Source organism: Lutra lutra, chromosome 4, assembly GCF_902655055.1.
Source record: "Lutra lutra chromosome 4, mLutLut1.2, whole genome shotgun sequence".
NCBI classification, from domain to species: Eukaryota; Metazoa; Chordata; class Mammalia; order Carnivora; family Mustelidae; genus Lutra; species Lutra lutra.
The window spans coordinates 154,584,029-154,707,189 of NC_062281.1; the positions used below are offsets into that span (position 1 = coordinate 154,584,029).

Here is a 123,161-nt window from a genome sequence, read left to right on the forward strand (position 1 = left end):
CCTCACACCAGTCAGAATGGCTAAAATTAACAAGTCAGGAAATGACAGATGCTGGCAAGGATGCGGAGAAAGGGGAACCCTCCTACACTGCTGGTGGGAATGCAAGCTGGTGCAGCCACTCTGGAAAACAGTGCGGAGGTTCCTCAAAAAATTGAAAATAGAGCTACCCTATGACCCAGCGATTGCACTGCTGGGTATATATCCTAAAGATAAAAACGTGGTGCTCCGAAGGGGCACGTGCACCCAAATGTTTATGGCAGCAATGTCCACAATAGCCAAACTATGGAAAGAACCTAGATGTCCATCAACAGATGAATAGATAAAGAAGATGTGGTGTATATATATATATATTTTTTTTATATATACGCAATGGAATACTATGCAGCCATCAAAAGAAATGAAATCTTGCCATTTGCGACGACATGGATGGAACTAGAGGGTATTATGCTTAGTGAAGTGAGTCAGTTGGAGAAAGACAATTATCATATGATCTCCCTCATATGAGGAAGTGGAGATGCAACATAGGGGGCTTGGGGGGGGTAGGAAAAGAAAAAATGAAAGAAGATGGGATCAGGAGGGAGACAAACCATAAAAGACTCAATCTCAAAAAACAGGCTGAGGGTTGCTGGGGGGAGTGGGGATGGTTTAGGGTGGTGGGGATATGGACATTGGGTAGAGTATGTGCTATGATGAGTACTGTGAAATGTGTAAACCTGGCGAGTCACAGACCTGTACCCGGGGATAAAAACACATTATATGTTTATTAAAAAATTTACAAATAAAAATTTAAAAAAACAGCAAAATATGACTGAGAGAAATTAAAGTGTAACAAAATGAATGGAGACATGACCGTGGATTGGAAGATCTGATATATTTAAGATGTCCATTCTCCCCACATTGACAGATAGATTCAGCACCACCCCGATCATAATCACAGTAAGCTTTTTTTTTTTTAAAGATTTTATTTATTTATTTGACAGACAGAGATCACAGGTAGGCAGAGAGGCAGGCAGAGAGAGGAAGGGAAGCAGGCTCCCTGCTGAGCAGAGAGCCCAATGCAGGGCTCGATCCCAGGACCCTGGGATCATGACCTGAGCCGAAGGCAGAGGCTTTAACCCACTGAGCCACCCAGGCGCCCCAGGCTTTTTTGAAGAGGTTGACAAACTGATTCTAAAATTCATATGAGAATTTAAGAGTCTAGAATAGCTAAAACAATATTAAAATGAAGAAGTCTGAAGAATTAATACACCTTAAAGACTTACTTTAAAACTGTAGTAATTAAAAAAAAAAAAAACTGTAGTAATTAAGACAATGCAGTATCAATGTAAGTGTAGACAAATAGATCAAAGGAACAGAATAGAAAATCCAAAGTAGACTTTGCATATATGGTTATCTGAGTTCCAGTCAAGGCACCAAAACAATTCATTGGAGCATGAAGTTGTTTTTTAACAAATGATGTTGGAACAAATGGATATTTACATGAGAAAAAGCTCAACTCAGCCTTACTTTTATGCCACACACGAACATTAGTTTGATATGGATTATAGACCTAAATGAAAATATCAAAATTATGAAGCTTCTAGAAGAAAACATAGAATATTTGGGGGGACTGTACAGGTAAGCCAAGATTTCTTGGACAGGACATAAAATAATCATAAGGCAAAAAATTGATATGAGACTTGGGAATTAAAAGCTTCTGCCATTGTAAGACATCATTGAGAAAATTAATAGGCAAGCTACAAATTGGTAAAAAAAAATTTTTTTTGCGAACACATACATCTGAAAAAAAGGTTGGTATCCAGGAAATATAAAGAACTTCTACAACTCAATAAATAAAAAGGCAATCCAATTTTTAAAATAAGCAAAAAATTTGAACAGATACTTCACAAAGGAAGATTCACAGATGGCCAAAAAGCAAATGAAAAAGAGCTTGACACCATCAATCATTAGTCATTATTGGTCATTGACACCATCAAACCACAATAAGATAACAACCACACACCCACCAGAATAATTAACATTTTTAAAAATTGGCAACACTAACAATTAGCAAGGTTGTGGAGCAACTGAAATTCTTTTTTTTTTTTTTTTTTGGTAAGCTCTACACCCAACGTGGAGCTTGAATTTGTGATCATGAGATCAAGAGTCACATGCTCTGGGGCGCCTGGGTGGCTCAGTGGGTTAAGCCGCTGCCTTCGGCTCAGGTCATGATCTCAGGGTCCTGGGATCGAGTCCCGAATCGGGCTCTCTGCTCGGCAGGGAGCCTGCTTCCCTCTCTCTCTCTCTCTGCCTGCCTCTCTGTTTACTTGTGATCTCTCTCTGTCAAATAAATAAATAAAATCTTTAAAAAAAAAAAAAAAAGAGTCACATGCTCTACTGACTGAGCCAGCCAGGCTCCCCTGACATTCTTACACACTATTGGTGGGAATGTAAAATGGCACAACCACTTTTGAAAAAAAGTCTGATAGCTTCTTATAAACTAAACATACATCAACACTCTGACCCAGCAATTCTGTTCAAGAGAGATGAAAAAATGTATTCATAAAAAGGATTTCATAAGAATGTTTATAACAGCGGGGAGCCTGGGTGGTTTAGTTGGTTCAGGGGCTGCCTTCGGCTCAGGTCATGATCTTGAGGTCCTGGGATGGAGCCCCACATGGAACTCTCCACTCAGTAGGGAGTCTGCTTCCCCCTCTCCCTCTGCTTCCCTGCCCCATCCTGCTTGTGCTCTGCCTCTCTCTCAATCAAATAAATAAAATCTTAAAAAAAAAATAAAGAATATTTTTAACAGCTCTACTCATAGTAGGTCCCAAGCTAGAAATAGCCCTGGTGTCTACTGATAGGAGATCGGCTAAACAAACTGGAATATCCATATAGTAGAACAGCAGAGCAATAAAAAGATCAAACTATGGATAACCCCAACAACTTGGATAAATTTCAGAAACATTATGTTGAATGAAAGAAAGCATGCATAAACATGTGCATACCACTTAATCCCATTTATGTATAACTTTAGAACAAGCAAAACAAATCCACAATGAAAAAACTCAAAGTTGTGGTCTCTGGAGTGGTGGGGTGGAGACTGGGACGGAACATGAGGGAATCTTCTGGGATGATGGAAATGTTGTCTTATTCTAGGTGGTAGTCACATATGTAGGCAATTGCCAAAACGTATAATCCGAACACTAGAAATCTGTGTATTGGGGTGCCTGGATGGCCTCAGTGGGTTAAAGCCTCTGCCTTCAGCCCAGGTCATGATCCCAGGGTCCTGGGATCGAGCCCCACATCAGGCTCTCTGCTCAGTGGGTAGCCTGCTTCCTCCTCTCTCTGCCTGCCTCTCTGCCTACTTGTGATCTCTGTCTGTCAAATAAATAAATAAAATCTTAAAAAAAAAAAAGGAAAGGAAAAGAAATCTGTGTATTTTATTATATTTAAATTATACCACCAAAAAGACCCAAAAAACAAAAAATGAACAAACAAAAAAACAAAACCAACCCAAAAAGAAAAGCTGGGAAGAAGATAAAAAAGAATCCAAAATTAGACAGAAACACATATGAAACTTTAATTTGATAAAGATGTCACCGCAAATGAGTGGGTGAAAATGGATTATTAAATAAATGATATTGAGGTAACTGGGGAAAAAGCAAGTTGGAAGCAGCTGTCACTGCTGACACCAGCACCAGTTGTGGATGGATCAAAGACTTAAAGGTAAATAAACAAAACCGGGAAAGTACTGAAGCAAACATGGGTAATTCATGATTCTAACTCTGGAACTTTCTCTAAATGATTCACACGCAGAAGCTGTGGACGAAAATATGAACATGGCCTCTAAAATCGAGCAGGTCTGATTGGAAACAAATTCTGCAAATACAATTAGAAGAAAATAATCACACATTTATGTACATATGAGCCCACAGGTCAATTTTTTAAAAAGTTTTCCAAAAGGAAAATGGGCACAGGACGTGGACAGATGGCTCACAGAGTGTATATACAAATGGCTTCTAAGTCCATGTTCAAGAATGGCTCAAGAAATGCCAGTAAAAACCACGTCAAGGGGTGCCTGGGTGGCTCAGTCATTAGGCGTCTGCCTTCGGTTCGGGTCACGATCCAGGGGTCCTGGGATTGAGCTCCACATTGGGCTCCCCACTCAGCGGGAAGCCAGCTTCTCCCTCTCCCACTCCCTCTGCTTGTGTTCCCTCTCTCCCTGTGTCTCTCTCTGTCAAATAAACAAATAAAATCTTAAAAAAAAAAAAAAAGTCAAGTTACCATTTGCCCCTATTGGATGATCTAGGCCACATTTTTTGGGGGGGGGGGTAACATCCCACGTAGGTAAGAGTGTAGGGCAGCAAGCTCTCTCGTGCATTGTTGATGATGGTATAAATTGTTACAGTTCTTGGAAAGACAAACTGGAGAGATCTATCAAATATAAAACTGCACATACCCTGTGACCAAGCCATTCAACTTCCAGGAATTAATTCAACAGATACACTTCCACATGTCCAGAAAGACGAATGACAGAGATATACAGTGCAGCCTTGTTCGCAGTGGCAAATAATGGACATCGAAAGGAGGCTGATTGAATAAATGACCGTGTCTGGATATAATGGAATCCATGAAACTGCCTGAAGTGCACCCAAGTGGATTAATGTGGTCCCTCTGAATGCGGACTCTGCAGCCAGAATGCCTGGGTCCCAGCCCCAGCTCTTCCACTTACTGGCTATGTGACCTGGGGCCAGTTACCTGACCTGGCCTGTCTGTGTCTCTGTTTCCATATCTCTAAAGTGGAATTAGTAATTAGAATTAATAATAATAATGCCACCTACCTCAAAAGGTTATGCTGAGGGTAAATGAGTAAAAAAACAAGTTTTAAGACATTTAGACCAGTGCCGGATGCATGTTAAGTAGGTATAGACTATAATTATTACAAATATGAAACAATCTCAAAAACAAAGTGCAAAAAAACCAAGATGCTGTCCCAGTTGTATAAAACTGGGGTGTGCAAAATAGTTCTAAATATTCATACTCATGTATGTATAGGAAATCTCTAGAAGGAGGGACAGGAAAGTAGAGGTTGTCTCTGAGGAGTGGTCAGGGACGGGAGGCAATTCTTACTGAGTCACTTTTATACTTTTAAACACATTTTTTTTTTACAGAGTGTACACATGATCTATTCCAAAATTTTAAAATTAAAAAAATACATATATTGTAAAGAAAGTCCCTTAGGGTGATGGAACTGTGTCCTGGTTTGGGGTGGTTAGACAAATCTATATGTGTTAAACTTCATGGAACTGTACATTAAAAGAAAAAAGAAAATTTTACTGTCAAATAATTTTGTTTTAAAAAAGTCCCTTTGGTTCCAATGCATGATACAGAGCCTGGAGACCAGGAGGCCCGTGAGGAGGTGATTGCATTTTGGAAGAAAAGAAACTCTTAGAGCCCAGGGAAGGAGCAACAGTAGTGGAGACAGAGAGAAGAGAATTCAGAACTGTACAGGAGAAAAGCGCACACTTCATTCTTTCATGAAACACAGCCTGACTCAGCTCACGCTGTTTGCTGGGCACTGGGCACTGGGCACACACCCACTTGGCCTAACAGTCCCAGCAGACAGCAGGTATTGTCATACCCTTCCCAAATGAGGTTTAAGGAAATTGCCCAAGTTTTAAGTGGCAGGGCCTTTGAAGCAGGCCTGTCTGACTCCCATATCTATACTCTTTTCAGCACAAAAGACTCCTTTTTCCTAATAAGTTAGATCCAGGGGAGTCTGGGAAGGCTTCACGGAGGAGGTGATGTTTGAACGGGGGCCTTGAAGAGCTTATCCAGTGTTCTGTCCTGCACAACCCCAAACACTGCCATTCACAAGGTAATCTCTGGGACTGGCTTCCCCGGCCATTGTGCTGTGCCTGGGCTCACAGCTCTGGGTTCTTCACACAGAAATGGAGAAGATGCTACAATTAGATTTTGCTGTATAACAAACCACCTCCCAAATTTAGCAGTTGGTTTAAAACAATAAACATTTACAGGTTAGCTGGCGACTTCTTCTAATCCCAGGTGGGCTTATTCCTCTACCTGAGTCAGCTGCCGAGATATCTGTGGACTAAGCAACCATCCTGATTTGCTAGAACTGTCCCAGGAATAGCACTTCTGGACCTGCATGCCGGGAAACCTGTTAGCTCTGGGCAAACTGAAACAGTCAGTCGCCCTGGTTGACTAGGGCAGTCAGGTCTTGACTGGCTTGGGCCAAGATGTCTCCCTCCATTGTGTCTTTCACTCTCCAGCAGGCTAGCCAAGGCTCATGGCAGCTGTGATGGGGGTCCAGAGAGAGCAGAAGCATGCAAGGCTCCCTAAGGCCCTTTCAAGCTCAGAAGTGGCCCATCATCACTTCTGCCCACATTCTGTTCATCAAAACAAGTCATAAGACCAGGCTGGATTAATGGGGTAGGGATTACTTGATGGGATGAATTGTAAGGTCCTATTGCAAAGGACATGGAAATGGGGGCAAGGATGGAGAACAGGGGCCAATTTTGTGATCAGCCTGCCACAGCCTGCTTTTGTGTTAAGCCAACTACTCAATTTGGGAGATGGTTTGTTACACAGCAAAATCTGACTGATACACCTTCTCCATCACATGGGCCCTATTTGGGGAGTGGCAGGGAGTTCCATATGGCTGCAACATGGTAGGCTGTCAAAAGATGGGGAGAGACATAAGAATGGCTGGGTCCACATGCTTTCTCGTCTCCTGGACTGGCAGGATGAGGACAACAGGAGAGGGACCATTATACAGGTGAGAAAGACTTCATACAGATGAGAAATACTAGGGCCCGGAGAAGGCAGGAATGCACCCAAAGGGCACACAGCCAGTTTGCCCAGGCAGGGATTGGAACCTGGGCTTTCCCTGCTGGGCCCAGAAAAGCCAGGGGAGGAAGGGGGGCTCAAAGGTCCTTTCATGGTCTCTATACTTAAGACCCGAAGGCCATCACACATCCATAAGAATGGGGAGGGGTGGCCTGCTGGACACAGGTGGGTGCTAAGATCACCAAAACTCCCCTTGGCACTTACTCTCCTACAGGACTATACTTATTTATTCTTTCAATTTGAACGATTATTTTCTTTCCTCCAAGAACTCCCCAGGGCTCCCTCTATATCATTAGCAGCAAATGGATTTGCAGGTGTTTAATTAGGCTAGAAAATTAAAGACAGCCAGGAGCCTTGACCAGGACTCTTTCACCTCCTAGGGAGGCCCTCAGGCCAGGAAATCAGGCCAGTTTCAGGGAAAGGAAAGGACATCCCTGCTGATGTCCTGACCAACTGGGTCCCTGTAAAGCCACTCAGCTGCCACTGACCTTGTGGCTTTGGACTAGCTGCTCACCTCGCTGGGCCTCAAGCGCCTGGTCTGCACCCTGAAGGGTAGACAAAGAAGCGGTGTGGTGGGATCTGAGACAGCAAGGAGACTGTGTGGACAAACTGGCACTGGCCATGGACGGACCCACCAGCTCTGCCAAGTGCACTGCAGCCCCAGAGGTGGGGAGGTGGCTGTGAGGAGCAGGCAGGGCCTGCAGAGCAGGGAGGACATGGGAGGGGCTCTATCCTCTTAGAAAAGCAGATGATCTTCTGGTTGCCCAGCAATCCTACTTGTGCCGGTGGCCCTTAGTCAGCACTGACTCGCTTTAGCTTCTTGGCACTCCTGGGGGAATGTCTGCTACCCCCGTGGATGGAGGGGAGTGACTGTTCTGTATGGCACAGCAGGTGTGAGGCACAGGTCTTCTGGCCTGGGTCTCCAGGATCTTTCCACAAACCTGCTGAATATCGGTGGCAGGCCTTCCACCGCCAACCGCCCAGGACTGCACGTTCTGGATTTGCCCCTGCTCTCTGCTCCAGCAGCTACATCCCTGGGGCACCCGTGCCCTCTGGCTTCTGGTTGGTTCCGAGGGTGGGAAGCAGCAGCAGTTGCTGGGAGGGTGGGAGGAGAGAGAGGCTGGGGATTTATTGCTGGGTTCCCTTCCTGTTGGACCAGCTTGCTTCCTCCAGCAAAACTGGCTGATCAGACTGGTTCACCGAAAAGCCGTTTCCCACCCGTCGGTCTCTGTAAATGTCTAGAGCCAGTATCTTGCATTTTCCCTTAATCAGTTCAATTTTCTGTAAAATCTTGTTTTTAAAAAACTTGAATCTGGTTTTTTAAAATAAAATTTCTATTTTAGGGCAGTTTTAGATTTACAGAAATCGTGTGAAGGTACATCAGAGGTTGACTCGCTCCTTAAACTTCATTTTAAAGGGGAACTTTTTATGATTCCTGCAAACGGAAAAGCAGCACAACTTGCCTCACATTGACTTTAATCTTAAAAATGAACAGTGAAAACAAAACGTTATTAAATTTTAAAAATTGGAATAAAAAATTAACAGTGCCAGAGGAATACTAATAAATCTGATTGATTTATTAAAATGCATCCTTGTGCATAATTGGCCAGAATCTCTATGCACGTGCAGACAAAAGTAGAGGCAGGCTATGAAGCCCTTCACGGTGCAAGGCCATGTCCAGGCATCAGGTGGTTTTCGATCCCCACCCACTCAATGGCCCTGCTGAGAGTTCCCGGGAGGAATGAGCGAGCCCATAGCACAGTCAGCATTGATGGAACACCTGCCTCTGGGGGTGAGGGGGGCAGGGGGTGGGGATAATGCTCTGAGGACTTGCATCCGTTAAATCATCAGAGCCTCAGGACAATCTGATGAGGTGTTAGGTAATATCATTATCTCACTTTTTAGATGGAGAGATGGAGGCAGGTCGAAGAGCCGGTTCAAGGCCACAGGCAGAAGCCACGCTGGAGCGTCGGGGGGAGGCGTGGAGGCAAGCTCGCACTTGCAACAGCCGTGCTCTATTCCTGAAAACAGAGAAGGCAGGGACTGTCTTTAAAAGGGGATTCCAGGAGGATCTCCTCAGCTTTATTTCCACCCCGCCAACTCTGTACTCTGAAATTCCTTGATTATATAGAAAGGGGAAAGCCTAGAAATGAACACCCTAAATCCTTCTCCAAGATTCAACGATTATTAACATGCTCTGTATCTCTGTATGTGTTTTTCCATTTTGAATTGAAATAACAAAGCTTCTCTGTCACGTGGCCTTGGCAATAATACCAGGTTTGGCGTGCTTGTGATTTTTTTCTAAATGTATTCAAGAATAAATACCTTACTGTGAAAACAAGGAGCTATTTGCCCATGTGTCTCCTAAAAACATCCCATGTGCTCCTATAGGTATGACCGCCATATCCTGGGAAAATCGGGCCTTGAAATAGGAGGGATTGCCATGGATCTCCACGGTTATTTTCTTCTTCTTTTTTTTTTTTTTAAAGATTTTATTTATTTACTTGACAGAGATCACAAGTAGGCAGAGAGGTGGGCAGAGAGAGAGAAGGGGGGAAGCAGGCTCCCTGCTGAGCAGAGAGCCCGATGCGGGGCTCGATCCCAGGACCCTGAGATCATGACCTGAGCCGAAGGCAGAGGCTTAACCCACTGAGCCACCCAAGCCCATCAGCTCCCTCCAGGGACAGGGTTGGGGACTGCATGGGGAGGATAGTGTGGGGTTTGGGCAGGGAAGGCCAGGGGAGGGATGTGAGCAGTGCAGACATGGCTTTGCACTGGCTGTTCCCTGTGCCTGCACACTCTTCCTGATTATGTGCAGGCCCCCTCCCTCCCTTTAATCGGGTGGCCGCTTGGATGTGTCACTCTCAGAGAGGCCAGCCACAGTGCCCCCCACCCCTTCACTGGCTTCATTCTTCAAGGTGCTCAGATGGTGATGCTGTCTCCTACATGAGGCTGTAGACTCCACACAGGCGGGGACATGTGCCTCTTTACTCAGCACTGTGTTGCCAGCCTGGTGCAGACCTGACACCAGCACATGTTAAATAAACGATTGCTGGAGGAACAGGTGAAGGAACCTCTGGCCAGAGATTCAGATTCAGACTCGAAGCCTGGTGCCAACACCAGGGGCCATTTAGCCCTTGTCTGCAGAATTTCTGCGGTGGGAAGCTCGGTCCCTACACTCCTGAAAGGTGATCGCATTTGAGGGTTTCTTTCTAGACTTTTCTCTGTAGATATGATTTTTTTTTATGCCACTTCAAAAGCTGAGACTTAGATTTATTCCCTGAGGAACATAAGAGGGACTTTTGCCTAGTACAGACAGCCTGGCAGGGACTTGGGGAGGGCAAGGACCCTCTGCTTTCTCCTGACCCCTATTCTGCATATTTCTGAGCAGAAGTCCAGTTTCCCAGCAGGCTCAAGGCCTGTGGGTTCCTCATGTTCCCCACAGCTTGCTCCTCCTCCCCACACTTCTCTACTGGTGAGGAGATGGGAACATCGTCCTCTTGGCTTAGAGGCCTCATTAACAAAATCCTGGGCTGGGTGGGGCAGTGGAAAGTGCTCCAGCTAAGAACAGCTGTCCCAGGTTCTCCGTCACTGTGAGTCACTGTGTAACCTTGGGCCTTGCCTTCCACACCTGTAAAATGGGGACAGTGAACTTGTTCTGAGCCCAGGGATAAGAAAACATTCTAGGTCAGGTTTCCAAGCCCCAGGGGCTTTCTGCAAATAGCAGCCAAACCACCCCATCCCCAAAGGCCTCTGGCGCAGATCAGCAGCAGAGAAACACCACAGCCTGGTTTGCCAGAGCACAGACAGAATTCCGGTCAAGGAACTAGGCGAGGGGCCCCACAGCAGCCCAATTCTGAGCTGTCCATGTGATGTAGAGAACAAATCAAGTTCATATAGTCAGAGAGGGCTGTGGCAACTTGACCGCAAACCACTCCTTGGCCACCTGAAGCGGGGGTTAGCAGGCAGTACCTTGAAAGGCCCAGCCCAGTGTCCGCCCTGTCCACCTGACCTTCCCAAAGGCACACGGAGCCTGGGCACCAGGCTTTTGCTGACATCAAGCTCCTGCCTGACATGCTTTCCCTGAGTGGCTTAGCCCCACGGTTTCTAATCCAGGAGAATGGGGTCTGGCTGGGAGTCGAGGCATTCTTGGAGGTGAGGTACCCAAGCCAGTAGTCTGGGCTCAAAGCCCAGACTTGGGGTGAAAACTGTCCTTGACATCCAAAGTTCAGGAGAGAATTAATTCCCAGGCTCCATCAAGAATCTCTCCTATTGGGACTCTCACACCTGCACAATAACCACTCAGCCTTCAAGGTCAGTGTCAGGACACTTCTTCCAGGAAGCCCTGCTGGAATGGCTGGGATTCAGATCCCTGGTTCCTCCAAGATCTACAGTGGCCATGCCGTGTGAAACTCTGGCATTCCCCTGGCCTCAGCACACCTGGCCCCCAGTAACTCCTTCTGTTTTGGAGCACAGTCCCTATCGCCATCTGCTGCACGTTCAGTTTGCTTATTTGTTTATTTTCTGGCTCTCCCGCTAATGCAAGCTCTGTGAGGGGAGGGGCGTTGTCCGTTTGGTTTGCTTTTGTATCTCTGTGCCTAAGCAGCGCCCAGGAGCAGTAGCCTCAAATATTAGTTAAACAGAGAATGGATCGAAGGAAGGCGCACAGCATACGCCAAGGCTTGGAGGTGTGAAGGGACAGGGAAGTAAGAAGGTGCTACAGAGTATAAAATGGCAAAAGTGAGATCTTCAAGAGGCAGGGGTGGGGGGGATGGTAGTAAGACCTGAACTGAAAGGGTTGTGAATGCCAGACCGAAGGTTGGTGTGGAGGGCTTGGCAGTGTGTTAGATGGAGGAGCAACGGATCTGCTCTGGGTTTGGAAAGACCCTTCTGGCTGGGTAAGAGGAAATACTATGGGGGAGAAGAGTAGAAGCAGACAGAACAGTGAGGAGGCCGTGGAATTAGCCAGGTGAGGGAAGGTGGGCACCTAGCCCACAGTGGGCAACATGGGGGGAAAGTTGTGGTGGAATCGGGAGAGGGAAGAGGAGGCCAGGGCCAGGCTGAGGACAGACCAGTGGACAGTCTATTGGACTGCGGTCCACCGGGCAAGCCTCACCCAAAGGCTGCCCCCACGGGGCCCAGGGAGCTGGAGATCCCATCCTGGACTCCAGGGAGGCCCAGAACCTTCTGTGAATGGCAAGAAACTGGATCCACCATTGCCCACCTCGTGTCTGCTATGTCAAGCGTGGGACAGGCAAATTAAACCAGTGGGGGAAGCTTGGCTGACTCAAAGGGCCATATGAGGGGCAAATGAGGTCACGGAAGAGCCTTACTTCGCGTGGGCTGGGCCCCTGTTAAGTGCTATGTATGTATTTGTTGTTATTATTATTCCCAGAACCTCAAAGTTTGTTTGTTTTTTTTAAGATGTATTTATTTTTGAGAGAGGGAGAGAGAGCAAGCTTGAGCAGGGGGAGGAGCAGAGGGAGGGAACCCTCAAGCAGACTCCCTGCCCAGCAAGGAGCCAGTGTGAGGCTCCGGCCCAGGACCCTGAGACCATGACGTGAGCCAAAATCAGGAGCCGGCTGCCCAACCGATGGGGCCACCCAGGTGCACCCTAGAACTCAAGGTTTATAAAATACTAGGCCCCTCCTCGAGCTCCTCACAGGGCCCTAGGAGGTGGGGCCTCTTCTTCCCTGGGGAGGAGGGCTAACAGCAAACTGGATGCCACTTCCAGGGCTGGATTAATTAAATGCAGGTGAAGTGCTGGAAGAGCCTGGTGTCCAGCAGGTGTTCGCTGAGTGGTAGTCATCAACACACAAGTCAGGCACTTCTACCAGCAATGAGCTCCCCCAGTGAAAAATGAGCCCACTGAAGCTCTCGGAGAGATTGAGACTTGCCCAAGGTTACAGGGCAAATGGCTTGGTGATGATTCTTGAGATGGGATACAGGTGACTTCTGGTAGCTGGGGCAACGCCATGATGTAGGTTCTGGTGAAGGGGCTGGGTTCAGGAGAGGGTCTCCGGGGAGGGGCAGGGAGACAGCAGGACAGAGGGCTGAGGCCATGGTTTGGGCTTTGGCAATTTGGCTTCCCCCACTCCTTTCCAGCTTTGCAGCCTGAACCCAGTGCCCTCCATCCCTGCTTACCCACCCAGCGGGCCCCTCCCTGTCCAGCTCTTTGCCTTACAGATGGGAAAACCAAGGCCCGACAGGGTGGCAGGAGGTGCCTGTGTTCTGATCAGACCCACCACGTTCTCAACCCAGCCCGCACCTTCCTAGCTCTGAGATCCTGGCCAAGCCTGTTACCTACCCTGATTCTCCCTTTCCTCATTTTCTAGGATCTGTCAAAGGCGTTTACCCTGTACCAGTCACCGAGCTGAAGGCTTTGCATGTACCATTGCATCTATTCCTGAAAACAGTCCCATTTCCTGGATGGGGAGACGGAAGCTCAGTCTTTCCCCAGGTCACACAGTGTGTGTGTTGGGGGGTTGGATTTGGAGTGAGGATTCAGACTCAGGTCTGGGTGATTCCAAAGCCTGCGTTCTTGAAATGAAGAAAATAATCTGGACCTCATCCAGTCCTTGTGAGAACATAGAGATAATAAAACGTAAAACAGTAGTTAAGGCTTCCCTAGCCTTTAATGGCCGGGCCAGGTACTGTTCTAAGTATTTCACTTATATTAATTCAATTAATCCATGCATCAGTGCTCTCAGGAGACACCAATTTTACTATTACCATTTCCCTGTTACAGGTCAGGAAACTGAGGCACGGAGTCTAAGTGACGTGCTCAAAGTCACAAACTAGTGAGTGATAGAGTCAGGATTGGAATCCAAGCCCTTTGACTCCAGACTCCTTGCCTTTACCCCCTTCCCTACACACATCCAGCACCACACAGGATGGGACATGCTGGACCCTAAAGCCACATGGGCTCTTCCCAGCAAGAGAGACACAGGGCTCGGGACTGTTTCAGCCACCCTCACTGCAGCCCCATCCCAGGGTCTGGCCGGTGCATAGGCCACAACCACCAGGACAGAGAATTAACAAGCTGAGAACAGCACAGGAGACATGCCATCCATCTCCCTAGAAACCACCCGGGGCAGGGCTGGCCCAGCTTCCTTACCCAGGGACCCCTCTCCCTCTTAGGTCTCTAAGGCCAGACCTGTAACCCTACAGCAGGTCCCACGGAAACCACAGCCACACCCTTTGCCTTCTCCTGTCCCATAACGCGCCCTTCTAGGTCCTCTTAAGTGAAGACACTTTTAAGACACGGCCTCTCCAAATTTGAGTCTTTGCTCAAACTATCTCCTTTGCCTGAAGGCGCTCCCTCTGGAAAGACTTTCTTTTGCTGTGAGCAGAGTTTCTCCCAACTGCCTCTGAAATCCATGGCCCTCATGGCCTCCATCATGCCCCCCCATCACACACCACTGTAGTTGTGTGTCTGGCTATCTCAAACTCTGGTCTGTGTACCTAACAGTTTTCGTTTTTGTTTTAATAGATCGATTTATCTATTTTAGAGTGAGCAAGCAGCAGGGAGGGGCAGGGGGAGAGGGAGAGAGAATCCCAAGCAGACTCCCACCCTGAGCCGTGGAGCCCAATGTGGGGCTTGATCCTGCAGCCCTGAGATCATGACCCCAGCCAAAACCAAGAGTTGGATGCTTAACCAACTGAGCCACCCAGGTGCCCCTACCTATGAGTTCTTTTTTTTTTTTTTTTTAAGATTTTATTTATTTATTTGACAGAGATCACAAGTAGACAGAGAAGCAAGCATAGAGAGAGGAGGAAGCAGGCTCCCTGCTGAACAGAGAGTCCAATGTGGAGCTCGATCCCAGGACCCTGGGATCATGACCTGAGCTGAAGGCAGAGGCTTTAACCCACTGAGCCACCCAGGCGCCCCACCTATGAGTTCTATACAAGCACACAATCCCCTCCTAACACGTAGCAACACACTCAGAAACACACAGCCACAAAGAAATACACCACAGCTCTCTTGTCGTGGGTACACGCAGGCACCTAAACCCCAGTAACCACAGGCACGTCTGACCCACTAACCAGGGGCCCCAGGCTCACATGTACACTCAAGGCAGCCGCAAGGTAAGGTCCGAGAACGGATGCACACTCATGCACACCCACACAGACGCACCATAGCATGCGTCCAAGCACACAGGGGTAAAGCTCCCCTTGCGGGATCACGTCTTTGCAGAAGTTGCCTCCCCGGCCTATGCTCTACACCCAGGCACACAGAGCAGTATACAGTCGTGCAGAAACGTGCCCCGCTCCCCAGCAGTGGGCTCACTCATGGACGTGCGGAAGCGCAGTCATTCCCGGGGTGGGCTGGCTGGCTCTGGCTGAGGCTGGGAGGACATCTCCGCAGAGACAGGCTGGAGGCCCCCGGCAGGGCCTGAGAAAGCAGGCCACCGTCCCCCGCCAGAGCTCGGGCCTGGAGGGGAAGAGAAATGATATGTCTACTGGGGTCCTAGGTGGAGGGTCCTGGGCGGGAGAGGTCCTCTTGGGCTGATTCCCGCCTCCCATTTTCTTCTTACTGCTGTGCCTTCAGACCACCGAGCCCCCCACACATACCACACATGGCCCCGTGCCAGGCCCCAGCCGTTGCTCCAGCCACCCTTGGCAGTCTTGTCCTTAAATATTAAAAACATGCATTGACCAGCATCTGCTGAACACAAGGCCAGATGGGGAGTACTCCATGCCAGGGGCCTCCCAGGCCTCACTGTGGTCCTGGCCCTGTCAGCACTGACGGCATCCCATGGGATCCTCCTGTCAGCTCTGACACGAAGGATCATTCTGCTCATTTTAGGGGTGGAAATGGAGTGGGTGGAAATGGAGGCTCAGAGAGATGAAGGGACTCGTCCGAAGTGACACAGCCAGTGAGTGATGGGGCAAATATGGACCCGCTTTCCCAAGGGAGCTCCTGGTGCCCAGGCCCCCAGGCCCCCAGGCCAGCACTGGGTCCTCTCAGCCCTCCCCTGCCACCTGGAGAAGCAGCAGGTACAGGGAGATATTGGGTGGAGTGGAGTCTTTCTTTGGGTCCGGGAAGGAGGCCAGGTAGATTTTGCTAGGGAATAGCCCGGCCTTCCTGGCTCTGGGACACCACCTCCTTGCACGCCAGGATAGGGCCTCCAGGTGGGAAAGCTGTAGACATCAGTGAACAGCTCATCTCCCAGCCCCACTTCAGGGTCCTGGAAGGCTATGGTCCTAAATGTTCCCCATTTAGGGAGCAGGGTTGGGTGGAGCCATGCCAGCTACACGGGGCCCTAGGATTCCTCTTTGCCCTAACAACCACGGGCTCACCAGCCTTATTTCTTCTTCCTGGGCACTCAGGAAGATTGAATTTCTTACCTAACTTGCCACCGTGACAAAAACCGGGAACTGGGATTTTTGGAAAGGGTGAAGGCAGAAGGAGCACACGCTGCTCCCAGGCCCAGCTTTAAGGCCACTGGGGTGGCACTCTGCTCTCTCCTTCTCCTTCTACCATGGCAGTGTGGCAGACTTATGTTACAGATGGTGGCACTCTAAGATGGGAGGAACTTGGGTCCCTGAGTCGTCACGTGGAAAAGAGATGCTCAGGAGAGCCACTGACCCACATTGTGTGAGCAAGAAATAAACTTTTATGGTGTTACCCTCTGAGATTTCAGGATCTGTTACCCTAGAAGAACCCAGACTAGCGTGACTAATATATTCCTCTTGGAGAGACTTCACATCTCAAGGTTTCATGCAGATTTTTATTTTTTAGTTTTAATTTGATTTTGTTTTTTTTTTTTTTTAAAGTGGGCTCTATGCCTAATGTGGGGCTCAAACTCGCCACCCAAGATCAAGAGCTCTATGCTCTACGGACTGAGTCAGCCAGATGCCCCCCAGATTTTTATTAAGGAAAGAAGTCTGTGACTAAAACCCCACATCCAGGGGACGCCTGGGTGGCTCAGTTGGTTAAGCAGCTACCTTCGGCTCAGGTCATGATCCCGGCGTCCTGGGATGGAGTCCCACATCGGGCTCCTTGCTCGTCAGGGAGCCTGCTTCTCCCTCTGCCTCTGCCTGCCATTCTGTCTGCCTGTGCTCGCTCTCTCTCCCTCTCTCTCTGACAAATAAATAAATAAAATCTTTAAAAAAAATATTTATAAAACCCCACATCCAGGATGTCCTGTCTCCAGGTCCCCCTGCTCTGATGTTTTGAGAGTCTGTATTCAGACAGCTGTGGGGCAGTGGGAGCCAGGAGTGTTGAGCGTGCTCATGGACACTGGCTGTGTGGCCTTGGGCAGGTATCGTACTTCTCTGAGATGCAGTGTCCTCACCTGTAAAGTAGAGGCCGTGATGCTTCATCTTCAGGGGTGCGGGGAGGATCCACTGTAAACTGTGGAGGGGGGAGATGGTGCTTCGGGGAATGCACTTTACCTCATTATGCACATTGCCTCCCAACGCCCCCCCACCTCACCCCACCCCACCCCCCACCAAGGCAAGGGCAGGGAGAGGCTTTAGGCCTTTATTTCTAAGTGGGGTATCCGGGCTCCTGAAATTTCCTTCATCTAGTCACTGAATAAGCCACTGCTCTAGCTGCCAAGGGCCTAGCAGCAACACACAGAAGTCCTTGGAACCGGGTGGGGACACGTCCTGCTCTGTGCTGCATCCTGGGGCCGCAAGTCTAGTGTCTGCAGTCAAACCGTCTCTGCTCCGTTAATAAGGATGAGAGTTCACTACGTTCCAGGCCCTTTGCGAGTCCATTAGGCCTCCATGAGGTAGAGGCATCCCCCATCCAAATTTTAGAGTAGGAATAGGAACCTGAAGTCCCTTGCTCAAGGTTACAGAAGTAGGATGCATGGTAAGGCTGGTGTGTGACCCCAGGAAGCCCTACACCAGGGCCCAGGCACAGGACCACTGAGCATTTCTGTGGCTACTGCCTCTGTAGCGTGCGTCTGCATGGATGTGCACGTGGCCACAAGGATTGGGGGAGGGGAGGCTGGCATGGGCTGGGGATCCAAGCCTTAGCACAATAGTAAAATTTCTCTGTTGCTTTGTCTCCTCCTGTCTCTCTGACTCTCCCCAGTTTTCTTCTTAACCTCATTTGGTACAATGCTCCCTGGCTTCACAGTTCTCTGTGCCTCACTGATTCTTTCCGTGCCCTTCACTGCCTAGACTTGGCATTCAAGGCCCCCAGGAGGTACTCTTTGCAGTCTTGCTTCCTGCCCCAAGTGCTGCCCTGTGCTCCGAGCTCCACTTAGTGACCTGTGCAAACTGCCCTTTCTGAGTCTGGCTGGCTCTTTCCTACCCAGTGTTCTCTATATGTCATCTTCTCTACTGAGACTGTTCTTCCCCACTTGTTCCCCCCCATCTTCCAGCAGCCTTCCTGAGTCCTGGGGTTGGACTATGTTCTCACCCTTGCAGGACCACACCACAGGCTATGTCACTGCCATGATATGCTGGCTTGTCACAGCCTTCACCTCCCCCTGAACCTTGACAGCTCCTCAAGGGCAAGACCCAGGCTGGGTCCCCACCATTGCCCGGCACAGGGTCTGGCACCGAGAGGATGTCAGCCATCCTGGGTGGGCTTGCACTGTGAGTGAAATTCCAGGGATTCCTAGAGGATGACCCCACATTGAATGACAGGTGGAGAAGGGGGCAAGGTAGGACCTGGTGTAGGGTGGGGTGTGAGGACCAAGGAATAGGGAAGTCAGAGTGACCAGAGGGGTTCCTCTGAGGTCCTGAGGACAGATATCCAGACTGGTTCAGAAGAATGCCAGGGCCAAACCACAAATACCCTATTAGACTGTGGCCAGACCATGGCCCTGGCATTAAAACTGCATATATGGGGCGCCTGGGTGGCTCAGTGGATTAAGCCGCTGCCTTCGGCTCAGGTCATGATCTCGGGGTCCTGGGATCGAGTCCCGCATTGGGCTCTCTGCTCAGCAGGGTGCCTGCTTCCCTCTCTCTCTCTCTTCCTGCCTCTCCATCTACTTGTGATCTCTCTCTGTCAAATAAATAAATAAAATCTTTAAAATAAATAAATAAATAAAAATAAAACTGCATATATTATGTAATAATGGATACATACAAACCAGGCATATGTTGCATTCTTATAAGAAATAAATAGACTAAGGGCATCTGGGTCGCTCAGTCCGTTAAGCATCTGACTTCAGTTTAGGTCATGATCCCAGGGTCCTGGAATCGAGCTCTGCATCAGGTTCGCTGCTCAGTGCGGACCGGAGCCTGCTTGTCCCCTCTCCCTCTGCCCCTACCCATACTCTCTCTCTCTCCAATAAATACATAATTTTTAAAAAGAAGTAAATAGGCTAGTCATATAATTTATTATCCATATCAGGACCTCTATGAGAAAGAGGTTGTGATGAATAATTATGTTGGGACAACAAGTGTAAATCAGGACTGTCCTGGGAATACAGGATATACGACTACCCTGGATATGAAGCATAATAAGGGAAACCTTTGAACCCAAAGAAACAATGAGAGCGTGACTAATATATGGGCGTCAACCTTATCCCATCCCCCTGCCTTCCCTACAGAAGTAACTGCTCTCTAGAATTTTGTGTGAATTATTTCTTCAGTGAAAAATAAAAACATGTATTACAGATCACATGTATATGAAAACCTGAAAAATATAATTTATTTTTGTTTGGGGGCCTTACAAATGCCGGATCATGTTGTATGCAGTCTTCTGCAACAAGTTTTTCTCACTCAGTATTATGCATAGCTGGCTGCGGCCATGCTTGATTCATCTGCATGGCTGCATAGGATTTCATTATATGGACATGGCGAGTAATTTATTAATTTATGAATTCATTTACCTGCTAAGGGCATTAGCTTGGTTTCTAAGTTTTTGCCATTCTCAGCGGCACTACTGCAAACGTCCCGGTACCGTTCTCCTGGTGCTCGGATGCGTGAGTTTCTCTAGGGTTTACACTCAGTAACGATATCAAAGGTTCCAAAGCAGTTGCAGTTTTCACTGCATTAGGAGCATAAATGAATCCCTGTTTGCTTCATGCCTTCACCAACACTTGTCACTGTCACTACTTACTCTTCTGTAGAAAATCTCATTGTGGTATTCATTTGCATTTTCCTAATGATTACAGTGTTGAGCATCTTTCCTTCCGGTTTATGTCGCATTCATATTTCCTGCTGTGAAATGCTTGCTTTTAGCTTTCTTTTTTTTTTCATTGAGTTGTTTGTCTTCTCTTATTAAATTTAAGAATTCTTGGGGCACCTGGGTGGGTCAGTGAGTTAAGCCTCTGCCTTCAGCTCAGGTCATGGTCTCAGGGTGCTGGGATTGAGCCCCACATTGGGCTCTCTGCTCAGTGGGAAGCCTGCTTCCCCCTCTCCCTCTGCCTGTCTCTCTGCCTATTTGTGATCTCTCTCTCTCTCTCTGTCAAATAAATAAATAAAATCTTAAAATTAATTAATTAATCAAAGAATTCTTTATGTATTGGGGGTAGTACTGTTTGTTTGTTGTTGTGGGCTGTCATATATTCTCCTGATTTCTAACTAGTCTTTTCAATAGTCAGAAAAAAGTTAAGTTGAGGGAAGCAGAGACTGCATGGTGATAAACACCTTAACCAAAACAAAAACAAACATTGTTAATATTAACATCCTCAAAGAAATAGGAAAACATACTGCACCCCAACAAGATACTATAAAGAAGGAGCAGTCAGAGAACAAATAAGGAGCTCTTGGAATTATGATAAGAAAAAAAAAAGAAACTCTATAGGGGGTTGAAGAGATTTTTTCAGAATAGAGAACAAAAAGAGGTAGAAAAAATATATATATATAAAGAATTTGGGGGGTCCTGGCTGGGTCAGTTAGCAGAGCCTGCAAATCTTGATCTCAAGGTTGTGAGTTCAGGTCCCAAATTCACTGTAGAGATTACTTAAAAAAAAATTAAAAATAAAAAATAAAAAGAATGTAAAAGACCAGTCTAAGAGGACCAATACTGAAATAATTTAGGAGAGTCAGAAAGAGAAGAAAAAACAACAATAATAACAGAGAAAATAGAGCTGAGGAAATCATCATAAAGGTAGTTCTAGAAAATTGTCTCCAAATTGAAGATGAGTTTCTGGAATGAGAAGGCCCACTTTATGCCCGGCACAATGGATGGAAATGGATTTACTCCAAGACATATTGAAGATACTGGAGACTAAAAGCTTCCAGAGAGAAAGAACAGGGTTCCTATAAAAGATTAAGAAACAGAATGACATTGAACTTTTCAACAGAGACTAGAAGACAATAGAGCAAGCCTTCAAAATTCAGAAGGAAAATTATTTCCAACTTAGAATTCTGTACCTAGTCAAACTATCAATTAAATGTGAGGCACTGTTAGAAATGCAAGGTCTCCAAAAATATACCTCAAATATCTCCTTCTAGAAAGTGATGATGTTCCTCCAAATCCGACAGTGAGTATAAAAAAAGGAAGATGTGGGATCTGGGAAGCAAGAGATTCAACAAAGAAGTGCGGAGAAGCTTCCAGGTGACGGTGAAGGGACAGTCCAGGATGAGAGCTGAGCAGCTGGCCTTGCCATCCACCTGTCTGGGCAGAGCAGTCACAGATCTGCGGGGACTTCTTCTGCATGAGTAAGTCAGTAAATACTTAATCGTGAAGAATAAAACAATAAAACCAAAAAATCAATAATTAATTCCAGGAAAGACGCAAAGTTGTGCAGGACAAAAATTCATCATGGCACACTGGGCATAGTATTTGTTGTTCTGATCACATCAAAATCCTTCCAGGATATGCCACCAAAAGCACATGGAACAAAGAAAACATAGAGAAATTGGGCTATATCAAAAATAAAAACTCAACAGTGTGAATAAGCTACAGACGGAATGGGAGAAAATATTCACAAATCATATATACAATAAGGGGCTAATACCCAGAATATACAAAGAATGCCTACAATGCAACAACAACAAAAAAACCCAAACAACTTGATTTAAAAATGGGCAAAGGACTTGAATAGACATTTTTCCTAACAAAATATACAATAGCTAATAAGCACATGAAGAGATGCTCAACATCACTAATCATCAAGGAAATACAAATCAGAACCACAATGAGAGACCACTGCATACCCGTTAGAATGGCTACTATCAAAAAAAGTAAAAACAAAAGCAGACAATAGTGTGTTGGGGAGGATGTGGAGAAATCAGAACCCCATGCACTGTCGGTGAGAATATAAAATGGTGCAGTCACTGTGGAAAACGGTACGGCAGTGCCTAAAAAAATTAAAAGTAGAATCATCACATGATCCAGCAATTCCACTTTTGGGTATATACCCAAATTAATTGAAAAACGGGGACCGGAAGAGATACTCATACACCCATGTTCATAGCAGAATTATTCACAAGAGTCAAGACATGGAAGACACCCACGTGTCCATCGATGGATAAATGGACAAAATATGGAATATACACACAATGAAATATTATTCAGCCTTATAAAGGAAGGAGATGCTGCAGTACATTACACACGGATAAACAGGGAGGACAATATGCCAAATGAAATAAGCCAGTCCTAAAGGAGCAAATACTACAGGTGTCTGGCTGGTTCCTTGGGTGGAGCAGGAGACTTCTGATCTCAGGGTCATGAGTTTGAGTCCCATGGTGGGCGTAGAGATTATTAAAAAAAATAATAATAATAACAACAACAACAATACTAATAAACTTTTTTTAAAAGACCAAATACTGGGGTGCCTGGGTGGCTCAGTGGGTTAAGCCGCTGCCTTCGGCTCAAGTCATGATCTCAGGGTCCTAGGATCGAGTCCCACATAGGTCTCTCTGCTCAGCAGGGAGCCCGCTTCCCCCTCTCTCTGCCTGGCTCTCTGCCTACTTGTGATCTCTCTCTGTCAAATAAATAAATAAAATCTTAAAAAAAATAAAATAAAATAAAAGACCAAATACTGTATAATTCCACTTACATGAGGTACCTGGAGTTGTCAAATTCATAGAGCCAGAAAGTAGAATGTGGTTGTCAGGGGGCAGGGAGAAAGGAGAATGGGGAGCTACTGTTTTATGGGTACAGAACTTTAGTTTTGCAAGATGGAAAGGGGTCTGGATGCACGGGGGTGATGGTAAACAACAGTGTGAGTGTACTTAATGCCACTTAACGAACTGTACACTTAAAAATGGTTAAGGTTGTACATTTTGCAGCTAAGTGTATTTTATCACAATTAAAAGTAATTTTCAAATAAAAAAAACTTTTAAATCACATAATCGTAATGATATTGGAAGGATGGGCAGGGGCTGACTCAGAGAGTGAGTGCACAGGTGTCTTTATGGCTGTGTGTTTGGGGGTGCTGGTGCTTGTGAGAGAGCCAAATCCCTATCTTCACGGTGGGAAGTCAAAGAGAATGCTTGAAACTGAGAGACCAAGACAGAGAAATGCATGTGTTATTTAATGATAGGAGGTAAATAACAAAAGAATCAGCTGGAAGGGCTGGAAATGTTTGCCCCGGGGGGGGGGGGGGGGATCAGGGCGGGGGTTGGGGGAGAAGGAAAAGGAGGTTGGGAGAGAAGACATAAGACTTTTCATGATAAGTCTTGCAAAACTGTTTGATTCTTGAAACTATGGAAAGTAAAACTTTGATAGGAAAAAATAAAATAATAACAAAACCCAAAAGCACATGGAAAATTGCTGAGCCTCCCCTAGAAAGCCCTGTGACTCAGGCAGTAGGCACCCAGGACCTGGGTGGCCTCCAGGTCACCTTGAGAAACTCATTGTCAGGGACAGAGCGGTCAGAGCTCCCGCCCTCCACCCTTTTCCCCACATTAAATGAAGGACCCAGAGCAGGGGACCATTAAAGAAGCAAGAACCATCTGGATGGTTGGACAGAGGAGCACTGTTTATTGGAATAGCCATGAGGTTCTTTAATGTGTATTGGAAAAATATAATTAGCATCTCAAAGCTATGATTTCATGGAGGTTGTTGCTTAGTATGAAGCTAAGTTTATTAAGTGAAAGGATTTAAAGGAAAATCGAGGCTGGCAGGAGAGGAAGTAAGTGAAAGGGAGGAAGTCATTCAGGGAGGCTGAGAAGGAGTGGTCATGGAAAATACTGACTTGTCCAACCCCTCATGTGAGGGATGGGGATGCCAAGCCCAGAGAGGGAAAGGTACCTGCTCAGTGTCCAACAGCAAGGCAGCAAAGGAGGGAGAAGTGACTCCAGCTCTCCTAAGAGCACATGGCCAGGAGGCAAGAAACCCAGGCTGGGCTGGTCCTGCTTGGCCTGTGGTCTGCTGTGAAACCCTGAAATGCCTTCATCCTCTCAGGTTCCTGGGTGTCTTCATCTGCATAACGAAGGGGTTCTGCAGCTAATAGCAACAATGTTCCTGGTAAATAGATAATCATTATGCAGCGTGTACCCTATACTCTTACTCAGAAACAACAACAACAACAGCAAACACTCACATAGGACGTGCTATGTACTGAAAACTCTTCCAAGCACTTTATATATGGTAACTTAGTTCATCCTCACTAACTCTGTGAGGTAGTGTAGAACCCGTCTCCAGGAGCCCCATGGTGATTTTTGTCTTTTGGCCGTCATACTCCTGTAGACACCCTTCCCACAGGGACGAGAGCACATCTGGTAACCAGTAGGGTATTCCAGAAATGATGTGGTGCACCTTCCATAGTTAGATCATAAACCTCCTTGTTTTCTCTGTCTCTCTCTCATATCAGTAACTCTGGGGAAGCCAGCTGCCATGTTGTGAGAACACTCAAGCAGCCCCATGGAGAAATTTGTGTGGTGAAAAACTGAGTCGTCCTGCCAACCGCCAACATGAACTTCCCAGCCATGTGAGTGAGATGACCCCAACCCTCCAGCCTCAGTTAAACCTTCAGAAGACCACAGTCCTGCTAACACTGTGACCCAACTGAGCTCCTCCCAAATTCCTGACCCACAGACACTGGGAGGGATAATAAATATCTGTTGTTGTTCTAAGATGCTCATTTGGGGTATATTTTGTTATGTAGCAATAGATAATTAATACTATTAGGTAACATTGTCACCCGCATTTCACAGATAAGGATGTTGAGGGTTCATACAATTTGACCCACATCACACAGTTAGCAAGGGATTTAAACTCTAGCAGTTTGGACCTATATAAAGTTCATGTAATGAATTAGAATCCCTCTTTTACAGGAATGAAGATATTCTGTGTAGTCAAAAAGAGACAGAATGAGAAAGAAATACAGAGAGACAGGGGCAAAGAGAAATGCTCAGTTGGCTCAGGCCAATATGAAGGACTGGGGCTAGACTTCTGTGAAGTGAAGATGATGGACAGTGGAAGAGCCCTGGTGCCCTTACAGTTCAGCCGTGATTAACTCAGGTCGCCAGTGTGTTTACCCTAGCTGGATGGGGGACTTAGCCTTGGGTACCCCGGTGTGGGAATCTGACATCCCTGAGTAGCCCCATCGGCGGTTCCCATTACCCTGCACACTCACCATCTGGCCCCGAGATCAGAGATCCTCAAAGGCAAGGATGTAGTCTTGTTTATCCGTGCCCCTCACCTAGCATAAGGACAGTCCCCGGAGGTTTATAGAAAGCCCTGACTGCAACCTCTCTGGAAGAGGCTGGAAGTCTTCTCAGAGGAAGAGGCATTTGAGCTCAGGCTCAAAGGATGAAATAGAAGTCAGTCAGTGCACAAGTGTTCTAGACAGAGGGTACAGACTGGCAAAAGCCTAAAACTCCAGTTTTGGGGGGCCAGGGTGAGGGAGTGGAATGGGCGTGGGCTGGGCCCCTAGCAGTTCTGGAAGCAGGACATGGAGGCTTAGGAGGGGGATATTGCTGTGCTGACAGCAGGTGGAAGTCACCTGTTTCCATCTCATGAGGAATTCACTGCACTTGAGGTTGGGTTTGGGGATTTTCATTGGAAACCCAGAAGTGGGCAAGGTCTGTATACTTGAGTCAGCCCAGAATGGAGAGAGAGGACAGGTGGGGACAAGTCACCAAGGCAGCAGAAGCTATACCTCAGGGTCCCTTTAGTGTCTGACATCTGTCAAGAGCTGGGCTTTCTCCATTTGCCCCTCACTGGAATTAACCAGCTTACATGCCCTGAAAAATTCCCAGTTCTGCCACCTGGGTTCAAGTGCTAGCTTTGCTGCCATTTACCAACTGTGTGACCTCCCTATTCCTTAGTGTCCTCATCTGTAAAATGGAATAAACATATGACCTGCCTCATGGGGATATTATAAGGACTCAGTGGGTTAAAGCATTTAAAGCACTTAGATGAGGCGCCTGGATGGCTCCGTTGGTTAAGCATTGGCTCAAGTCATGATCTCAGGGTCCTGGTATCGAGCCCCATGTCAGGCTCCCTGCTCAGCAGGGAGTCTGCTTCTCCCTTTCCCTCTGCTCCTCTCCCTCCACTCCCTGTTTGTTCTTTCTCCTCTTTCGTGCTCTTTCTCTCTCTCTCAAATAAATAAATAAAATCCTTAAAAAAAAAAATGCTCTTCAAAGGTGCCTGACCCCAAGTGTGCAGTGAGAAGTAGTTATTATTATTACTTGATATGGTTTGCTTTTTGACTTTTCCAAGTATTTAGACATCATTTACCTAATGCTTCTTTTGTGCCAGGCCTGTACTTATCCTCTGAAAATAAAGATCAGTAAGACACAGTCTTCCCAGGGGTACAGAAAACTTCAGTAAGGCAGAAACAAATATTGGTCAAATTCGTGCCATGCCAGAGGCCCAGAAATGCAGGACAGGTTCTTCCTGTCCTCAGGAAGGTTATGTGCACATCTGTGAGTCTGTCTCAGGGAGGTCACAGGGGGACTAGGGAGAGAAGGAAGTAGCCCAAACTGGCTGAGGATTTCGAGGAGCCTGGAGGACCTCTGATGAGGGGCTGTTGAGAAACAAGAGGTTGTCCATCTAGACAACTGGATCTGGGGGAGACCCCTCCTTTGGAGGGGAGGTCAATGAACGCCTGCGCTCAATCTTTATTCTTTGAGTATTGGGAAGTCATCAGGGGTTTTGAACAGGGAATTCTGTTTGAATAATAGTAACATACCTAAGTTATTATGTAACAGCTGTATGCTTCATGCTGCCCATGCATAATCTCTTCATTGACTATAATCCTCACAGCCCTGTGAGAGGAATTCTGTCATCATTCTCATTTTGGATGAAGAAACTGAACCAGAGGTGGGAACCAGTTTCTTTAGATGATCCTATCACCTTGTTTTATTTTTTTCTCATAGCAGTTATGATTATCCGAAATTATCCTTTTTTGTTTTCTTGCTTTTGTGTCTGTCTCTCCCAAGTAAGTTGTAAGCCGTAAGAGAGCAAAGAGGGACCTCCTGTATTTCTACACTCTATCCCTGGGCCGCAGATAATGCTGGGCACGAAGAGGGGCTCCCTAAGTTTTTGTTGAAAGCGTGCATGTCCTTCGTTGCCTGTGTGTGGATGGCTGGTCTCCCCACCAGTCAGGGACTTCACCATCCTGGTACCGTGTCAACCCACGAAGTGTTGGCACAGAGCAGGGCTGAATATGCTTGTTAGATGACTGAATGAACAAAAGTTAGAAGGGCTAATGGCAAGAATGCCTGCTGGGCTCTCTGGGGTCTGCGCCCCTCTCCTACGAGGTAGCCGCAGCCATTGCCAAGGGGCTGTCATTTGTGGGAAGGAATAGGGCTCAGGAACAGGGTTGCTGGCAGACAGTGGCTTCCAGGACTGGGACGAACAGCTCTCGAAGCTCCTTTTTCTGCCCCTCTGCCATGGAGGTGAAGTGGCAGGAGGAGATGGGATGGTGGACCTACACTGGGCCCAGACACCTGCCAGTTTGTCTCTTTTAGTGGCCAATGCCCTCAAACCTCATTCTCCAAAGAAGGTTGTGCGGGTTCAGCCTCACCGACCAGCAGGCAGGGAAAATCTAGTCCCAGGTCGGCTCTCTGCACCATGGCCTGGGTGGGTTGGGGATGTGATCATCTAGAGAAGGGGACTTCTCCTTTATACAAATGGTGAACAAAGGCCCTGGATGTGCGTTCCCTATAAGCAGGAATAACACATCCCTTTTGTGGAGTGCCCCAGTCCCCTCCCTTCCCTATCACAGCAAAGACTGGGTGTTGCCCTGCAGGTGACCCTCATCGCCCCTTTGCCTGACGAAGAATGCTTTAGACGATGAATATATAAAGTATGTGTGCCAGGCCCAAGCCACCTGCCTCACGTCCTCAGCCGTGGTCACATGAGCACATAACATGCACAGAGGCACATGGGCACGCGAACCTACTACACGCATGCATCGTATCTGGTGGGCAGCGGATGAGGGGTGCAGAGGGCCAGTGCAGCTCCCAGAGCTTCTCCCCGATCTCACACTTCCCGGTATGCTGACCTTTATCCACGACCATCACCTCTGCCCCATGTGCACATTGCACAGCCTGCGCACCAGGGAGCATCTCGCCTCGCACCGAGGTTTACTCCTACGCATCCCTCAGCCTTCTCTTAGCCTCCAGGCACCCAGTGCTGCTTCCCCTGGCCTGTCTGCTTCCTCTGGGGCAGGGACCTCGCCCGGCTCATCCCAGCATCTGCGGCGCCCAGCGGGTCCTCAGCTAGGTGCCCGCGCGCCAGCTAAGGGAGGAGTGGACCTAGGACAAGAGGGAGGAGGCAGAGGCGGCAGCCGCGGGAGGAGCGTGGGGGCGGAGGCGGCAGCGGGAGGGGGCGCGCGCGCCGGCGGCGGCCGCCCAGGGCCGGGGCCGCGCGCCCAGCCTGAGCCCGCCCCGCCGCCGAGCGTCACGGAACCTGCTTGAAATGCAGCCGAGGAGCCGGGGCGGGCGGCAGCGGTGGCGGCGGCGGCGGGGGCAGCGGCAGCCCCGGCGCCGCGGCGAGGACTCGGCGGGCTGAGGCGCGGCGGCGGCAGCCGCACGGGGTGCGCGGGGCGCGGCGGCCGGAGCCCGGGGCCCGCCATGGGCCGCCCCGAGCGGGGCGCGCTCCGGCCGCTGGCGCCGCTGCTGCTTCTGCTGCTGCTGCTGCCGCTGCGGCTCCAACAGCTCGCGGCGGCGGCGGCGGCTGATCCACAGCGCGGCGGCCAAGGTGCGTGAGGCTGGTTTCCCCGCCCGGCTCTGCGCCGCCGGAGCCGCCAACAAAGCGCGGCCCGGCGACCAGGCTGCGGGTTACGCTGGGCTCCGTGAGCCCGGGCCTGGGGGTGGGGATAGGTTTCTCGGGACCCAGCTATCCTTTAATTTGCCCTCGACCTCCGCCCCCCACGGCTCCCGGCGTCGTTGGCTCTGCCTTCTGGCACCTGCTCCTGGGGGATGGGCCCAGTGGGGGCCAGGAGGGCCGGGAACTTTGTGAGGGGGCGGGGGTGGTCATTGATGGTTCCGGGTGGGCTGTATGATTCCAGCCAGCGGGATTGATTTGACACGCGCGCTCCGCGGCGGCGGTGAGCTGAGCGGGGCGACTTCTCCGCCTGACAATGCATTTCCGGCGACCCCTGCGCGCGGCGGAGAAAGAGGGGCTGCATGCTAAGGGGTTGAGCCCGCAGCGCCCAGTGCGTGTGTCGCGGCGTGTGCGGGGGTTCCCTGTGGGTCTGTGTCTGCGTAGATCTCTGATTGTGGGCCGTGAGTGCGGGTGAGTGTTCTCAATGGGGGGTATACCCAAGTCGTGTGACACCGACTGTGTCTGGCCTCGTAATGCCACGGAGCAGCCCGCCATCCCATTACCATTCTGCCCTCCTTCCGGATCCAGGGCGCCCGAGGCCCCCAGAGGTCGTAGGCTCCATTATCGCCTCCTTTCCTTCGCCCCAGTAGACCCCTCCCTGCGGCCAGGACTGCACTGTCCGTGCATACGGCTCACGCCCCCCTCTCCCCCGAGCAGGGCCGGTCAAAGAGTGTGAAGAGGACCAATTCCGGTGCCGGAATGAGCGCTGCATCCCCTCCGTGTGGAGATGCGACGAGGACGACGACTGCTCGGACAACAGCGACGAGGATGACTGCCGTGAGTTGGACGGCTGGGGAGGAAGGGAACGGGGCGGGGATGGGGGGCCGCCGGCCACCTGCTTGGACCTCACTGCCGGGAAGCTGCCCTGGCGCCGCCTTCCTCGGGGTTGGGTGGCTTGGCCAGCGTGTCTTAATGGGGTCCAGGGCGGGGCCCGGCGCTGGTGTGGCCCAAGAGGAGGGCGCGCCACGCCCGGGTTGCCGGGCCGGAACTGTGGGCAGGGACACAACCGTCCCTGCAAGCGTCTAGCTTCCTGCGTCTAGCCCTCCTTGTACTCCTGCGTCGGCCCCAGGGAACGCGCCGGTGTTTCAAAGTTCTAGGCAATTCCGGGCCTCGTCTTGCTGGGTTTTTGTGAATGAATGGGCTCCCCGGGGCCCCTGATTGGCCAGGCGAGGACCACCCCATAGGCCCCCGTGGCCAGAGCGGCCAATCGTGGAGCGGGCGGGTGTGCAGTGTTCAGGCGCCGGGGGTGCAAGGGCCCTGCCCTGGCCCCGCCCCGGCCACACCCCCGCGCGCACCTCCTGGGAAGTTAAGTGCTTGTGAGGCCCGGGCGCTGGCTGGCTCCCGCTGCTTTTCTGCCTAGTCATGGTGTAGAGGTTTTTGTGCCACCCTGACGAGCGGACCACACTCTCCTGCTGGCCGGGCGCGGGCATGAGTCATGGGACAAACCAGGAAGGAGGGGGCCGGGAGAAAGAGTTTGCTTCCTGGAAAGGGCCCGTGGATTCCGAGACTGCACGTGAGCGCACAGTTGGTGACGGGTGTGCACGTGGCGGGCCGCCTTTGCTGATGCGCTGCTTGCACACCTGGGCGCTACAGCTTTGCAGGTTCTTTCTTGCGATGCTTGTGGTTTCTGATGTTTGTGGTGGCAGAAGTGAGCTAGCAAGCAGTTGCCATGAAGGAGTGAGGCTCCAGAAGCAGAAAGAAAAACAGGACTCTTTAGAAACAGACGCAGGGGATCGTACATTCATGGTCCTGGAATGCCTTCTCAGTGCCAGCCCCCGGGCACTTTGGAGCAGGGCCCCACTCCATAGGCCAGGGAGGCCCCACAGGGTCTGCGGGAGGGCAACAGGTGGACGGATCCACAGCACCACACAGTGGCAGGAGCGGAAGAGGGAGGAACACCTGGACAGGCAACGTGGAGTCTTTGAGGTTTTCTGTGGGCTTGCTGGTCAGCCTCCAGATGCATTCTCAGCTGCAGTCCAGAGTTGGCTCTGTTTCTTGGGCTCATGGTCTCCTCCTGTCTTCATTTCCTCACCTGACCGCTTGGGCTCATGATTCTTGGCCTGTTTCTGAGGACCGGTTCTAGTAATGTAATTGGAAGTCAGGCAACTGACACGTGCTGACTGTTGGCCATGTGCTGACTGTTGGCCATGTGCCAGCCCTGCGGTGAGTGCTTATCTCGGGTGAACTCCTTCACTCTTCTCAGCAGGCCCATTTCACAGGCTAAAAAACTGAGGCACTGAGAGGTTAAGTTACTTCCTCCACAGTTCCTGAGTTGCTAAGTAGGAGCTTGAATTTAACACTTCCAGAAGCCTAATCATAACCTCACCATTGATTCCCCAGTGCTATTGAAATGGTGAAAATGGCAGTGCTGGGGTAAAATATTATAGAGAGTCTCGCCCCAGGAGTTGTTCTGTGGTTGCCTGACCGAGGGAGTGCTGAGGATGAGGCAGGAAACTCGAAACTGCAGTTCTGGGTTGGTTTCACCTTATCTCCCTGGCTCTGTAGAACAACAATCTTATGCGGGTTTTTCTTGTCACCCCTGTTTGTAGATAGGGATGCTATCTCAGAGACGTGGGGCGATTTGCCCAAGGTCACACAGCTGAGAGTGACGGAACTTGGTCAGGATGTCCACGTGCCTCCTAGCTTGGGTACTGTCTGTTGCAGTGGGGAGTGTGGCACAGAAGGACCCAGGAATGTGATCCAGGGGCTGGAAAGCCATGTTGCTTCTCATCTCCATGGGAGGCTCTGGAGAAGATGGAGGAGTGAAGTAGCCTATGTCCAGGTGACCCCAGATGGGACCAGGGGAGCTCTCGTGGCCAATCTGGGCTCCTGCTTTCCTTCTGAGGTAGATGGCTTGGAGTGGAAAAGGTGGGAGCTCTGGTTAGTACCAGTCCTACGTGGCTTAATTTTTCTGAGCTTGTTTCCTCATCTGCCAAATAGGGCTGCTGTTCCTCCATCATAGGTTAATGTGTGGAAAGTCTTCAGACAGGGTGGGCGAAGAGAAGGGAATGGATGAGCCCCTTAGAAAGGGACCCTATGAGCCACAAAGAAATCTTGAAGAATGTGGGTGGGGGCTTTGGGTAGCTAAGTTGGACTACGTGTTTGAGAGTGGTCTTTCTTCATCCCCTCCTTCCCCATGTGGGGAGATTCCTGCTCCCCACCTCCGCCCCATGCTGGGCTGCCTGCCCAAACTGAATTTCCTTGAACTACCCTCCCCTCAAGTCTGTTGCTTCCTCCCTGAGCAGCCTCTCTGCCTTATATCTGATCCCCTCCTTTGGCACTCCAACCCTTCTACCCTATGAGAGAGCCGGAACCACCCCACCTCTGTACCTCTATAGGCCTGCAAAATGGGCATTGCAATTTCTAAGTGAAGTCTGGGTAAGGCAAAATGAGTACAAGCTCCCAAAGGGGCCAGAATGCAGCCTAAGAATATCAAAAGCTGATGGAGGCTAGAGGGAGGAAGCTTTTATGTCGAGGAAGCCAAGGAGGACTTCCTAGAGGAGGAAATAGCTAAGCCAGGCCTTGAAAGATGATAACTGATATCATTCCCACAAGGCTTACCATTTAAAAATAGATGGTATGGTCCCCATAGTATGAAGAAGGAAACAGGAGTTCACAGAAGTGAAATGATTCCCCCCAAAGTCACATAGCTCCTCAGGATTGGAGCAAAAACTCAAACTAAGGACCACAAAGTCCTGATCTTCATCCACAGTGGTTAGGACTTGGCACTTACCAGAGACACCAATAGAGCTGGGAGGATGGGGAAGTGAAATGCTTGTGGGGCTTCAGTTCCAGTCTCAGAAGACCTTCAAAGTGGAGGAAAAGGCTGGGAGCCTGAGGCCCAGGCTCAAGGAAGCCCAAGGGCGGCCCAGTCTGGCTAAGTGGGGTGAGATCCTGGGGTGTGGACCTGGTCACGTAGGCCAGTTGGCTCCTTGGCCGGTTTCCTGTTGCTTCTTAGTGTCTGAGGGCAGAGACAGGGGTTCTGGTCTCTGGCCAGCCCTTTGCTCCCAGAGTAACAACAACAGCAACGACCACTTACTAAGCACTTGTGTTGGCCCCGGCCTCCTGAGATGTGTCACCTTGAGCTCCTCACGTCTATAAAATGGGGCAAGTCTCCGAACTACCTGCATTAGCACCATTTTACAAAGGGACAGAGCGGTTAAGTAACTAGCCCAAGGGCATCTGATTTTTTTTTTTAAAGATTTTATTTATTTATTTGAGAAAGAGAGAGAGTGAGTGGGAGCACAAGCAGGGAGGAGAGGGAGAAGCAGGCTGCCTGCTGAGCAGGGAGCCTGATGCGGGCCTTGATCCCAGGACTCTGGGATCATGACCTGAGCCAAAGGCAGACACGTAAACGACTGAGCCACCCAGGCGCCCTGGGTATATGATTTTTAAGTGAAATTGCTGGGGTGTGAATTCAGGCACCCAACTACAGCACCTGTGCTGTCTCCAGCAAATCCTCAGTTTCTCCCTCTTGGGATGACGTCAACCCCACCCCCAGCTTCGGGCCCCCCAGCTCCAGGAAGATCTCTGTGCTTCTCTTTATGGCTGGGCTGGGGATACCCATAGACTCGTTTTGTGCTCAAATTCCTCCACTTAGTTCAGGCTTCTTTAGTTCGCCCTTGTTCTCCCAGCCCCCATCAGCCCTCCATCCCAGGTCTAATAAAGAGTGGGCACAGCGAGGTCTCCCATGGCTGAGAGTTCATTAGCTGGGCAAGGCCAGGCTGCAGGAGCGCTGGGGCTTTCTGGGAAGCAGCCTTGTAAATAATTAAAGCTTGGCCACAGCTCCCAGCTGGGGCTTACAGCCGGCATCTGGCCTTCAGAGCGCTTCCTGGCCTCAGGCCCCATTCTCACATTCCTGACCCCAGGCCCAGCTTCATCTTCTTTTTGGATGGAGGCTTTGGACAGACAGTATTACTCCTCTCTGAACTGTGATTTCCTATCTGTCCAGGCAACTCCACCATTCAGAGTCTTCCTGAGCCTCCCACATACCCATGGGGTAAAAGCAACTCTGTGACCAGCTCCTGTGGCCACTCCCCTCCAGACTCTTCCTATGAACTTTCAACACCGAACTGTAGCTTCTCTCTCAGTCTGGCCTTCCTACTGCTTCTCACCTCCGGGCCTTTGCATACGTCACCCCATCAACCTGGGACACTCTTTTTGCTCCCTCTGCTGACTACCTTCTTATCCCCATCTTAGAAGATTCAGTGCAGGTATCGCCTCCTCCAGGAAGCCCTCCCTGCTAACCTCTAGCCCAAGGCCAAGATACAGAAGTTGAGAGAGAGAAAGGACATAGGGAGCCATGTTGAAATCATAACTCATTGGGGCTCTCAGTCAGACACAGAAGATATTCTATCCCAGCTGTGTCCTTTGGTCGATAGGTCCTTGGGGCGATAATAATCTCTCCCTCCCAAAGATACTGTGAGGATTAAAGGAGAGAATGTGCCTGATGAGCAGTAGGTGTTCAATGAATGGTAATAGGTGTGATCGTTCTCAGAGGGAGGAGCTTCACTGAGGTCTTGAGGTACCTGACTGTCTGTCGGGGGGCCTCTGCAGGCCACCCAAGAGCCCCCTGCTTCCCCTGACCCCATTTGCTTGGCCAGATGTCTGAAGGTCCCTGCAGTTGGTTGCCTACCCATGGTGGATATGGCCCCAAGGCCACTTAGAGGGACCTGAGAATGACAGAGGGGTGCCCAGGGAGGGGCTGAGGGAAGAAATGAATCAAACAGGCCTGACCGGTCTCAGTGGATGAGTGGCCTGGGGCCCTGGGAGGGGCAGAGGATGGCTTCCCTCAGGCCCTGTGATCCTCCTGAGGCTGGTTTCTGTTCTCTCTGGCTGTTGTGGCTGTGCCTGGGAAGGGAAGGAAGCCATTTAGCCCCCAGGGCTCTGCCCAGCAGGCCCCAAGCTTCCCTCTCTTCCAGGGCTGGCCCCCCGGGGCTGGAGCCTGCAGGCCTTGGGAATGTTTGCCATAGACTCTCCTGTGCGTCTTCCTACAGGCACTACTGGAACGGAATTCTGCTCCAAGAGCGCCTTGGCTTTCTCAGGCCTGTGGAGATACAAGTGCAGTAGGTCTTAGGGGGGTTGGCCCTGTCCTCCGTAGGAGTCAGCAGGCAGCTGGCTTGACAGTTTTTCCCTCCTAGGGGAAATAGCAGCAGCAGGTGAAGCAGAGAGATGTGCCCTGGGGGGAGGATAAGGAACAGGACGGTGTATGGAGCTGGTTGTGTCCCCCTCAAGGGATGTAACCAAGCAGAAGCTCTCCTGGCCCCAGGGCTAACAGTCAGAGCCCTCGGCCCGCTTCGCCCCCAGGAAGGCAGACCTGGGGCCCCACAGATCTTGCTTATCTGATCACCCCATGTTTGAAGGCCTGGTGGAGATGCCACCTCCCTCCGATTGCCTTCCCTGACCCCTTGTTCCTGAGCTCCCACATGTCCTTGGGCTTCCCTCAGTCTTGGATTCTCCTCCGCATCGTCCGCTCCTCCAGCCCTGTGCTGGGAGATTCTAAAAGAAGTAGTTCCCTGGAAGGAAAGAATTACTCGTAACAGAATTGGCTACTTAACCCGTGCCTGGCACCACATTGCAAATTTGCTCTCATTAGCTTTGCTACTCACAGCCCTGGGAGAGCTGTTTTCTTATTATTCCCATTTTACGGATGATGAAACTGAGGCTCAGAGAGAAGTGACTTGGCAATGTCTGAGGCTTATGTGGTGGAGCCAGGATTTGACTGAACTCTCTTTGCTCTGAAACTCTTTTGGGGTCAGAGGGCCCGGGGTTTAGAGGATGTAGAGAAAGTGGGGATGTGGTGACAATGTCCAGCAGTGCCTCCCTGGGCTGCAAGTGGCTGGCCTGGGAGGGACTCTCCTCTCTGGAGACCCCATGGAACCACCAGAATAAGGTGCCCCATGTGCAACCTCCTATGGGTATGACCCTCCCACAGTTTCCAAGGCCTCTCTTGGCCACTGCCTTTGAGGTGGGGGATTACGGTTCTACCTGTACAGATAGGGAAACTGAGGACTGGCAAATTGTTGCTGATATAGGTGAGTCACTCTAGGAGAGGAGGGATGCTTCCTCTAGGAAAGTTCGAGAGCCCAAGCCATCAGAACCATCCCCTGAGGCCACCAGGGTGTGGTCTTCATTTCTCTGAACCTCCCACGAGTGCCCCTGATTCTAGATCTCTGCGCTTACTGATTACTACCCAGCCTTCAAAACCTAGCTCATTGCCACCTCCATGGAGCCTTCCCCAGCTTTCTTAACCTCTGCTGGGTCTGGATGCCCATGGCTTTGTGCATCCGTGTCATAGGAGCTCCAGGTTGTTTGGAGCACCTGAGCGATTTGCGGTGAACCACAAGGCCTGGCACAGAGGAGGCATTTGGGGGATGGCACGTGAATGAATAAACATGACTGAGGAAATGTCACCCACTTTAGAGGGTGAGAAGCTGATATTGGTCAGATTGGGGGCCCTTACGGCCCAAGAAGGGAGCTGTGTATCCTGTAGGGACCTCAGTCAGACTCTGTCTTGTGAGTTGGGTCCCTTAGAGACCGGAGAGCACAGGTGGTTTCTTGGCAGTTAAGCAGGGCCCGGGCTGCCTTATGGCACCAGCACGGGGGCTCCTCAGTGCTCACCCTGCAAACCTGGGAGATTTCCAGATCAGCCTTCAGAAGCTGCAGCCAAGGCGCTGGTGTCCAGAAATCGGCCCTAGATGTCATCAGGGACCTGTTCTCAGAATCAGAGTCTCCTTAGTTCCTGCGCTGGACTGAGTCGGGACAGTATGCTCCCCACTCCCGCCGGCCACCCCTGTCCTCTCTTTTCCCTTGCTGGATCAGGGAACAAGGTGTTCTCAGGATGAGGGCTAGGCACAGGCTCCTGCACAGGAAGAGGCTTGGGGCTCCCATGCTGGACTCTCTGGCTTCCCCTGGATTGCGGGAACTCCTCTAAAATCCTGATGTTAATTGTAACAGGTGTAATGACTATGCTTGCCACTGAGGACTTTGTCAGGCAGGACCTCCTCAGCCGGGACGGGGAAGGATCATTGCTGCCCTTCACAAAGACCAGGCGACCTGGCAGGTCAGTGGCAGGACTGGGCCACGCCTGTCTGGCCACAGTCTATCACAAGTGAAAGGAAGTGATAGGTGCTCACACATCCAGTCACAACGAGAGTGGCCTGAGGACCTTGCTTCCTTTCCAGGCACCCCAGGCATCCCTCTTGCCGGCCCCTGGGTGCCCTCAAGCATGAGCTGGGGCCCTGAGCCATAGTTTTAACCCCCAGCCATGTTGTTCGGGACCTCCTACAAGACCCCAGGAATCACCGTGTAGCTTGAGTGGTTCAGGAAGGGGCCCTCCTGTGAGCTCCCCATCTGCTGTGCCTGGTCTGACCTCTGTGTCCCTGGCAGGGCCCAACCCAGATGCCCACAAGCTGGCTGCTTTTAGGCTGCAGAACTCAGCCTACCATCAGGCCCCTCGGAATGCCCTCTGGTGACTGGAAGACATGGAGAGAGGAAGGGCTGTGAGGTTCCCGGTTCCCAGGATCCCTCATGCCCTTTATACACCAGCCCCTTGGAACATGGCAGGACAGGTGGCCCAAAGCCTCTCTGGAAGACTACCAGTCTGTGTCCATGGGAGTGGTCGTGTGGCCAAGATCCCCTGGTCACTGGCCCTGTGGTGCCACAAGAAACTTTATCCCAGCCTCCGCGGAGATGATTTCAGCATCTGCCCTCTCACCCTGTGAGAACCACACAGTATGGCCTTTTTCATTTTGTGCCTCATGGCTATCCTCGGAAGAAGATGGTACAGGAGTTAATTATCATCCCCATTGTCCTGATGAGGAAACTGAGGCTTAGGGAAGACCCGGGGCTCCCCCCAGGCCACACAGCTAGCTGCTGGCAGTGCCAAAGCTAAAACCCACCTCAACTGATTTTATTTTTCCAATGGAAATAACTTTGATTATGGGGGCACTTAGGTGCCTCAGTCAGTTAAGCGCCTACCTTCAGCTCAGGTCATGACCTCGGGGTCCTGAGTTGGAGCTCCCCAGTGCTGGGCTCCCTGTTCAACAGGGAGCTGCTTCTCCTTCTGCCTCTGCCCCTCCCCCACCACCTGTATGTACTCTCCCTCTCAAATAAATGAATAAAATCTTTTTAAAAAACAAAAAAGAAATAATTTCGATTATGTAAAGGTAATTTCATACTTAGAATTTTAAGAAAACCACCAGCAATACAGAAAAGCAAAAAGAGGACGGTCTTTAAGAGCCCCTCTCAGCTCTGCCATCATGGAAGCGGCTTCTCCTGCTAGAGGTGTTTCCCAGCATGGGAGCTGGCATGCATGGACACATGTATTTTTTCCTTTTAACAAAAATGAGGTTGTGTTAATGCCCATTGTTTTCACCCCACACCAAACATGGCTTGTCAATTATAGTACTATCCCGTCATCGTTTTCAAGGGCTAGAGGGTCACCTGTTGCCAGAATCTTCTATAACTTAATGACATAGTCTCCTATTGATTGCCCTGTGTTTAGTTGCTTGTTTTTTCTCCTAATCTGCAGTGTTGGTATATGGACCCTCCACTATATACCTTTGTGCATTCATCCTTAGGATGAATTCCTAGGAAGGATACTGCTGAATGTGTCCATTTTCACCCTTGCCATATTGCTCTCTCTGGGTGACGCTTTCCCACCTCACCACCACACCCCTAACTCCCCAAGGTCCTTCCCAGCCAGGTAGGCAGCCCGCAGGACCTCCCTCTTCCTTGAGCATAGGGTCCCCTCATCTTGGCCCCATGGGGCAGACAAAGTAGCCAGATCTAGGCCACAGAAAGCATAGCAAGGAGAAAAGACAACTGTGTCCTGGCCCCAAGGACTCCCCACCCCCAACAAGGAATACAAAAGGAAACAAAACTGATCTTCATTCTTCTCCAGGTATTTGTAGAATCCATTCCCCTAGCGTTGTAATAGTTATTCTGTCTCTGTCTGTCACATGCTGAGTGACCCTGCACAAGTGTCTCTCCCTCTCTGAACTTTATTTCCCCTTTTCCCATCAGTTCTTGCTCCACCTGCACTGCAACCAGCCCTCTGAGCAGACTCCTTCTCCCTGGAGTTGGCTCAGGGCCCCGTCCTGGCCTGGGGGTGGGGGACCTACAGCCCTCGAGCTCCTTACTTCCTGGCAAGGGTTAGCGGGAACGCAGCTGCCTCGGTGGGTGGATTCTGAGCTGGCAGATGGAGGCTAGCTGGACTTTTAGGGACTACTTCCAGAACTCAACCCTGAGGCCCAGGTTTCTTGGGCCACTTTCCTTTCTGCTTCTTCCTGCACCCATGATCAGGTCGGATGCACTGGAGTAATGGAGAGAAACAGGCTCACCAGCCCCGTGACTAGCTGGGGTTCCTGGGTTGGGTCTTCTGAGCTTCAGGTCCTTGGTCTTTGAAACAGGGATAATAAGCCCACCTTTCAGAGGTGTGCAGGCTGATGTTCAGCCCAGAACCTGGCCCTGACAATGAGCATCCCTGTTCCCCTTCCCTGGGATCCCTGCACGGGGAGCAGCCCCACCGAAGGCACTGTCAGCAGCTTCCCTCCTTCTCCACCAAGGACACAAGAGGGGCAGCTGCTCAAATGGCAGCAAGGAGATGTAGGTCAACTGGCCGGTGGGGAGAACTGAGCTGCCTAGGACGACAGCAGCTCTGCAGACTGGGAGGGTATGTATGAACCCTCTCACTCTGCTCCTGTCTGCCTTGGGGGCCCCAGGGTGACAGCTTTCTGGGTGGCCTGGGGATGCTGGCCGTGCAGACGAGGCCACGGAGACTGGTTTACTGCGGGCCTGGCATGTTCGTTATCCAGACAGGGTCTTACTCCGCCAGCAAGTCCAGGTTAACATCAGAGAGCTGGCGATAGATGAGAGGCAGGAAGGCCCCGTCAGGGCCAGGTTAAGCTGCTCGAGTGAATAGCTGGAGGTCAAGGGTGGGCTTTCCTGGCGGCCTGATGCCAGGGACATTCAGGCCAGTGCTCGTCCCTCCCTCTTCTACTTCCTGGACCCCAGGCTGCCCTCTGTGGCCCCCATCACCCTCAGAGGCCTCCCTTAGCCTTGTGCACCAGTGTGTGTGGGGGGGGGGCGTAGGTAGGTAGGTAGGGTGTGTGTGTGTGTGTGTGTGTGTGTGTGTGTGTGTGTGTGTGTGTGTAGGGTGTGTGTGTTCCAGGACCGGGTGTGTCTCAGGAGGCAGGTGACTATTCCAGACGCACAAAAAGCTGCAGGGTCAAGGTAACGTTCTTCCTCCCACGCCCGCCAGGGCAGTCCAGCGGAGTCAAAGCCAAAGCCCCCCCACTGGGTGTTTGTGGCAGGGAATTCTTTGTAGCTGGAGAGGCGCCAGCAGCCTCTGTTCCCAGCCTGCCCCTGCCATGCCACAGCAGCCTCTCCCCACTAAGCCCCAGCCTGCAGCCCTCTGTCTGGTCCCCACCTGCCCCCATCCAGAGAGTTGCGGTGGATATAAACCCGTGACCCAGATGATGGGCCCACCTCTGCCTCGCCCCAGCTCCCATCTCCCCAAGTGACAGTGGAAACACAAGACACAAGACCGGTCCCTGCCCTTCTTGGGGTCTCTGCTCATTGGGAGTAGGGCACTCCTCTTGGACCCACTTCTCTCCCTTAATAGCCAGTGTGTTCACAGGAGCTGGAGTCTGCTATGGCCAGGCCCAGGGTGTGGGGGGACAAGGGGATGGGTACAAGGAGCTGCCCCTGTTCCCTGAGGCCAAGAGTTCGAGAGCAGGGCCTGTGAAATCCAGCCTCTCCCACAGGGCATGTGGCCTAAACCATGTACACAAAGCCTGAGCTGACTGGTTATCAGCAAACCCTACATCCCCTTGGGGGTTTCTGCCTGTTTATTTTCTTGCTGAGTCTGACTGCACTGATTCTTTAATACCCGTGAGCTAGCCGGAACAGACTGTTTCTGTGGCATGGCTGATGGTCTCCTGTCCCCATCCCTGCCTGCTTCTCAAGGGTGCAGGAACAAGTGTGCCCCACCCTCCAGAGTCCCCCAGACCTGGTTTTCGTTTGTAGTTCTTCCACATCCTAGTTGGGGACCCATAGACCAGTCCCTCCAAACTGAACCTCACACTTCCGTACAGTGACTGCTAAGTAATTCCTGGCCTTTGTGTCATGTCTGAAACCTTGTGGGTCCCACAGCGCCAGGAGCTGGGCCGCACCAGGGGACAGAGGTCTGCCAGCTGGTGTGATTGCTGCCCCCGTGTGTTGCCACTTCCTCTCCCAGCCCCTTGCATTCCCGCTTCCTGGCCTTTGGCCTCACCCACACTTGCAGATTCTCTGCTGAGAGCAGAGGGCTCTGTTGGTTAACTGAACCCCATTGAGAGCCAGTCCCTCCAGGCTCTCATGCAACCACACCAGGAACCAGGTAGCCTCTCCTTGTCACCGACTCGCTGAGTGATGGGGGGACGTCTTTGCCCTCCCCTGCGCCCAGTCTCCCCATCTATACTGGGAGGGAGTTAGGGTTGGATCTGGAGTTTGAATCCCTTTGGGCAGCTTTTAAAATTCAGATTCACTGTCTCAGTCCAAACCTTTGCTGGCTGTGCAGATAGAGGGGAGCGCCAGATGTGAAGACCCCTCAGGCCCTCCTATCTCTGACCGCCCCTGCGTGTATTGTGTTATCCGTGCGAGGCTTCACTGTGACATGGATGACAGCAGAGCCTTAAGCCAGGCAGCTTGAGGGCAAGTCCAGACTTCATGTCTTCCTAGCTGGGGGACCTCAGGCAAGTTACTTCACCTCTCTGAGCCCTTGTCTCATCTGTCAAATGGAGGCATCAATACAGAACCGACAAGGTGGTTGGAGGACCGTGTGAGTTAATTTAGGAAGAGCACTAAGAGCAGTGCCAGGCCATGGTCAGTGCTCAATTTGCTCAGTTGGTGTTGACCTCCTTCTCTGAGCTTCCATCTCCCATTGGTCCTTTAGGATCCCCTCCTGGGCTGGGCTGCTACACTGCCTTGTGGAATGGGAGGAGTCAGGGAGCCCCCAAAAAGGCTCCTTTGTCCCTGCTTCTTCCCTGGGGCCCCAGGCCAGAACTTACTGTCCTAGTTTAATTAGGAAGAGCTCTTCCAGGGACTTCATTAGGAAATGAGTCCAGAGCCTCAGGGACCTGTGGGGAGGGGTGGGGCACAGGAGGAGGATGCATTTTGTCTGACCTGCCCAGCCCTTGGCCCTATGCTCCAGATGTGCCCAGGAGATACGGGTGCTGGGTCTGTTGGGGTGGGCGGTGGGTGGGGGGGGCGCAGATCCATGATGTGGAGGGCAGGCCGCCAGGGCTTCCATCCTCTGTCCCCTGCCCAGCTCCAACCTCACCCCCCGCCCCAACTCCAGATGGGGGTGGAAAAGGTTGAGAGAGGAGGTTTCTCTGGTTCTGCTCTGGTCACTTCTGGTGCCCGTTGTCCCCAGCCTCGCACAGAGCAGGCCTTGTTGGTATGTGTTCAGTGAATGAATGAGTTAGCTCTGGCTCCTGGGCCTGGAGCCACAACCTCATTTGGCCAAAGGAGCCTTCCCACCCCATCCCAGTGCAGGAATTTCCTCAGCAGCCTTGCAGGTTGGAGTGGGTGATGTCCAACTTCTGCTTAAACACCTCCAGGGACAGGGATCTCACTAACTGACCAGAGAGCTTCTTCTGTTTCTGGATAGCTCTTTCTGTTAGGAAATGTGTCTTCCTTTACAGGAAGACCAGGCCTGTGTCCTGTGACCCACTCTGTTTCTGGGGCCTCTGCTCAGAGAGACTGCCTCCCACTTTCACCCCCCAAGCCTGCTCAGCATCCCTTCCCAGCTATGACACTGACATCCTAGGAGGCCTCAGGGGAGGCCCGGTCCCCTCTCGGGCTGCTGCTTCTCAGGGCCTGGCAGGCTGCACGCTTTCAGTCTCTATAAGCCACCTCCTGTCACTGTGACTTGCTTCCCTGGGAAGTAAAGAGTGAAGACAGATGTGCCATGCCTAGAGGTCAAGTGACAGCTCCACAGACCCCTTGGTCTTCTAGTTAGCAGGGCAGTAGTTCCCAGACTCTACAATGACCCGCAGCCCATCACATAGGCCCTCGGGGCTGTGGATGGGCCTCTTCTGTCCCTGAGACCAAGTTCTCAGCGTAGCACGGGCACCGCTCTGGCCTCAGTTAGGAACCTGAGAGTTGTCGCTGCCCCTGCCTCCCTCACCTGTAGAGGCTGCTAGCTCCTTACTTTCCTCTGCTGCCACTGGCCAGTCCAGTCCCTTCCCCATCCCACTGTGGCCACTATAGGGGTGCCAGCCTCATCTCTGCTCTTCCCCTCCAGTCCGTTCTCTGCTCTGCAGCCAAAGGCTGTCAAGCATGCAGACCTTTGTCCTGTCCTCGCTCAGCATCCCACAGGGACATCCACCACGCAGAGGATCGAATCTGTTTGACATTCAGGGCCTTTGAGACCTAACCTGCATCTGTACCTCTCTGGCCCCAGACCTCATCTCTACTCGCCTCCCGAATGCCATGACTGTATTCTCTAGCAGGAACCAAAATGAGGAGGAGTGTCCCAGGGCATCATACTCTCACATGTGGTTTCTCTCCCTGGAAGGTTCTTCCTCTGCTTGTCCAATGACTCTTTATCTCAGGAGTCACCATTTCCAGAGTGTCCATCCCTGTGTTTCTCTCTGCCCTGGGGTTGTCCACTGAAGAGTCTGGTTCACACCAGACCACAGGCCTCAGGGCTTGGGGCCCTGGCCTGAGGAGGGGAGACAGGGAGGCAGTGGGAGTGGGGCTCTGTCTGGCCTGCACGTGCCCAGAGCCCCTCCCACCCTGTTTCCACTCCTCACGCGTCACGTGTCAGGCCAGGGTGTTTCTGTGAGTCCCGGGGAAGTGTCTGGTGTGCGGCCTTGAGTCCGAGCTCCAGCGTTCCCTGAAGGCCTGTTCTGTGCCCGTGCCCTGCCAGGACCTGGGGAATCTGCAGATGGAAAGCAGGCCCTGTCTTCTGAATGTTGGCCGCCTAACTCAATGTGTGACCTTGAGTAATCGGCTCCCCGTCTCGGAACCTCGTGTTACCTTGGCTGTGAAAGGGGTGGAGGGCCCAAGGCACTTTCTCCTACCCTTGGGCCTAGCTGTGCTCTGTCTGGGGTCAGACGGGCCCTGCAGGGCCCCGAAACTGCAGCAAGACCAGAACTTCCCTTCCATCTGGTCTCTGGGGCTGCGGGCCAGGCCACACAGGGCAAGAGTGAGCATAGGGTTTACCGTCTTTTCGGGAGAATGCCCACGCCTGCATTTGCCCAGCAGTTTGGTGTTGCCAAGGGCTGACTCCTACCCACCATGACTAACTGGTCCTGGAGTGCTCACTGCTGTCCTGGTTTTCCAGCTAAAAGTCCCAGCCTCCCTGCGTCCCGCAGACTCCCTCCATGTCTGCAGTGGGACCACACCCGGACCTGTGGGTTCTGCTGCCCCACTTGGGCATGGCTCACTTGAGAATAAGGAAAAAGCTGATCCTTCTCCACATTTTGGGAGAATTCAGGAGACACAGAGACCCCTTGGAAGGTGTGGAGGAGCTAGGAACAGCCCGCTTGGGGCGCCGAGATGGACTGGGCCTGGGCTCCTGGCCATCACTCTGATCTTGCCTCTAACTCAGCTTTGCGACTGCCCTCTCTGGGCCTCAGTCTCCATAGCTCTTCCCAGGTCCCCTCCCGGCAGGTGAGGATCCTTGCCTTGATGACCCCACCTTGCCTTTCTGCTGCCGTTTAGATCCTTCCAGGCATTTTTCTGTTTGTCTACATCCCATTTGGCCTTGCTACTCCCAAGAGGAATGGCCCCACATTAAATAGAAAGGAGGTGAGACCACAAGGCCCTGCCGTTTACAGGGCGCATCCCATGTGATGCCTTGGGCTCCTGGCATCCCCCAGAAGGTGGACCCGGCAGGATTTACTACACAGAGGGAGACATGGAGCCCAGAGGCCCACCCACAGGATGGAGGGATGAAAGCAAATGGGTGGCCGAGACGGGACCATGGTGTGTGGGGGTGACAAGTAAGTGGGGGTCACCAGCTGGATGGCCCTCTTCCCTCTCCATTCCCACTTCGTCAATGTCTTCATCAGTAGGAAAAGATGGAGACAGATGGAAGGGAAAGGAAGACACAGGGAGGAGGGAGGAAACGAAAGGACCCGACATGGGGTAGGGGGTAGGGGGAGAGCGCTGGGGAGGCAGGGGAGGGGGATGGGTCCAAATAGAACTGCTATTTCCTCTTGCGGTTCTCACAGTCTGTCTGCACCAATTCCTGACAGATGGAGGGAAGGGAAGAGCTGGTGCCAAGAGGCTGTCACCGCAGGCGGGCAGAGCTGGGGGAAGGGTGCTTTGTGGCCAGGGTTTGCATGGGGAGGGGGCAGCAGCTGGTGGTCTGGCTGCTGGGCTTCCTCGGAGCCAGCTCCCCAGGCACTGTGGCGCTAGAGGTGCGTGGATGCTGCTGGGCAGAAAATGGGCAAGGGGTGAAGCCATCACCTGCCTGGGAATGGCTGTGCCCTTGCCCCTGCCCGAGTATAGACGGCCAGACCTTCCTTTTCCATACCCTGTGTCAGCAGGGCCCTCCCTCAGAGGATGCCTCTTACCCAGCCCTCACTGGCTGTTGGACTGGGCAGGTGCTGTGGGCCAGGAGGGAGGGTGGCTAGGGCTAAGCTGTGATCATGGTGAATCAGGACAAAAGAGCATGGGCACCTGGAAGTCCTTGGGCTCATGGCACCGTGGGGGGCTCAGAGCAAGTAGGGCCCAGCCTCATATCTGCAGGACCAAAACTCACCCCCTCTTTGGGCTGCCCAGAGGTTTTGCAAGGTTTCTTGATTTTTCTTTAGGTTTTTTGACTGGGGAAGGGAGGTTGCCTCTAGAGTGGGTTTGGGACCTCTGGCATCCCTTTCTAGGGTGTGGGTTTCCCCAGGCGGGGTTAGGTCTCACGCTGTCTGTTCTAGCACCCCCGTGTCCCACACAGGGCCCAGCACAGAGGAAGGGGTCCAGGGAGTGCCTATTGAATGAATGCATGGGGGTGAAGGAGACCTCACTTCCTCATACGGCAGCTTTTCCCATTTGAACAAAGTTCTTTCAGACTCTATTCCGAGAGGCCTCACGGGTCCTAGGCCTATTACAGGGCCACGCAGAGCCCTTGCTGACCCTGCTGCCTTACAGCAGTCTTGTAGACCAGAAACACCCCAAGCCCACCCCTCTCCTTCATGGCATTTGACAGGACTGGGTCTCCACTGGACTCATCTCTGGGTCATCAGTAATCAGAGCTGACGTCCAAGTCAGGAGGTGAGGGTTTGGCCCAGTGGGCCAGGAAGGCCTCCTGGAGCAGGGGGCTGTGGCAGACCCCTGTCCCAGCTTCTGCCCTTCCTTTCCTCCCCACACTATTCTCAGGCAGATCCTTGACACACTACTTCAACTGGGCAGTCCTTCAGGAAAGACCCGGGGACCTGAGGCCCAGAGCCCATCCTCAGCTAGAGACCAGGCTCATCATGAGCCCAAGGATGTATCTTACCAGTGCCCCGAGACATGTGTGGTGATGGCTAGGGGCCTGAGCTGCAGGTAGGTGGGTGGGAGCTGGGCCTCCTGCTGCTCCCTAAAGTTGTTCCTGGTCAGAATTATCCTCCCCGTTAATATTAAAAATGGCAGTCATCAATAATAAATTATGGTGTGTGTCCCCTGTGCCAGACCTCAGCTGGGTGCTCTGGGGGAAAGGCAAGAGGATGGTGGTGTCTATCCTGAGAGCAGGATATGCACCTTCTCTCTTTCCCAGAGCATGTCACAGGCTGGGCACATGGCGGAGGGAGGCGGGGTAACTTAATAAGTCTTAGCGGTTGAGAAACACATTCGTAGGCCCCTTTGGTGGGACACACTTCTCTCCTTTCTCTGTCATTCACAGACTGATTCCACAAACATTACTGCCAGGCCATGTGCCCACCCCAGCATGGCCCTACTTCCCGAACTTTCCCCTCACCTCAGCACTCTGATCCCCACGGGCTTCCCAGTGAGTATAGTGGGAGCTGTGGTTCCCTTTACCCCCCACCCCAGACTGTCGGCATGACCTGGGGCAAATCACTGCCTCTCTCAATGCCTCGAGTCCTTCATCTGTACAATGGGGCAATAGCAGTCCTGTCCTCAAAGGACTATGGGAGCATTAGGAGAGGTGACGGCCACAGGGCCCAGTAGTCAGTTGTTCAGGAGGGAAGGGCAGAAATGAAGATCCCAGAATACCTCTGTTCTCTATGTGTGACCCTATGAATCCCCTGACGCCCTTGTCCCTCTGCTAACAGGGATGGCAAGGCGCCAAGGGGTGGGGTGACTCAGCTTGTGAGTGGCAGGCTCAAGCCCTGGCCGCTCGGGCTCTGAAGTCCCTGTGTTTGCCATTGCACCAGGCAGGGACAAAGGACTTAGCCCAAAATCTCCTTTGGAATTGGAATTGCAAAGGCTTCTGGCTTCCCATGCTGATCTCCTGCAAGCCTCCAGCCCCCAGATCCCAAATCCATCCTAATCCTAGGAAAGAGGTAGTCCCCCACCCCCACCACGTCCATCAGCAGCTCCCAGAGCCCTCCCTGGGCCTGTCACCTCCCACAGGAGCCCGGAAGCAGCAGGCAAGGGCTTGGGCTGCGGGGATGAGGGATTTCTGTGTAGGGTTGAGATCTGTCACAACATTAATGTTAATTAAGCTTCGTTAATTCAGTCCTCTGCTTACACAGAGCTCCTGACAGCAAATTACTCATAAGTGAGGCAGTAAATTTATTGCTTCGTTTTCCCAAACACTCAGCAGCAAAGCACGTGCCCCTGGGAAAGTCAGAAGAGAGGCCCGGGGATGAGTCCTCTACGATTTCCGCCAACCTGACCCATCTGGGCCCTGTGGCCCAGAGAACAGCCAGGGCTCAAGGGGAGACCCTGGAGAGGACAGACACTGAGCCCATCTGAGCAGGCTGCTGAGAGATGTGGTGAGCTCCCCTTCCCTGGAGGCATGTAAGCAGGAGGGCCCGGAGCACTGCCAATCCCTTCGGACCTGCCCATCATCTTTCCACCTCATTCATCTCACACCGCAGACTGCGGTGGCTCTGTGCTTTGTGTCATCCCGTGGTGTCCTGAAGTCACACAGTAGGGCCCCTAAAGACTGAGTGTGGATCTGGACATGAGCCCCAGAACTGCAAGGTGGTTTGACAGGAGCTCAGGGGCCTCCGCAGGGACCGAGCTGCCGGTCTACTGAGGCTGGACAGCCCTGCCAGGGATGCCATGAAGGGGTCTGCCTCTGTCCTGGGTCATGGGGCATTCTTGGAACCAGGACCAGGCCTGCATCTGGGCAGATGGCCCTTGAGCCCAGCCCCCCTTGCCAGGCTAGGCATCAGCCCTCCAGGTAAAGGTAGTGCATCTCCTGAGTTCAGTGCGAGCCCTTCCTAGTCCCTGGCCTCACGGTCCCTCCCCCTAGGACCTGCTTCCCTCCTTGGCTTTGAGCTGTGCCATGCCTGAGACATTTGGAACAAACCCAGGCCCTGGGTACCTAGATTTTTTTTTTAATTAATTAGAGCATTAAATGGTAGCCCTCTGGGAGAATCTCACCATCTGGCTGTCACAAGAGAAGCAGAAAAATCTATGCATATTTGTCTGTAGTGTGCGAATGTTCTACGAAGCCACCTGTGTGTGTGTGTGTGGCTGTGTCGTCCGGGTGCTATGGCATGGGCACAGTGTGGCATGCGTGTGAGTGTGTTTGGCATGTGGCGCACATCTGAGTGTGTAGGTGGACAGTGTGTGTCCTTCTGTGTGCATGTGTGCTCCTGTGCAAGGATGCATTCTGGGTGCATGACCCCGAGGGTCTGCACGCCTGTCTTACGCTTCCGGGCCTTGCTGCTAGGGGCAGCAAGTCAAGCTGGGCTGTGTGCTGAGAGGGGCAACCTCTCGACCCCTCCTGGCTGGGATGCTGATCACAGATGGGGGGGGTGGGGCGGACGCGTTCACGGGTGGGCTAAGGGGAGCTCTGGCAAGTATACACACGGCCTGCAGGGGGCAGGCAGTGTGGGATTCTTATCCACCCCCCACCCACCCTGCCATTTGATAGATGGGGAAACCCAGGCCTGTGCAAGCACAGAGCCAAAGCGTGGAGGGGCCCAGACTGAAGCTGATGCTCTGGGACTCCCTGTGCTGTACTCTTTCCATTCCACTGGCCAGCATTTTCTTGCCTTTGGCATCTGTAATGCTGTCAGATTTTCATAGTGGTTCGGAGATGTTCTTGAGAGAGAACTGGCCCCATTTCTCAGGGCTGCTTGGGCGGGAGCAGGGTGGGGCCGGGGGCAAGGTCAGGACTTGCGCCGTAGCCCCTGCGTCCTTCCCATTTTGTGGAGGAGGTGGCCAGGCCGCTGGACTGGCAGAACACTGGGCAGATAGAAAGCTGTTTGACCCAGCCTGTCCCTCTCTGAGCCTCGCAGGATGGTTATAAGGACTAAATGAGGAGGTGTGTGCAAAGAGCTTTGTAAACCCCAAGGTGCTCTGGAGAGATGAGGGTCTGGACCAGAAGTGGCTATCGCACTGCAATCAGGGTCACATGTCCCCAGGGCCCCCCGAGGAGAAGGCTGGGAGGCAGCATCCTGGATGGAGGCCGGCGCCCTCCCTAGCTTTACAGATTGTGAGCCTTTCCAGAACCATCCGCCTGGGTTCTGGCACTGTCCTCCAGCTCTGGCCTCCCACTGTGGCTCATATAATGAACTAGAGCAAGAACGGGGCTCGTAGAACAACAGATGGTGGCATGAAGGCCCGGAGAGGGTGAGTGCCTTGTTCAAGGCTGCATGGTCCTTCAGCTGGGACCAGAACCCAGACCTCCCAACCCCCAGCTCTGTGTCTTCAGAAAGGGTGAAAAGGGACCTGGAGGAGTTTTTTGTAGTGGGGGAAGGATCTGAGAGCGCCAACTCAGGGGAGAGAACTTGGGATCCCCTGAAGCCCCGGGTCATTATGCATGAATGAAAGACTTTCAAAACAATGGTTTACCGATTATTGTTTTGACAGTATATACAGAATGTCCTATGGTGGATATGGTTGTTCCTTGGCCTGTAAATTCTATATAAATAGAAAAGACACAGCCTCAAGACTGTTTGTGCTCATTTGCTCGTTCATCCCGCACACATTCCCCAAGTGTCCCCTTGGTGCCCGCCAAGTAGACCTGTCCTGCCCCCAGTGAGCTGCGAGTCTGATGGGGAAAGATAGTCAAGTGACAATACATCATAGTGAATCTGTGACCGAAAGAAGCCTTGGATCCTATGTGGGGATGTGAAAGACTTCACAGGAGAGTGGGGGAACTTCCAAAGAATGAGGAAGATATGCCTGCATGACCCCCTGGCCTCCCAGCTTCCCATGGGCTTGACCTTGGACAAGCTCATCATTCACCCAGAAATGGGCAACAGAGCACTTTCCAGCTGCCCTTCCCTATACAGCTCTCCAAGGCCCAGCCTTTCTACTTATACATGGAAAAACCCAAGTAAGGAGGAACCAGGAGGCCTAGGTTGACAAGAGGCCAGGCCTCCTGAGGCCCCCTTAAGAACTGTAACAAGAACTCCTTGAGGGCCTACTGTGTACAAAGCCTGGGAGTGGGGGAGCAGCTGAGAAAAGTTGGAAGTTCCATCACTGAACATTTTCTAATATTCCTATTTTCTGAAATACTAGAATATTCTGAGTATCTTTTTTTTTTTTTAAGATTTTATTTATTTATTTGACGGAGAGAGAGAAATCACAAGTAGGCAGAGAGGCAGGCAGAGAGAGAGGGGAGAAGCAGGCTCCCTGCTGAGCAGAGAGCCCCATGCGGGGCTCAATCCTAGGACCCTGAGATCATGACCTGAGCCAAAGGCAGAGGCTTAACCCACTGAGCCACCCAGGCGCCCTATTCTGAGTATTTTTTAAGTGCCAAGCCCTATGTCAACTGACAGACGTAGCTCACATACTACCCTGCAAGTCAGGATTCACCATTGCAATTTTAGATGAGGAAAACGCAGGCTCAGAGAGGTCAAGTAAGCTGCCAGTGGTCACACAGCTACCCAGGGGAGAAAGCTAGGATTTGAGCCGCCGTTCCTTAACCTGTTCCTGGTGGGAGGAGGTGCGTAGTGGGCAGCAGACTAGTGTCTGCCAAACCCCTGTACTCAGAAAAACTGTCTACTTGAAGAAAAGACAGAAGTGGGTGGAAATCCCAGGACCATGAGCATGCTCAGAGAGCAGGGTCTTCCAGAAGTGGCTTCCCCTACACACAGGCTGTGTTGGGACCTATCTTGTTAGGGGTTCCCATCCTGGCTCAGAACCTCAGGGTAAGGGGTTTTGAGAAGTGGCAGAGGCGGTCAAGGTCTGGGCCAGGGCACCACTGGGATCTGAGGATCTGCTGGCCACCTGCCCCACTCCCTCTCTCCACTTGCCTCCCATGGCCCTGTCTGTCTTCTTCTGCCCAGATCTGGTCTAGAGACCTTACAGCTCTCCTGTAGGGCCCCTGGCTAGAGACACTGAGCTGTAGCCTATGGCCATTAACTCTGCCCACGCTGCGTCCCCCATGGCCGACCTCAGAATAGGTGGGTGGTCTCGGCCAGAGTTCTGAGTCCCAGCTCTGCAGGACTGGCACCCTGAGACACGGCCAACTCCGAAGGTCTTAACCAAACTGCAGGGCTTGCCAGTAGCTAGCAGGACACCTGTATGCCATAGGCCCCCTGCTTGATTCTTTTGGCTTCCAGCAGCAGAGACCTCAGACCAGTTAGAAAAGGGGGTCATCAGACTCTGCCTTGGTCCCTCCCAGAACACAGGTCTAAGGGTATGTGCTGGACATGAGGAGGCCCTGGGGGCCCTTGCACCAAGCTCTCCCCAAAGGGCGCCTGGGGACCCCCTCTGCTCTGAGCTCTTTGCCAGGCAGTCCAGTGGCAACACGTGGGCCTGCCTTTCCTCCCCGACTCTGGCACAGCCGTCTCCCAGGAAACGGGGAATTTTCCTTCATTCCCATCATTAGGGTGCCAGGGCAAACAAACAGCCTAATCCAGATGAGCCCTGGGCCACAATCACATTCTCTTTTGGGGTTTTCTCTTTATTTCTAGCAATTTTGAGAAGACTGAAGTAATTGGTATTCTGTACAGGTTAATAGATTTGCTGCCTTCTCAGTATTATGCCTTAATTTCCTTTATTGCGTAGCAAGTTGGAATTAATCGCCCCTCTCCTTCCTTTTTTCCCACCGAAACCGATTACCAGCCTGTCTGGTGGTTAAAGTCATATTGTGGCAGCTCTTGGCTCCTTTCCACTTCCCTAGGAATCTTTCTGACCAGAGCCAAAAAACAAGGAGGGGTGAAAAACCCATTTGTACAAAGTGGGGATCCCCTGTTGAGAACTTATTTCCCTCTCTGTTCAAGAGGAAGGAACGCATCCAGCCTCCAGCCGGCACAGCTGACTGAGTCCCCTGTCGCTGAGAGCATTCAAGAGGGCAGAATGGCCATATGTCAGCGCTGGGAACAGAGGATTCCTGTACGGGCTGGGGGAAGGGGCAGGCCTTTGCCACTCCTGGCACCTGGATTAGAACCTTCTAGGGTTCTGCTCTCTGTCTGGGAGTTTAAGATTCTCTCTGTGATTTCAAAGTTCGGCAGATTCTGTGCATCCGTGGTCCTGAAATGGGGCCGTTTGGGTTTAAGTACTTTCAGATTGTGTGTGTTGAGATTCTAAGGTCCTCTCCTGGAATTAAAGATTCTGTTCAGTGATTCTAAGGCTATTTCATGACTCTTATGAGCCTCTGAAACTGCAGTTTTGCTCTATGACTGTGTCTTGGGAAGGAGTACAATTGCTTTCCTGAGGTTGCCTTGGGAATGTGATCGCCAGGTAGCCTAGGCCCGCTCTGGCCTCATTTTCCGCAGTTACAAAATGTAAGTGTTAGACCACATGGCCTCTAGGGCATGACTTCCAGGTATGTTCTGCCTGTAGTCCTTGTTGGTTCCTGCTGACCCTAACAACCATCTCCCCCTCCAATCCCCCATTGCCCTGTCTGCACTGGCCACCTCCCAGCACCTCAGGGGACCCAGAATGTTCTCCGGTCTGAACCAAGCTTCTTGTCTACTTGCCCCTAGCCTTCTCCCCTTCCAGCAGGAAGGCAACCCAAGCTCTCCTTCGGAATCCCAGCAGGAAAGTCTGCAGAGGAGATGGTAAGATACAAGACCATCATTGACCAGAGCTCCGTTGCCTTTGTGGGCTGTAGGCATCACCATATAATTTCCGCATCTACAGTCTCCCGTGATGTGTGCCCCCCAAGGGATGTAGTCCTCATTAACCCCATTTCATAGGTGAGGAAACAGAGGCTCAGAGGTTGAGTAACTCACCCATAGTCATACTGGGGGTTCCGGGGTGCTGGGTGGCCTGCTGTTGGTGCAGCGCAGGCTCCCCGCCAGCTGAAGCCGAATGGGGTGTCAGCAGCCCGAGGTGGGCAGTGTGATGACAGAGCTTGGGGACCCAAGGGCCATCTCCCCCAGGAAGCTGCAGGACGGGGTTGTGGCTTCCTCCTTCCCCCTTCCTGCTAGACCCAGCCCCTGGGATGCTGAAGGCCTTCTGAGAGTGAACCCCATTTCCTTCCAAGTGCACCAAGAAGACAAAACAGAAACCTCCTTCTCCATCTGCTTTTAGAATCTGCCTTTCACTTCTGGATCAAACAAGATTTCCCAGGATGGGCTTCCCCAGCCGAAATCACCCCTTCTTAGAACTCCAGCTCTGGGCTCCCAGCTCTGCCCTGCCAACAGCCCCCATGCGCAGAGGGGGGCACTGGTGAGGGCTGAGACCCCCGAGTTCAGTGTCCTTGTATTCGGCAGCAGCACTAGATTCAGCAAAGGAGGATGGCTGTCTGAGGCCACACAGCAACCTTCCCACCCTTGCTTTCCTTGTAGAATATTAGGGATAAAACGGCTGGGTTCCAGTCCTGCTCAGGCCTTGTGACCTTGGCATAATCCATTGCCCTTCAAGCATTTTGCTGCCTCATCTCTCGAAGGGAGTGATGCCTTGGCCACCCTCTGCCCACCTCCTAGCGCTGCTGTGGAGAGCCAGGTCCAGGAGAGAGCTGGGGGCAGGGGACGGGGGAGTGAATGTGCCCAAGGAGAGAGCTGGGGGCACGGGGTGGGGGGGCATGATAGTGCCCCAGGAGAGAGCTGGAGGCAGGGGGAGGACATAAACATACCCCAGGAGAGAGCTGGGGGCGGGGGGGAGGTGGGAATGTGCCCCAGGAGAGAGCTGGGGGGAGGGGGAGGGGGACATGAACAGGCCCTTCAGGATCTTAGTGCTGCAGATTCCCTTTGGACTCTGCTGAGTTTCCAACCAGACAGTCTCCTTGTTCCTGGAACGGTGCCCCAGTCCACCCTCCCAGGGCTGCTGCTCCTCTGTGGCCCCTACTTTCAGGGCCCTTCCCCTCTCTCCATGGAGTACCTGCCCAGAGCCACGCACGTCCTCTGCTGTCCTTGTCACCCAGCAACAGCCCTGCCGTCCCTCCTGGAAGCAGGTGCTAACCGCGCTCAGCCCTCCCCCAAGCCTGGAGAGACCTTCATCTGTGCCTCCCACTCTGGACCTGTGGAGGTGCCTAAGGCAGGCGCATGAATGACACACGTGGAAAACCTGACTCCTGTCTCTTCCCGTGTCTAGATGAGGAGCCTGAGATGGCGGGAGGGTCCGGGGTTTGTCCAGGCTCACTATAGGGAAAGCCTGCTGTAGTGTGTCCAGGGCTCAGGCCCAGGCCACTCAGAGGCTCCTCCCCACACCCCCAGCCCAGGCCTGGGTTTGTGGAACTTCTCCCTCAGGGAGGCCCTGTGACGGGCTTTCCTACAGCCAAGGGCCCAGCTACAATGAGGCCTGAAGGTTTAGCTTCTCCCTGAGGCTGGCTGCATGGTGGTTGCTGAGCCACATCTTGTGGGCGGACCGAGTCATTGGGATGACTTCCTGAGTTCGCTCTGCTCCGGTCCAGTGGAGGGAAGGCCTCTCCAGGCCAAGGAAGATACCTGCTGTCCAGCAAGGCTGCAGATCTTCCTGGTGTTGCTGACAGCCAGGGTGGGTGTAGCCTGGAGGGCCTTGCTACGGCACTGCCCACATGTGGCCTGCCAAAAATACAGCAGCAAAATAAGTGGCCTGTGGGAAGGGAGTTTGTGAATGATCTCCCTTAGTGCTCTGGGCCCAGCAAGCTCCAGGCTGGGCCTCCACTCCTTTCTGCCTTGTTGGAGGTGGAGGGCACCGTCAGTAGTAGATGCATGGGGTAACCCATGTGGCTCAGTCCGTCGAGCGTCCAACTCTTGATTTCGGCTTGGGTTGTGATCTCAGGGTCATGGGATGGAGCCCCGTCAGGCTCTGCCCTCAGCTTGGAGTCGGCTTGGGATTCTCCCTCTCCCTCTGCCCCTCCCCCTGCTTGCGCTCTCCCTGTTGCTCTCTCAAATAAATAAACACATCGTTAAAAAAAAATAGTAGGTGCTAGAGCTGGTCCTGAGGGTTGGGGAGATTTTGCCCGGTGGAGACAGAAGAAGCATGTCCTGCCTGGTGTTGCTGGTGGGAAAGAGCCTGGTCTGCCCGTGACCTCTGAGTACACGTGGAAGCCCACAGGAGCCGGGGACGGCCCGAGCAGGGAGCGGTGGAGCTTGAGGTCTTCATGTGGATTCTGCTGAGACAGTGGGTTGTCTTCTAGGGGAGATGGGAGCCTGGCAGGGGGAGGACACCAGTGGAGCCGTGGCTGTCGGCTCTGGTTCACAGCTCCCCACCTGAGCCTCGAAGTGGGTGGGGAGCCCCTGGGGACAGAGCTGCGAGTCCCTCTGTCTAGTGACCTTGCTCGGGACCTTGTGGCAGGTAATCCCGTCCTTCTGAAGGAAAGGCACGCAGGGATCCTCTTATCCAACCCAGCCATGCCGTGGAGGAAGGGAGAAGGCACTGAGGATACAGGACTTCCACCAGGACTCCCAGGCCAGAGACAAGGAGCTATGCTGCCTGGTGGTCACTGGGATCGCCCAGTGGGGCACCTCTCAGGAAGGGCTTCCCCTAGCAGCCTAATCGGTGAAAGTGTTGGCATTTGCTCCTTAGCCAGGGCCACCCCCTGGTAGGTAGAGGGCGCTACATCAACATTACTGGGGTGGGGGGTTGCCCTGACTGCCCCCCACCGCAGACAGGCCAGTGTCCAAATTCTGTCATGCACTGCCTGACTACCAGCAAGCCCAGGCTGCTTCCCTGGGCAGCAGCAGCCCCTTCTGTGTTCTTGGACCCCTCTGGCTTGGGTTTCTTGACTCTGGCTGCAGAGTTCTGCCCAGGGAGTCCTGGGTTCCCAACTTGAAATCGGTGTGGGTGAAGGTAGCGGAGCCCAGAGCGGTCTGTTGGGTGTCACTCCAGCAGAGCCTGGCTGGAGACGGATCTGGAGTCTTTTCTTCAGCAGCAGAGGAAGACCCAGAAGAACTGCCCCTTCTTCCATCAGGGGGCTGGTGGTAGGAGAACAGGGCCTGAAAGGTGGGAGTCCTTGGTGGGCTCCAAGGTCTCCCCGAGGGAGGGACACCCATGGACCCCCAGCTCAGGAGGCCTGGCTGGGGCTAGACCCGAAAGCCCCCTGCTGCGAGGTGGTGGAGCCCCCACTCTTGGCTCTGTACCTGCATGGAGGGGCAGTGCGCAGGTGGGAGCCAGGCTGGACTTGCCCGGAGGTCAGAGAGTTTCCCAGCATGCCACCTACCCTCTGGAGGCTTCTACTCTGAGGGTGCCATGAGTTTGCCTCTAGCTCTTTCCTTGGCCCTAAAATCTCAGTGCCAAGTGGGTGGCCCAAATCCAGGGTGGGAGCGGCCTGAGCTTATCACCTAAGCAGCCCCTTCTTGTGATGTTTGGTCCTTCTGCAGGCACCAGCCCGGGACCCCTGTGGATCCCATTCACCTCTCCCCCACACCCATCTTCCCTCACCCCCTACAGCTGTCACCGGCTCAATACCTCTTGTGTCCACAAATCACTGTGACAGTTAGACCCCTTTGTCGTCTGTCCCTCGGAGACGCTCATCTTCCCTGTGGCGACAGGGAGTCCCACATACCCCAGCAAGGGCTTGGACCTCCCTTGGTGACAGTGGAGCTGGAGACCGGCAGTGTGTGAAAGCAGCTATGGTGTTCTGGGGCCCAGAGGAGGGACCGGTCTGTGGAAGGCTGCAGGTGACCCTGCTGGAGGGACAGCAACACCTCTGTCATTGAGCTACAGACCCAGAGTTTCAGCTGGAGGGTGTCATTAAAGATTGGTTCCCATGAGGAAACTGAGGCACAGGGTGGGAGGAGGTCACAGGGCCCATCAGAGGAGTGGGGCCATAGATTGCTCTGAGCACCTAGTTGGCATCAGACCTTTTGTGAGCGGGACATTGGGATGAAGGAAACGATGGGAATGATGGGGAAACACTGGTGTGCAGCCAGGTGAACGCCCAGGCTTAGGACATTGAGGAACGAGCCCTGGGCCAGGGGAAACAGGGCTAGGTTCAAGTCTGGCCAGGAAGTCTTGCTCAAACCCCTCCCCCTGTCTGGGGCTCCCTCTTTATCCTCACCAAGTGGATGGCATGTCCCTCCAAGGACCCCCAGCAGAGGGTAATACGGAGACCCCGTCTCTTCATTTCGAACAAGGGGCAGCTCATGAGCGACTCAGAGCACCATCTGTGTCCTCTGCCACAGCCGACTGTGGGATACTGCGCTGACCCTGACACCTCCCTCACCCGCCCCCCGCTGCCCCGCCTCCAGCCGGGGAATCTGGCCCAGCCCAAATGCCACCTCCTCCAGGAAGATCTCTCTGTGGCGGCCTCCCATCCAGTCTCCCCTCCAGACCTCATTGCCACACCTTGTGTTTGTTTTTGTTTTGGTTTGGTTTTACGATCTAGACAGGTTAAAAAATGTGTAGCTCCTTAGTGGAGTGGGTTGGAAGAGGAGAAGAGAACCTGGAAAATTTTGAGGGAAACTGCCCAGTTTAAAAAAGCAAAGATGCCGTCGCCAGAGAGTGGTCCTCCGGGGCTCACTGCTTCATTCTTCGGTCTTCTCCCTCAGACCCTTCGGGAGTCCGCCCCTCCGCCCCCAGCCCCCACCCCGGGCACCTGCTGCTGCTTCATTTCCTCTTTCTCCCCAGGTGGGATGAGAGGGTGGGGGAGAAAGCACACTCAGATGTCACCTGCTGATGGATGGTGGTGGCCTGAGGCCCCAGGAGCCTGCTGGGCCGCGCAAAGCGGGTAGCCAAGCCCCCCCCACCATTCTTTGTGGGTGTGGGGACCCTGTGGGAACCATTCCCCTTTCCTGCATCACCAAGAGCTTTGAGTCTGCTTGTCAGCATGTGGGGACACTTGGCTTCAGAAACACAGCGCTTTGCAGGGATGGAATCCGAGGCCATCCCCAGACTTATGGGCATGTGTGACTCATGCAGTGACTGTCCTAGAGTCCTGTCCCTGGGGCTGAGGGTGAGCAGATCAGTGTGTGCTTTGGCTTCTTAGAGAGTTAGAATCTTAAATCCTCCGAAGCTGTTCTGTATGTTTGATCGGACCCATGGGGTCTTTATTTTTATTTTTTTAAGACTTTATTCTTAAGTAATCTCTACATACAACATAGGCCTCGAACTTACAACCCCGAGATAAAGACTGATTAACTCACCAGGTGCCTAGACCCACCGGAATCTTTACACAGAGGATTCTGAGGAACCTCACAAATCCAGGGAGGGGTCCGGGCTTGAACCCAGTGCTGCTGGGCCCCAAAGCTGCTGGGGATGGGCTTTGAGCCCAGGGTCCCCCTCCCCCACCCCAGGGCCTGTTGCAGAACTGTTCAGGGGATAATGGGGAAAGGCCAGAGGGCTCTGCCCTTACCGTTTCTGATAAGCAGTGCAGCTTCATGTTTGCCTGTTTTATACGTTGGGGTTTTACTTGGAAAAAGGGTTCCTCTGCTTAATAATAAAGAATAAAGTGTTCCAGGCCCTGCACTGCCAGCAGCTCCCATGCCAGGGCCCGCCACAGCCTGAGAGGGTGGCTCTGGCCAGCGGGTAACCAGGCAGGCAGCGGGGGGGGGGGGGGGGGGGGGGGGGGAGCTCCCAGGAGGGGGCTGCGGGTTGCTCTGGGCCACAGTCTCCTCCCCCTCTCACTCCTGCTGTGTTGTTGCTGCAGCCCAAGAACACTCTGGGTCTGTCAGGTCTGTCGTCCCATCGGCTGGGGTGACAGTTTAATAGTAGCTTCCTGGACTGTCATTTAAATCTGCCTGCCAGGTTAGTAGGCCAGGGGCGGGCCGGCACGCCCCCTGCCCCCACCCCGGATCTTCGTTCTGCTGGCAGCCGTTGGTTGTCTTGGCAATGCCAGGGTCTGGCGAGTTCTGCAGTGGGGTAGCTGGGCGGGGCGGGGGGGAGGCCTTTCATCTCCCCGACCCTGGTACAAGTGGCCCAGCTGCCTTAGGGCTGGGCTGCAGGGCCAGAGCCAAGCCAGCCAGTGCTGGTCCAGGCTTGGGAGAGGAATTGGGAGCACACTAGTCCCTCCGGGCCCTGGGAGGGGAAGGGACCTACCCAGAAGCCTCAGCAACTGCGTTGAGCCAGAATCCACCTTGCCTATGGGTCTCTGCTCTGCTCTCAAAGAAGGTCGGGTCCTCAAGGTTGGGGCTCCCGACCTGTCTGCAGAAACCTAAGGGCCTGCATTCCTGATATCTCTCCTGTCTCCCTGTCCCACGTGGCCTGATACCAGTCTCCCCTGCTCTTCTCTGAACTAGTCCCTGCTCTGAGGACTGGGGTCTCCCTTTAGCTTCCCCCTGGGCCAAGTACCCTGTGAATACCTCCCACTTTTCATGGCTTGGTAGAGCTGGCCCAGAGACGGAAGACTGGGTAGCAGCTTCGGCTGTGGGACCATAGACCTGTCTTTCCCCTCCCTGGGCCTCATCTCCTTACCTGCAGGATGAGGGACTTGCATGACAGTGTATTTACTCAGGTGTGGTTCATTGGCCCACTTGTTTCTTGGGAAATTAATAGACATGGCATCTAAAAAGGAAGTTTCTTGGCCATAAATAGGTTAGGGAAGTGCGGGAAGAAACAAAGTGAATCTGATATCTGCAGGCCTTCTCGGACCTTTTGTAAGCCGGCAGGCATCATGAATCTACAAAGGAGGAAAATAGCAAGTCTTCTCTGAGACCTCTGGGTGGATGGCTATCCCTCCTTGCTCTCTGTCCCACCGTTTGCCTCTCTCTTCTCTGCTAGGGTCAATCATCCGTCTCACACAGTCTCGCCAAATCCTAAAGGAAGCCCAGGCAGCTTAAAGACATGGGTTTTGTAGGCTGCTAAGCAGCAGAAGCTGGCTGAGCTCAGGGAAAGGGGGCCTCTGAGGGGCAGCTTGGTGCCAGGCGAGGTCAGGTGGCTGCCAGCCTAGAGGAGCTCCTAGGTCCCTTGCCACTTGCCTCCTTACCAGCCCCAAATTGCCATCCTGCCTCCACAACCCCAGGCCCTGTTATCCCACTTCCTGGAATGCCTTTGTCACTTGTGCCCTTGTCACTCCCACGGTCTGGCTGACACCTTTTCCCTGAATACGGTCCCCTCCTTCAGGAAGCCTTCCTTGATTCCTGGGTTGGGTCAGGTGACCCTCCCCTGGCTTCCTGGCCGCACAGTGGGACTGAGCCTCAGAATATCAGAGCGCAGCGCAGCGGCAGCCCTCCCGCAGACATGTGCTGTTCTCTCTGGCCCCTGGTCCTCTGGCTGACAGAGTGGGAGAGCTGCCCAGGGACCGTCAAGCTCCTGGGCTGTGACGTGACAGAGATCTGATTGCCAAGAGGACTCCACACCAGGCAGCTCCACCTGGCAGCCCGACTGATCTTTGTTTCGAACCCTTCCGTCTGCACCAGGGCTGCTGGCTGAGCGTGGGTGGGATGGGGAAACAGCAGCGTGAAGGACGCATATTGTCTCAGGAAGGGGGCCTCGGGGGGTGGAGAAGCTGGGAGGTGCTGAGCAATCATAATAATCTCCCAAGATCATAGACTCTTGAGTGTTGAGCGGGACTTAAGATTCAATGGGCACCATGCCTCCATCTCCCTATGAGGAGCTAGGCCCTATGTGACGGGTGGGCCCAAGGTCACACGCACAGCGGCTAGGGCTGCTGACTTCCCATACCACAAACTTGCACCTTTATGCTTTCCAGTTTATAAAGCCCTTACACCATCCTTAGCCCATGTGCTGCCCACAACCTTGTGTGTTTGGCGAAGCAGTGATATGACCTCTGAAGTAGGTAAAGAAAGTGAGGCTCAGAGAAGTTGTGTAACTTGCAAAAGGTCATACAGCCCATATATAGCAGAGCAGAGTTTGACTGCCCACGATTGGAGGCTTTCCTCTGCCTGTGTTCTTGTTATAAGTGGCAACACCTACCTCCTTTGTCCTGGACTTCCCATTCTCCCCAACTCTGCCCTGGGGGTGGGCTCCTCCCCACCACCCTCTGGAATCCCAAATCCTCCATGATGGCCCCTCTATTGCAGATTATGATGTCGCAGACCCTGGATGACTATGCCCAGCTCTTGGGCTATGGGGTCCAGGGGCTCACAGAGGTGGGCATTGTCCAAGGGGCAGATGGGCATGGAAGGAGATAAATCCCTGGAAACGGGGGCCACGGCCTCAAGCCCAGCTAGGGAATTGCCCTGGGAGTTAGAGCCAAGGCCAGGAATGGGGTCTGGCATGGCTGGCTCTGATGGGGTTGAAAGACTGCTTGGCTCTCTGCCTTGGTGGGCTCATTACACTGACCAACCCAACACGGGGGTGCCCACTGGGATCCCTTGTGAGAGCCCTTTTGCCTTTTGTCCTTGTACCGGCACTACACGGGAAAGCCAGCATCACCACTTGCCCAGAGAGAGAAGGAACTTGCCCGAAGTCACCCAGAGAGGAGGCAACTGTGCCAGGATTCAGTCTCACCTCCTCCAGATCTTTCCATGGGGTTACACTCTCAGACATGGCCCATTAAGGTGATTGAGTCTGGTGCCCAACCTGAAAGTGAGCGTGCTGCCTCGGTTTCCCCAGAGTGGTCCATTAGCAGACACAAGTGACAGGCCTGTGTTTATTCTAGCACGCTGTCTGGGCCCATTCCAGGGGAATACTTGATGTGGTCCTTCTGAACAATGTGGCTGATCTGCCCCATTGCCTGGTCCCGTGGCCCCGGGGACCTGCGAGGTGTTTCACTGGTCACACACTGCATTTACTTTTCTGGGGTCCTCTTAGCCTGATAATATGGAAGTGGCTGAGGGCCTCCGTGGAAAGAACCCAAACATGGAATTAAAATCCTTCTTCTGCTGCCTACCACCCCCAGATTCCTCTTCCGTAATAAGATGGGCTTCACAGCACTGCCAGGATGGATGTGAGGAGTCACTGGAATATCGGGTTTTCACCTGGCCAGAGCCAGGGTGGAACATGTCCAAACCCGGTCATGACCATGAACAGACGTTTCCTCCAGAACACTGCCATGAGACATCCATCCCTGAGGCTGCCACTTCCTGAGCCTGGATGGCCTCGAGGCTGCCCTTCAAGACCGCAGTGGTGCTTTTGGCTGCCCTGGCCTCCTTGCCTGGTGCGCGCAGGCGCAGGGCTTGACACTCTGCGGGAGGCCAAGCTCACTCCCAGGCTCCCAGAATGCCAGGGAGGAAGGGCTCTTTCAAAAGTGTCTGGCTGGCCAAGACTAGTGACAGAGCCCCCTGATCACCTTCCTCGTCAAGCTGGCCTGGCTCTTTGTGGTTCTTTCTGTTCTTCACTCGCCGCGAGTCCCTGGGGGGCAGGTTGGGCTGATCTCTTCCGTGTGCTCCGTGCGTAGCCCGGCACAGATGCAGGCTCGTTGAATTTTTCTCTTCTGTGTCTGAGGTTGTGGAGTGTATTATTTGGGGAGCTTTGGTGGGGTGGCAGGGGATCTGACTGTGAAGTCAACTCGTTGACCTGCTCCCACCCACGTGTGACCTTGGGCATGTACTTAACACTTCTGGGCTGGAATTTACTCGTTTGTCAAGTTGGGACATGCATGGCCCTTTGTCGTGGGGTTTTCTGGTAAAATGCCTAGCATGGAGACTGGCACACAGAATGTGCTTGGAGGAAGTTAGAACAGGGTAAAGAAGACATTGGGATATACACTTCCTCTTTTCCGTGGACGCTGGGCTTCTTGTGGAAGGAATGCTCTGGTCCTTGTGTCAGAAGATGCTCCAGATGCTGTGGTTTGTAACTATGCTTACTTCCAGAGAATTATAGGCGGTGATTTACCAAAAGGTGCTATTGGTACCTGTTACCCACACCAGCTGCTCATGCCGAGCTCAGGGAGGGCTGCTGGGGGGCCTGGGTTGGGAGGCAGGAGAAGTGGTTCTGATCTCCGCCTAGCTGTGTTTCCCTGGGCTAACCCCTTTCCCTCTCTGGGCCTCAGAACCACCCCCACCCCCACCACCAACTGTGTAGTTAGATGGATTCCTCTCATTTCTTCTAGCCCTGCATAGATAGAGGTGTATTCTTCTAAAGAAAACGTGAAGAGAACTCATCTTAGAATGCAGATGTCCAGGACGCCTGGGTGGCTCAGTTGGTTGGGCGGCTGCCTTCGGCTCAGGTCATGATCCCAGCGTCCTGGGATCGAGTCCCACATCGGGCTCCTTGCTTGGCGGGGAGCCTGCTTCTCCCTCTGCCTCTGCCTGCCATTCTGTCTGCCTGTGCTCGCTCGCTCTCCTCTCTCTCTGACAAATAAATAAAATCTTTAAAAAAAAAAAAAAAAAAAGAATGCAGATGTCCTGCAAGGATTCCACTGAAAGGCAAAAATAGATTGGATTCAGGAGACCCAGTGTCTGTCCCCATATCCCAACCAGGCTGTTCAAGCCAGAGGGAGTAGTTACATGGCCCCGGAGGCAGCCAGAGGGCCCGTGGGAGGAGTTACATAATCCAAGGCTTCCCTGGGAGAAGCTGAGCCCAGCCCTAGAGGTGTGGGAGCAGAGGCTGGCCAGCCACGCCCCCTTTCGGTCCAGTGTCCCCACGGACATCCACCTTGAGTTGAGCCTGTGCTGAATCTGACAGTGTTCCTACCCCAGAGAAGCCTCAGGCCCGTGGTGGGACTGGGAGAAAAGCAAACCACGTCGCCTCTGCCTTATCACCCCCAGTTTTGTTACTAGCTGTGAGATCTCAGTCTGCTACATATGTCCCCTGTGAGGGCACAGGACACCTGTGCTAAGGTGTTTGCTTCTGGCTAAGGCTCAAAGCATCCAAACAGCAGTAGCTGTTGCTGACTGTGTCTTCGGCTTCAGTGCCAGGTCCTCTGTCCATGTTCTTCGTACATTGTAACTTGTTACTCTCCCTCAGAGCCCTTGTTTTCTTCTTCCCATCATATAGATAAGAAAACAGAGGCTTGGTGGTTAAGTAGCACCCGCAAGGTCACACAGACCGAGAGAGGCAGAGCTGGGATTCAGAGCCCCCCGAGGAGCCTCCCTTCCAGGCTGTAAGTGCCTCGAGAGCACTTTCTCTCCAGAGACTGATTGGGTGTCTCACCCAGCAGACGCTCTTTTCATCACTCCAAACAGAATTTACCTCATTAATCTTGTCTCAGAGTAATTGTTGGCTTTTAGGATTCGTTAGCAACAGCTCCCTGGTGCTTCCAGAAAGGCCTGGTGTTGGGGAGCAGGACAGGCCAGTAAAGGGACTGAGAACTGGCCAAAGGGGCTAAAGTAACTGCCGTAGGTGATCAGGGAAGGCTTCCCGGGAGCGGTGGCCGTGGAACTGGACTTTGGGGGGAAAGGAGTAAGACAGGAGAACAGGCATTCCCTTGGAGCATGGATCCTGGTACCCTTGTTGGGCCTGAGCTCCTGAACTTGGAGGCAGGGTCAGGAGTCACCTGTCTCCAAAAGTGCTCAGCAGAAGAAGGAATAAGCACATCTCTCCTGTCCTCTTCCTTTGTGGGCCGGTGGGGGTAGTGGGTGGTCCCACAGTCCTGCTTTCCAACAGTGCGCATCCTGGTCACCCCAGTGCCACCTGACCTTAGCCTAGAAAAGCCTCCTTGGCCCGCCAGGCCCCCTCATGCTCTTCTCCTTGCCCCACAGCCAAGAAGACTTGTGCGGACAGCGACTTCACCTGTGGCAACGGCCACTGCATCCCAGAGCGGTGGAAGTGTGACGGGGAGGAGGAGTGTCCTGACGGCTCTGATGAGTCCGAGACCACATGCAGTGAGTCTGAAGCTAGGGCCGGGCCGGGATGGGGGGGTTCAGCTTCTTCATCAGATCCTTCTTGGGAGGTTGGGAAGCCCGGGGGGTTGCGATCTGTCAGACACAGCTTCAGACCCACCTTGTGCCACACTGTCAGGAGCTCTCAGGGCACGGCCAGGCATATCCAGTCCTGGTTTCTGCTGACTTCCTCACAGGCCTCTTGCAGCTCGGGCCCTACTCCTGGAGCACCAGGAGCTAGAAACAGCCCTTCTGCCCAGAAGCAGCCAGAGCGTATCCTCTGGGTCTCCCTGCAGCCTCCCCATCTATTTTTCTGGAGGACCCTGATCAGAATTCTAGCAGTACTGCTAACAGTGGGTGCCTGTTAAGTGCTTACTCTGGGCCAGACAGAGTGCTAGGCTCTTCGAACGCACTAATTCATCTTCCTATGGCAGCCTCATGAGGCAGGTCCTATCACTTTCTGAATTTTGCAAAGGAGGACACTGAGGCTCAGAGAGATGGAGTGACTTGCCTGAGACCACCCAGCCAGGACTTTGAGGCCCAGCTCTTTCCCCTGCCCTGAGCCAGCTGAGCCCAGGAGCCCCGGCATCCATGGCAGGCTGGATGGTAGCAGAGGCAGCCAGGGATGAGGCCCAGGGCCCGAGCCAGAGCCCCAGGCCCGCCTCCTACACTCTGGGCTTTGTCTCTCCTTGATTTCTTTTCTAGGCCCTAATCCTCAAAGCAAACTTACACCCAGAGGGTCATTCCGTGACATTTGTTAAATTAAAAAGGAGATGAGAAAGGGGCGGAGAAGGCCCCAGCAGGTCCCGAGGCAGAGCCTCAGCTGAGTGAGACTGAGAGGGCTGCTGAGGACCCATAAGTCACAATCACCATCCTCCTCCTCCCCCTCCGCCTCCCCCTCCTCCTCCTCCTCGTTAGGGGTCACACTCAGCCCAGAGGCAGAGGCGGGGACAATGGAGGCCCATAGCCCATCTAGGGCTGTGGCTGGTGATAACTGGGTTTCTTCGTCTCCTAGCAACAGAGCCACCAGTCTCCCCATGAAAGAGAGAAAGGGGGAGAGAAAGGGAGAGCAGGAGCGACCCCGGCCCCAGACAGGAGGCCCCCTTGTCTCCTTGCACAGCTGCCTCTGCCTCCCCTGGCCAGGCCACAGGCCCTGTCCTTTTCTTAGCCACAGGCAGCCAACCTGTCCCAGGGGCAGTCCAGAGCTTTGTCCTGAGCTGCAGAAGGCACAAAGCCCAGCCATGCCCACTAGGATTCTCATCCTCAGGGCCAGCTTGGATCTCTGTTTGGCGAGAAGGAAACTGAGGCCAGGATGGGTTTGGCCACTTGCCCAAGGCTGCCCAGCTAAGGAGGGGCAGAGCTGTGGATAGCCAGGAGTGGGTGTTCGGGGAGGGAGCTGTAGCCATAGGGAGCCGATCAGGGAGACCTGCAGTCAGCCCGCTGCCTGTCCCAGCCCCACTCTAGCCCTCCCCCTGGACACTGGGGGCAGCAGGGGAACAAGGGTAGCCTCAGCACAGTTATTACTGGGGTATGTCCTACTGCCTGAGAGCTGGGCTCCCCCTTCTCCCTGTATCTCTGTCTCTCTGTGTTGATGTCCCTTTTCATCTTCCTGGCTCCAACTCCAGGGCTCTGCCCACCCTGCTCTCTTGGACGGCCACCCCCTGCCTGTGCCCCTGCCCAGCCTCCCTCTTACCATCCCTCTTCTCCATGCCATGCCACATATTTCCCTCTGTCTTTCTCCCTCTCGTTTTTCCTAGCAGTTGCTGCCTTCCCATCCTCTAGCTGTGCAGGGCCCTCCAGCCTCATCCCTCCTACCTCCCAGGACTGCTTTGTACCCACTGTAAGGCACTGTTATTTGACAGTTGAGTTACTGGAGAAGTCAAGGGCCTTGCTTACAAGACACACAGGTTGTTTGTGGCTGATCGGCCTTCTGTGATAAAAGGCAGGCTCATCAGGCTCTCTCTGAGGCTTGACAGAATGCCCGTGGGAACAGGAGTCAAGATGGCACCCTGGGAGTCAAAAAACCCAGCCCTCCCCTGGGCTCTCCCAGTGAGTTTGCTGTGAGATCCTGCACACTTTCCCGTCTGTCTCTGGACACCAGTTTCTAACATCTCAGAGTTCCTGGACACTTAGGACCTTCTTTCTTCCAGCTAGGGCATAAGGCCCAGGATCCCACTTTTTGTGCAAAGTTACACTGGTCAGAGGTGGGCAAGGCCTGTGGGGGGCAGGGGACTGCCTAGAGTAAGTGGGTCAGAATGGGACCTCAAGGGTCTGGCAAAATTTGGGGCAGCAGGACCTGGCAACAGGCCAGCTCACTGCTTCCCCACCAAATGGGAAGCTGGTAGCCAACCCACTGCCCATTTAATAGGGTTGCCATAGCAACCCCCATAGTCTACCAGGTTCACCTGTATAGCCGACCAGGTTCCTAGGTCCTCTGCCAGCTCGAAGATTACAGGAAGCAGTAAAGTGTAGTGGGATTGGTGGGTATGTGATCTATTTGGGTCCAGGTCCCATGAGACCTCAGGCAGTTTGCCCAGTCTCCCTGAGCCTCTGTTTGCTCATCTGTAAAACGGAGTGATGGCACCTGCCTTGCGGGGGTTACAGGGATGAAATGGAAAAAATGTGGCAAACTGTCAGGGCACAAGTAACTGGCAGTGTTACTCTCATTGCTGTATTTTGATCCCAGGCCCTCTCTTCCACATACAGCAATTTAAAATTTTAGAATAAGGGAGGGGGTCTGCATGGAGAGGGCAAGGGGTCTGGGAGGATGTTCCCATTTTTGTGCTCCCCCACTGTGTCGTCTGCCCCTAGCTAGCTGGGGTTTCTCCAGGCTCAGTTTCCTTCTGGTTCTGGGATTCGTGTCTGTCAGATACAGCCAGGAGTCACAGTAGGAAAGCCTGGGACATTTGCCTAATGAAAGTGGCATTTCAGGTCTAATTATAGCTCCCTTGATTGGGGACGGCTTCTGACCCACCTTCAGGCATCCGATGGGAGGGGTACGGCATAGGGGAGGGGAGGTTGGTTCAAGGTGAGTGAGTGGCAACTTTGGGCCCTGTTTATTGGCAATGGGAATTTATTCATCACCTCCGAGCCTTTCCACTGGAAAGGGGACCTCACTGATGAACCAAGTGGAGGCCCAGAGGTTTTCTGAGGCCCAGAGGCAAGTTAGAGGCTTACCAGCTAGGAGTACTTTGCCCGAGCCCGAAGGAAGGAGCGTGTGTGTGACTGCACACTCCCTCACTACCCGCATGATGAGGTGGCCCCATGCCATGCTTCCTGGACAGCAGCTGGACACTGGGAGCCCCACCGCCTGGGTCCCTGGTCCTCCTGGAGCTGGCCGTCCCCATCTGGAGGTCGTCTGCCCTTCAGCCTCGCATGTCCCGTCCCTGCAGACGAGCCCACTCCCTAAGCAGCCGGCAGACACTTCAATTCTTTTACTCCACAGACATTTCTCTTTTTATTAATTTGTGAACTCATAAATTAGAGAACGCCGGTGGACTGGATTTCTGGGGCAGGATTCTCCGGGAACGGGTAACGTCTCCAGCCACTCCGGCATGCTGTTCCAGGCCCTTGCTGACCAACCCTGGAGGATTCCCGGAGTCTGAGAGACCGCGGGGTTCTTCATGCCTGCCTCTCAGAACCTCAGGGACACTTGACAGCAGGCCAGGGCATTCCTTGGGGCGTCTTTCTCAGAGAAAGGCTCCATTGCGGGGGCGGGGGGGGGGGGGGCTGTGAACTGTGGTCACGTGCACCCCCGGGGCCAAGGCCAGGTCTCTTCCAGCCCCTTGCATTTGCATTTCATGAGATGAAACAGGGGCAACTAGTTTCTGAGTTTGTTATAGGCCCCGCGTGTTGAGCTTTCCATGTCTCCTCATTTAAACCTCCTAGAGGAGGTTCTGGAGGTCCTGTAGCCCCATCCTCAGAGGGAGCCCTGGTGCAGAGAGATTAAGTGACTGGCCGAGGAACCTGCGTGCTAGTAGATGGGCGCAGGCCCGGGTGTGCCCAACTCCAGAACTCACTAATGCTCTTTCTCCTGCATCACGCTGCCTGAGGGGACTTCGGCTTCAGTTGTCCTGAATGTGGACATTAGGCGGCCGTGTTGCAGACCCTACTTGAGTAGAGGCCCAGTGAGCCTCCTTCCTCTGGTGACCCCTCTCCAGCCCAGAGTTCCTGGGAGCACCAACAGGGCCTGCTTTTCTCATAGGCAGTGGTTACATGTGGTAAGTTAAGCAGTGCGTTTAGACATCAGAGATCTAGGCTGGAAGTCCAGCTTGGCCTCTCTCCACAGGACTTTCAGCAAACACCTTACCCTCTCTGGGCTTGTCTGGCCTCATCTGTAAAATGGAGGTAGTCATGGCTCTCCCCACCCTCATAAGGAGACACAGCATATCAGCAGTTACCCAGGCCAGCTTTCCAGAGGTAGGCAGTGAGAAGGCCTGACCCCACAGACGGCAGAGTGAGGTTCCTATCCTAGCTTCAGGGAAGAGCTGTATGACAACAGAGACGGTCAGGTTCTAGGAGAGAGAGGAGGTTGGAACACTTGGCATCCAGTAGCCTGGGCGCTCCCTTCCCCTCTTTGGGCCTCTGTCTCCTATCACTTTAGTGGGGACTTCTCGATGTGACCTCTGTGTCCTGGCCTTCCAGGACAGTGCCTTGGCTCTGTGAGGGTAGGAGGGGCTGCTGTCAGGCATTGCGGAATCCTCCAGAGCCTGTAATTAGAGCTGTCTATTTAAGGACACAGCAAATGTCTTATTAATTATAAAGAAAGGAAGCAGACGGATTGTTTAATCATTGTCCTTGCTGAAAGGTTATGCAATTAACTATATAAATATTCATTAAAAGTTCAAGCGGCTGCCTGCTGCACTGGGGTCTGCAGAAGCAGGCCCCGAGAGGTGGGGAGGACGGTCAAGGGCCATTTCAGTCACCTGGGTGTTTGGGTGTAGAGTTTGGGGCTGGTTCAGGCTACTCCTCTACCCACAGGAGCATGCCGGGCTTGATGGGAAGAGCACCACAATCAGAGGAACCTGGACTCTGCCTCTCACCTGCTGTGCATCTTTGGACCAGTTCCTTGGTCTCTCTGAGCCTGTTTCCTCCTCTGTCAAATGGAGTGCTTACCTGAAGGGCACCCCTGGAGTTGGCACACATAGCCTGAAGGGTCTGCTCACCTGGGAGGCGGTGGGCCACATGGGAAATGAAGTCACCTGACACAGCGTGGGTGCTCAGCAAACATGGCTTCCTTCCAACTCTGCTGCAAAGTTCTGTTTCCTGTGGCCTGGCTCAGGGGGAGATGGTCACCTTGTCCTTCTGTCTCATTGCTCTCTCAGGAGCTTACAGGCATGCAGGAAGCCTCTGTTGCTTATATGGGAATGAATTTAAAGGAGACGAAATATTCTGTATCTTTTAGACTTGCAAAATGTTAACCCAGTGATTCTCAGAGGTGGTGCATGGGAATCTCCTGGGGCAGAGGGGAGTTACTGAAATGCAGATTCCTGGGCTCTGCCCTCAGAGCCTGGATTCCGTCTGCTATTAGCCGGGCCCAGGAACCTGCACTTCCGGCAGCCCCCACGGCCCACCCTGCAGTCAGGAGTCTGGGCAACACTGGCCGGCTTCAGCTCCCTCCTGTGCTTCCAGGGGTCCTGCGGTGTGTGGGTGATGGAGGAGCTCTGGAAGGGCCCCACCTCCCAGCTGCCAGACCTCCTTTACCACCCTGCACTATGGCCCCAAGGCAGCCTTTGTAAAAGATCTTTGTGTGTCTGCACTCTCTAGGGCCCTACGCACTAGTTATTTGTGAAGGGGAATTTCTAGAAAATGAATCCCATGAATCCTGTATTCTTGGTGAGGTGCCTCATATTTCACATAATGTATTCCTAGGGAGAAGTCTGGGGTCCCAGGTACACCTCTCCCTTTGCATAGTAGTGTCTGAAGGCCCTGCCTCCAATGCCCGCCCCTTCCCCCGACTTAGCCTTTTCTCCATCTCTGGTGCCCTGTCATCCCAGCTGTGAAAGTCAGAAAAGGGGAAACTGGTCCGAGTTGAGGGAGAGACATGAGTGACCCCCCCCCACCAGCAGGTGCAACAGACTATGCCAAGTGTGAGGCGTCAGGCACAGCTGACTTAGAACCCTCACTCAGTCTTAGCAGCTGTGTGGCTGGACCCCGTGCTTGTATACAGCCGCACTCGGCAGAAACTCACTGAATGGACAAACAAGTCTTCGTCTGTTCATTTGGGGAATTATAGTGGCTAACCCTTAGTGAGCACTGGGCTGGGTGTTCTAAGTGCCTTACAGACATTCACTCGGGACTCCTAACAATCCCACGTGCTAGGGAATAGTATCATTACCACTCTGTTGGCACCGAGGTGAGGGCTGTTGACTGAGGTCACATAGCCAGTGAGTGACCTGATTGATGCCCAGGAAGCCAGGTTCCAGAGCCCCTGCCCTCTCGACCTCCAAGATGGAGGCCTCGACATTATCCTCATCCTGCCAGGGGCTGTTGTATGGATTCAGGGAGCCAGCTGCAGAGGTCTACACCGTGCCTTCCACAGCTGGGTCTGTCACGTGGGTCATCCTGGGACTCTCAGGATGAGAGCCATCCCCAGCCCTGATCAGGGTTCTTATTCTTTCTTCCAAATTGAGAATCAGCCCTGGGGCTCCAGGCCCCTGATTGAGTCAGCCTCTGATTGCTGCTGGAGTAATTATAGCTGTGTGGTCCCGCTGGGCCCTGCCGCAGGCACAGCACTGCTCTCGACAGCCGACAGCCGACAGCCGGCACTGTTGCTGGGGGAGGGGGAGGAGGGTGGGGCATACCGAGGCTGCTCTTGGGGCCTTGGTAAGGCCTCCAAATCCACAGGTTCAGATCACTGAGGCACTGATGTGGAAGCCGAACCGAGGCCCAACCGGGGCATGTTCCACCCTGAGGCACGTGGCGGGAAAATGGCAGAGAAGCATGCGGGGCATGGCAGTTTCATGTTGCTGGAGCTCAAAGGGGATGTTTGGAGGGTGGGAGGTGGGGCCCGTAAGGCAGGCAGGAGTGGCTGGATCGAAGAGGGACTTGCCTGCCAGGGGCCAGGGGCCCGTACAAGGGCGTTAGACAGGGAGTGGTGGGATCCGATGTAGGATTCCAAGGGCCTTAGGGCTAGATAGTAGCTGCTTCTCAGATGAAGAAACTGGGACCCCGGGCAGGGAGGCCTGACGGATTCCCAGGGCCTCGGGCCAGGCGGCTTGAGGCAGGCAGGAGGACTGTTTGGCGCAATGCCCCGTGTCCCCCCTTGGCTAAGCCATGTGCGTGTGTCTGTCTCCACAGCCAAGCAGGTGTGTCCTTCAGAGAAGCTGAGCTGTGGACCCGCCAGCCACAAGTGTGTGCCCGCCTCGTGGCGCTGCGACGGGGAGAAGGACTGCGAAAGCGGAGCGGATGAGGCCGGCTGTGCCACCTGTGAGTCGGGTTAGGTCCCAGGGCCTGCAAGGTGGCTGGGCAGCCTCGGGGAGCAGCAGCCACTTTGGGGAGGGGCCTTTCTCTCGGGGCTTGGTGGGTGGACAGCAAAGAGTAATGATCAGGACACTAGTAATGGCCAGGCGCTCTAGAAAGACGTTTCCTGCTTTCATCCTCACAACCACCGCACGAGCAGCCATTGTCATCCCCATTTTATGGGTGAGGAAACTGAGGCTCAGACAAGCAAGGAAAAGCAGCACCCAAGGCTGAGTGGTAGAACCGAGATTCAAATCCAGCTATGGACAGCCAAGCTCAGGAGTATTATTACCATATCTGACATCTACTCATCCATTCCATCCGTCTCCACCGACCTCTGAGCCAGGGCAGGGGGTGAGGGCTCAGGTGTGGGGGGTACTGGTGGGGCTGAGGGGGGAGGGGCAGACTCCTGAAGTGTGAAGGACGTCTGATGCTGAAATCTCAGACTCCAGCACGAATGTCACAGGGTGGGAAGACATCCCCAGCAGCCTCAGCAGGAACAGATGGAAGTGGTCACCGGGGCAGTTCCACATCACTGAGCTTCAAACACAGGATTATCTCCTTCCCAGGGAGCAGGCCAGCGGGTCCTGGGCCAGTGGGGCTATGCTTGTTTCAATTGGATGGACACCTACTGTGTGCCAGGCCTGGAGCCAGGCTCTGGAAGGGATGATGAGGTGAATCCTACACCCTTCTTCCTCCGGGAGCCCGTGATTAATAGGGTAGACAGACTGGCTGCCGATAACTAAGCTGCAAGGCTGGGCTGAGATGTGGGTGGTTTGGGGTATGATAGAGGCTTTTGCCAGGAACTCAACCACTGCTGCCTCGCACCCCCCTCCCTCTCCCAGCCTCTATATTTACATCCTACCCATCCTCCCTGGCCCAGGGGAAATGCCATCTCTCTGGAGGCTTCTGAGTCACACAGCACTCTAGATTCCAAGTCTGGAGTTCTGACGTGTCTGAAGCAGGAAGCATCTGGGTATGGGGGAGATCCTGGCTTCAGCCAGCAGTTCCAAAGCCCTAGCGATGGCACTGGCTTGTCTCCTCAGCTGTGATAATTTTGCGGGGCTTCACTGGCCAATGAGAATCCTCTTCCCTCCTTACCCCCCTCCCCATAATCAGATGTTTCCTCATCTCTAAGGGCCATCAGCCGCTATTGCACGGGCAGGAGTATCTCTAACTAGGCCATGTGATGGCAGGCATGGTCCTCGTTAATTACGGGTGATGGGAGGGTGGTTCAAAGGTCTTACTGGACGCCTCTGCCACAGATCCCAACCACCCGGGCAGAGGAGAAAGAATTCTTTTTTCTCTCCCTGACCCAGAGCTGGTTCTATTTGTGAGAGCTGGGAGTGGACTCTCTGGATGCAGGTCTGAGAATAGGGCTCTTGAAGCCGTTGTTAACTTTCAGACCTCAGGGAGAGCTCAATATAGGGAAGCGACTTAGTGAGCCCTTCCCCCCAGACACGTGCAAGCCGAGTCTGGCAGGAAAGAGGGGAGCTAATCTGGGCATCTGCGTAATCTTGGGGGCAGACACCACAAGGCAGTGTGTGCTTTCCCCACCAGTGCCCCAACATCCCAAAAGCCCAGAAGGGGGGAAAAATGCAGCTGTCAGAAACTTGATAGAGCTGTCAGCAACACATGACGAGCTGCCTACATTGTGAAGCTGAAGACCTCATTCTATTTTATGTCCAATAACAATGAAAAATGACGAATTTCTATCAGCAAATAAAAACAGACTCTTGGCGCCCCCACGTGGAAAGATCCGGTGCTGCCGCCACGGGGTCCCTACCCAAGGCTGCAGGCCCCTTCCCAGCCACACCCCCCATCCCCCAGCCATAGCCTCTGTGTGAGAAACGAAGCAGGGAGATGAGGAGGTCACTGCTCTGAAAATGGTATACCCTCCAGGAAAGGAGGAGCAAACCAGAAAGCTGAGAGGGGTCAGAGTAGGAGGGAAGAGCCCCAAACCAGGGTTCTGGTTATGTGTGACCCTGGACAAACTGCGCCTCTCTGGGCCTCAGTTTTCCCATCTATAAACTAGCAGTTGGGCTGGTGGTCTCCAAAGCCCTCCCAGCCTCTGAGCTGAGCAGCTCACTAGAGAGAGGAAGCCCAGGGCCCCAGGCAGGGCCAGCGACCTGTGTCCTTACCTACGCCCATCCCTACTTACTCCTCACATCCCGCCTGTCTGGCATCCATCCACTTCACACCCGCCCCCTACAGGGAGCTCTGTGCCAGGCCCTCCAGACCAAGCTGGGTCAGTCTCGGAGCCGGTCCCTGTGCAGTAGTTGTGAGGGAGACAGAACGATGTGAACCCAGATGCTTGAGCGTGCTGTGAAGGGCACGCAGAACAGAGGTAGAGGGAGGCTTGCCAAGTAGGAGAGCTTAAGTATGTTATGAAAGAGGTGGGCTTTGGGCCCCTGAAGGATGAGAACTGGTCACTGAAATACGGAGACAGTGCTGGGCAGGAGGAGAGCACCCAGCAGAGGGGAGAGCTTGGGCGAAGGCGAGGTGAAGAGGTGGGCCAGTGGTCTAGTATGGCAGACACCAGGGCACCAGGCGCTTGGGTGGAGCAGTGGCTCTGTGCCAGTGGCTTGGATGCTAGGCTAGGGGACTGAGCCTGGATGGTGCGGGCACATGGGGATGGGGAGGCGGCTGAGTCGTGACATCAGGAAACAGCTCCAGATCTTGTTCCTTGGGATGGGTCGGGGTCACGTTTGGTATCATTTCCTGGGAACATCACAAGGCCCTTGGAGACCGGCAGCACCCCGCGGCAGGAGCACTCCCAGCCCCACCCCAATGCTGGCGGCGGGAGGACGGGAATTCTAGCTCCCAGTGAGGCTGCGAGGCTCAGGGTGGGCAGGCGCGGTGCCCTGAGTCCCCCTGCATGGCCCCGGATCGGAAGCCCCCTGTGCTCTCGGGCGCCCCTTCCCGCGCAGGACGCCCGCGGCGGGTGGGCGGGGTCAGGGGCCCCCCCGCAGCAGCAGCAGCAGGGCCGACCGGCTCTCTGTCCCGCGCAGTGTGCGCCCCACACGAGTTCCAGTGCAGCAACCGCACCTGCTTGGCCGCCGTGTTCGTGTGCGACGGCGACGACGACTGCGGCGACGGCAGCGACGAGCGCGGCTGCGCCGACCCGGCCTGTGGGCCCCGCGAGTTCCGCTGCAGCGGCGGCAGCGGCGCCTGCATCCCTGAGCGCTGGGTCTGCGACCGCCAGTTCGACTGCGAGGACCGCTCGGACGAGGCGGCCGAGCTGTGCGGCCGCGCGGGCCACGGGGCCACTGCCGCGCCCGCCGCCTGCGCCGCGGCCTCCCAGTTCGCCTGCCGCAGCGGCGAGTGCGTGCACCTGGGTTGGCGCTGCGACGGCGACCGCGACTGCAAGGACAAGTCGGACGAGGCTGACTGCCGTAAGCCTCCGCCTCCCACCCCCGCACCGCGTGGCCCTGCTGCTCTCCCCGGGCCGGCCTGAGGCACCGGCTGCCAGGACGCACATGTCCTGCCCACCCGGGTTACCTGGGTTACGGTGGGGCGCGCACTTGAGGAAGGTGGAGTCCCTAGGTTGGAGGCCCCCAGGCTCCTAAATTGCCCAGCTCGGGTCTGATCGCAGAGGCCCAGGGTCTTCCCTGGTCCTGCTTTCCCTGTCCTGCCTCCCACCCTCTGCCCTTCCCCCATTTCAGGCATTCACCCACTGGCTCCAGTGCCCCAGACTTTGGTACTCTCAGGAGCTGCCCCTGCGCTTCCCCCTCCCCACCTGCCAAGCCTGCTTGTCCTTCAAGGTCTCAACCCTCCCAGCTGGGCTGGGTTCCCCCCGCCCTACCCGGAGCCACCCTCTCCTACAGCACAGACTACACTGTAATGTCTTCCGTTCATTCCTCAGCCTCCCTCCTGCCCTTTGAGCTCCTAGAGGATGGGGAGCCTCCCAGTAGTCTCTGGGTTCCCCATGTCCCACCTAGTCCCCGGCATGCAGAGGGTGCTCAGGAAGGGTTTGGGGAAGGGATGAAGTCATTAAGAAATTAGCACCAACGCTGAAAAGAAGGTGGCGGTGTGCTGTGGGTGGATGGCCCTGGGGAGAGGCGGTGGATGGGAAAACAGCAGACCTGAGTTTCAGTCCTGGCTCTGCCAGCCAGAGTGCTGTGTGATCCTGGGTGAGTCCTTCCCCCTCTCTGAGCTTCAGTCTCCCCATCTGTATACTCCAAGTGCCTTGGCCAGGTGTCCTCTGAGGACTCCCAAGTTCAGCCCCTGGTTCTGTTCTTGCCAAGCGGATATGGGCTGGGGCTGGGGGCTGTGGGAGGAGGGCTGTTCCAATACCACATTGGCCCTGACCCTCCTGCTTTGCCTTCTCCTGGCAGCCCTGGGGACCTGCCGTGGGGACGAGTTCCAGTGTGGGGACGGGACTTGTGTCCCTACGATCAAGCGCTGCAACCAGGAACAGGACTGTCTGGACGGGAGTGATGAAGCTGGCTGCCTGCAGGGTGCGTGGGGTTGGAGGCAAAGGGGTGACACCCTCCCTGAAGAAGAGCCCTGTGCTCTCCCGACTCCAGAGACAGCAGAATTCAGAGAGGTCTCCCCTTGGTCCCTGAGATGTGTCTACCCCCAGAGCATCACTTGCCACTAAATTACCCAGATTTACTCCCTGCAGGTCCTGCTGGCCCGAGAACAGGATTTTAAAGGACTTTGCAAAAGATCAAAGAGGCTCGGGGGGAGAGCATGAGAAGGCACTGCAGGAAGTCCACCCCCACCATTTGTCCATGCCCAAGCCTCCACGTGGCTTTCTTCTAGCGTAAGTGGAGCCTCCGTCCCCAGGGAGCTCCCTTCATTCTCAGATGACTCTCTGGTCATCACTCCCCACCTGTAGGAACCAGGACCCTGACCGCAGTTCATCTGGGAAAATGGATAAAGGATTGGGCAGTGAGGCGGCCTCCCCTATGCAGGATCTGTAGGACACAGGTTCCCCTCAGATGGTCAGTCCAGTCCCCAGGGTCTCTCTAGTGTTTCTACTTTCCTCTCAGGGCCCAGAACTGTCAGATCAGGCACAGTGGGCCCCCCCCCCCCACACAACCAGCCTTGCCCAGCTAGATGATGCGTGGGCATCCTGACTTTATTCCTGGGGTTCTGCCCTCTGAGAGCAGAGCTCCCACCAGCCCTGTGTCTCACTGTCTATCCTGGGTCCTCTAGAGACCCGTGGGGACTGGGACTGGAGCTCGGCTCACCTCCCACGGACCTAGACCAGCCTAGCCCTCCCTGCCCAAGGTCTCACAGGCCCTGTCCACTCTCTTGTCCGGCCCGACAGAATCAACATGTGAGGGTCCCCGCAGATTTCAGTGTAAGAGTGGCGAGTGCGTGGACGGCGGGAAAGTGTGTGACGCTCAGAGAGACTGCCGGGACTGGTCGGATGAACCTCTGAAAGAGTGTGGTACAGTACCTGTCTCCTTCTGCCTGCTGGACTCAGCCCCACCACGCCCCCTCCTGGCATCCAGGCCAAGGCCCACACCTGCCCCTCTGCACACATTCTGCTCTGACCCTCTCTCTCTGGACTTGTGCGCTGTCCTCTGGCAGGACTCTGCCTTGGGGCCTCATTCTGCATCTCTACAAATCAAGCTGCCTTTCCTTTCCAACCCAGATGCTCAGTTATGCTTCCTCTCACAAACTCGGCCTCTCCTCCTCTCTCCTTCCCCATTGAGACCTTTGCTAACCTAGCCAGGGTCCTGGCCTCTGAGGCTTTCTAGTCTCTGCAGGAATCCAAGAAGAGAGGGAGAGGTAGGGGACAGCAGACAGTAGCCAACTGAGGTACATTCCAAAGCCACCTGGCTCGGGCCAGGCCTGAGTGAGGGTAAGGCAGACCCAGCAGCAGAAGGTGACAGGAAGGTGACACCATCCTGAGCCCCAAGGAGCTTGGGCTTTCTGAGAGATAAGACTTACAGGCTGGGCATGAGTAAGGGGCGGGATGAGGCAGCTGTCCTAGAGCTAGAGCTGTGAGGGAGGGTTCCAGGCTGAAAAGAACAGGAGAGTCTGGGCTGTAGGTGAGGCGAGCAGCCCACAGAATATGCTAGAAACCCACCATGGGCTCCAGGAAGGTTCATGCCTGAGCTCAGAGCTTTGGGCCGAGAATTCCTGGGAGGAAGGAGCCTATATCCAACCCTACCTTTCTGGCAGACCCGGCTGCCAGTCTGAAGATTCTGGGGAGTTTCATTCTCTAGAACTCTCCAGGAACAGCATGTTTCCACCCCTGTTGGAGATTTAAAAATTGGTTTTGGAAGGCAGAGTGGTCGGTTGCAGGTCACTTAGCCTGCACCGAAGCTGGTGGGAACATGCTCATCTTGGGCCCTCCTGCTCCCTTAGACGCCCTGCCAGGAAAAGTCCAAGAGGAAGGAATGTGAGCAAAAAATAATAGGGAAATGGGAACAATGGAGCCCAGCCTCCACCACCACCAACTCCTTCACCCCTCACAAATCTGGAGTTAGCCAGGGGCTGCTAACCTACTAAATCTCTTCTTTCTGGTCTTTTGCACGACACATCTAAGAGAAGTATGTACGCATGTATTTGTGTCTCTGTGTGCTGGAGAGCCCAGTGTCTGTGTCCACGGCTCCTCCTTGGAGTAAGGCAAGGGGACTGCATTGTGTCTCTGTGCGTCCCTGCATCCTTGGGAATTTGTCTGTGCGCCCGCCAGTGTGTGGGAGCATGCACGTAGGGACACGCATGTGCTGGGGACAGTGACTCTGCCCCTCCCTTCCATGGCAGCCTCTGGACCACCCCCACCTCCCCTGCAGGCACCCAGCAGAATCGCCTCCAGGCTAGATAGCACTGGGAAGGCCCAGGGAAGCCCCTCAGGCGCTGCTTTGGCACTGGCCTTCCATTGCACGGTCAATGAGTACCCACTACTCATTCTCTCACCCCGAAGGTACTCTGTGCTTTCCTCTATCAGAGAAACCTGAGCCACTTCGAGCTCTTCCTCTTCCCTTTTCAGGGCCATCCTACACATGCTAGTCTGTCAAGGGTTTGGTAAATACAGCTGTGGAGTTGCTGCTACCTACAGAGGGAGGGGGGGGCAGTGAACAGAGGGAGGGGGCGCGAGTGGGTGCGTGAATGAGGCAGTGAGCGAGCGGTGAGCAGACGGATGGACGGGCACTGAGGGAATAATACAGTGTGGGAGAGGTCAGGGGAGGCGTGGAGTGACCAAAGATTCCCGGAGGTGGTGCCCCACAGAGCACCCCTCAAAGCTGCCGTGGCTCAGCCCACCCCAGGGGACTGGGCCTTCTCCCAGGGCTGGACTCAGCTGAGTACCCCCAACCCCCCAGACCCTCCAGTCATGGGGTTGCTGTGATCTTGTTCTTTCAGTGCTACCAACATCCCGGGGAAACAGGAGGCGGCCCAGGGGTAAAGGGGAGTCATCCGTACGCATGGCTTGGGCTGGAGGTGGGCACCTGCCGCTGTGCATGGCCTGGGGCGGGCCACTCAGACCAGCTGCGTGCATGGCCACAACTGGCTTGGCTCAGCTGTGCTTGGCTTGGCTGCAGTGACGGTGCATGAACCTGGGGGGTAGAAGGGTGGCAGGGCACCTTCTCTTGGCCTGCAGAATTAACCTGTGATCCCAAAGCTCAGAAGATGCTGTGAGGACATGGTGAGCTTTGGTGCCGGCCTCCCTAACCTCCCCTAGGACTCTGCCAGAGGGGGCAAGGAAGCGGAGGGTGGGGAGACCCGATGAGCTTCTGGCTTCCTTCAGCCCCTGCAGCAATGGGACCAGACCTGTGATTGAGTATAGGAAGAGGGATAGGGGCTGAGAGGGGAGAAGGTGGAAATAATCCATCATATTTCATGGTAGGAGAGAACTACCAGAGCGGCAGCTCTGTGTAGAAAGAACCTGGGGTCTTAGATAACCACAAGCTCGGTGGGGTCCGTCTCTGTTGTTCAGACTCCCTCTGGGCGGCAGTGAACCAGCCCTGGGCCCTGTCCAGGACGGGACACGGACAGATGGGACGTGTCCGGAGGAAGGCACTTGGATAGCAGGGCATCAGAAATCAGCGCTTCAAGGAGACTCGGAGGGAACCATCAGACTCTGGCCAGCCCCAGCCAGTAGAGCTGGAGTGGGAGCAAAAGCTTCAGGAAGGCCAGTCCAGTGAGGAAGGCTGCCCTGGGAGGGAAGGGGCTCCTTGAGGCTGCAGATGTTTAAGCAAGGGCATTTCAGAAGGGGTTCTCGAGGTATCCTGAGGGTGAGGGGTGGTCCCTGCACAATGAGGTCACGAAGAAGGAGGAGCTGTGAGACCTGTGTTTGTGAAAGGAGAGACCTCAGGCGGCCTAACTGCCTCTGGCCTCTGGGTACACAGAGCCCTGGCCTGGGAGGCAAAGGACCTGAGTTCCACTCTGTCCCTGTCTTTGGGTCCAGCCTGGAGCAAGGACCTGCCCCTCTCTGAGCCTCCTCTGCGCAGTCACCTGGTTAACAAGGCTGCGGCTCAGTGTGGCTGGAGAGCATCCTGGCCCCGCAGGGGTCCTGCCGCCCGGAGTCTCTGCTTCAGCTCTAGGCGCTACCCCTGTCCTGCCCCCACCCCCCCAGCCAGGACTCCTGAACCCCCAGGAGACTGTGTCCCTCCCCAGGGCTGAACGAGTGTCTGCACAATAATGGTGGCTGCTCCCACATCTGCACGGACCTCAAGATCGGCTTTGAGTGCACGTGCCCAGCAGGCTACCAACTCCTGGACCAGAAGACCTGTGGCGGTGAGACCCTCCCCAGCCCGCCCCTCCCCCAGACAGAGGCAGAGCACCCTGCAGGTTCTGACCTGTGCTCATCCCGGCAGACATCGACGAGTGTGAGGACCCTGATGCTTGCAGCCAGATCTGTGTCAATTACAAGGGCTACTTCAAGTGCGAGTGCCACCCCGGCTACGAGATGGACACGCTGACCAAGAACTGCAAGGCTGTCGGTATGGGCACCCCAAGGTGGGGGGCACGGGGACAGCTCCATGGGGTTGCATAGAGCCGGCTGCCGCCACCTCTGTGAGGAGCAGATGGATATGCAGGTACATAAACACACTCACAAACACACACACACACACACACACACACGGAGCAGGGGCACATGCGTTGCTTGGATTATAAGTGTACCTTGCACACAAACGCCTGCACAGACCCTGCCCAGAGCCACCCAGTACATCACAGACACGGCACACACAGTCGCGCCATGTATGGACACATGCTGGACCGTGCAGACCACATACAGCACAGGCATTCCCCGGAGAGGGCATGACATGCACGGACCCACACATCGTTCTAGGTACTGGGGATTGGCAGTAAGCAAATCAGACACAGATCCCTGCGTGCTCTTTGGGACTTACATCCTGGTGCATGGGACAGACAAGAAATCTGATTTAAAAAAAAAAAAAAAAGAAATCTGATAAATAAGTGAAATAGCATGGCAGATGGTGGTCATGGTTAAGGAGGAATACAACCCGGGGAAGGGGAGAGGGAAGTCCAGAAGGGCAGAGAGGAGTACAGTTTCAGACAGAGTGGTCAGGGAATGACCTCCGTGAGAAGGTAACATTTGAGTCAAGACCTGGAGGTGTTGAAGGAAGGAGACATGCAGCTATCAGCAGGAACCACATTTCAGGCCAAAGGAACAGAAAGCGCAAAGGCCCTAAAGCAGGAGCGTGCAGGGTGTGTTCCGATGACAGCGTGGAAGCCGGCGTAGCTGGAGCAAGGAGCACAGGAGATGAAGTCATCGAGGGGACTCTGGGCAGATCACAGAGTCTTCTAGACCATCATAAGGGCTATTACCCCACGTCAGGGGGAAGCCTTGGAGGGCTTTGAGTAGAGGAGGGATGTGCTGTGCCTTCCATTTCCAAAGGCTTCCTCTGGCTGCTGTGCCGGGAGCAGACTGTAGGGGACAAGGGAAGAAGCAGGGAAACCGTTTAAGAGGTTTTTGGCGTCACGAAGAAGAGGTGATGGTGGCTGGGACCAGCGTGCTGCAGTGTGAATGATACGAAGCAGGCAGACTGGACATACTTTGCAGGTTAAGACTTAATTTTTTTTTTTAATTTTATTTATTTATGACAGAGAGAGAGATCACAAGTAGGCAGAGAGGCAGGCAGAGAGAGAGGAGGAAGCAGACTCCCTGCTGAGCAGAGAGCCCGATGTGGGGCTCGATCCCAGGACCCTGAGATCATGACCTGAGCCGAAGGCAGCGGCTTAATCCACTGAGCCACCCAGGTGCCCCGGTTAAGACTTAATTTGAAGCAACAGGATTCACATACCCATTGAATGCAGGATGTGAGAGTTAAAAAAGAGTCGAAGATGAGGGCAAGGTTTTTGGCCAATTCCTGGCGAAACAGGACTGCTATCTATGGAGCCGGGAAAGATGGTCCAAGAAGCAGGGTCGGGGGAACAGTAGCTTGATTTGGGCACGTTGAGTTTTCAAGAAAGCTGTGTTGACATCTGAGCGGGGGTCGTGAGGAGGCCCTCGGACGCACAAGCGGAGCTCAGACGCACACACACGATGTGTGGTGTGCGGCCACAGGGACACAAAGCCTGCAAACCCAGAGCCTACCGCCTCTACTGTGCCTGATGCCACACGTACGTTAGCGCGTCATGCACCACATGCTGCCTGTTCTCGCTGCCCCCACCCCCCCCCCCCAAGGGACGCGTGTCCTCTATGCACGGACTGTGAACGTGCAGCAGAGACAACACGTGACTGCCGTGTCATCACAGGGCCCCGCAGAGGAACATCTGAAGCGCAGTCACACCAAATCCCAGCCACCCGCACACTGGGTTCCTAGCGCCTCGAGATACCCTGTAACCCAGCGCCTGCCTTTGGAGGATCATGTTGCTACTCTCGTTTTGGGACGAAGAAAAGGGCACAGTCAGGGGAAGGGCTTTGACCTCGGCTCTCCTTCTTTCTCCTTCCTGCACCCAGAGTTCTTGTTTCTCCAGACCCTCTTTGGATACCACATTCTCTCTTCCCCCGCCCCTGACCCATCACCACACGCAGGTCACTGGCCCAGGCCACACAGGACTCTGTGCTGGTCCTCCCTGATCCCCAGGGAACTCGTTAACCTGACACAGATGCACAGTGACAGGGACCAGGTGGCCTGCAGAAGTGTCCGCTGGAAAACGGGGAGAAGGCCCAGGTAGCTCCAGGTACAGGGTCTGGGACGTGCGAGTAGAACCAGGCCACAGGAGGGAAACCGGAATTCAGTGCTGGCCCCTCACAGGCCTCTGGGGTAGTGACCTTCATGCTGAGTAGTCAGGAATGTCTCAGTCACTAGTGAACTTCCTAAAATAGCCTCCTAAGTTTAAAAATGGCTTTTCGTGTGCATGGGTTGCCGTGTGTTGTCCCCATTGCACGTGTATGACCCGTGCTATATATTACACATACCCCACCCCTGCTGCTGTTTCAGAGTCAAGTGCAAATGACACCCAGCTCACAGGAACCCTCCTGATCCCTGCCAGCCCCTGAAACGTCATCTCTGGTCATGTCCCCAAACACGTTCTGCATAAACTAAAGACTGAGTCTTCAGGGAGAGGAGTCTGACGCTGCATCTCCTCTTTTAAACCTCACCCTAGTTCTGATGTTCATCCTCACACTCCAACCTCAGTCCCCTTCCTAAAACACTTAATGCTCACATTGCCCTGTCGTGAGCTATTGCAGTGGGGCCCTAAGCAGGGGAGCTGGGGAGCCATGCGTTCTAGGCAGAGGGGACCACTTGAGCAGAGGCCCGAGGCAGCAAGGCTCTGCCTGGTCATCATAGGTGGTCTGGTGGCTGGAGTCAAGGTGTGTTGGCGATGAGTGATGAGGCTAGATGGGGCTTAGGGTCACATCCCAGAAGGCCTTCGGTGTAAGCCTAAGGAGGAAATGGGGAGTCGTAAAAGATTTGGGGCGAGTTTGTGTCTAATACAAAGAATACAGATCTTCCATTACACAGGGCACTTTGCTCCTTAAGCCTCCCCATACACTGCCCCCACCCCCACCCCGCCTCTTGCACTGACCATTTCTCTCATCTTCCTGCACCACAGCTGGCAGAAGCCCATCGCTGATCTTCACGAACCGGCATGAAGTGCGGAGGATAGATCTCGTGAAACGGGACTACTCCCGCCTCATCCCCATGCTCAAGAATGTCGTGGCGCTGGATGTCGAAGTGGCCACCAATCGTATCTTCTGGTGTGACCTCTCCTACCGCAAGATCTATAGGTGAGTGGAGGCAGGTGTTCCACAGCCAGGCAGGGGCAGGGGCGGGGGGCCTGACAGGCGGAGAGGAAGGGGGACCTCTGTACCCCTCCGCCTCCAGAATCCCCTGGGGACCGACAGGGACTTGGGCAGAAACGCAGGGTCACAGCAGATTGGAACTCCCAGACCATCTCCTTCCCTGGGGCTGGCCAGGCGGAGAGCTCTGTGGGGAGAGACCCTCTGAGCCCACGCCCCTGGGCTTTGACTGACCTCTGGTGGCCTGGGGGGCAGCGCCAGACCTGAGAACCTGTCCACCAGGCCAGGAGGTGACGCTTCAGCCTCAGTGAGGACTGTAAGGCAGCTTACATGTCTGTGGGTCAGATCTTGCAGATAACTCAGTCCAACATGACTGAGACCTGGTCCTGCCTAGAGGACAGCACTCATAACACGGTGATGTCTGTTATGCTGCTCCCAAGAGGAAAGTACAGAGGGGGCCCCTTACCCAATCTGGGGTGTCAGGGAACTCTTCCTGGATGGCACTACCCCCAGCCCAGCCCTTTCCTTTGTCCAACACCATAGTCAGTGAACTTCCGCTCTCCAGAAGGCCCCTCACACACACCAGGAGGTCCTCTGGTAGGTCTTTCTCAAATCCCACAAGCCTGCCTCCCTGCATGTCCGGGCCCCTTTTTGGACGTCATATCCTTTCTTTGTCCTGAGATCTGTGTGGCAGGACTGCCAATGACCAGTCCCAGGGTAGACTGTTAAAAGAACAATGGGGTGGATGGATGGATGGCTGGATGGATGGATGAAGATATACCAAGTGCTGTTCACAGACAGCTAGATATGTACCACACCCCAACGCACAGACACATACTCAGTTTAGACTCACACACAGAAGCAGCTAGGGCCATGTCTGCCCCACAGGTATGCCTGGAAGAGGCAGGATTTGATGACAGACTGGGTATGGGGCCGAAGGAGGTGCATTCTGGGAGGTTCAGATTTCTGGCTCAGAAGCCTGCCATTTTCTGATATGGGAGCAGTGGGTGGGATGGGGTGTTGGCCATTCTGGCTGGCTGAGGGGAAAGGAATGGGGGGCAGTTTGAGATGTGTTGAGTTCAAGGTCCATGGGACATCTAAGGGGTGCCAGTCGGCTTTACAGTCTGGAGCTTCAGAGAGTAGTCAGGATGGGAGAATCAGAGTTATGGGTGGCAGTGAGCACTATGGATCTAATCAGCCAGAGGGAGGACATGGAGGAGGAGAGAGCACTGGGGAAAAATAGCATTTGGGAGACAAAGTCCTGGTAGCGTTGCCTTCTGCGTGTCCGCTGTGTTCTCAGCCCCTTCTCTCCATTCTCACTGACACAGCCTTTCTGCAGATTCTCTTCGCCTCTCACCCAGCTGCGGTAATGGCCCCCTAGCTGGTCTCCCCGCCTTCCTCCCCTCCCCTTCCATGCATCAGCGCCACAGTGACCCAACATGCCTATCTGACCATGACCTCTCACCTGCTCAGTTACTGCCACCTGAATAAAATCCTGACTGCTTGGCCTGGCCTGCAGGGCCCTGCCTACACTCACTTCCAGTCTGTGTCCCGCATGCTCAGCTATACCCCCATCGAATGCCTCGCTGTTCCAGAACACACACCTCTGGGCGCCCGCACATGCCATTCCTTGTGCTTTCTGTTCCTTGTGTTCCTGGTGAGCTAGTCTTTCAGGACTCAACTACAGAGCCTTCTCCAGCTCTCCAAGATAACGGAGTCTTCGCTTCAGCTGCTAGAGTCCCTGATGCTTTCCATAACCACGTTGTACTGTGATTACCTGGCTAGAAATTCCTGTCCCCCACTAAACTGAGCTCCTCCAAGCCAGGGGCTATGGCTGACTCAAGCCTGTATACTTGCCCCTGGTGGCCTAGGAAATGGGAAGAATAGAAACTAGCCAAGTTCCTCTAAAATCCACTGCCATGGCCTAGAGGGGAGAGAGAGAGGGGAGGGGTGCCTAGGCAGCATCAGATAGACCCCTGGGTGGAACCCCTGCCCCATGGCCAGCTCTGGTTGCTCCTAGCGCCTACCTGGACAAGGCCAGCGACCCGGCAGAGCAGGAGGTCCTCATTGACGAGCAGCTGCACTCTCCAGAGGGCCTGGCAGTGGACTGGGTCCACAAGCACATCTACTGGACTGACTCAGGCAACAAGACCATCTCCGTGGCCACAATTGATGGTGGCCGCCGCTGCACTCTCTTCAGCCAGGACCTCAGTGAACCCCGGGCCATTGCGGTCGACCCCCTGAGAGGGTGAGTATCCCCACCCAAACTTCCCATTTTCCCTGAGGAGGCACTCGGTCCTCCTGTGTCTGTCATAAGAGCTATCTTGAGGACTTTGGAAGGCCGTGGGCCACTCAGACAGCCCAAGGGAAGGCCCCTCAGACTATTAACCCCTGACCAAGGGTTCTGTGGACAGTGGTCATCAGGGTTCTGACTCTGCCACTCACTCATATCCTAGAATCAGTACATCGCAGAGCACAGTTGGGCTCTAGAGAGGGCCCTCATGGAAGCTTCTGGGGCAGGAAGTCTTTCCTCAGGCTGCTGCACACTGCTGGTGGCGGCTCCCACACTCCCAAAGACAGGGAGCTCATTATTTCCCACAGGGGCCGTTTCATTTCAAGGCAGCTCTGCCCATTAGAGAGTATTTAGAATTTTTTTTTTCTCATATCCCCAAATCTGCCCAACTTTCACTTTCTCCGTGGGCCTCTGGAGTTATACCAAACACATCTACTCCCTGCCCTGTAGGACAGCCAGCAAGATAACGAGGACTGAGACCACTGACTAGGTCTGGTGAACCCCTGGGTGCACAGCCTCTGGGCCCCTCACCACCCAGGCTGCCCTGCTGTGGCCACACTTCCATTTTAGGGGTAGTGATTCTGAACAGAGCAAGACTCTTCCCTCCCTTCCCCAGTAGGGATGTCCCAGGAAGGCGTGGTTTTTCAGCAGCTGTAGCCATATTAAGTTTCCCAGGACCGCTAGCTTCTTCCTGTTACTGTTTCTTTAATTTTAAACAAGGAAAGAAAACCCTCTTCTTTCAGTGAAGGTGGCTGGGGGCCACAGTGGCCCCTGACAGAATGTGTGAGGCCTTGGGCAAGGACTGACCGCTGCATGCATAGGAACAACCAGGCACCCGACCAACGATGAGTCATCTCACTTAACCCCCACTTCAGCCCTGCTCCCTGTGTGTAGTGACACCCAGCCCAGCTCCAGTCCAGTGTGGATTGGTCCGAGTCCCGGCAGGAAACCCGCCACACACCCGAATCAAGATGACTTGGGGAGGGCTTAATGGGGGGGGTCTCTTTACAGAGGAGTGGGTGAGGTCTGATGCACTGTTCCTAACACTGTGCCCTTAGCAGCACTAGGCCCAAGGGGCAAGAGCAGAGTCGGGTACTCGGGCTGGGAAGGAAAGAGGGCCACCTTCAGAGCAGTAGCCAGCCGGGGGCAACTTTGTAGAGAAGAGTCTGGAACAAATACCCTGAGCTCAGTCTCCGTCCTCCTGCTCAGACATGTCTCTGAATGCAGCGGGAAGCCAGAAGACTAGAGAGCCCACTGATGTGGTTCGCACACGGGTCATTTTTTTGGTGTACAGAGCAGAATGGGGATGGGTAGAGAGTGACTCCGAAGCCACTAACAGAATCACTCAGCCCCCCAGCTGAAGGGGCCCCCAGGCCAAGGCAGCCTTGGCCTGACACCAGATTCCAGCAGAGGCGGTTTTGGGGAGAAGGAAACCTCCAGGCTTTAGAGTTTGGCTTGCATTTTATATAAAGTGCAATGCGGACTCCGCTGCTTATTAACAGCGTGATGTGAGGGAAGTCAACCACTGTGAGCCACAGTGTGCTCATTTATAAAACGGGACTAATAATTATACTCTCCAGGGGTTCTGGTGGGGCTGGGATGGACACATTACTTTGTCCAACAAATATTAAACAAGAGCGTGTTCCAGGTCCCACACGAGCGACCTGCAGGTACACAACGAGGGGCAAGACGGACGAGCCTGCCCTCAGGGGAGCTTACAGACTAGTGGGGGAAATAGATAGGAAAATACACCTCACCACCCAAATGCCCACAGAAATAACCGATTGTCTAAGTGCCAGGAAGGCAAGAACCAGTGCTTTCCGAGGTAATAACAGGGTGGACCTATTACAGAGAATGATTCTGTACAGCAAAGACATCCACGCTGAGAAGGAGCTGGGGGACGGGTAGAGGCCTGAGGCTCTGAACTAACAAAGCTTGGTGCCTGGAGCCCCGTGGGGCATGTGTGGGGTTGGGAAGGGTGGGGTGGTGGTGGGAGAGAGGGCTGAGCAGGCAGAGCTCTGTCAGCTGTGGGAAGGATTTGGGATTTTGTTTTAAGGGGAATAGGAGAAGCCACTGTAAAGTTTAAAAACCAGAGAGTGACGATTTATTTCTGCTTTTGAGAGTTCCTTTGCCTGCTCTAGAGGGATGGGGTTAGGGGGGCAGTGATGGCTGCGTTTATAAGTACGTGAGGCGAAACCTCTCAGTTCCTTGCCCGGCACACAGTAGGTACTCATTAATGTTCAGGAGAGAATCGAGGGAAACCCCCGGCTGAGATCTAGATGTGTGACCCGGGGAAGCTGTCCACTTTCCCCTCTGCAGACCAGGAAAGTAAGAGAGGGTTGACGAGGGCCTTTCCTGCTCTGGCCTCCGTGGCTCCAGTTAGAGCTGCCAGAGTGGCAGAGAAGGCCTCAGAGGCTGGTCAGCTGAAGCTGGGGGGACTCTCGGGGAACGCAGGCTTCCCAGGGCTCTCAGTTGAGGGGAAGCTAACGCAACTGCTAATTCTTAAGATTCGATGGTTCCAATGGATTTCAGAGGCCTTCCCAGCCCCCACCAAACATAATCTTCAATATCCAGTGGCTCATTGAGCCCTCTGACCCACACCGCCCCAACCCCATCCCCTGACTAAAATACCAATTGAGTTCTTTTCTCTTTTAGGTTCATGTATTGGTCTGACTGGGGGTACCAGGCCAAGATCGAGAAGTCTGGGCTCAACGGTGTGGACCGGCAAACACTGGTATCAGACAACATTGAATGGCCCAATGGAATCACCCTGGGTGAGGCCTGCCTTCCCTGGATTGGGGCCCTGTCCCACTACCCAGTGCTGACTACCATCTGGAGCCCCACGGGTCTTGTATTTATATCCCCCATAGAGTACCTGTGCCTGTATTTCTGGATGGTTGCCCATGGGAGGCCTGGCCTGGAAATGTGGGTAGGGGAAGTGGGCACAGAGGAGCCGAGATCCTGGTTGGGATCCCAAACTCAAGACCTGATGCCCTGTCCCCAGATTTGCTGAACCAGCGCTTGTACTGGGTAGACTCCAAACTTCACCAGCTCTCCAGCATTGACCTCAACGGAGGCAACAGGAAGATGCTGATTTCCTCCCCCGACTTCCTCAGCCACCCTTTTGGGATAGCTGTGTTTGAGGTGAGCCCCGGGAGGGGACATATGTCCCTAGCAGGACGCTAAAGCCTAGAAAAGGCTTTTCAAATAGGATGGCTCTCTGAGACTTGTCCAAACAGAAACAAAGGAAGAGAGAAGCCAGCTGACTTGTATGTACACAGTGTGTGAACTGCCCGCACACAGAGGCCTCGCAGCTTACTGTCCTGTGCTTCCTTCCCAAGACCCCTCTCAGAGCACTTGTCACAGGGAAGTTGCTAGAACACGTGTGTTCCCTCTTTGTGCCCTCAGCGCCTGGCACTGTACCCCTATACAGAAGGTACACAATAAAGGGAGGGAGGGAAGAAGGAATATACATTTCCTTAGACTCTGCTGTTGGAAATAGCCTGAGAGATGCTATTCGGCTCAGCACACTTTGGCTGACCTTTGCTGGACCCTGGGGTCATTGAAGTGAATCAGATGTTATCTCAGTCCTCACGAAGCTCCCCAGAGGGTGGAGCCTCCCACCCCTCCTGTGCCTCTGTTCGGCCCTAACAACCTTTCTTCTTGGGGAACGAGTAACCCAGAACCAACCCAGGTCTCACCACGTCGATCTTTTCCCCTAAATTAACTTTGCCCCCAAGGGGAGGGAAAGCAAGGGGACCGTGGTCTATGGTGGCTATTGGGCCATATTTGCTTGGAGTGACATCACTCAGCACTGCTCTGAAATTCTGGGCAGAGCCCCACCTCCAAGTCCAGCCCCTGCTTGGAAAGACAGGTGTGTGCAGACACATGTAGGTGCTTGTGCGTGTGTGTGGCATGCACATGTAAAGTGTATGCGTGTGTCTCCAGAAATCCAGCCATTTACAAGCGTGCATTTCTGGTATGTGCTGGTGCTTGTGAATATGTAAGTACTTACACCAAGACTTGGCCAAGTGTCTGTTCTGGTCCAAGTGTGCTTTTGTGGGTACGTGTCCAGATCTGTGCGTGGAGCTGCATGGTTGCACCTGTCGTTGTGGAGTCGCCCGCAGGTGAACCTGTAGGCTTATGTGGACAGAATGTTGGATGCATACAGGTCTGTGTGTACCCAGAAGCTGTAGGAGGACCTACCAGGGAATAGTCCTCAGTAGCTCATACGTCCCCTCCAATCTTGGTCCCAGGCCCCAGTAGGGGTAACAGCCATCGAGACTGGACCTTGGGTTTCTCCTCGGCTCCAGGAAGCAGGCCTAGCTCAGCATTAATGAACAGTCTTCAGGCCAAAGCACAGAATCAACAAATAATCCTCCATGACAGAGGGAAACCGGAGTATGTGCCACAGATTAGTGGCTGAGAACCCATCCCCTGGGCTCCCTGTGAATCTGTGGGCAGGAGAGCTCAGGGGAGAGGTCAGGGCAGTTTTTGTGATAATGGTTTGGGCCAAGCCCTGAGACTAAGGTCACGGGTTTAAGCTCTAGGCCTCCCATCCTGTGCATCTGTACCCCCACAGGACAAGGTGTTCTGGACAGACCTGGAGAATGAGGCCATTTTCAGTGCAAATCGGCTCAATGGCCTGGAAATCTCTGTCCTCGCTGAGAACCTCAATAACCCACATGACATTGTCATCTTCCATGAGCTGAAGCAGCCAAGAGGTGAGCCTTGCCTGGCCCTGCGGCCCCTGCCCGCGCCCTCTCCCTGCACTAGTCGGGCTATGTGATGTTCCCGTAACGCCATTTCCCAGCGTTCCCAGGACACGTGGCGGCAGCCACTCTCGTTGGGAGTGTGCTTTGCCATCACACATTTTACCTCATTTCCTTCAGCTCTTGGTGAAATAAGGCTGGGTATAAAAACTATAATCTAAAGTTCCATTTGTGCCTACAAGGAGTGGGTGTTACTTTTCTCATTTAGAAAGCTGAGGCTCAGAAAGGTAAAATGATGGAACTAAAACCGAAACTCAGGTCCGTCTGATTCCAAGAGCTACTTCTGCCAGGAGGGAGCACGTCGCCTCTCATTTATGATGTGTACCCATTTTGCATCAGTGTAAGCTAATATATTCCCGGGCCATGAAGCAATCCAGCTCGTTGGGACCAGAAGCCAGGAATCCTGCTCGTCGGGCTCCCCGGGCTTTCTTGCTAGGATATAGTGCTCAGGCTACCTGTAACTCAGCTGTGGCCACCAGGGGGACAGGGGGAAGGCACAGGGGAGAGAGGGGATGAGCATGGTGCCTGATTCTAGACCTGAAAGTTTAAATAAGAAAGAGACATGGCACATGGCATAGAGGGAGAAACATGGACTTTGGAATCCAACAGACCTCAGTTTAAATTCCAACTGTAAAATTACTAGAACTGTAACTTGGACCAGTTTGTGCTCTTTGAGCCCAGACATCTGGTATCTGTCATTCTGGGCCATGCACCCACCTCTCAGCATTGTCGTCAGGGTTGAAGGGAGGTGGGGGGTAGGGGGAGGAACACCAGGTCCAAAGCTGGGATGTGCCCAAAAAGAGTAGGAGAGAAAGCTTTTGGAGCAAGCCGACTGGGAAGGGCCTCATCCTTGGGAGAAGGGAGGACTTGGCATGTCTTGTCTTTGCTCCAACTCTCTCCCTCTCCCTCTCTCTCTCTGTGCCATTAGCTGCAGATGCCTGCGAGCTGAGTGCCCAGCCCAATGGCGGCTGTGAGTACCTGTGCCTTCCTGCTCCTCAGATCTCCAGCCCCTCTCCCAAGTACACATGTGCCTGTCCTGACACAATGTGGCTGGGCCCAGACATGAAGAGGTGCTACCGAGGTAAGCAGACCTACCAGGGGGCAGGCCCCCAGCAAAGCGAGATCCCCTCCTGCTACACTCCTCCCTTGGCTTCCGGGATGCCATATGCTCCCGGCTTTTGTGTCTTTTCTGGCTGCGTGTTGCCTTCTTTACCGTCCTTGAATGCTGGTGTTCCACAGGGTCCTTCCAAGGCTTTCTCTTCTCACTTCCAAGAAAAAATGCACATTTACAGACAACATTTTGAGCTCAGTTTCAGGGGCTTTCTGGAGGCCCTTGAAGACCTGAAATTAAGAACCCTTTTCCCTATGGCTTCGGTTCCTATTTCTATGCATGTGACTGTGAGCTTGCCCATTCCTTACCTAGAACTGGACACATGACACAGAAGCCCTTCTGTGATATGATTAGGACTAATAGTTAATACTTAGGCCATGTAAGCCTCTATTCATTGTCCAGTGTTACACAGGGCCAAGGCCTTTGGTGTAAGCACAATCTGCTACATCAGATTTATGAATTATGATTTCCAGGTCCAGTTCTTTAAAGTGGAGTGAGAATTTGAATTTAGTAGTGTATCAATATGCATGCAAAATCCTTCTAGATTTATAGTATTTCCCCCGCCCAGTCTTTTACAGTGGTCTTGCCCACACCTAATTCTATAGCCTTGCTTTAATGACTTGTCTTAATCAAATCAATGTGCGGTTTAAACACAAAGTACTTGGGATTCAGCTAGAGGAAAGGTCAGAGCCCATTCAGGAGGTTTAGGGAAGGCTTCCTGGAAGTGGCATTTGAGCTGAGCCTTGAGGATGACTTCATAAGTATAATTTGTAGAGGCAGTGAGTTAGGCCTAAAGCAAGAGAATTCTCTGTGCAAGTGACCTCCTTGGCATTTCCCCTCCAGCACCTCAATCTACCTCAACTACGACGTTAGCTCCTACCACAGCGAGGACACCAGCAGAAAACATGAGAGCCCCTGGGACCACTGTCCACAGCCTCACATACCAGAACCACAGCACAGAGACACCAAGCCTGGCAGCTGTGGTCCCAAGCTCAGTTGGCATCCCTAGGGCTCCCAACATCAAGCCATCTTCCCCAAGCCCTGCGACCAGCAACCACTCCCAACACTGTAAGGAAATGAGCTCTGCATTCTTTGGTGACATGGGAGAGGCCTTCAGGAAGCCTGGGTGGGTGGGGAGGTGCTGGGGAGGTGCTGGGAGGGCTGAGGATGTTTGGGGGGGAGATATGTGGAAGAAGAGATCACACCGGAGCAGAATCTTGGACCTCTCTGAGGGAACCGGTAGAAGTGCCCACCTATGATTTAGGAGTCTGAGGTGCCCCTGACTTGTAGAGGGTCTTGTGGGAAGCCACTTCCTATCTCTGAGCCTCAGTTTCTTCACCTACAAAGTGGGACTGATAACTGCCCTTCCCCCCACCTGCTTCACGAGCTTGCCTAGAGAGACAAAGGAGGTGATGTAAACAGTAGGGCTCGCCTGCACAGCCTCTGCTGCTGCTGGGAATGTGCCTGGGTTCACTACTGACGCAGCGAGGAGGGAGCGTCCCTCTGATCTGGAAACCTCAGAAGCTCTGGTCTCTTTTCTTAGCTCCCTTAGCCAGTTCCCCAGCTAGTGACACCCGTCACTATGGTCTGCTTGTGCCTCTTTCCAAACCCTGGCATGAAAATAATTAAGTTCAGCACTTATGAAATCATCCAAAGCAATACTTGTCATGGCTAGAAATGTTCTGTCTCATGAGCCAGCAAATACCTTTTTTTTAATTAAGTCACCTGCCAGGGCGAGTTCACTTAAGAAGATAAACCATCTTTAAAACATTTTTCCATATGTGGCCCAGAAACCAAGCAGCCAGGTAGCACCTTTCTTATCAGGCCCACCTTGCCGGCAGAAGCTGGCTTCGCAGAGCTGAGCGCTCACCCTGACTTTTGGAGGGTTAGCTCGGTGAGTTCCAGGCCCTCTCCAGCCAGGCAGAGCCTCTGATCCAGGTCTCCGCACCTGCCTCCTGCTGCTCAGGGTGTGCTCATGCGCAGTGAGGGTGGAGCGCTGCGGCCGCAGGCTTCCCCGGCAGTGCCCCACTCTGAAGCCTGCAAGGGCGTAGTGAGCGCTCCACCTGAATTACCTCACTTAACCTTCACAGTGCCCCTAGGAGGTAGGTAACTCGCCCACACAGGTAGCGAGTAGGAGAGCTGGGATTTGAACCCAGGATGTCTGCCCCCGGGAGCCTGTGCTGTTGGTTCCACTACTTATAGTGCCTCCCATTTTAATTACTTATTGAAAATAAGCTGATAATGCAGACGGACAGAGAGACCGCCCAAGCAACAGAGACAAAGCAATAGGTATAGGCTGGAAAAGGCAGTTGCCTCAGTCAGCGACGTAGAGACCTAAGTGTTCACTCCGCCAAGCACCCCACCACCACCACCCAGCTTCCTAGCACTGTGGTCCTGTGGGGTGGCTAAGGGATGTGGGGCACACATGCTGGGTTTGGGTCCCAGCGCTGCAGCTTCTCTGTGAGCCCCCAGAACCCCAGAAGACTATGTTCCCCCACGTGTGAAGTGAATATAACCTCAGTTGTGCTCACGTCGGGGGAGTTTTCATAGGATCTGGAAAGACTGAATTGTTAGGCCAGTGAGCCAGGAGCCTCACTATGGAATGAGAGCAAGAAGCAGCTGGTAGTTCTTACAGCTTGAGGCAAACAAGGACTTGGGCTCACAGCGATGGAGCATCGTTAGGCACGTTTGTGTTTTGCAGATGGGAATGAAGGCGGCAAGATGGACTCAACCGTCACTGCTGCGGTCATTGGGATCCTCGTGCCCATGGGTGAGTGTGGCCCCAAATCTCCAGGGAGACGAGAGCAACCACGCTCAGGCTCTGGGGAAAAGCACTAGCCTTAGCCCTGAGCACACTGACCTGTCCCATTGAGGAGACTGTGGCTCAGAGACCTTTTCTGCCCCAGGAGATTTCCAGCCCACTTCCCAGTGTGGTCATTTGGTATCTTAGCTTGGCACATAAGACCCTTCAGGACCTGGCTCCCGGCAGCTGTCCTAATGCCTCACTGTACCCCAGTGTTCACCCTCCCCCTGCCTGAAGGCAGACTTTTGGCTCCATGGGCACAGGGCTGGGGCCTCTCTTGCTTGCCACTCTCCCCAGCTCCTAGCAGTGGCTGCCACATGGTAGGATATAAAATTTTTGTTGAATTAATGAGGAGCACTGCTTGCCATTCTTTTAGGAAATCATGCTATCTTGCTTCATTTCGGTTTGGTTTTCAACAAACATTTATCAAGCAGCTGCGATGTACCAGACTCTGTGATAAGTGAAGAGAAGGTGATTAAAAATGAAGAAGACATGATTCCTGTCCTCAGAAAGTTTAGTCTTGTCGGAGAGACCCACATAGCAGATAATTTGACCACAACATGGGAAGTCTAAGCCACAGGCGGTCCATGGAAGTGCCAAGGAAGTACTTAACTTGGAATTGGAAGAGAAGGGAAGTGAGCAGGGAAGGTTTCCGAGTGGAAATGATAGGAAATGACTCACACCGAGTCAGCCCAATGAAGAAGAATCCAGAGCAGTCCAAGCAGTGGAAACAGCATGAAGCAAAGCCAGGAAGGGGAACAAGCATGGGAGGGCAAGGTAGGGGTGGGCTTGGAACCAGAAGTCCAATATGGCCAAAATATAACACTGAGTTCAACCTCTCGGAGAACCACAGAGGCTGATTTAGTCTCTCCCACCCCGCGGTTCACACGGTATCCTGAATATGCTGTCTTGTTCTAGTCTCATCTCTTGATGGGGTCTTCGAACTGTGACTGCCCATTCATAGGCTGATCCCCCTTGCTTGCCTACGGGCACCTCAGGGACCAGGACTTTGTCCATTTATCCTGGAAATCCCCAGTGTGGTGGTGAGCTAATGAATGAATGTTTTCAAAACTCCTACACCATGCAAGGGACTGTGCTGGGTGCCAAGGGTCCCGGGAAGAGAAAGATAAAAGACTTTTTAAGAGCTTTCAGTCTTTACTCAGACTTGGTCCTAAAAAGTGATGCAAGAGAGGTGTTACCACATACTACATACATACAGCTACATGGGGCCCTGCAGAGGAGAGGGAATGGTCCTTCCGGAGAAGAGGCCATCTGAATTGGCCTTGTAAGGCGTTAACCATAAAGATGATGAGGAGAGTATGGCGGGCTGAGTTTGAGTAGAGTGAATGGAAAATACTCTGAACATTGTTTAGTGAAAGAGAAACCAGGCCCTTTCCTGCCATCCTCTACTCGATAGAAGGAAGGGCGTGTGTAGTCTGTTTCCTTGATAGAACCCACTCCAATGTAATTAATATTTTTTAAATTTCTGTTCTTCTGAGGGGTGAAAGATGAGTATTCTTTCCCTGGCATTTCCCTATGAGGTAGAGCATCATTTCATATGCTTAATGGCCAATTACATTGCCTCCTTAATGCATTGCTCACTCCCAGTCTTGTCTTGATTTTCTCTTGGATCTTGATCTTATTCTTATTTGTAGAAATATTTATACATAAGGCATATTAAACCTTTGTAATATACATTACAGATATTCTTTTCCTTACTCCCACTTGGTTTTTAAATGTTTGTGGTTTTTTGCTACACACAAATTTGAAAATTTTAAGTATCCAATCTTTTCCTCTTCCGTGTTAGGATTTCTGGGTTTCGTGTTTTCCTTAGGAAGCTCTGTCTCAATGTAAATTGTTAAAATATCTTCATATATATTTTTCTACTAGACATTATTTTATATTTAGACAGAAATCCATTTGGAATTTATTTAGAGTATGCTGTGAGGCAGAGATTTAATTTTTTTTTCTACAGGCCTCTTTCATTTTCCCAAGACCATTATTGAATAATCCATCCCTCTGACCTGAATTGTCATCTTTATTATAAACTACATGCCTATCCATACTTTGATCTTCTTCTGGGCTGTTCACTGTCCTTCACCGGTTACCTGTCCATTCCTTTATATGACAAGAACAACTTCACACTAGATTTTAATACCTAGTAGGGCATTATTGTTCTTGCAATATTTTCTTAGTTTTTTTTTTTTTTCAACTTCTCTTCTAGATAAACTTTAAAATCATCTTAATTCTTTAAAAATCATGATGGAATCTTATGTTATGGATACATAAGTTGATGTGGGGAGAAGTCACATTTTTACAATACTGAAGCTTCCCATCCAGGAACATGACACATCTCCCAGTTTTTTTGAGTCTTCTTTTCTATCCTTCTGTAAAATTGTATAGATCAAATAGGACTTGAGCATTTCTTGTTAGGTTATTTGAGGTATTTTGTAGTTTTCCATTGGGCTGGTATGAATGTTCCATTTTCTAATTGGTTATTGCTCATTGATAAGAAAGCTATTGATTTTTTTACATTAGTTCTTGATGAACTGAAGTTATTTCAAATAGTTTTTCATCTGCTTTTTTCAGATTTTTCTGAACTTACAGAACTGATGATACTAACACTTTGGTTTCTCCCGTTTCCCTGTGTGTCTTCTTCCATTCCTGATCTGGTCTCACAGCAGAGCTGGGTCTCTGGAACCATAAACGGTGGTGACAGTTGTGCTGGCCTTGTCCCCATCTTTAATGAGTATTGATGATCACAGTCTTACCAAAGTAAAACACTCCCTCTCAGGCAGCCTGGATAGCTGTCATTAGCCTTCACTTGAAAGCTCACAGTGACCACCTACTATCTCATGAAGCCACTGGCCCCATTTTTACCCAACTGTGTTAGAGAACTTCCTTCTTTATTCATTAATACGTTCATCTGTTGCCCCTCAGAGCCAGGGTCTCCCTGCTGTGTCCCCTTCCAGAGATGCGCCTCTCCTTGCAGAGCCCCTGCTTTGGAAAGAAACACCCCCCACCCCACCATCCACCCTCCATTTGGGGTAAGAACGGTTTTCTCAGAGAATTGCAAAGTGGCAGCAGTGTTAGGACAAAGGTGTGGTGAGGAAATTCACTCATTCACTCCGTACATGTTACTGAGCTGGACAGAGAGGTGAAGACAAAGTCTGTGCCCACAAAGAGCTCAGTTGGGGCTACACACATATAAAGGACAGGACCGCAGGCTGGGAACACACAGGAGGGAGCAACTGACTGGTCCCAGGAAGTGGAGGAGACTTCACATTTGAGCTGGGCCTTGAAAGAGGGGTAGTTAATAAAGGAAGAGATAGGAGAAGGGCTTCCAAGCAGCAGAAAAAGGACACACAGAACCACCTGAGGAACAAGGGGCAGGAAGGTTGGAGAGGGGGCGTGAAATGCACTGACATCTGAGCAATGGACTAGAGCTTCCTGGAAGTTCAGCATGCTGTGTCCCTTTCTCCAGCGGTAATAGCCCTGCTGTGCATGAGTGGCTACCTGATCTGGAGAAACTGGAAGCGGAAGAACACCAAAAGCATGAATTTTGACAACCCAGTATACAGGAAAACAACGGAAGAGGAGGACGAAGATGAGCTCCACATAGGGAGAACTGCTCAGATTGGCCATGTCTATCCTGCAGTAAGTATCCCTTGTTTGGAGAATTCCTTCTTTCCTTTCTCCTTTCCTTCCTTCCACCTTTCCTTCCTTCCTCCTCCCTCCCTCCCTCCCTTCCTTCCTCCCTTTCTTCCTTCCTCTTTTCCTTCCTCCTTCCCTCCTTCCCTCCTTCCAACATTTATCAAGTGTGCCAGGCACTATCCTAGGCCCTGGGGACACAGACACTCTGGGGCAGGTGGTTGGGGTGGAAATGGATCAGGACCCCCGCTGTGGCTAGAGGCTATTCCTACAGTAAAGAAGCCAGTGTCTTTGTTTCTGCTGAGTAAGTTTTCAGAACCTTTGGCCTGGAAGGGTAACTGTGGCCATGCAGTTCAAATGCATTCATCGCACACGAGCCAAGCGCAGTCCCAGATACGCTGTGTTCACAAATAGGGAAGGGAGGTTCCCACTTCTGAGGAGCTGGTGGGGGGGTGAGAGTCACTTACTATTGTACAGTTGTGCACGGAGTGCCTTGGTGGAGCTCAGGGGTCTCTTCCAGGAAGCTTTCCCCAGTTTCTCTGTTCTTCCACAGCCTCTCTCCGTCCCAGCACCTGTCACACTGTAGTCAACTTGTCTTTTTGCTCATTGGTCTCCCCACTAGACTGTGAACTCCTTGAGGGCGGGCTTGGTCGATTCACTGGTTTCCCTGGGGCCTAGGTCTGCATAGCTGGCTCCCGGTGATATTAGTTGAACAGACACTGTGGGACCATCCATGGAGCTGTGAATTCTATTTGGGAAGCCAGGCAGGGAATGTCTCACAGAGGCTGTGATAGATGAACTGTATTCTTGAAAGGTTCATAGCAGTTTTTCAGCAAGAGAAGGAGGGAAATGGCATTCCAGAAAGAAGCATGTGCCAAGGCTGAGGGGCATAATAGGGCCTGGCCTGTTGGGGGAGCAGATGTCATGGTTCTATAGCAGAGTCAGGGGGCTGAGTGTGACCTCATAGGTCATCCAGTCCATCCCCCTGTCAGGCAATCAGCAGCTTTGATCACCCACTGTGGGCAGAGCCCTGTCTTGGGGAGACCAGAGAACTGGAAGACCCAGCCCCTGCCCTCAAGGAGCTTTTTGTCTTGCCGGGGGAACCAAGGTCACAGCTGCACCAACTCCCGAAGAACACTCTTTCCGAGCTGCCTGTCGTCAAGTGCAAGGTAGGGCAGTGCCACTTTGAGTCTGAGGGGCTGGTGAGTGAGGGCGTGAGCCTAGGCAGGTGCAGCCAATCCTAGACGGCATTCTGGCCCCGGAAGGCTGCCGATTGTAAGCTGGGTATTGGGGAAAAGAGGAAAGATGAGCTTGGTGTAGACCAAGGAAATGGCGCGTGGAAGAAATGATCGAGTATGGGGCAGAGCAGACTGCCTTGCCGCTGAAGCACACTATTCACGAAGGGGAAGCAGGGGACATGAAGTGGAGCAGGTGAGGAGGGCTGGCAGAGGGCCTTGAGACTTAACCTCAGCCAATCGCAGAAGGGGCTTGACCAAGTTTTACAGCCTGGGGGGGTGCCCAGTGGAAGAAGGGTTGAGCTCAGCTTACAGAGGTGGCTCCCAGTTTCACTGCTTCATAGCCTCGTGGTCTTAGTCACTTCTTTCTGCTCACTTCTATTTGTAAAATAAGAATGATATCCCCCATTCTATCCGCCTCCTGAATTCATAGCATTCAGGCGGGACAGCATAGGCAAGAGAGCTTTTGTGAGTCGCAAAGCACTCTACACGAGTCAGGCGGCATTGTGTCCCAAGGGGCCAATAACCCCTCTGGAGGAGCTATTCCTGAGGCATCTAGGCCCGAGGAGTAAGCTCCTGTCAGCTGCAGGGAAATAGAGCAGGAGAGGGAGGAAATCGACATTTAGTGAGAACCTCCTGTGTGTCAGACACGACTCAGTGTTTTATGTACATTTCCTTGTATAGTTTTTACAGTAACTTGATAGAGTTGAGATGATTAGCCCCATTTTGCAGATGAGGAAACTGAGACTAGAGAATTTGAATAATTTGCCTAGGGTCACAACAAAGAAGTAGCAGAACCAGGACAAAAACTCCAGTCTGTGTGCACACAAAAAGTCCGTGCTCTTTCTGCTTATATCATGGGCTGAATAGCCTGGGAGCTCTGAGAATCAGTATCCTTGACAGCCTGTTGTCCCCCCTTGTCCTTTTCTCAGATCACTCCACTGTCACTGCCTTTGGTGTAGAGATTGGTCTTGGAGAGAGTGGGAGGGCACCTGGACAAAAGAAGAGGGTCTCAAGTGTCTTTGCTAGTAGAGCAAGGCCATGGCCTTCACCCAAACCACAAATAACCCAAAGATGATTTGAAAGGCAGTGGGGTTACTTTTTAATGTCTGTAGGCTGTCCATGGATGGAAAGTGCTAGTCTGGTTCTACTGTATTAGGCTGGTCAGACTGATCTAAAATACTGTGGACCCCACGTGTGTTAAGCACTCTACGGAGATGATCTCATTTGGTTTCTCAGCAACTCTCTGTGGTAGGTCCTATTCTTACTCCCATGTGACAGATGGTAAAACCAAGGCTCAGAGAGGTAAAGTGGTTACCCCGATTCACTTAGCTAGGAGAAAGTTATTAAAACATGGGTCTGCCCAAATGAGTGTACTCAGGAAATGGAAGAGTGGGAAAACAGGATTACGACAGACCCAGTTGTGGAAAGCTAGAGAGGTAGCCTGGAGAAAACACTCAGAAGGAAAGGAAGGGAACTGAGACACTCTGCAGATTTCAAGGGTGGTCTGTATAGAACTCTCAGAGGCTAAGAGAATCAGGGAACATTGGAATAGTTAGAGAAACAGATTTCTTGTCAGTAGAGGAAAGAGGTTAAGTCCACTGTCTGCTCTTCCAGTGGAATAAACCAGCTCAGGGCTTCATGGGCTCAGCCCACTAACAGTCAGCCATTTGTGACAGGGGAATTCTAGCATCTAATGACTAGAAAGTAGGGTTGAGAAAAAGAGGAATTGAATTTAATTGACCTGTACCGCCTTCTGATTATGTATGATCAGTTACAAGGGGTGCAGCAGATCGCCTGCCTACTGGTGACTCAAAAGCTAGACAAGTAGCTAATGGCCTGGGATTAAACATTGGCCAGAGCTAACACACTGATGTTGAACAAACCTAAAATCCTATAAGGAAGGACTGAGAAAGTTGAGACCTCTGCAGCACTCCTTTACCATGAGGCAAAAAAGAATGATGGAGAAAGCGATAGCTCTAGATTCACCCAGGTCTGGGTTCAAATGTTAGTTCACCCACTTGCTATGTGATCCAGGACAAATGTTAAAGCTCCTTGAGTCTCCATTTCCTCATCTGTAAAATAAAGACGACAAACCTGTCTCCTGGGGTAGTGTGAAGATTATGTGGGCTAATGCCTGTCAAGTAACAGAATGTCTGCTGCCTTGTGGGGACTCAGTAAACAGCTCCTGTGGGCCTAATGGTGATGTCTTTGCTCTGTCTCCCCAGCGAGTGGCATTAAGCCTTGAAGATGATGGACTGCCCTGAGGATGGGACCACTCCCTTCGTGCCTCATGGAATTTAGTCCCATCCACTACACTTTCTGGATGGTGTATGCCTGCATGAAGGGGTTTCTGTATATGGGTCTGTGTGAGTGAGTGTGTGTGTGTGCACGCGTGTGTGATTTCTTTTTAATTTATGTTGCGGAAAGGTAACCACAAAGTTATGATGAACTGCAAACATCCAAAGGATGTGAGAGTTTTTATATGTATAATGTTTTATACACTTTTTAACCGGTTGCACTGCCCATGGGGACTTCATGGAATGACTACTGCCGAGTGACTGACACGATGTACATAACCAAATGGGGCTGATGGTACAGTAGCTTACTCATCATTTTAAAACTATATTTACAGAGGGTGTTTGGTTTGGGGGGGGGCTTTTTTAGGTTTTGGAGTTTGGGGGTTGATTTTTTTTTCAAGTATATAAAATTATGATGCTTTGTGGCTTCCATCAACATAAGTGAAAAAAAGAAGAAAACACTTCAACTCCCTCCCCCACTTAGATTATTTATTAACATATTTCAGAAATAAGATTAGTTCTATAGATAATTTAGAGACATGAGAGTATTTATTTTTGGTATGACTGGCCCACCATGCAGTCTCCGCGTGCATTGATATTCCTATGTGTATGTGTGTGAGAGAGACAGATCTGTAGAAAGAGGAGCGCCTGGGGCTGTTCAAATCCATACAGAGAAATACATGGGAAAACAGTCCACGGAGGGGCATCTGTAGTTTTCAGAGAAGCCTCTGGAAATTTGGCTCAAAAAAATGGATGCCGTGGTTTGGTACACACGTGGTGGAAGAGGCAGGTCTTCCCCACCTCTGGCAACTCCTGGGACCCCAGTCAGTCAGGCAAAGCCTTTCAGTTCACCCATGGCTGCCATGACTCCCACTTGAGCTTTTTCTTCTGTGGCTGAGGCCAGTGCACAGACGTCACACGGTGCCAGTTCTCGTGAGCTCAGGCGAGAACATGCCCGAACCTTGGCTACTGCTTATTTTAAAGTTCGACATTTCAAGTAACTTCCTTTTCCTTCAGGATGCTGGGGTTGAATTCATTATGTTTCCTCTGAAGCAGGTACAGAGTGCCATCCTTACTCGTAGAGAGCTAAGTGGAGGCATTTCTAGAACAGCCCAAGTTTCCTGTAGAGACTGGCTCAGGCACTGAACCTCTGAGACACACAGTGGGTGAGGATAAGGACAGTGGAGTGGGTTCTGTTACATCTCTGTTTCTCCCTTTCCCTTATTCTCTGCCATTTCCTGTAAGTGAGGGAAACAACACAGGCTTGCTACCATCATGTGCTCATATAGAGGAAAGTAGCTTTAGGCTGAAGTCAGAAAGAGTGGCCAAACTTGAAGTCCTACGAGAGGGAAATGGCATACACAACGTTATAGCCTATTGAATATATATGTTCACACAGGGATTTGGTTTACTACTTTGTAAATAAAAGAAAAAACTCTGGATATATGTATAGATTTTTTTTTTATTATGGACACTTTTTGTTGTTTTTCCTGGGTGTTGGGAGAGGTGGGAGAAGTGCTTTTTTCTCTTTGTGGGATCTACCATTGAAAACATGGTCCCAGAAGGAACTCTGGCCCCGCCAGCTCTCTCATCCAAGATCTGATCTTTTCTTAACTCTGCTGTTCTGCCACTTCCCTCCCACCAGACAGCCAGGGACAAGACATGTGAACAAACTGAACAAATTCTGACACCCCTCCCCGCAGCAGCCCCCAACTCAGTGAAGCTTGGATATCTCACCAACTTGATACCCTTCGCATTCCCAGGCAGGCATTCAGGAGTTCTATAACCCTGCTCCTAGAACCTTTCTCCACGTCACTCGTGAGCTCCTCACTTCTGAGAAAAACAACTGTGTTCTGGAGCCTCGGCCCTATGCTCTGCGTAAACAAGCAATTTCCTCACGATATGCGTGTGTTGTGGTCCTGAAACACTCATTGAGAGTCAACTGACCTAGAGACCAATACCAAATAGAATTTTAAGAACAGGTGGCCAACTCCTATGGAGCTTATTCACTTACTACTATTCTTTCAAGAATGGAAAGTAAAATTATTTTTGACTGAAGAAAAATGACAAAAAAAAAAAAAAGTCATTGAGATTTACAGAAAACAGGCAACTTTTTCTATGACCTGCCTCCAAAGAAATAGAATTTCCTGGGGAAATGAGAACAGTGACTAATGTGTAGTTTCTAAACTTTGAATCAGACCTTGGCCTTCCCAGAAAAAAACAAAGCAAAACAAACACAAACAAAAATGGAGTCAGGATGGTTCAGCCTGAGATCTCAAAATGATAATGAAACACAGCTTTCTCAGAGACGTCCACGTTTCCTGAATATACTACAAGTGCAGTTTGGAAGAGGCGGCTCTGGGAGCAGCTACAGAAGACGGATTGCAGAGTCCTCACGTGTCCGATGGTAGTCAGTAGGATGAAATCTGAGGAGGTCAGGTCCATCCTCCCTCTCTAGTCTTGGAGGCTCCTGAACCTCATTTTGAGGTGTTACTGCATTTCTGTTGCCTTTTGCCCCTGTGCTATCCTGTATCTACAGCCAATAACAGATCATAGAGTCATTGGACTATAGAGCTGAGGAAATCTAGACATAAGGCCTGGAGGATAGAAGATTTATCAGAAATTTTTTTTTTCCGTTTCAGAGAAACTGGTCCCAGACCTTTTCCTCCCTTTCCTTCTCCAAAAGACTACTTTGGGCTGCCTGAGCATTGTACCAAACCTGCTACCTAATGGCCTATCTTTCCAGTGGAATTATGAAGACACTGGTAGAAATAGCCTGCCAGAAACAGAAAACTAAAATTTTATTTATTTACTCTTGATGGCATGATTATTTATAAAATAGGTTGAGGTAACATTTAACCTCAAGATGAGATCGGAATTAAATTTATGGCAATAAGTACTATGATCCTTCTAATTTTCTCTGCGGTGGCGGTATATCCATTCATTCATATCCATTGAAACCATTTGCCAGGTACCAACTAAGTGCCGGGCACTGCACTCAAGTGTTTACTGTCCTTACAGAGTTCACAGTAACAGTAGAGGAAGACACGTGGAACAAAAGGAACAGATTCTTTTCAGCGTACTATTAAGGCACAAAGGAGAGAGAGGTCATTTCTATGTATGGAGATGGGGAATGGGGTCAAGAAAGGCATTGTGGAAGTGACCTTATGCTAAGTCTTAAAAACTAAGTCGGGGTGTCCGGGCTGCTCCCAGGCAGTGGAGGACACAGAGGCATGAAACAGCATGGGGACTGTAGGGAACTGCATGTAATTCATTGTAATGAGCAAAAGGCTCAAGGGGGACTTAGCAAGAAATGAGGCTGAATGGAAAGACAGGTTCAATGTAAGCACTTTATAGAATACTTATGTTTAATTTCTGATTCCATTATGCAAACATTTCTTAGTCATTTATTGCGTACGAGGCACGGAGTGCATCATGGAGGGTTCATCAGGATGCATCACCAGCACTTTGCAGACACAACAGTCTTTAGCCTCCAGCTTTCCAGTGGCCAAAGGGAAATAGTGACTGCGTTTCATATGTTTGAGTTGATCTTTTTTTGAATATAAGGGTAATGGAATTTTCACAGAAGCACTCCGTGTTGTCAAGAGCCTCTGAGATTTTTCTCAACATTGAGAAAATGAAATTTTGGAGATGGGTAGTCTGCAGAGGGAACCCCAAGCACTGTCTAGTCAGGTGCTTGTAGGAGTCGGGAGAGAGCACAGGAATGTGAGCCTCACTCCTCTTCCTAACTCCAGCTGGACTCACTGTTTCACAGACTATAAATGAATTAGCAATTAAACATTCAGAGTAAATAACTTCCTTTCCCATCAATGCATGAAGATAGAGTATCGGAGTCTTCTCACACTGTATTTTTAGGGTATTGGGGATTTTCAGGATACAGAGAACTTAGAGGTGGAAGAATTATAGCTTCAAATTTTCAGTTAATATAAGAAATCAGGAAGCTCTGTTCATTCAGGCTATGCACCATGTGCATAGTCAAGAATCAGCAGAAACCCTCTGTATTTGCAAACACTTTGTGCTATAAAAAGTAATTTTAAAAAAGCCACCTGTATATGTATATATATATTTAAAAACATGAAGGTTTTGATACTTTTTTACAAAAACTACAAGAGAAAACATACCTGTACAAACCATGTGTTTTAAAATAGCATTTTGTTCTAAACAGCTCTTGTTCATTTGGGGGTGAAGTACTGGTTTGCAGACTCCATTACCTTGTACCCAAATGAATTTTCCTCATTTGTCTTCTCCCCACACCCTCAAATGACCATATTTGATGTAACAGGCATGTTAGAATGTTGGGTCACACTAACAGTTTCTGCCCTCTTTGTCTTGTCATTCCGAGTTTCATTAGCTTGTGTACTCAGTGCCCTTTGCAGTCTGGTTTCTGTTCCAGAAGGAGAGGGTGGCGTGCTGCATCTCACTAGCTGTACTGACATCATCTTGGTGAACAAAAAACCAAATGTGAACATTTGTAAAATCAGTGCACTGTTTCTAGAGAGAGATTAAATTCATTTTTTAAAATCTGAAAGTGTTGTTCCATTGTGATGCTTTAATGAGGGGCGTGGGGGGGTGAGCTATCATTGATTGAGTCCCTAATGTGTATCCAGTATTCAACATAAATTATTTTGGCCTTCAACAGTCCTATGGGATAAATACTATCAATATCAATATTATTGTCCCCGTTATGTAGATGAGGAAATGGGTGAAGGAACTACCCAGAGTCCCACGATTACGTTTAGTATCCCCAAAGTGCCTGTAGCACATGCTACATGTGGCATTCTCTGCCTAGGTTGTCCTTCTCTGGCTCTTCATCTGGCTGACTCCTGCTTGTCCTGGATACTCCACTAGGACTCTTCCTCCACAAATCTCTATTCTCTCAGACTCAGACCTAACTCCCAGGGTTAGGTAGTTTCTGCTTCCACAGAAATTTTGCCTATTTGCATACCAATACTTCCGCCCATCCCCTCCACCCCCCCATCCCTGCTTCCAGGCTGCTGAGGTTGTTTTTACCAAGGACCTCCTTGATTATAAAGCTTATAAGTATTTTCAGTCTTTTATCTCCCTTGACCTGGAAGCAGTTGGCACTGTTGGCATTCCTTGGACGGAGTTTTGGCTCATGACACCATATTCCTGGTTTTTCCCTACCTCTCTGGCCATATCTTAATCTCCTTCGCCTATCCCTTACATTATGGTGTCTTGTCGCAAATCCATCCACATTTTATCATCTCCATTCCACTACCCGAGTACAGGTTACCATTATTTTGGACAATTGTCATCGTAGATTAGCAACTACATATCTGAACTTCATACTTTTCAATCTTTCCATTTTCCAATCTGTTCTACAATATTGCAGCCAGAGTGATTTTGTCTAGAATGCAACAGGTCATGTCACTACTATCCTTTCTACTTTCCTGCTTGAAGCTCTTCATCTGTTTCCCTTGCATTAAAATCCAATACCTTTCAGTTTTAGCCCACACTCCTTAAATATGGCTTGTAAGCCATTTGGCTTCTGCCCCTTCTCCAACCTCATTACTATATGCAAAACCTCATTCTGTATTCTAAGCCCGCTGTTCTGGGCCCTCTGTTTGGACCATTTCCTTCAGGAAGACTTCCCTTAGGCCCCTCGACTGGATTATGAACCATCCCCTGTGCTTCTGTAGTATTCTGTGTTTCCCCTATTTGCAACCTTTATCTTTACATTATAATTGCTTGTGTGCTCCCTAATGGCCTCCTCTGCAAGTTCTATAAAGGTCTGTATTGCTTACCAACATGTTCCCAGCACATCACACAGCAAATGCACAGTAAATCATGCTGAATTCAGACACATCAAATACACAGACCATGTTCTTTCAACTATACTACGTCATCTCACGCCCCCAAACCTGGATCACTTTACAGCCTGACGAATCCAGTGTCCTTTACATTTACTCAAAACTTTTGTTATTTGCCACATCAGCATTTGTAAATGGATTTGCATTTATTAGGTGCTTAATACCTAGTATTAGGTATAAATGCGAATCCGTTTACAAATGCTGTTCTTTGAATCCTCACAACAATCTTGAGGTGGTAATTGCAATTAGGTATATAGATTCATCAGGTAAATGCCGTGAGGTTATTTTCCAAGAATGAAATTATAAAAATTATATGGTAACTGCTGAATCTGAGCATCCGCAGATGTGTTCCCTTCTCTTTTTTATACAGTTCCCTTATTACCACCCATACCAGGGCATTTTTTTAAAAAGATTTATTCATTTATTAGAGAGTGAGGGAGGGAGAGAGAGAATCCCAAGCAGACTCCCTGCTGAGCAGAGAGCCTGATTCAGGGCTTGATCCCAGGACCCCAAGATCATGACCTGAGCCAAAATCAAGAGTTTGACACTCAACTGACTGAGCCACTTAGGCCTCTCCCAGTATTTTTTTTAAATAAAATGCTTTATGGTTTAAAACAATTTATAGTTTGCAAAGTATTTTCCCAATTTCCAAGATATTGCTTCCTATCCTTACAACAGTCCTACCAGATGTATGACATTATTTTTTTCATTTTAAAGATAAACTTGAGTTATCTCCAAAAAGTTAATCAGTTCATCTTCAGTCACAGTGAATCAAGTTGCACAAGGATTATTTTAACACAAGCTTCCAATGATTTTTCCCCCCATCACACCCACTCTACACTGTGCTACCAATTTTTTGGGGGGGGGAGAAGAGGAGTAATGGTAAAAATGGAAGTGAGAATCAAGAGACCACTGACCTCTATACAGAACAGTATACAGTTAGAGTGGCCAGGCCCCAAGAATGATGCCATCTCAGCACTGTCTCTAGAACTGATTTCATTCCCCACACTGACTGAAACTTCAATGAGCTAAAGCAGTCTTCTAATAATTAGAATTTTGATTGTCCTTTGCCTACTCAAGGAGGAAAAATTTTCCACAGCCAGAAAGACTTCACAGAGGTCAACCACTTTGGCCTGAAAAGGCAAGGGCCTCTTGGGTATCAGTCCTCAACCACAGCTCATCTGGGTGCTTTGCAAAAACATACCAACGCCTAGGTTCACTGCAAGAGAACTTGCTTAATTGGTTTGGGGTGCGGCCCAAGCATCAGTTTTTTTGGTTTTTTGGTTTTTGTTTTTATAAATTTATTTGAAAGAGAGAGAGAGCACAAGTGGGGGGGGCAGGCAGAGGGAGAAGGAGAAGCAGACTCCCCCCTGAGCAGGGAGCCGGATGAGGGGCTCAATCCCAGGACCCTGGGATCACTACGCAGCAGAAGGCAGACGCTTAACCAACTGAGCTACCCAGGGTCCCTCAAGCATCAGTATTTTTAAGATGTTACCAAACAATTCCATTGTGCAGCCAGGACTCTGAATCACTGTTCGGTAAGCAGTGCATAGAAAATGAGAATGGGAAATTAAATATTCCATTTAACTTCTACTCACAGCACCTACTCTAGAGACCAGTGAAGTAGAAAGGGAAAGACAGAAATAAAAAGTAAAAGAGATAAAATGGGAGAAAAGTTAGTTCCAGGGAAATGACAATCTCCAAAGGTTTCCTTGAACTAGTCCATAAACAGCAAAGTTCAGTTGCAGCCAATTTTTGACACAGCGTGTGCTGAGTTCCGTGGAATCAGGTCACTTAACTTTTTTTTCTTTTTTTTCTGTGAGGTCGGCTCATTTAACCCCATTTTATTATTGAGCCCTAGGTCCGGAGGCGGTTATCAGCTTTGTCCGACTCCAAGTCAGGTGTATTTAAATAGATGTCGAGCCAGAAAACCCGCCGCTCCAAAACCTCGGCCTCAAGCTTGGTGCAAACCTCGGGACCGAGCTTCAGCCCTATTCCCGCCTCCGGCCGAGGAGGCGGGGCTGCACTGACCCCGCCTTCGGGTGAAAGGAGCCATGTTTCCGCCGGGTTATGGGCCAAAGTTGCCCCCACTTCCGGGAGCGGGGGAGACCCGGGCAGCTTCGCCGCTGCCGACGGCCTTCCCTTAACGTCACTTCCGCGCGCCCAGGGAGACGTAAGTGCTGGGCGCAAACAGCGACGGTGTGGTTTGCTGGTAAAGTTTCGTCTCGGTTCCCTCCTTATGAACCATGGAGAGTGACTTTTATCTGCGTTACTACGTGGGTCATAAGGGCAAATTCGGCCACGAGTTTCTGGAGTTTGAGTTCCGACCCGACGGTAAGAGCGGCCCCTGGCACCCCTGGGGTCGGGCGAATGGGGAGGCCGGGATTCCGGAATGTGCCAGGAGCTGGAAGAGGAAGGGACTGATGACTGCGGCGCGAATCAGAAAGAATCACTCCTGTGACCGCTCCAATGGTTCTTTCCATGTGCAGGGACTTCTGTTAGGTGACATTTTTTTATTAGAATGCTTCACGCAGGAAACATTGCCTACCTACCTCGTACCAGGCTCTTTTTCACAATCTGGGATACAGGAGTGAACGACAGACAAGCTTCCTCTCGTGGAACGTATATTCTGGTACTGGGGGAGATATAAACAAATAAAAAAATTCTAGATAGTTACGAGTGGTCAGAACATAAAACAAAATGATGGAATTATTGTTGGTGGGCTGCTTTTAAGCAGAGTGACCACTGGCGCGCTCTCTGAAGACGGAGTGTTTGAACTGAACCCTGACTGACAAGAGGAACCAGGCTTGTGAAGCTCAGGAAGAAGAGCATTCTGGACAGAGAGAGTAAGAAGTGTTAAGGCTGTAGGGCATGAATGAGCTAGTAGGCATGTTTCGGGTGGCCTGTATGGCTGAGGAAGTAGTGAGCTCTGAGGAGAATTATAGGAGACAATGTCAGATCAGTAGGCAGGGGGACACCATGTAGGTCTTTATAGGCCATGACAAAGAGTTTGGATTTTATTCTAAATGCAGCAGGAAGCGAATGGAAAGTTTTAAAGAGAGAAAGATGTGATCTCTTCCTGAAAAAGTATTCTAATCATTAGGGTGCAGAATGAGCAAGGGTGGAGAGAGGGCTGCTTATTAAGAAACAGTTATAGTTGTCAAGACAAAAAGGAAGTTGGTTGGAACTAGGGGGGCAGTAAAAGCAGATAGAAGGATTTAGGATACTATTGGAGGCAGAACCAATATGACTTTGCTGTTTGATAAGATCTGGGGGAAGGGCCACTGTGGTGAAGGAAAAGGAATCAAAAAACAGAAAACTCTCATTAAATGGGAGCACAAAGATGAATCTGACAGATGAATCGGTTATAAACAACCGATGACAAGATGGTGTGTTTACATGTGTGCCTTCTATTCTGAGGTTAAAAACTCATCTATTTCCTTTTATCTTTTCCTTCATACCCAGCATATACCCAGATGAGCCTTTTGGATGCACCTACACACAAAGGGCCTTGTATACCAAATATGCTTAATAATAAAATCACAGCTTTTCCATCACAGGAACAGTTCAGAGTGTTGCATGGTCACATGAATAGTATGTAAACAGCATTTTACAGTTTTCAAACTCCTTTCACAACTCATTTGAACCTCAGGAGGCCGTGTATGCTAGTAAGTTACCATCACTCTCCCTGTTTTCAGCTGAGGACATGAAGCTGCAGAGATATGATTTGCCAGAGTCAAAAAAGAGTCTGCTTGTGTTCTTTTATCATACCTGAGCTGCCTTTTGCAAGATTCTAATTCAGTGTCAGCAGTATTTTCAGCTATGAGGCTATTTAATAGCGAAGAACTGAAAAGACTGCTCTTGTTGGAACACCAGAAGCACAGATAGTAAATCTGGTAGACACTGAAGGGAAAGCTGGGATACATTTTAAGCAACAGCTGATAGTCTTGGTGAGCTAATGATACTTTATTCATATGTTTTTAATATACACTGAATTTGGTTTTTTCTTTCTTATAGGGAAATTAAGATATGCCAACAACAGCAATTATAAAAATGATGTCATGATCAGAAAAGAGGTAATGAGCCTTTTGAGAGCCTTTCTTTTACTACAGTTTAGCCTTTTGTTTTGTTTTTGTTCTTTCTGGGAGTAGTATTGAAAAAGAATAGAGAAGTATAGACATATCTGTAGATACCTTCTAAAATTTTTCTCATATCTTTCAGTTTATATTTTCTTTCACAGTGCTGAATCACTTTCTGGTAATCACTTAAAGTCTTGCAAACTTGGTTTAAACCCTGAATCTGCTACTTACTATGTGCCCTTGGACAAATTCCCTGTTCTTTGTCTGCAGAAACAAATAATAAAACCTACCCCCCACTGTCCAGTCCTGTCATAGAATTAAATACATTATACTCAAAGTGTTTGGTATATTCCCTGGTGCATAGCTTTCACTAGAGCTCTTTAATTTGCGTTTGAACAGGGTAAGGGAGCGTGGGAAAGCAGTTCACATCATTGAATGCATGTTAGATGCCAGGCATGGCACTTGGTATTTTATACACATACGATTTTATGTAACCCTGATTGTAAGCCTGTTTGATGGGTGGTATTATATACCCTTTACAGTGAGCCCCCAGATATTAATTATGAGGCCTGTTCAAAGTCACCTCTCCCTGGCTAGCAAGAGATAGAGTGGGAGTTCAAAGCTGTGCCTGCCTCTGTCAAGTCCATGTGCTCCATTTTGTATAACTTCTGCCACACTGTTGAGGCTTCATCAAGGCTTCTGTTTCCTTCCAACCACTTTGTCGCATTTGAAAATGTCTTGTCAATATATTTTCATACTATTATGTTTAACTAGCATTCAGTTTTATGTTTACCCACACATGTCAGCCTCCTTATATTTTCTTTAGTGGGAACTAATATGCAAAAGGTATTTTAAAAGACGTGTCTCTGCTCTTCATAAGCATTTCATCTAGTTAGGAATAACCAGGGTTTCTCACAGATCTTTTGTTCTGGGTTCAAGTGTGAGTTGGGTCTGTAAGCAAGGAAAAGGTCTAAGTGAACAGCATGTCCCAAGAAGTAGAAACAGGTAGATGAGGTCTGAGGTGTAGTCACTGGGAACCTCTGGCCTTGCCCTCTTCACGCCTGAATGCCATCACCCCTTACAGAGGTGCTAGAAACTAGTTTTTAGGAGGGGGCTTTTTTTTTTTTTTTTTTTTTTTTAATCTTTTATCACTATCTGAGAACACTTGCTTAGGGATACAGCTTAAATCCATTTTTAAATTTGCTTTCAGGCTTATGTACATAAAAGTGTAATGGAGGAACTGAAGAGAATAATTGATGATAGTGAAATTACCAAAGAGGATGATGCCTTGTGGCCTCCCCCTGACCGAGTGGGCCGGCAGGTGAGTGTTTTAGCAACTCTCCTATAGTGCAGAAATCTTACAACTAAGATGAGTTTTACTGCCCTGCATATAACTGAATTCGTGGGGTGAGGGGGACCTACACAAAGCAGATTACAGCACCTTTTTCTAAGGAAACAGTAATCCCACAGAGAGGAACAGAGAGCCAGTGGTGCTTCTGACCACCTAGATCCTAGCCCTGGATTTCCTCATGTGCCTCTCCCCTCAGCCCTGCTCAGAGGTTTTGCTGCCCACCTCACTTACTGAGTAACTGCTATGGACAAAGTATTGTGAATATTCAAAGAGAAATAGAACATGGTTATTTCAGCAATCTAAGAGAAGGAAAGTCATGCAAGTGGCTAGGTATATGTGTTTAAATTCATGGCTTATATATTTATTCTGAACACCATTATGGTAATTAAAATAAAAACCACTGTCATATTTGACTGTGTTAACGGGGAAGCTGTTTCTTTCCACCTCAGCTGCTACCTTCCTAATCTAGACTTCTAATTGATGTTCTTTTTTCTTTTGTCCTGTACAGCCTGTTTTTCCATCCTGAAATCAGACTAATCTTTTAAAATGTCAATATATTCCACTGATTTTAAGTTCTCCATTGCCTTCCCACTACATTTAAAATAAAATCCAGGATGACTGGGTGGCTTAGTCGGTTAGCATCTGCCTTTGGCTCTGGTCATGATCCCAGGGTCCTGCATCAGGCTTCTTGCTCAGCGGGGAGCCTATTCTCCCTCTGCCTGCTGCTCCCCCTGCTTGTGCACTCTCTCTCTCTGTCAAATAAATTTTTAAAAATCTTAAATAAAATAAAATCCGAACTCCCACTTTATCTTCTACCATTTTCATAATCTTTTACTGTGTTCAGACCTCACTGACCTTATTTCTGTTCTTCAGACATGCTTAGGTTGTTCTTAGTTTAGGACATTTGCGTTTGCTGCATCCTGCCTGGAATGTTCTATCTAACATGGTCTTTATTATTGCAGGTTTTAAACATCACTTCCTCCGTGATGTCTTGCCTATCCATTCAATCTAAATTGCCCCTCCCCTTTTTAAAAAATTTTCTTCTTGTCATCTGTTATTGTCTGAAATTGTCTTGTTTGCTTTTCTTTATATATCCCTTTTCCTCCCCCACTACAACAGATTTGCATATACCCCTGCAAGCTCCTTCAATACAAGGATTTTACCTGTTTTTTTTCAGTGCTATATCTCAAGTGACTAAAATAGTACCTGTGTATAGTAAAAGCTCAATAAATAATTACATTTATTAAATTAATATAAAAACCATATAAGTTAATTCCTAATTCATCTCAAAAGGGTGGGTCGATTTTTTATTTTTATTTTTTTTACTCTAAATCCAACTTAGTTAACATATAGTGTATTATTTCAGGAGTAGAATTTAGTAATTCATCAGTTGCATGTAACAGTCACTGCTCATTAGATCAAGTGCCCTCCTTAATGCCATCACCCAGTTACCCTGTCTTTCCACCCATCTCCCCTCTAGCAACCCTGGAGGGGTTCCTTATAGTTCCTTATAGTTAAGAGTCTCTTATGGTTTATCTCCCTCTCTGTTTTTATCTTCTTTTATTTTTCCTTCCCTCCCCAAATGTTCATCTGTTTTGTTTCTTGAACTGCACATACAAGTGAAATCATATGGTATTTGTCTTTCTCTGACTTATTTTGCTTAGCATAATTCTTAGCTCCATCTACATCACTGCAAATGGCAAGATTTCATTCTTTTTATGGCTGAGTATTACTCCTTTATGTGTGTGTGTGTGTGTGTGTGTGTATATGTGGGGTGTGTGTGTGTATACATATATATACTTATACACACACACACACACACACACACACACCACATTTTCTTTATCCATTCATCTGTCGATGGACATCTGGGCTCTTCTGATAGTTTGGTTATTGTGAACATTGCTGCTGTAAACATTGGAGTGCATGTGCCCCTTTGAATCACTATTTTTGTATCCTTTGGATAAATACTTAGTCTAACTCTTGAGGAAGAGTGAAAAGAAAATCCCATCCTCCGAACTTTCTAAAGTTAACTTTTTAATTTATGTCCACAGGATCTCAGTAAAATCATATTTATGTATTTTGCCTTACTGTTAATTTTCAGCTCTATTAGCTCATACGACAAACCCAGTATCCCAGTGAAGAGAACAGGGCTTACTTCTCTACACTAGCAACAGCCTGCTGGATGAGGTTACCACAACAGAATCCCATTCATCATAGCAACAAAAGCTTATAAAGAACTTGGGAGTAAATTTAATAAGATGTCTGAAACTTAAAAAGGCTTTATAAAAGAACTAAAAATCTGTATCATTTTTATGGATGAAATGACTCAATTATTATATCCATTTTATTAAAATAATTAATAAATTCATTTCAATTCAAATCAAAATCACAACAAGATTTTTCCTGAAGCCTAAGAGAGCATTAAATTCATGGAAGATCAGAGGGACAAGAGTAACCGAGATAATTCTGAAGATTTCTTGAAAAGGTACAGACATCTGTACTGTAGTGTTGCCTCAGAATTGACCAGTGAACAGTGGAGCAGAGTAGAGAGCCCAGAAACAAACCCATGAATATATGGCAACTCAGAGTAGGGTATGACAGAGGTGAACTTTCAAATTAATAGAAAAAGGATGGATTGTTTAAAAAATTGTATCAGTTGGAGTATGTTTATAGAATATTTTTAAGTTAGACCATTTGTAGAAATAAAACAAGATTTTAAAACATAAAACAAAATATAGACTATCTTTTATTATTTTGGGTAGAGAAGGAATATTTTAAATTCCACAAGGGAAAAGATTGATAAATTTGACTTTTATTTTTTTATTTTTTTTTAAAGATTTTATTTATTTATTTGACAGAGAGAAATCACAAGTAGGCAGAGAGGCAGGCAGAGAGAGAGGAGGAAGCAGGCTCCCTGCTGAGCAGAAAGCCCGATGTGGGGCTTGAACCCAGGACCTGGGATCATGACCTGAGCCGAAGGCAGCGGCTTAACCCACTGAGCCACCCAGGCTCCCCTAAATTTGACTTTTAAAGTTAAAACTTTTGTTTAGCTAAAGATATCATGATAAAGTTGAAAGATAAGCCACAGACTGAAGAAAGATATTTGCAAAACCTATCTGGCAAAGGGTTTATATCTAGAATATATCAAGAACTACAAATTAATAAAAAGATAACCTGGAAAAAAATAAAAGACAGCCCAGTGGCAGAATGTGTAAGGGTTCTGCATAGGCAATTTACAGAACTAGGAAAACAAATAGCCAATAAATATCTACATTTTGAAAAATGAACATTAGGAAAATAATGATATACCATTTCAGACCCATTAGAATAGCAAAAAGTAGGGGTAGGGGGCATCAAGTTTCAAAAAGGATATGAGAAAGAAAAAGGGGATCTTACATACTAGTGGAATAACATCAGTACAACTATTTTAGGAAATAATTTGGTAGTAACTGGCAAAATTGAAAAAAACCTTATACCTTCCTTCTAGGAATACCCCTAGAGACATTTTCACATGCATACAAGGAGATGCATAGAAGAATATTCTCACCACATTGTTTTTTGTTTTGTTTTTTTTTAAGATTTTATTTATTTATTTGACAGAGAGAGATCACAAGTAGACAGAGAGGCAGGCAGAGAGAGAGAGGGAAGCAGGCTCCCCACTGAGCAGAGAGCCCGATGTGGGGCTCGATCCCAGGACCCCGAGATCACGACCCGAGCCGAAGGCAGCGGCTTAACCCACTGAGCCACCCAGGCGCCCCCACATTGTTTATAGTACAATAAATTGGGAACTTAAGTCTGCTTCAATAAAGATATAAATGGAATATTCTAAAGAATTTAAAACTAATGAACTAGATCTCATACGAAAACTGTTGAATGAAAAAAGCAAAAGGATGCATAGAGTATGATCATTTATGTAAAAATTTTAAAACATACTACCAAATCTTAAAACATGAGTGGAAAGAATACGCCTGAACTTCCAGGATGCGGGAGGGAGAATGGAATAGGAGGTGGACCTAACTTTGTATGTGTAATATTTTATTTATTTAAAAAATCTGGCACACTATTAACATTTTCACACCTGGGTGTTAAGAACATTGGTTTCATAGTTTTCTATATTTTCTGTTAGAATTCTTTTCATAATTGAAAACTATAAATCAAAAAGAAATAGGAAAAAATGAAGAAAAAAGAAGTGGGACTCACTAAATTGTAAATTCTACAAGGACACAGACCTTTGATTTTGCCTATCTGTCCCAAGCACCAAGAGCAATAGCTGCTACACGGTGAGCACCCCCATAGAAATTTTTTAAAGATTTATGCTACTTACATCACTCTTTAGAAATCGAGGCGCAGCAGCGAGTATGTGGTAGTGACAAAGCTGGGATCAAACCCAAGGTCTAGACTTCTCTTTGTCCCATGTTGCCCAGAAAGGTTAGATTCTTGGTATTTATAAAACACAAACACAAGATGTATACATGTTACTCCACTTTCTTTTTTGTTTTCTTTTATTTTTTACTCCACTTTCTTAACAATGAAAACTCCTATATAAAACTTGTAAATCCTTCCAAATCCCAGAAATGGTAGAGTCTCACAAACACATCTTCCTCTAATAAAAGTATGAGCTACTCAAGGACTAAATCAATATTTAATTTCTCTTTTTGTTTCTAGAGCCAGTATAGGTTAGTGGGTAGAGTGAACTGGTCTTGTTTATATTGTAGAGTTGGTGTGATTTGACAGATGGTATATCTTCTGTGTGGTTGATGGAAAATCCAACTTGGCTTGACTTAGTTTTTTTTAAATGTTTCTAGGAGCTTGAAATTGTCATTGGAGATGAACACATATCTTTCACAACATCAAAAATTGGTTCTCTTATTGATGTCAATCAATCCAAGTAAGTGTGTGTGACCCTTATAGCCAGATGTGTCTGTTTTGAAGCAGACCAATAGGAAACCCTTAACCAAATTGGGACCATAATGGTAAGATCTGGTACAAATACAAGACAGAAGGGTTCAGGGGTGCCTGGGTAACTCAGTCGGTTAAGCGTCCAACTCTTGGTTTCAGCTCAGGTCTTAATCTCAAGGTCATGAGATCAAGTCCTACGTCAGACTTTGTACTCAGTGCAGAGTCTGCTTTAAGAATCTCTCTCCCAGGGGCGCCTGGGTGGCTCAGTGGGTTAAGCCTCTGCCTTTGGCTCAGGTCATGATCTCAGGGTCCTGGGATCGAGCCCCACACCAGGCTCTCTGCTCAGCAGGGAGCCTATTTTCCCCTCTCTCTCTGCCTGCCTCTCTGCCTACTTGTGACTTGTGATCTCTGTTAAATAAATAAATAAAATCTTAAAAAAAAAAAAAAAAAAAAGAATCTCTCTCCCAGGAGAAGGGAGTTGGGGGAAACTGGGGGGGAGATGAACAGTGAGAGACTGTGGGCTCTGAAAAACAATCTGAGGGTTTTGGAGGGGAGGGGAGTGGGAGGTTGGGTGAGCCTGGTGGTGGGTATTACGGAAGGCACGGAATGCATGGAACACTGGGTGTGGTGCATAAACAATGAATTCTGGAACACTGAAAGAAATTTAAAAAATAAATGGTCTCTCTTTCTCACTTGTTCTCTCTAAAAGGAATAAATCTTAAAAAAAAAAAAAAAAAAAGAAGGGGCCAACTTTGTTGTCATCATTAGAGAGAAACTTTAGATTATTCTCCAGGGCTTTGTCCTGTTGCTTTTGATGTTTTATTTAGGCACTGTTACAGTTTCTCAGTGACACATGCAGAGTAATGTCATAGGAGTAGCCAAAATAAGAACCTGGCCAGAACAGAAAATGAAATATGCCAGAACAGGTGCTTGAGATAAACTGTAGAGTCATTGGGTTGATCTGAACAGCTTTTCAGGATTGGCCATTCACACTAGCACATCTTATAGTCTGACAGTGGTGAAACTTGAAATTATTTAGAATACAAACTTAAGGGGCACCTGGGTGGCTCAGTGGGTTGGGCCTCTGCCTTTGGCTCAGGTTGTGATCTCAGGGTCCTGGGATCCAGCCCCAAATCTGGCTCTTTGCCTGGCGAGGAACCTGCTTCCCCCACTCTTGTCTGCCTGCCTCTCTGCCTAAGATCCTGTGATCTTGTGCTTGTGATCTCTGTCAATCAAATAAATAAAATCTTTTTTTTTTTAAGATTTTATTTATTTATTTGACAGACAGAGATCACAAGTAGACAGAGAGGCTGGCAGAGAGAGAGGAAGGGAAGCAGGCTTCCGGCCCAGCAGAGAGCCCAATGCGAGGCTCCATCCCTTGCTGGCATCACGACCTGAGCCGAAGGCAGAGGCCCCAACCCCCTGAGCCACCCAGGCGCCCCAAATAAATAAAATCTTTAAAAAAATAGAATACAAACTTAAAAATTCATGTTGTCAGTAGGGAAAATTATAAAGTTGAGACATGAGTCTTTATGCTACAAAGAGTCCTTAAAATTTGGTAACCTCTGGGCACCTGGGTGGCTCAGTGGGTTGAGCCGCTGCCTTCGGCTCAGGTCATGATCTCAGGGTCCTGGGATCAAGGCCCGCGTCGGGCTCTCTGCTCGGCGGGGAGCCTGCTTCCCTCTCTCTCTCTCTCTGCCTGCCTCTCTGTCTGCTTGTGATCTCTCTCTGTCAAATAAATAAATAAAATCTTTAAAAAAAAAAAGAAAAAAAAATTTGGTAACCTCTGGAGGCGCCTGGATGGCTCAGTCAGATGGCTCTGGTCTGACTCTTGGTCTCAGCTGAGGTCTTGAGTTAAACCTTAACTGACTGAGCCACCCACCCTCCCCTGCAGCTCACTTTTAGTACATGCTGGGTGTAACTGTCTTCCCTGTTTAATATATAGCACATAGCCTTTTTCTTCCTAATGGGCACTTGATGGTTTTTAAAGTTTTAATTCTGTAAATACCTTTATGTAAATAATCTGAGTTAATGTTTTTGTGTTTTTGCCACTTTTTTCCAGCTCTTTAAACATGTTTTTCCTTTTGCATTATAGGGATCCAGAAGGCTTACGAGTATTTTATTATCTTGTCCAGGACCTGAAGTGTTTGGTCTTCAGTCTTATTGGATTACACTTCAAGATTAAGCCAATCTAGATTGAAAACTGGTGTGGACACAAGGGGGGTTGGGAGTACCTGTTTTTAATTACCATTATCAGGAAGTCTTTGTGTATATCAGGGCAATATTTTTTTTTTATAAACCATAAATGACTGTCTTTAATAAATATATAGCAAAATGCATTTTTTTGTTATTTTATAAAGACCGAAACATTTGAACTCTCCTCAATATTTTTAAAAACACTAACATCCAATGTGAATTATCGCCAAAAATCTATTAATCACTGTAGCTATAACCACCAATTTACAGGAATAAGAGAATAGAGAGAAAAGTTAGAAAATACAATAGATTAAAAAAAGAGAAAGAAAATACAATAGAAATCTAATCAATATCCAAAGGAAAATCCCGGGCAGAGGATCTGGCTTCTTCAACAAACAAATTGCAAACATAAAATAAATAGAGATGGTGTGGGAACTGGTAGATTAAAGGAGATTTAAGGGGCACCTGGTGGCTCAGTGGGTTAAAGCCTCTGCCTTCGGCTCAGGTCATGATCCCAGGGTCCTGGGAGGAGCCCTGCATTGGGCTCTCTGCTCAGTGGGGAGCCTGCTTCCCCCTTTCTCTCTCTGCCTGCCTCTCTGCCCACTTGTGATCTTTTTCTGTCAAATAAGTAAATAAAATATTTTTTAAAAAAATTTTAAGGAGATTTAAGAAACACATAATCAGGGGCGCCTGGGTGGCTCAGTGGGTTAAGCCGCTGCCTTCGGCTCAGGTCATGATCTCAGGGTCCTGGGATCGAGTCCCGCATCGTACTCTCTGCTCAGTAGGGAGGCTACTGCTTCCCTCTCTCTCTCTCTCTGCCTGCCTCTCCGTCTACTTGTGATCTCTGTCAAATAAATAAATAAAATCTTAAAAAAAAAAAAACACATAATCATTGTACTGTTTGGACCCTATTTGAATCATGATTCAAAAAATTGACATTACAGAAATTTGAGCACTGGGTATTTTATATTAATGAATATTGCTAAATTTTTAGGTGTGAAGTGTTTTTCCCCCTCCACCTTTATTGAGAGAGAATTGGGTAGAGATATATATATTATATCTCTATATAGAGAGAGAGAATGAGGTTGGGGGTTTTTTAAGTCCTCTTTTATAGATACATCTGTAGGTATTTCAGTATGGAGGATAACATTCTGCTTTAGTACAATATATTCCTCAGGAAGTTTTCTAATAATCCATCTTAAAATCAATACCAACAGTCATTAGGAACTGAGACCTAGCTGGTTTGGACAGTGTGGGAATTTGTTGAGTAGGTAGATCTGTAGGAATTTTCCTTGCTGCTAAACTAAATTGCACTGCTTCCTTCGGCAAATTGCCGGTTGACCAGATTGTGGGTGCTGAAAGGAACTGGGCTTGGTAAATCTCATCTGTGGGGAGGTGATTAGGATAAACTCACATCCCACAAGACAGGCCAGATTGGGACGTGTCCTTTTTGACACCTAGGCCAGTGTTCCCTGCAATCCCCGCCCCTATACACACGCTGCCTCCTTCAAAGATAGCAGCAGTTTAGGTCCGGATCTGGGACCAGAGATGTCAGGGTTCCTAAATCCAGTGCAGTCCCCTCTATAGAAGGGTATCTGGGGCAATGAAGTTAAGCTGGTGGTAAAGTAGACAAGAATAGTAACTCCAAATTTTAAATGGCCGTGAGAACCTCAAATTGTAATTGTCGCAAATAGGCTGTTCCTTGAAACACAGCTTCCTTATGGTCTCAGTTGTGCCCTGGACCCCATCCCCCAAATCTGCGAAGCTGGTCTCGGGCAGGCGGAACCGACGCGATCTAAGAAGCCTCAGAAGGCAAGCAGGGACCAAGCAGTTGTTGGGTGAGAGAAGAACGAGTAGTGAAGAGTCAGGAAAGAACTGAGGTGCAG

General features: G+C 51.1%; 2 protein-coding genes and 1 long non-coding RNA gene across 21 annotated transcripts; 2 read left to right on the plus strand and 1 right to left on the minus strand.

Moving 5' to 3' along the window:
• Positions 1-28,636: 28,636 nt before the first annotated feature.
• Positions 28,637-107,444, plus strand: LRP8 (LDL receptor related protein 8). Of its 18 annotated transcripts, none has more exons than XM_047725465.1 (21): positions 28,640-28,873; positions 29,657-29,776; positions 64,975-65,097; positions 72,394-72,522; positions 75,567-75,950; positions 76,893-77,015; positions 77,834-77,956; positions 79,879-79,956; positions 81,133-81,252; positions 81,333-81,458; positions 84,544-84,718; positions 86,751-86,978; positions 89,679-89,797; positions 90,028-90,167; positions 91,606-91,747; positions 92,724-92,876; positions 93,750-93,974; positions 95,608-95,676; positions 99,194-99,366; positions 100,353-100,529; positions 102,824-107,444. In XM_047725465.1, exons 1-21 carry the CDS (start codon positions 28,747-28,749, stop codon positions 102,860-102,862), a joined length of 3,093 nt encoding a protein of 1,030 aa, XP_047581421.1. In that variant the 5' UTR covers positions 28,640-28,746; the 3' UTR covers positions 102,863-107,444. The 18 variants fall into 18 exon arrangements, 17 of the variants coding, with proteins under 17 accessions (XP_047581429.1, XP_047581421.1, XP_047581423.1 ...); XM_047725467.1 differs by having other exon boundaries at positions 100,387-100,529; XM_047725471.1 differs by having other exon boundaries at positions 28,641-28,873; positions 100,469-100,529.
• On the minus strand, positions 59,106-61,381 carry LOC125097643 (uncharacterized). 2 transcript variants are annotated; one of them, XR_007126570.1, is made up of 4 exons: positions 61,304-61,381; positions 60,020-60,047; positions 59,843-59,932; positions 59,106-59,280 (listed from the first exon to the last, which is right to left on the minus strand). It is a non-coding gene; the product is annotated as an uncharacterized LOC125097643 (long non-coding RNA). The 2 variants fall into 2 exon arrangements; XR_007126569.1 differs by having other exon boundaries at positions 59,843-60,047.
• Positions 107,445-110,895: 3,451 nt separating the features above from the next.
• MAGOH (mago homolog, exon junction complex subunit) lies at positions 110,896-121,418 on the plus strand. The gene is made up of 5 exons (XM_047724207.1): positions 110,896-111,081; positions 112,765-112,823; positions 114,037-114,147; positions 118,986-119,068; positions 121,175-121,418. The coding sequence occupies exons 1-5, from the start codon at positions 110,994-110,996 to the stop codon at positions 121,272-121,274; spliced, it is 441 nt and encodes a 146-aa protein (XP_047580163.1). The 5' UTR covers positions 110,896-110,993; the 3' UTR covers positions 121,275-121,418.
• The last annotated feature ends 1,743 nt before the right edge of the window (positions 121,419-123,161 follow it).

Excerpts from the sequence above, each read along its gene's own strand:
- LRP8 (XM_047725465.1), top strand. The coding sequence starts at position 28,747 with ATGGGCCGCCCCGAGCGGGGCGCGCTCCGGCCGCTGGCGCCGCTGCTG. Across the intron at positions 28,874-29,656 it reads TCCACAGCGCGGCGGCCAAG|GGCCGGTCAAAGAGTGTGAA; the intron begins GTGCGTGAGGCT and ends TCCCCCGAGCAG. Across the intron at positions 81,253-81,332 it reads GGACCAGAAGACCTGTGGCG|ACATCGACGAGTGTGAGGAC; the intron begins GTGAGACCCTCC and ends TCATCCCGGCAG.
- MAGOH (XM_047724207.1), top strand. The coding sequence starts at position 110,994 with ATGGAGAGTGACTTTTATCTGCGTTACTACGTGGGTCATAAGGGCAAA. Across the intron at positions 111,082-112,764 it reads GTTTGAGTTCCGACCCGACG|GGAAATTAAGATATGCCAAC; the intron begins GTAAGAGCGGCC and ends TCTTTCTTATAG. Across the intron at positions 114,148-118,985 it reads CTGACCGAGTGGGCCGGCAG|GAGCTTGAAATTGTCATTGG; the intron begins GTGAGTGTTTTA and ends AAATGTTTCTAG.